Below are 141,994 nucleotides of genomic sequence, written 5' to 3'. Positions count from 1 at the left end.
AGTAAACAGTCAGGTGTCTTTTAAACTCGTCTTCAAAGTGTCTCCAATCTCTGCCTCAGTATTGCTCATGTTGAGAGAAGAACCTGCTTTAGAAAAAAATGAAGGAGAAGGAAGAAGAAGATGAAGGAGAAGGAAGAAGAGGATGGAGGAGATGAATGAGGAAGATGGAGGAGATGAATGGGGAAGATGGAGGACATGAGTAAAAGAAGGAGGAGAAGAAGAGGGAAGAGATGAAAAGAAAGAGAAAGGAGCAAAAGAGGGAGAAGGAAAAGCACCAGGAGGGACCTGGTGGTGGAAAGAAGAAGAAAGGGAGGCAAAGGGAGGCGCCAGTGAACGAAGAGAGGAAGAAGCAGGGGCACTTAGTCCCTGCCCCAGTCCTGACTCCTAACACACTAGTGCCATGTTAGATATGCTCGTGAGAGAGGGGGTGGTACTGATGATGTGCTTCCTCGGCTCAGTCACGCCGAAAATGTGACATGACGAGTCCCTGCTTCGGATTTTGGCTAAAAGGAAGGCGAGACAAATCTTGAGTCTCCGCAATCCTTGCCCTGACCGAGCCATTTCGAGTTTCGTTAGAACATGGTGTTTCTGGGAGGGGAATGGTTTTTTCATTGCTTATTACTACGGTGAGTGTATTTCAGGTTAAGGTATAACCGGAGAGTAAAAGTAAACTCCGGAAGGAATCTAAGGGTTTCAAATTTTGGGGGGATTAAAGGGATTCATCTGTGGGAGAAACAACTCTTGTTTCTTCTCTTTATATAGGGGACGAAGAGGAGAGTACTTAATGCGTTCAGATCTCCAAGGAAATCTGCAAACAAGAATACGTCCGTTTCATTCCCCCACGCCATCAAAAACCGTTGAATCTGGGAAGTCTCGTAAAGGGAAGATATTAAAGACGCGCTTCGGATAACCAAACGGCATAAACGTATCGTGCGCGAATTAAGGGGAACATCTTGTAGACCGGTACACTCCCTGGGCAGGTGAAGAGTCGCCGGCGTCAGTCAAGGGCTGAATTAAATGAGCCATAATGAAGGCTTGGTATTACCAAAACCCCCCTCTCCAACCATGATGTTGGACAGCAGGGTTTTGAGGGGCTATTGTGGGGCCCAATAATTTATGGGTCAGGTCCACTTGCTAGTGGGAAGTCCAAAGGCCCAAGCCAAAGAAGGCTACGGCCCAAGCTTAATAACATAAAGCCCAAATGGCCCGGAGATGTTGCCGAGGACAGTTCAGTCCTCGGCAGACCCAAAATTCCACCGAGAATAGGGGCAAAAACGGTATAGGACCAGACTGGAAAGGAGACCTAAAATATCTCGGGAAAGCTGCCCTCATCACCCTTCCCAGATAAGACTCTGCATCCAGCAAAGCCGGATTCTTCGGCTTTATCAACCACCCCCAGTGATTCTGGGATTAGACTGACGGGACAAATATCAGTCTTGGAAAGGTTGACCCTACACGTGGACGAAGGACAGCGAGCGTCAGCGAGTATAAAAGAGAAAGTAAGTAATCTGGATGGGGGGCTCCTATTCTACCTCCAGGAGAAAAACTCCATGGGTGAAAACCCCTTAACAAGGTATGCACACCACATAAAAGAAAAGAGAAAGAAACCCACCGCCGGATAACCGAAGGAAGACCTTAATCGTCCTCGGACTAAATCCGAGGAGTCCAACCCCTCAGGATGTGACGCTATAGGGCTTAAATGTTCAAGTCCAACTCCTTTTTCTACATAAATGCCCCTAAAAACAGGACCGGACCATCGCCCCGTGATCAAAGACAAGCCTTTCAAGCCCACTCTCTACAAATCATATTGTGAGGGATCTTTCATGTACGAGCCCAACATCATCATTGGGCCGTTAAATAATCGTGTCCCTACAATATTATATACAGTATCAGTTTGCTTGTTGAAGCCAATTTGCTAAAACTTTCGCCGGAATCATAATATTTCACAAATAATGAATTAATAATCTACTAGGAATAAATTTATATTTGGTTGGAAAATTATAAAATAAAATAAAGGTAAGAAAACAAAATTTGGATGGGTATATAGTCTAGGTGTCTAAAAGCAATAGGCAAGTGAGACAACCGCTTAAGGCTCCAAAATTTTAACCAATAGAACCCCAAAAATTAACCATCACTAAAAAGTATAGTAATTTCCATTATCAAAGAAAAACTAGGAAACAAAATCTGTAGAATATAGCACTCATTAATCTCCCACACATATAAGCTGAAAAATCTATCTCTTAATAAAATAAAACAAAAATCAAAACACAAAACATTTAATCTCAAACCTCAAAAAAAAAAAAAAAAAAAATGTATGTTACTGAAAAGTGATTTTTGTAAAGTTTCTTCGATGGGCTTCAGATTTTCTTCTTCAGGGAATTGAGTCCGCTTCTTCCAGTTTGGAACTCCTCTAAAACCTTTGTTTCTTTTTTTACTTTCTCATTGTGTTTTAGGGAAAACTTTTAGGTATTTCTAGAGGACAGAGAAATAGTATTCTCGGACCTTTTTGGATGTATGTCACTGAAAATTTAAAAAAAAAAAAAAAAAAAAACTTTCAATCCTCTCTTCATGTGTGTGTTAAAAAATATTTAGTATTCTAAACAAAAAAAGTATTCTCTTATCTTACATTAATAGTGAACTCCATTATTCTCCAAACTCCAATAATACTTAAAGAATTACGTCTTTTAAGGATTTTATCTTTACTTTGAACTTGTTTTATTGTATAGCTATTCTGTCATTGATTGATTTACAAATTGGGGTGGGCCTGTAGGTTGGGGACTCGAGGTAGCGTAGGTTTTAAAAAAAATGAAAAGAAGTAATCACGGGCCCAAGTACTACGTACGTGTATTAAAAAAAAGTACTTTTTTTTTTTTTTTTTTTTGAGAAAAAACAAAGTACTACATACTTATCTATTACTTTTTAAAAAAATATATAAAAATTTTCTTTTAATTTCTTTGTTTCTTTATATATAGAGGTTGTCCACCATCCACGTCAATAATTCTATATACTATATATATTTATCTGTTTGATTTTTTTGGCATATAATATTTCAATTGTTAAAAAAATTATTTTTTGTGAAAAAAAAATCAAAAATAAATGTACAACTCTATTAAAATGAAATTTATAATTAAAACTAATTTATAGATATGGGGGGTTTGGGCCCAAAGAATTAGTACTGGCCCACTTAACTAAAGCCCAAGATTGGCCTGAGTAGCCAAAGCCAGCCCATAAGATGGAAGTGGACCTCAAACCTAGGAATGGCAACGGGTCGAGTTTGGACCGGGTTTTTCCATACCCGAACCCGACCCACGGGCCAAGACCAACGGCCCAGACCCAGCTCGTTTACTAAACGGATTTTTTTTCGGGGGCCTAAACCCTCACCCGCTGGGCCCCACAGGCTTCACGAGCCTCGTTGGGCCGTGGTACTTCAGGGCCCATTCTGTGGCCCAACCAAAAAAAAACAGTTTGCCTAATATTGATTTTCTTAGCAACCAAACAGGAGGGGAAAAAGAACACTCAAGAAACTCATTATTTTCTCAGCAACCAACAGATCTGAACAATCAGAAACCAACAAAACCCATTATTTTCTCAACAACCAACAAATCGGAAACCCTTTTTTTTTCATTACAATATTTTCCCACATCAAAAGCAAAATCAAGAATTAACATACAAACCCTAGGTCTCAACAATAAGACCCTACAAAATCAAACCAAACAAGCCAATCTATTCAACCAAAATAGCACTAAAACTAGAAATTACAAATTTGATTCTTTGAACAAAAAGAACGATTTTCACTGCAAAAGTTTAAGTTCACAACGAGGTGAGGGAGATGAGAGAGTTGAGGCCTTATGAGGTGGAGGAGGGCTTGGCGAGGTGAGGGAGGAGCAGCGGCATCTGTAGGCTACGATAAGGTGAAGGAGGCAGGGAGGAAAGACCAGCGAGGTGGAGAATGGAGCGGCACCGGCGAGATGAGGTATGCAAGGAGCAATGGCGCCGGCAAAGTGAGCATGGGAGGCGAAGCAGCAGCGCCGACAGTCTTGCTCAAGTGAGAGTGAGAGTGAGAGTGAGGGAGAGAATGGGAGGCGGCTTAGGACAAAATGAGAGGGTGAGAGAATGGGTTTGAGGGATTTAGGAGAAAATTGAGTATTTATAGTTAGGGTTTTTTTTTTCTTTTTTTAATATTATATATACGGGTCGGGTTCGGGCTGGGTATGCCTAATACCCGGACCTGACCCGAACCCGCTTCGGGTTTTTTAATGAAAACCCAGACCCAACCCTAATGTTAAACGGGTCGGGTCGGGCCGGGAACCTGCGGGTCAAGTTCATTTTGCCATCCCTACTCAAACCCGGTTAGAGTGAGCCCAGCCTGACAATACGTGTATTGGGACTTAGAAATTATCGTTCGAGGGAATCCCATAATGTTCGGCCCATTACCGATTGATGAAGCGGTGGGAAATCGATGAAGAAATCATTAAACTAAAGTTGGTTGCCGAGAGTTGTTAGTGCCTTTGGGGAGCTCACTACAGAATGCTATTTGGCGTCTAGAACAAGTTTCAAGAGAATCCTCAGAAGGCATAATGGTTTCTTGGGATTCTGGCGAAAGTGGAAATGCATGAAAATTAGTGAAACAATAATAATTAGTACCCCACTAAAGAGAGACTATATAAGGAGAGGGAAGGCAGACAAGTAGAGGTTGGTTGGAAAAAAATGGGAAAAAGAGAGGAAACAGAGAGAAAGGGAGTGTGAGTAAAGAAGAAAGAAGAACTACTAGAGGTTAAGGGGTTTAGGTCCAAAAATTTACAAAAAAAATACAAATTTGACTATCTAGTTTGTGTTTGAAGTCGTTCCCGTAGGATTGTTAGGAAACCCACTAATAAATAAATTGAGGGCCCAAATCCTTTGCTTAGGACATTAGCTCTCATAAGTTTAGAGACCACAATAGGCATCGTCTATGGGGATATTGCTTAACTAAAGGCTTTGAGCTAGCTTGATATCATCCAAATATGGAGCGTCTACATGCTGATGAAGGCTCAGTTGGAGAAAATCATTCAAAGGCTTCATCAAGGGGTCATAGGAGGTTAGAAAAGGAGTGTAAAAGGGAACAGCAACACATGCAAGAAAGGTATCATACTAGACATGATTCTAATGAGAAGTCTTTGCAAAGGGAATGAAACATGTCTTATATCCCCAAGCAATCTCGTCACAGTGATCAGGAATGAGAGCTAAAGAATTTATAAAAGCAAGGACCTGGAGATTAAGTTAAGAGGTCGATGCTATAGGAAAGACCATGAGGACTCGTCTGATGACCCCAATTACACAGTGGTAAAGTCATCTCATGGTGGCGGTTCGCATCAATCGAGGAACAAATCTCACGAAACCATAGGGCATCATCATGAATCCCCCCATCGTGATAGGCACGGGCATCATAATGTCGCATTGGACACCATAAGCCAGGTGTTGAGGAGAGCTACCTGTTCACCCTTTTCTGTTGAAATAGAGCTTACAAAAATGTCGAGGCATTTCACCTGCCCTCCATTTACCATTTATGACGAAAAAATCGATCCAATGGAGCATGTAAGTCACTACATTCAAATGATGTCGCTTTATTCCCAAAATGATGGTTTATGGTGCAATGTGTTCCTGTCCAGCCTTAGGCCAATGACAATGAGGTGGTTTAATGGTTTAAGAAAAGGCTCTTTTCACAAATTTCTAGGAGTTGATGCAGGAGCACGATTCATCATGTGCAGCAAGATTCCTCAACCGATCGATGCATTGTTGTCCATGAGGATGAGGAGTGGGGAGACCCTTCAATCTTATGCAAATAGATACTAGGAGTTATAAAACGAGATAGGAGGGTGGAATGAGCAAGCAGCCGCCAGTACCTTCTGGCTTAGGCTCCCTTAGAAGTCGAAACTGAAGGATTCTCTAACTGTGTCCCCTTGAGAAAATGCACCAGCATATGAGAAGGAGAGGAGTAAAAGAGATTGGAAGAGAACAAGCTATTGGGCAAAGGCAAAGGGCCAGCCTCTTCACAATACAACAAAGATTATCATCCCAAGAGGTTTCAGCAAAGAACTAGGAGTGAGCCAAAGGCTGAGTATGGACTTGACACAGCGAACCGAGAGAGTTAATGTGACGTTTAAGGATTCAGTCTATAAAATCCTCAAGTGCATCAAGAATGAACCTTACTTTCAATGGCCGAGGAAGATTGGTAGGGACCCAGCTAGAAGGAATCAGAGCTTGTATTATACTTACCATAGAGAGAAAGGTCATACTACCGAGCAGTGCCATGTGTTGAAGGACCACTTAGAGTAGCTTGTAAAGGCGGGGCATTCAAAGGAATTTCTAGTTGGCCAAGGAGGGATAAGTGTAGGCTAGGGCTCGGGAAGCCAAAATAACAACATACTTCCCCCACCCCTGGGAATTATTGAGGTCATTCATGAAAGTTCCATTGGAGTAAGTGTGAGTCATCAGAAGGGCATATTAAGTGTAGTGACCCCACTTGAGGCTGAGGTCACAGACCGACCTAAGAAGAAGCTTAGAAGGACTTAGTCCCGATCATTTTTGGTGAAACAAATTTGGAAGGAACGTCCCAGCCACATGATGATGCCTTGGTGGTGACTTTGTGGATTAGTGGATTCTTAGTGAAAAGAGTCATGATAGATCAAAGAAGTGGGGCTGAGATCATGTACCCCAATCTATATAAAGGGCTAAGGTTGAAACCAAAGGATTTGAGTAAGTATGACACACCACTAGTGGGATTTGATTAGAAAGTAGTAATGCCCAAGGAGCAGATAAAACTCTCGATAGTAACCAAAGGAAAGGAAGTTAAGGTAAATTTCATAGTGGTTAATGCCTTTTCACCATACACGGTGATTTTCACCATACGATGCCTTCTGAATTGCACCAAAAGATCAAATTCCCTTGAAGATGGGGTTGCTGTGGTATAAGCCGACCAAAAGGTAGCAAGACAGTGCTTGGTGGCCACGATAAATCATGAGATTAAGCGGAAGGAGCAAGTTGAAACAAAGCAGTTCTAGTAATTACAGGGCATCGAGAGCCTATCAAGGGTAGACAGTGCGGAGGAATTAGTTCAAGTGCGAATATTTCCTTATACTAACAAGTACTTTCGGATAGGGAAAAGTCTACAAGTAGAAGATCGGGTAGAAGTTCTTCTGTCATTAATACAAATGGATGTGTTTGCATGGAATCTGTACAAAGTACCCAAGGTGGACCTGACTTTCATTACACATCGATTAAATGTAGATCCTCTAGTCACGCCAAAAAAACAGAAACCATAGAGATCGGTAAAACCACACGTGGAAGCAATAAAGGAGGAAGTGAAAAGATTAAAGCAGGCGAGGGACATCAAGGATGAGTTTTTCCCCGAGTGGTTATCCAATACAATGGTGGTGAAGAAGAAAATTGGGAAATGGAGAGTTTTTGTTGATTTTACTGATCTCAACCGAGCATGCTCGAAGGACCCATTCCCTATACCGAAGATAGATCAATTGGTAGATGCTATAGTCAAACACCAGAGAATGAGCCTTTTAGAAGCCTTTCAAGGTTATAATCAAATTGCTTTAGCACCTGAGGATCAGGAGAAAACCTCTTTCATTACGCCCGAGGGTAATTACCATTACACAGTGATGCCTTTTGGGTTAAAGAATGCAAGGGCTACGTACCAACGAATGGTTACTCGAATGTTCAAGGAGCAAATCAGTGAAACGGTAGAAGTTTACATTGACGACATGGTGGTAAAGAGTAGAAGAAACGAAGAGCATGTTCCTAATCTGTAGAAGTTTTCGAAATATTAAGGCAACATAAGTTACGCCTCAATGTAGACAAATGTGTCTTCGGCGTAGTTTCAAGTAAGTTTTTGGGTTACATGATAACTATGCGAGGAATAGAAGTCAATCCCAATCAAATTACAGCAATTCAATAGCTCAAACCACCCACTAACCCTAAAAAAGTGCAAAAACTCACTAGGATGATTACCGCCTTGAACAGGTTCGTTTCAAGGTCAGGGAATAGGTGTAAACCGTTCTTTCAGTTGTTGCAGAAGGTTTTCAGTAGACAGAGGAATGTGATATAGCATTCAGAGACCTAAAGCCATATTTGGCAACCCCACCTGTTTTATCTCGACCTAAGCCCGAAGAAGATTTGTATATGTACTTAGCAGTTACCGACCATGTGGTAAGCTCAGTATTGCTAAGACATCAAGAGGGGATCCAAAGACCAGTGTATTATCTCAACAAAACATTGGTGGATGTAGAAACTTGGTATTTTCCATTAGAAAAAAATGGCAATAGCGTTGGTACATGCTACAAGGAAGCTATCACATTATTTTCAAGCCCATACGATATGGGTGCTAACCGAGTACCCCCTACAGTCACTTTTGAGAAGGTCAAATTTCACTAGAAGGATAGCTAAATGGGGAACAAGACTTGGGACATTTGACATACGGTACAAGCTGAGGAATTCTATTAAAGGGTTAGGTGTTAGTAGACTTTGTAGCCAAATTCACCCCTGAACCAAGAGTTCCCGTTGGGATATGCCGGGTTATGGTTAAGAAACGACAAATGTATGTGGACAGTGTGTCTAATATAAGAGGATCTAGGATTGGGGTTGTAATGATATCTCCCGAGTGGTTACGATTGGAAAAATCACTAAGATTGGGTTTCTGTTCTTCAAATAATAAAGTTGAGTATGGAGCTCTCATTGCTGGTCTCAGGGTGGTTCAAAAGCTTAGTGCTGAGGAAGTTGAGGTATTCTCAAACTCAAAATTGGTGTTAAGTCAAATTGAGGGGAGCTTTGAGACAAAGGATGTCCGTATGCAGCAATACTTGAAGTTGTTCGAGGCCTTACGAGCGGCTTTTCAAAAAGTAAGTATGGTCAAGATACCGAGAAGTCGAAATAGTCATGTTGATTCATTGGCTACTTTGGCTTCGTCGTCAGATAAATGTATTACCCGAATGATCTCTATAGAGTTATTGGAGCAACCAAGTATAAAGCATCATGCAATTGTAGCCTCAACTACGGTGGTTGAACCAAGCTGGATGGATCCTTATATTTCTTTCTTATCTGATGGATCTTTGCCGACTGATTCAAAAGAGTTAGAGAAAGTACGGAGAACGTCGGCTCATATCTATTTTTTCGAGGAGAAAAAGTTATATCGACGTTCGTTTGGAGGTCCTTATTTATTATGTCTCCATCCAAACAAAGTCACCAAACTTCTAGTTGAGCTATATGAAGGGATATGTGGTGGACATTCGGAAGGAAGGTCTCTATCTCACCAAGCTATAACTCAGGGATTTTGGTGGCCAAGTATGTAGTAGGACGCATGTGACCAATGCCAGAGACATGCCATAATCATTCATCAACCGGGTGAAAATCTGAACCTGGTGACTAACTATTGGCCGTTCACACAATGGGGTCTTGATATAATTGGAACATTCCCTTAAGCGATGAGAAACAAGAGATTTGTGTTGGTTGCTACTGATTATGTCACAAAATGGGTGGAAGCCGAAGCTTTGGCAAACATTAGGGATGTGGAAGTGAAAAAATTTGTGTGGAAAAACATTGTCACAAGGTTCGGGGTACCCCAGGTGCTAATTTTGGATAATGGACTGCAATTTTAGAGTAAAGCCTTTCGGGAGTACTATAGTAATCTAGGAAAAATTAACAAGTTTTTGTCACCAACTTATCCCCAGAGCAATGGATAGGCAGAAGCAACGAATAAGACAATAGTGAATGGTTTGAAGAAAAGGCTAGCAAGGGCGAAAGGAAATTGGGCCAAGGAATTGCCGAACATTTTGTGGGCCTATCGAACCACACCGAAGAGGTCGACGGGTGAGACTCCCTTCTCCATGACGTACGAAGTAGAGGTGGTAATACCAATTGAGATCAAAGTCAAGCATAAGAGTTGCAAACTTCCCTCGAAGCGATAATGACACTCGAATGGTCGGGAATTTAGACTCCTTGGAGGAAAGACAAGGCAGGGTATCCATCTAGCTTGCTGATTATCAGCAAAAGTTGGTCCTAAGGTATAACAGGAATGTAAAGCCCAGGGAATGTGTAGCAGGAGACCTTGTTTTGTGGAAAGCGGTAAGGAATATGAAAGATCAAAGTGCAGGGAAGCTTGCTCCGAATTGGGAAGGGCCTTACCGGGTGACAGCCATAGTTGGAACAGGGACTTATTACTTGGAGGATATGAAAGAAAGACCTTTGCCCCAACCATGGAACATTTGTAATCTGAAAAAGTATTACCCGTAAGTGTAGAAAAGAAGTTGTAAGATATGTTTGAGGTTGTAAATGAGCTTGAATAGAGAATGTGGAAAGAAATCAGTTATTACAGTTTGAGTTGTTAAATAGTTTAATGAATTTTTCTAAGGACAAAAACCTGGCCTCTGCCTGACTCCGGTCACCGACTAGGTGGAAACCTTAATAGATTCTCCTAAGGACCAAAACCTATCCTCAGCTTGACTCTAGTCACCAACTAGGTGGAAACCTTAGTATATTCTCCTAAGGACAGAAACCTGGCTCCAGTCACCAACCAGGTGGAAACCTTAATAAATTCTCCTAAGGATAGAAACATGGCCTCGGCCTAATTCTGATCACCGACCAGGTGGAAACCTTAATGAATTTTCCTAAGGACTAAAACCTGGCCTCAGTCTAACTCCAATCATCAACCAGGTGAAAACCTTAGTAAAATATTCTAAGGATAAGAACCCTACCTTGATCTGAACCTATTCACCAACTAGTAAAAAACACAAAATTAACAAACTTTTCCCTAGAAACAAAGACTATCTTAATAAAGAGGGCCTCAGTTGAAATAGCTCATTATGTGAACCCATAGTCCAAGGGACTATAATAAATCAACCTATCGGGCATGGAACGGAAAAATATTGCATATGTGTTACCAATCATTCACACTTGGGATTTTTTGAAGTGTGAAATTATGACTCCACTTAAAAATAATAAATCATATGTATGAAAAGGGTTCGGCCATGCAATCACTCTAATTGGAGCATTACAACAATGTGAAGAGCAGATTGAATATTATATAGAAATAAAATGGAGCAATAAGCAAACAATTTAACTAAAGAAATTTAGACATTCAATATTAAATAAACTAAATAAATTTTAATACAGGAATAAAATATCACTTGGCTAGATACAGAAAAGTTTGACTAGCCCTAAAAGAAATAAGAAAGAACAAGTACAAAATGGTTCAACAAGTCAGGTGGTTGTGGGAACTTTATGGGCAATTGAAGGGACTGAACCGAGGATTGATTGGGGAGTGCCTTGCGTCTCAGTGGGAGTGGTAGTTGTCCGATTCTCTTCATCAATCACCACCACGTGAGAATCAATTTGTTGGGACAACTCCCTCATGTCAGGGTTGTCGCCCCCCCCCCCCCCCCCCTCTTCATCAGCATCCTCGGATTAATCATCAGCTTGGACTTCTATGGGCAAGTCATTGGGCAAGGGAATTTGATGGCATCTCTAAAAGGGGAGGTGTTAGGGAGACTAATCATGTTCACCACTGCCATCCAACCTTCCACAAACCTAAATTTTCAAGCCTAAAAGATGACTGCGCCTGCCAAGTTTTCAGCATCCTTGAATCCCATGTTATAAAAAAACTTGCTCGCAATTCTTTATTGTCTCTTTTAAGTTGGTCAGTTCTTTGTCACGAGCAGAGACAATACTCGAAACTTTGGCGAGTTTGACTTCGGCCTTGCTGAGCTTTCCCTACAAGTCTCAACCTTCTACTCAGCCAGCTCTCGAGCCTTTTTAGAGGTGGTTACCCTTCGCTCTGCCATGCTCAGCTCTAGGGTTTTCTCGTTTAAGCTGGCCTTGGCAACTTGCTTTAAAGCCTTCTCCTTGTCAGCTTTCTCCATCATGCCCTTAAACCGACCCTCCACAACATGGGTCAGTTGGGCAGCCTGGGATGGTAATAGAGATGATAGGGGAAGTCAGTGTGATCCGAGTTGTAACACTTATAAAAGACTTGCTCGCAATTCTTCATTGTCACTTTTAAGTTGGTAAGTTCTTTGTCACGAGCAGAGACAATGCTCAAAACTTTGGCGAGTTTGACTTCAGCCTTGCTGAGCTTTCCCTGCAAGTCTCAACCTTCTACTCAGCCAGCTCTCGAGCCTTTTCAGAGATGGTTGCCCTTCGCTCTGCCATGTTCAGCTCTAGGGTTTTCTCGTTCAAGTTGGCCTCAACAATTTGCTTTAAAGCCTTCTCCTTGTCAGCTTCCTCCATCATGCCCTTTAACCAACCCTCCACAACATGGGTCAGTTGGGCAGCTTGGGATGGTGATAGAGATGATAGGGGAAGTCAGTGTGATCCGAGTTTTAATACTTATAAAATTGGAGAATGTAAAGATATAATAATAATAAGATAACAATTGGGAGTAGGTATATTCACGGCTATAGTGTGCTACTTCAGCTTCAGGATGATATCTTTGTTCTGACAGTCCGTGTAATGGTCGAGGTCAACAAGCAACAGTAAATCCTTACCAAGGCTATTGGAGACTTGTCCCCCAAGGCCATTCCTCCAAGTCCAAACATAGGAGTCAGTGGGTAAAACTTTGTCTCCCAGTTGAAAGTTGCACTCCCATCCAAAAGTGGAGGTTAAAGAAGTGGAGACCACATTAGATCCGATCATAGTAGGTAGACCAGTGGGCCTAACCCCTTGGGGGGTTTACTCAAACTATGGAGTCACTGCAACGCCTAATGTAGTAGTGGGGACTTGGTTGGTAGGAGGGATACCAGACTTAGTAGTAGGGCCGTTGGCTACCCTTTTCCTCTTCCTGTGTTGATGTGGCGTAAGGGGGGTTTGGCTTGCTAAGGAGTCAGTTGAGGGGCAACATGTCCCCCGACCAGCTGTGCTCCTAGGAACCAACATTCGAGAGCCAAATTGCACTGTTGAACCATCCCTGTGATCGTTTAGTGGGAACTAGAGCATCTGCAGTAAGGGCTTCGACCAAAATATGCACCACACGACCGTGAAAAACCGTGTCACCTAAATCATCACAAACTGGTTCAAGTGAGCTTTCTCGAACTATTCTAGGCCCTTGGTGTCTAGCTTCACCGCTAGTAAGCCCATGCAGCAGAAATTCTGGCAACCAAACATCAAGATAGGACAAAAGGGGGCTTCCGACTATTAAAGCTCCCAGAGAGTCATGGTAGCCAGTGTACGAAGGCACGCAACCAAGAATCAAGTGAGAGCCTTAGTTGCCCGTCGTAGTGCACAAAAATTTCCGAGTGCAAGACAAAGTTCAACTCCCAAGCTCGTAAAACACTCAATTCAAGTTGGAACTTTTAGAGTCTACAATGAGAAACAACAAATAAAGTTAACAAAAATATATATGGCAATAGTAACAGCTCAAACGTACGAACACCTAAAAAAAAAAAAAAAAGAAGAAGAAGATAAAAGAAAACTTAAAGTAAAAATGCACATTGCAAGGTCATACTAAAGAATCGGAAAAGAGGGTACCAACCTATCTCGCGAGGAGAGGTCAGCCAAGTGAGTTCTCCATTAAGCTAGTTCCTGCTCACTCTCACAAATTCCCCTACAGAGTTCCTATTAGAGTCGGGGAGACAAGATATCAACCTAACCATGGTATTTTGGATTTGAAGGTAATACTCGTTCCTTAGGCTTCCTCGAATAGCATAAAGGAAGTTAATGTCATGATGTGTAAGGTTTAGGCCGTATAGTCAATTAATACACCCCACACAGTTTACTACCCTATAAAAGTTGGGTAGACATTGGTCGAGGCTAAGCCCATAAAAATTGAGAATTCTAAGTAAAAAGGGATCCACTAGAAATCTAACCCCCCCCCCCCCCCTCTAGTATTGACATTAAAGGAAAAAAGACCACATGAGGCAATCTTTGGTCTTTTATATCTCCCTCGTGACAGTATGATATATTCACATCACGAGGGATATTAAACCTAGTCTTGAAGGATTCTTTTTCTGAATTTGTGTTCAAAAGGTATGAAAAATCCATCTTTTCCTATCAAAAAAATAACTAAGGAAGATCGAGAATGAAAGAAACAGGAGAAATAAGACTTACTGAGTAACTTCTTGATGATAGGGGTGGTCTCAAGAGAGATTTAAAGGCTTGGGAAAAAAGAATAAGAAGGATTTTGAATTTGAAAGAAACTAAAGAAAGCGATAAATGAGAAGGATGACAGTATTTGTAGGGAAAAATGTCATTTAACGTAACTGCAAACAACTAATCAATACTTACCATTGTTTCTACTCACGCGTGCCTTAGTAATCGAAGCATCAGATCATCTCGACCGTTCGATGTACCAGATGCTGCCACGTGTTCACAAAGAGCAAGCTGTCATGTCTGCTATACTAATAGAGTGACATTTTGCTTCTCAAGGTACAAACATCTTTTTTGAAAAGCTTAGCCGAGCGCCGATGCAAGAATCCCCAATCCTATCCCTACTTCATGAAAAAAGGATCGTGGGGGGCTATTGTGAGGGGTGCCTAAAGAATTAGTACTGGCCCACTTAATTAAGGCTCAAGATCAGCTTAAGTAGCCAAAGCCAGTCCATAAGATGGAAGTGGACCTTAAATCCGATTAGAGTGAGCCCAACCCGACGATACGTGTATTAGGACTTAGAAATTATCATTCGAGGGAATCCCATAGTGTTCAGCCCACTACCAACTGATGAGCTGGTGGGAAATCGATGAAGAAATTATTAAACTAAAGTTAGTTGTCAAGAGTTGTTAGTGCCTTTGGGGAGCTCGCTACCAAACGGTATTTGGTGTCTAGAACAAGTTTCAAAAGAATCCTCAAAAGGCATAATGGTTTTTTGGGATTTTGGTAAAAGTGGAAATACATGAAAATTGGTGAAAAAATAATGATTAGAACCCCACTAAGGAGAGACTATATAAGGAGAGGGAAGGCAAACAAGTAGAGGCTGGTTGGAAAAAACTGGGAAAAAGAGAGGAAACAGAGAGAGAGGGAGTGTGAGTAAAGAAGGGAGGAGAACTACCAAAAGGTAAAGGGTGTAGGTCCTAAATGTTTCCTTTATAAAAAATCCAATCATGCCAAAAGTTTAAACTCAAGAATCAAAATTCTTTCCAACCGAACAATACCTTAGTGTATTTCCTCAGTTTAGTTAAAAGGGGCTTTTGCAGGGGAATTCATTAGTGGACAAATATGTTAACTTCATTTGTTCCTTGTTTTATGACAGAGAAGAGGCAAAGCTGTGACTCCAATAATTTGGAAGACTCTCCAAGTAGAAGAGAATTCAATGGATCTAAAAGAAATTCAAGTTTTCCAGCATTTGACCTAAGGACCATCATTGCAGCCACAAATAACTTCTCTACTGCTAACGAGCTTGGCAAAGGTGGTTTTGGCTCGGTTTATAAGGTAGTCTTCTAAAAAAAATCCCAAAAATGGCTTAATCTTATTTCAAGTGTGTTAATGCATCATAAATTCCATCCTAAATGTTTAAAGGCATTCATTGATTATGAATTTGTTAGGTGAAATTGGGCTTGCCCAAATAATTCACTAAGTTGAATTTCTCACAACAATTATGCACTATGACAACATGAAATTTGGGCTTTATTTTCAGGGTTTGCTGCAAAACAGAATGGAAATAGCAGTAAAAAGACTATCAAAATACTCAGGACAAGGAGTGGAAGAGTTCAAAAATGAAGTTGCACTTATTGCTAAACTCCAACATAGGAACCTTGTGAGAATCTTAGGTTGTTGCATTCAAGGAGAAGAGAAGATGTTAGTCTATGAGTACTTGCCTAATAAAAGCTTAGACTCTTTTATTTTTGGTATGTTCTCTTTTCACATAAAATTCACTCATCATCACTAGAAAGTGGTCTTCCAATTAAAAACATATAAATTCCTAACAGTTGAGATATGTACTTGCCTAATAAAAGCTTAGACTCTTTCATTTTTGGTATGTCCTCCTTTTGCATAAAATTTGCTCATCATCACTAGAAAGTGGTCCTCCAGTTACAAACATATCAATTCCTAATAGTTGATACACACACACACACACACACACACACACACACACACACACACACATATATATATATATATGGATGTTGCTAATGTGTGCCCTAAGGGCACATAATAATTAATCACTTTTGGAAATATTTTCTCGAAAATTGAAAAAGTACTGACAGCTTTTTTCAATTCTCGAAAAAATGATTCCAAAAATGAATGATTTAATGTGTGGCCTTAGGGCACACATTAACCAGACCCTATATATATATATATATATATATATATATATATATAAGCATGTAATTAAGCATGAGTTCAATCTAATCCAAATCCCTTTATTCAGATGAAACAAAAAGGTTATGTCTAGATTGGGGAAAGCGATTTGAGATTATTTGTGGAATTGCTCGAGGGATATTATATCTTCATCAAGACTCAAGATTAAGAATTATCCATAGAGATTTAAAGGCCAGCAATATTCTACTCGACAATACTTTGAATCCAAAAATTTCAGATTTTGGTATGGCTAGAATTGTTGGAGGTGACCAAATTGAAGTGAATACAAATCGCGTTGTTGGAACATAGTAAGTGAGCTAGAAAACAAAGACATATTTATATTTTCTATCCAATTACTTGGCTACCATTTCATATCTAAAGAAGATTAAAAATTTCAGGTCTTTCTAAAAAATATTTCAAGAATATCTTTATTATTCTTTTTTGACACGGGGCTAGTTAAGCCTACAGTTTTGGCACAAAGATGTAACGGAATGAATTGTGAAACAAGAGTCAATATACGACTCTACTCTGATCTATGGGTTGTCTAGCCATGATCAAGACCAAGAGAAGGAAATAAAAGAGTGCTATAGCAACTCTTGATGAAAATCTAGAGATTTTCAAAGGTGTAATACAAAAGGTATAATATAAAAGATTCTATTTTTTTCAAGGTCCCGCTTCTGAGATGCTCAGTTGACTCGTAACCTTGATAGGAAGATGGCTTATTCAATAATTCGTGCATAAGGTAAGGAACTTTGGATGAACTAATGCGAATGAGTGCACACCATTTTATAATAAAAGCCCACCTACTGCAATCTTGGAGCAAAAGAATGATAATAATGATAAAAATAAACATGGAAAGGAAATCAATCTAATCTTAGTTAAGAATTCAAATTCAAATAAGATTCCTAAGTCAACTAAAATGCTAATAAGAGAAATATGTATAAGGAAATCAAGTGAACTGTTGCTTTCCAAATTTATTTTTAACATTTTAGCTGCCACTAAAGATAGACATTGTCTTTTTAATTTTCGCTGGACCCCAATTCGCCGCAGATTTCTCGGAGAATTACCATAGAATGTACTAAAATTGAAGAAAAATACTATGTTCACAACATTTCACAACAAATTAACACCAATAACTCCTCCACTAAATACGTACTTGATTAACAAATTAGCCTTAAACAAGGGACATTATCTTTTTTTCTTTTTTTATTAAGAAAGAAGGGACATTTTCTTTTAGATATATTGGCTTGCTAATTTTTCTCTTTAACTTCGACTACAGATTAAGTGTGTGTTTGGCAATGCTTAAAAAGTCAACTTTTTTTACTATTCAACTTATTTTTGCTATTATTCATGGGTCCCATTGCACTCTTTGATACTATTCATGAGTCCCACTGTACTATTTCAAATACCTTTTAACTTTATCTATAATACTTTCAGCAAAAAAAAATTCAGTTTCAGCTAAATAAGTTGTTTTCAAACAGACACTAACATCATCTCCTTGATCCTTGTTAACTTCCAAATTTTCCAAACTGCGATTGCAAAATATCATCATGAGATATCTTTACACCATTTTTCATCTTGTGTTACTTCAAATATTATATGCTTTGTTAGTGCCCAAAGGGCCATCTTTGATTTTTTCTTTTTTTTTTCCTTTAAATAATGTACAAGGCTTAATGGGTTTCCTTTTCATTATTCTCCGACAGTGGTTATATGTCACCAGAGTATGCAATGCAAGGAGTATTTTCAATAAAGTCTGATGTATATAGCTTCGGAGTGTTACTATTAGAGATAATTGCTGGTAAAAAGAATGGTACTTGTTACCATGATGGTCTCTCCCCATATTTGATTGAACATGTAAGTACATGTGCAAACAATGACTACAAAATTAGACTTATATTATTTAGCCTAATATGATGAATATGTTGTTTGCAGGTTTGGGACCTATGGAGAGAAGGAAAAGCCATGGAAATTGTGGATGCATCACTAGGTGAGACATACCCTCCTAATGAAGTTTTGAGATGCATTCAAATTGGGCTTTTATGCGTGCAAGAACATGCAAGAGATCGGCCAACCATGTTAACAATTGTTTTCATGTTGGGTAATGACACACCTCTTCCTTCTCCAAAACAACCAGCATTTATTTCAACAACTACTAACAATATTAGAGACATGTTAACTTCTATAAATGAAGTATCAATTTCTGAAATTGATGGTCGCTAAAACCCCAGACTATATGGAGCAATGTGCTAGTGTTTTTTCCATTGATGTAGGATTGACTTCTTTAAGATTTCTTTACACTATTATTTTTTCTTGTATGAATATAATAAGTACTAGCCTCATCACATGCGCTTCGCGCATGCAATAAGGCTCCTTTTTTTTGTTTAATGTCATAATTTTCCATTCATAACCAAATTTTCTATAACACCATTAATATAGTTCACGCATCACAAAAGGTTATAGAGTTTTCAATTCACAATATATGTAGTTGAAAAAATACGATACACAATATAATTAAATTGAGAAAGACCTATATAAATTATGTTCAAAGGCTTACCAATTTTGGCAGGAAAATGTCTAACCATTGTGAAGAATTTAGTATATGAAACAGTGAGTATGAAAAAAAAAGTGTCGGTTAGAAATAGGATGAAAGAATGAAGAAGAAGAGACTGAATGAATATTTATGGATTTGAAGTTTGTGGGATCTAAATGTTGTTTTTAACTTTTGTCGATTTATAGTTTTAACATCATTTCTTATATTTAAGGAATAATGATAAGTTAATTAAGGATATTTTTGAAAATTTTAAATAAAAAAATAAACAAGAACTAACTTTTGGAATCCTCTTAATTGAAAGTCAAAAAAGTAATAACTAACTTTCTATATTCTTTTAATATATAAAGATAATGTAAAATTATTGCCAACAAAAAAAAAATAGAAAAAGAGAAAGAAGATAATTTATATTACTACAAAAAATGGTATAGTCTAGAACTTGTGATGAAATCACTACCATCTTTTTTAGCTACTTTCTTTTATAGGACTTTTTTAGCTACATTTTTTATAGGACTTTTTCAGCTACTTAATTTGCTATCAAGTACTTTTTGAAAATTAATACACCAGCAATTATATGTGTATGTTTTGTGTGGATAGCTTCATTAGTTTTCCAAAAAAAATGTTCAAATTTACTATATTATTGTTCGAATTTATTTGCTAATGTTGTTTAGGTGTTTTTTTAAGTTAAACATTTGCCAGTTTCAGAATAAATGAATAAAATTTAAAAAGTTACATAATAGCCATAAGGGAGCATATCAATAGGCTTTGCAGTTTGCAATTGCACAATCCAAAAAAGACGGTTATTCTATCATGATTATAATAAAACTGTTAAATTAAAATTAACCTGCAGTATATAATACAACTAGTTGGAAACTCATGCAATGCACGAGAACCTACTTATTTATAATAAACTAAAATAATTTTATAAAATCTTAAATTGATTATGAAACTATACTATTACATGAATTGCTCTTGTCCTTTTGAGTTACAATTTGATAAATAAGCCATTGCTTGAACAAGCAACGGCTTGCAAAAAATCTAACTAATAGATTTAGATATTGCTAAAAAATTTCAGATATTAAAACTTCCAAAAGGAAAAAAAAAAAAAAAAAATCAGAAAATTCACTGGCACTATCTAGAAATTATTGAAACAAAACAAAATATATATGACTACCAAATAGAGAAATATAAGAGAAAAATAGATAACCTTCAAGAGAATAATCCATAGTTATAACTATTGAAATTTGCCAAAAATTTTCAGATATTGCAAAAAATTGAACCCAAAAATTCAAATGGTCAAACTTCCAAAAGGCAATAATACTAAAAATCAAAAGATTCAGAACCTACAAATTATTAAAACAAAACAAAAAAATATATATATAGTCATCATTGCAAGACAATTTCAGTAAGGACGGAAGGCTTTTTCTAAGTTTTTTTATCCAATTCTTCCTAATTGATGAAAAATTTGGTTCAAACATTTTCGAACACTTTGAAGGTGCAAATAATATAGGCTTCCAACATAATCTTTAATTAATAAACAAAGAAGCATGAAACCATAAGAGAAAACATAAGACAACATATAGTACATAGACCTTACTCCACAGCTGTGAAAAAATATCCACACAATAGGAATTGAAAACTTGTACAAGAAATGCAAACATCTCTGTAATGTAAAGCTTAAGGTTATATAATATAAAATAACAAAGAATATAGCATCTTTGAACCACACAAAAAGTTAGCAAACTTACTGCAATACTTGTAGTTATACTATATAATATAAAGTACTACTCCATCGCCAATGAAAGTCATGTAAAATCTCATGGGGCCTGGAAGAACAGATAGTCACAAGATCACCTCCACTAGACTCAATTGAGAATGGTTAAAGGATAAAAATTAAAAATTAAAAAAATTAAAAAAAACTTATTCACAAAAAAGAGAAAAAGCAAGAGCAATCGTACCAAAGAAATTGAAACTTAGGGTTTTCTCTCTTAGTGAAGATGGATAGAGGAGGCTACTTTAGGGTTTTCAAAGATTTTGGCATGCCCAGAAGGAAAATCAAAGGGAATTCCTATATCAAAAATCCTATCAAACATTCTGTCGAAAGTGACCATACAGATTAGCCTCAGACATGTAATCCACGGCATGTATATGAGATAACCATGATCTTTGTTGTTATTGGTATTATTAAGGTGAGAAGAGATGAAATTGGGTGCGGTGATTGATGAGTAGAAAGATTTGCAAATGTACCTAAATCTTAAGAGTGATTTGACTGGTAGCCTAGTCAAGATGTTGAGTACAATGTCATGTGGGACATAGTTCTTCTGTTGAAGGATCGGAGGTTCTCTCTTTTGGAACATTTTTCAAGCAGAAGAGAAGAAAAGAGAGTGTCAAAGTAGTAAGGATTTTAAGATCTTTATAAAGAGTTATGCCCTGAAAGTGTTTGATCTGCTAAGGAATTTAAGATATTTGTAACCTCAATGATGACTCCTTGTACTCATCAAAAAGAGATTCATGGTATGAACAAACTTCTACTATGATTGCAATTTGCACATATCAAAGATTACTTTAAAAAGAAGGAAATTTTGGCAAGACTTTGATTTGGATATGGGCATAAAAACCTTTTTTTTAAGAAGTTAAAACTTAAAACGGCAATTTTATTGTATGGCTAAACAGAGTTTGAGTGAAATTTAAGAATTTGGGACCATCTTTGATCTACACAGAGTTTGAGTGAAATTTTTTTTTTAAAGAGTTTTTCTCTCTTAGTGGAGGCACACAGAGAGAATTTTTGTTTTAAAAAAAATAATAATAATGCTGATGTAGAAAATTGCAATGTTATGAATACCGTTTCAGAACCCGTTTCGGTTTGTCAATTGGAACGGAATATTTCAGTACCGGTTTAATATCAGTCTATTTCGGTATGCCATTTCAGGTAATAGCTATTTTTTTTATATTATAGGTTATTCATCAAAACCCATATAAATTTTTAAGAATTTTATAATTATAAGTTCATATTTCAACTAATATGTCAAACTTATTAAGCCCAAATCCCAAATATTACTCAATAATAATAATAAATTAATAATTATTTTTTAGATTATAACAAGTAACAATAAAATTAAAATTAAAAGAGGAAAAAAAATTAAAAATTGTGAGACATAAGTTAGCCACATGGAGTGGGATGGCTTAGAAGTCAACACAAGTGGCTAAAGGCTGAAACTTTCAACTTCCCCAATAAGTGACTCACATGTGAAGGGCTCATAAAACTAAAAGAAATTAAAGTATTAACTATTAAACAATAGTAAATTAATACAAGGCAGTGAAGGGCCTGAAGGCAGACTACACGCAAAGGTGGAACAGTGGAAGAAGGTTAAGGCTAAAGCATTCTATTTTTATTGTTAGTCTTGTGGGGCTCACAAAAACATAACAAATAAAAAATTCAAATTTTAAAACACAAGTGACAAGAGAGAAGAGTATCACGTTGGCTAGCAAAACAAACAAAAAATTTTAAACAAAGCATTTAAAAAGGAGTAAGGAGGCTGACAAACAGTCAAATACATCACCATTTACCTGTACAGCACACAAATAAAAAACAAAAGGGCGATTGGCAGGACTGAAACCCACCAAAAGAAAAGAAAGAAGATGGGTTCGAAACCCACTAAAAAATAAAAAATAAAAGAAGAAGAAGGGGGTCCGAAACCCTAAAGAAGAAGGAGGTAAGATTTTTTTTTTTTTTTTTTTTTAAGGCCAAAATTTGGTACCAGCCGAAACACTCCGAAATAGGCCGAAATTTGATCCGAGGTGGAATGAGGGGTATTATGGTACCGGTTTTCATGCTAGTACGAAATATTCTAGCCGTTCCGGCCAGAACGGAACGGGATCAATAACAGTGGAAAATTGTGAAGCTTAGCAAAAAAGTCGGAGGCTTCAGTTTTATATATATATATATAGACTAGTCGCTAACCCGTACCATGCACAAGAATCTACCTATTTGTGAGGTAGACTAAAATAATTTTATAAAATCTTAAATTGATTAAGAAACTACACCATTGCATGATTTGCTCTTGTATGACTTCAATTTGTGTTACAATTTGATGAAGAAGTCATTACTTAAACATGCAATGGCTTACAAAAAATTTGTTGGGTAGTTTCAGATACTAAAAAAAATAACTCAAAAATTCAAATATTAAAACTTCTGAAAAACCAAAAAATATTAAAGAATCAGATAATTCACTACTTAGATTTATTGAAACAAAACAAAATATATGACTAAACAATAGAAAAATATAAGAGAAAGATGAGTTACATTCAAAAGAATAATTTCAATTATTGGAAGCTTTTTTATTTTGTAAAAAAAAGCTAAAGAGAGTTTGGTAATTCATGCACAAAAATTACATTTTAAGAAATACATGAAAAACCATAATTTTTTTTTTTTTTTTTTTTTACAAAGTAGAGGAGAAAAAAATAACATAAGAAGATCTCATACCTCTACTCAATTTCTTTTTTTAAATATTGGAGTTTGCATTGCATTTATAGTGTTCATGATTAACTTCGCAAATTTGGAAATAAATTATCAACGTCTGAGTTTGAGTATAAGTTGAACTTGTTAGAGAGATAGAGTTTCACTCCTTATTAAGTTTGGATTAAACAAAAATAATTTTGTTTAAAAATAATAATAATGATGAGTTTGAGTTTAAATTGGACTTGTTAGAGAGATAGAATTTCACTTTTTGTTAAGTTTGGACTAAAAAAAAATAATTTTATTTAAATATTGTGCTAACGTGAAAAATTGTGAGAGTTTCAGAGGCTTCAGATTAAACAAAAATAATTTTATTTATAAAAAGATAATGATTAGTTTGATTTTAAATTGTGCTTGTTAGAGAGATAAAGTTTCACTCCTTATCAAGTTTGGATTAAACAAAAATAATTTTATTTAAATATTGTGGTGACGTAAAAAATTGTGAGAGTTCCAGAAGCTTCAATTTTATATATGTATATATATATATATATATACACACACACACACTAGTCGCTAACCCGTGCTATGCATGAGATTAGTAAATAAAATTTAAATACAATTATTTTATTTGAAAGTACATTTATTTGAAAGTGAATAAAATTGAGTAAAAATATAACTGTATGCAAACTGCTGAAGGAAGATAACAATATTTTGAATTTGTACCACTTCTTGAATCAAAACATTACAAAAATCTTTGCGCAGAAAGCAGCAACAATTTCAGATAAAAATGTGCAATATATGCACACTACAGCAAGTGGAAAAGAAATATAACTACACAATAATACATTTTTTGCATTTAGATCCAACAGGAAAAAACAATTCCTTGAAGATGCAAAGCCTTGGCATATGATATGATATCTATAAAATGAACTTGCTTGCAACTTCATGTAGAGCTGAAACACCAACATAGAGATTAGATATAGCCCCAATCTTCCATGGGTCAAATAATTTGGTTAAACATTAGACACAATCACTTATTTAAGAAATTAGTACAAAAGATCATATCAAATTGGACCATTTTATTAGATGAAAAAATTTTCAGCAAAGCCAAAGCTTATCTACAAAAAATCGGTGAATTCCAGATGGAATCAAAGGCAACACAAATAATGGTGATGTTTATTGCAATGGTAAATATCTCTATTGCACTTAGAGTTCATAAGGGTAATGTTTATTTCCATAACTACTATTTGTTTAGTATGTATGTAAAGTTGACTTAATATGTATCCTTCTCAGTTGCATTACACACGGTATGTACAATTTTGAAGCTAGTCACATGGTTTAGTGAACCAAACAAAATCTAACACAAATAAATATCTAAAACATAACCAAATCTAACCTTTATACCTTTATCTAATCCAAAGGCCTAAATCATAATCTATCCCAAGAAAATACCCAAACCTAGATCATATTTGTTAAAGAAAATTTATAATATTTTAACAATATTTAATGCACAAAATTTTAAATTAAAAAAAAATACCAGGAAAAATATATGACATTTAGTTTGGTTTCAATAGTGACAAAATGAAAGCCAATCAATAGACTAACTAACCCCTATGACAAAGACAGACAACTCAAATTAGTAATTTTATTTGGTAGAACAAAATAGTATATAATTGATGTTAAGATATGGTTGTTACTTAATGTCACCAATCACAACAATATACAGAGTAGTATATAGGTTGCTAATCCAAGCATACTCTGCTATCCATAGAAACTGTTAGTAGAAATAGACACATCTATCATCAAAAACTTAGGCAACACACTAATGACATAAAACTAACCGTCAAGCGTTAGTTGTAAAACCAACACAAGGTATGCAATAAACTAATAATTTAAAAAAAATAAATGGTGTTCAAAGTGGGATATAAGCAAATAAAAGCAGCATTAAATAGAGACAACTACTTAAATTGCTTTCACATCAATATCTAGAAATTACTAAGGAAATAATATTCTCAAAAGTAAACGCATACCACTTTGACTCCAAGCAAAATTATGAAAAGACTAGGGTAAAAGTTCTAAAACTTTAAACCTCCTACTCATATCAAAAAAATGCTCAGATCAATGACCACTACAATTTTAAATCTTACCCATCATAAATAACCTAAAATTTACACATGCAAAACTGCAAAAATGTTGCTTTATTATTAGGGGGAAAATTAGAGTAAAAGATTATCTGCATAGATATGACATTGTCTTAAACCCAAGATTAAACTTTAACCTCAATTATTTCAATAGCATACCAATTATTTTTAAATGTAAGTTTGCATCTGACAGAATTCAAGTAGCTAAATACATGCCGATCAAAATGAGCAATGTCCATTGAAGCAAAATTACTTAAAAAGGGAAACTGAAAAAGGTTAGTCATGTTGCATACCAGATCTGCATTATCGCTGACAGCAACATCTACCTGTTTCAGTGCAGTCAACTCAAAGGCTCCCTTAAAGGTCCAAGTGGGAGTATTGGCAGTTACCCCACAGCGTTAACCCATTGACCATTACTATCTCTAGATCGTGCTGCAAGCTCCAATGCTTTATCAATAATATATGCTATCAGTATAACACCTCGCTGAGTAAAATATGTGTGTTTCAAGACTATTTCAATTAAATCAAGATAGTAATCAGCATCAACCCAAAGAAGAAGAAAAAAAAGTCAAATCACAATAACAACAAAAATCTAAAGATTTTCTAAAACAAAACCCAATAGCTATTTAGCATCAAATCAACTGTGCCTAAAATTTTTATTGAACCCCATAAACAAAACTATCTACAACAAACAGCTCATATATATCACTGAAAATTCTAAAACCACAATCTACATCAATATAAATTAATTTTTCAGCCAAATAAATTGATCACCAGGCCGACTCTTAGGCCTTTCAAAAACACACAAAAAAAATAAACCATTAAATCAATACTATCTCCACTACGAAACTCTTCCATATCCACAATATTTTCTTACAAAACCTATAGAATTGGATTTTCTATAAGTGTTTCCTTGACTTCAACCAAAAAAAAATAGAGAAGAAAAAGGGTTAATGACACAGGACAACCAGAATAAAACTAAACAATGGAAAAATAAAGGGATATGACCTAGGAGTCAGTACCTAGGGCAGACCTAGAGTCAGCACCAAGTGAGGAAACCACTAGGAGTCAGCACCTGGGCTAGACCTGGAGTCAACACCAGACCAAGGAAAGACCAAACGGCCATTTTTTTCATTCATCAAAACATCAACTATCTCCTCAAAGAGTACAATAGGTTGCTTATAAAGGATTGCTAAACCCTAGTTCTAATTGGCTAGGAAATCCTAATTGCCTTATTACAGAAATAACCTTGCTTCCAAATTAAAATACTAATAGTCCAATAAACTAATAGGACCTAAAATATAAAAATACAATTGACTTGCAAACATAAATAATACTAAATAATAATCTTCTTGCGTCTCCCGCATTAGTTAAGAATTGAAATCCATAAATTGATAGAAAACCTTATTGAAGACACATAATTAAAACTCAACTTCAAGGCTCTGTTCTATGCCCAGATCAATGACCGCTACAGTTTTATCCATCATAAATAACCTAAAATTTATATTACAAAAACTGATTTACAGATGAATTGTATTTTTGTACTATGTAATGTAATTTTTACATCAAGGCAAAGTTAAATGATGATTCCAACGAGCAACAACAAAAAGCATAGCGATGCGAAGGTCTATTGGCATATTAGAGAATTGTAGTAGAATTTAACTTGCCTTTTTCTTTATACCTAACATTATAAAGAGAAAACGTGACTTAATATGAAAAGAAAACAAAAACTTGGAAAGAGAACAACTTTTTGATAAAATAGTATTAAAATGACTATAACATGAATCCACCCAAAAATTACACCCATGACAAACTAAACACATTACAATTGAACAAATACGGCATAACCTCCTCTTATAATACTTTGCCACTAAACACCCTTGCATTTTTCTAAATCCAAATATGTTGCAATTAAGTGCTATATTAATAAAACTGAACTACCTCAGGTGAAATCCTAACTCTATTGTCACGTGCTTATATGCAAATTGGGTCATGATCTATCAATTGCAAAAAAACCATGTAAACCAACTGACTTGCCACCTCCTCATTACAGTTAAGCTGCAACCAACTGAGGTTTGAGGACTAATTTACACGAGTTTTGACATCTGACATGATTTATACCTATTTATAATGAAAATTTCAACATTAGAATATAGCATAAAACCAAAAATGAACAATCCTAACATAAATTAAAAGTAGTGGGAATAAGCACATCAAATAGTCCAAACAATTAACTTTCCAGTATTCCAACCCAAGTCAGCACATCCGCAATCTACATAAAGCAGAATGTAACAACGTCTAAGATATTAAACATAAATATAGAACTTAGAGGGAAATCATCAAATAGTTTATAACAGTTCATCTATACTAGTATACCAACACATGTACAGGCTTTAAAGTTATGTAGATGCAAAAATGCCAAGTAATACCGGCTGCTCTTAGAGGCATTTTGTCGAACTCCTAGCAGATATAACCAAGAAATAGAACTTGGTTAATCTACCGGTGTTGAAAATAAAGGGAACCATAATTTCCAATATCTAAGACATATTTAGAATAATGGAATTCACAAATCAAAAACATATTGATACATAAAGTAAAAATTTAAGGAACCAACATCAAACCACCTAAACTGCTACTGGGAATTTTTTTTAAAACAAATCAGGTAATAAAAAAGATAACAAAAAAACTATACTTGGGTTAGATATTTGAGTGTAGTAGAAGAGGACAGAGAGTAGAGCAAACATTTTCTTACGACCACACCCACATTTTCTTACTACATCACATTTGCCTTGTTTTTCCTCATTAATTGGCAGTTTTTTCCTGTATCAATATTCATAAGCCAAAAAAATAATAATAATAAATTGAAGTTTATATGATATCCCAAAGGATTAATAGAGAAACTAAAACAATTCCTTAACTCAACACAAATCAAACAAAACAAAGAATCAAACAAAAGACAACAAAAAATCTATTTGGGTTTCTCATAAATGATCCTAGAAACCAATGCTTATTACCAATCTTCAACCAACAATAATTCCCACAATTGATATTCGAATAAGAAATACAAACCCACTTGAAAAAGACAGCCCTTGGCTTTTGCTTAGGGGATTTTGTGGGAATTTTTTTGGGACTGAAATCAATCAAAAAGGAAAAAAATAGAAGCAAGAGATCCTTAAACTTAATACCTGATCTTGAAATCAGTGGTAAAACAAAACTAAATAAATAAATTTAGAGAAAAGAGAAGGAGGAGAAGAAACATACCTAATAGCAAGCAATCTGGTAGAGAAGGAAGCAATTGAATCATAAGATTTTCCTGTGTATTGTAGGTCTTTGTTAGGTTTTCAGTTTGGGGGTAACAGAGACCACTTTTTTTTTTTTTGATAGGTAAGAAAGAAAATATTATTAAAAAAGGAATAGCAGGAAAAATACACAGGGTTCACAATAGTGAACAAAGAGTAACGGAGACAACTTGTAGTTGGACACTAGTGTTATACTTTGAAACCCTATGATTGATTGCCACCCTCTAGTCTAGATGGAAATCAATTTTCTTAGAAAAATTTCAGTACAACCAATCAATGTGGCAAATTATGCAGAGGAAAATCATTAAGGAATTATTACCTTTGCTTGTTTAAAATAGAATCAACCAAAGATGTCTTTCTAGGATCAACATGAGCCACAATCTCTATATTCCTTACGTCTCCTCATAACTGGTTCTTCTCTAATAGGCCACAACACATAAACCTTTATCAAAACGAAATCTAGGCTAAATACCTAAATCAAAACTAAGCAGTCAATAACAATCAAAGAAGTTTTTCTTGCTTTGGGGCTTTGCTTGCAAATAGGGTAAAACTTGTATGGAAAAATTGTTGTTGCAGGAAATAAAAAAGTTTGAGCACTCAAAATCAAGCAAGCCAAATTGAAAATTACAATTTGAAACACAACCTCACCATGAAATTCTACCATAATTCAAATATCACTTAGTTTAAATAAAAGTAATAAAACTAACCCCCAAAGAGTATCATTGTGGAAAATTCTTTTTAACAAATAAATTCAAGCAATCAAAATCAAGCAAATCCATCTTAAAATTACAATTTCAAACACAATTACACAAACCCACTATGAAGACATACGATTTTATCAAACCATTTGATTAACAAAATTGCATACAAAAAGTAAAGCCAATTAAAAACACCAATAAAGGAAAACCTGAGAAAAACCGAGAGAGAATGGTCTGATATGGAGGCCGGGTCGGAGATTGAAAACGTTGGTACCCATGATCATGCCCTTGCAAGCTTTCTGCGAAATAACTTGGGTCTGCATTTGAGAGAGGGGTAGAGGGTAGAGGTTCTATGCTTGACGGTGGATTGAAAGGGAAAAACAAATGAAGACAATTTCACCGGCAGCGGTTCCGCCGTGTGACGGCGGCAGGCTAGTGGAGACAATCCTTTGTCCTATCTCACTTCACAGAGTTTCTTCTCGCAGAGGAAAAATGGGCAGAGGCAAAATTGAAGTGAAGTTGAAAATAAATAAAGAGACAGTTAAAAGAGCTGAAACGGTGTGTTTTTTTTTTTTAATAGGGAGTAAAGTTTTGGTGAACGTGTGTGAGGGGAGTCTTTTGGGTTAAAATTGCAAATTTTAAAGTTAATTTGCATTATAGCTACTGTTCGAAGTTAATTGGGAAACTGAGGAGAGAGACTGAATTTTGGCAATAGCGTTGCTAAAATTCAGCCAAAAAAGCAGGAGAGAGAATAAGGATACCGAAATTCAACCAGAAAGCAGGAGAGAGGAGAGAGAATAACAAAAAAGTAGGAGAGAGGAGAGAGAATAACCAAAAAGCAGGAGAGAGGAGAGAGAATAACCAAAAAAATTTTGGGGGAAAAATTTTTTTTAGGAAATAAATTTTTTTTTTCCCCACAATTTCGGTAATGTCATTGCCGAAATTGTTGGGGAAAATTTTTTTTTTTTCCCCACAATTTCGGTAATGCCATTGCCGAAATTGTGGAGGAAAAAAAAAAAATTTTCCCACAATTTCGGTAATCCCATTGCTGTTTTCTCTTTTTTTTATTTATTTATTTATTTACATTTACGGCAACGCTATTGCCGAAATAGGGGGAAATTATTTAATTTTTCTTCAATTTCGACAATCCCATTGCTGTCTTCTCTTTTTATTTATTTATTTACATTTACGGCAACGCCATTGCCGAAATAGGGGAATAAAATTTTTTTTTAGCAATTGTGATAATGGTATTGTCGAAAATGGGAAAAAAAAAGTGGTTTCGAAATCTCTATAAGAGTAAAAAACAGGTTTCATGTCCATAATATTTTCACAATAAATCACATATAATTAGTTATTATTAGTTAAAAAAATTTGTGACAACTAATTGTGGCAATGACATTGCCAAAATAGGAAAAAAAATTTGTGGTAATACCATTGTCGAAATAGGGAGAAAAATAAAAGTGACAAACTACTTGAGGTAATTGCATTGTCGAAATAGAAAGAAAAAAATTGGAAATACCATTGCCGAAATAAGGGAATAAAATTTTTTTTAGCAATTGTAACAATGGGATTGCCGAAAATGTGAGAAAAAAAAAGAGAGAAGAATTATGGCAATGGGATTTCCGAAATAGGAAAACAAATTTCGACAATTCCATTGACGAAAATGTGGGAAAAAAAAGAGAAAGAATTGGGGAAAAAAATTTTCCCTATTTGGATTACGGCAATAGCATTGCCGAAAATGTGAAAAAAAAAAAAGAAAAAAAAGGAGAAAAGGATTACGGCAACGGGATTGCCGAAATAGGAAAAAAAAAATTCCCCTGTTTCGGCAATACCATTGCCGTAAATGTAAATAAAAAATAAAAAATAAAAAAATAAAAAAATAAAAAAGAAAAGAAAAAGAGAAAAGGATTACACCAATCCCATTGCCGTAATAGGAGGAAATATCTATTTCGGTAATAGCGTTGCCGTAAATGTAAATAAATAAATAAATAAATAAAAAGAAATTGGGGAAAAATAATTTCCTATATTTCGGCAATAGCGTTGCCGTAAATGTAAATAAATAAATAAAAAGAGAAAACAGCAATGGGATTGCCGAAATTGAGGAAAAATTAAATAATTTCCCCCTATTTCGGCAATAGCGTTGCCGTAAATAAATAAATAAATAAATAAAAAGAAAACAGCAATAGGATTGCCGAAAATGTGGGAAAAAAAAAAATTTTCCCCCACAATTTCGGTAATGACATTGTCGAAATTGTGGGGGAAAAATTTTTTTTAGGAAAAAAAAATTTTTTTTCCCCCACAATTTCGGTAATGCCATTGCCGAAATTGTTGGGGAAAATTTTTTTTTTCCCACAATTTCGATAATGCCATTGCCGAAATTGTGGAGGAAAAAAAAAATTTTTTTCCCCCACAATTTCGGTAATGCCATCGCTGTTTTCTATTTTTTTTTAATTTATTTATTTATTTACATTTACGGCAACGCTATTGCCGAAATAGGGGGAAATTATTTAATTTTTCCTCATTTTCGGCAGTGCCATTGCTGAAATTGTGGGAAAGAAAGGAGAAAAGGATTACGGCAATAGCGTTGCCGTAAATGTGAGAAAAAAAAAAGTACAAAAGGATTAAAAATAAAAAATAAAAATAAAAAGGAGAGAAAACGACAATTGGATTGCCGAAAATGTGGGAAAAAATAATTTCCCAATTTCGGCAGTGCCATTGCTGAAATTGTGGGAAAAAAAAAAAAAAAGAAAAATTGTGGTAATGGTATTGTCGAAATAGGGGGAAAAAAATTTGTGACAAATTAATTGTGGCAATGGTATTGTCGAAATAGGAAAAAAAATTTGTGACAATCTAATTGCCGAAAATGTGAGAAAAAAAGAATTGTGGCAATGGTATTGCCGAAATAGAGGAGAGAGATATAAAAAAAGTACGCATATTATTCTTTCAATATATTTTTGACTGAACCAGTTTGGTTTGTCACGTTCTTTTAGAAATAGATAAGGATAGATTCAAGTACACTGGTACATTGAATCTTTTTCTAAAGTGCACGCTGTAAACAAAAACAAAAAAAAAATACATAGATTCTTATAGAACGAAAAAATGACTGATGTGCACGCTGTAAACAAAAAAAACAAAGAAAGTACGGATTCTTACCATAGAAAAGAAAAAATGATTGATGTGCACACTATAAACCAAAAAAAGTAAAGAAAGTCCTAGATTCTTACAATATAGAAGAAAAAAATTATTGATGTGTACACAGTAAACCAAAAAAGCAAAGAAAGTACATATATTCTTACACTACGGAAAAAAAAATGATTGATGTACACGCTTTAAAAAAAAACAAAGAAAGTACATAGATTCTTACATTTACATGTACGTTGTAAACAAAAAAAAGCAAAGAAAGTAAACCAAAAAAGACAAAGATTCAATCAACCAATCACCTCAACTCCTCATCTCATTTGATTTTTATTCTCTGCAGAAAATATATTTTGCCACACCTAAATCTTTAACGTGATTCTTTTTTGTCTACTCCTCATCTTATCTCACCTCATCTCCATTCTTTTTTGTCTGCTCCTCGTCTCATCTCCAACATGATTCTTTTTTGTCTACTCCTCATCTCAATATATAGACACACACAGACACAAAATAAATAAGCGTACACCCCAATCTAACTTGCAGTGCTAGAAAACATCATAGCATATGGAATTAGTACCATGTTCTTTCAAATAATACAAACTAACAATATGGTCCAACTCCTAAAAACATAATTAAAAAAAAAAAAACAACAGTCCAACCAATCCATTGAAGTAGATTGAATACTTATGTTGGGTCATTCAGTTTAGCCACTAGTGGAGCCAACCACAGTTCGAGTGGGGCATGTTCTTCTATTATGGCCTTCTTGCCTACAGAGACTACACAATGGCCTTGGTTGATGCTCTGCCCCTTCGTCCATTTCATTTCGAAGCCGAGTTGTTCTTGGTCGACCTTTTTCACGGCGCAACTTGACATTAGGATACAAGACCGGGAAATTAGGCTCATTCCAATGTACACTGTTCGGAACTATGCGAAATCTAGGTGCATAACAAGCAACTTGTTCTTCCAAATGGTAGCAACGGTCGATATATCGCATTGCAGAGATGCCTTGATATTTACACACGGCAATGACATGTGAGCACGGAATCTTATAAACCTGCCATTTTTGACAACTACAAGTGTTCTGCCTCAAATTTACCTCATGACGATGATTACCCCTATATGCAGAGTTAGGGTTTATTGGTGTTCTGACTTCAAACAGACCATCTTCATGACTGAACACGGTAACTGAATGCTTTGGTGCCTTTTTTTCCCATTTATTGAATTTATTCTTTGCATAGGCTGTAATGCGTTCACCGGCAGTAACCTCTGCACATGCCTTAGTATACCGATCGGCAAAGTAGACGACACAACGATAGTATGTAAGTTCAACTAATGCAGTTATGGGCAGATTTCTAGCACTCTTTAGAATTCCATTGAAGCTTTCAGACAAGTTTGTGGTCATTGCCCCATAACGATGTCCACCATCGTATGCTAACGTCCACTTTTCCACCGGCATTTCCCTTAAATACTTCTCACCATCTGCACTTAATTGAGTAATTCTATCCCTGGTGATTTGATACTTTCGTAACTGATTCTCCATGCCTGCCCACATTACCATAGCCTTCAAGTTTTTATTCCCAATTTGTTGATTGAAATTGCTAGCCACATGGCGAAGGCAAAAACGATGATACCAACATGTTGATTGACATATAGTCCGTATCGCTGCCATTATACCAGGATGACGATCAGATATGACACATAACCCTTCTCGATTAGTGACATTAATCTGAATACAACGCAAAAACCAATACCAGCTATCATCAGTTTCCTTCTCCACAATGGCAAAGGCAAGTGGAAAAAGTCTGTTGTCACCATCCCAAGTTGATGCAATCAGTAACGTACCTTTATACTTACCATATAGGAAAGTTCCATCTATACTAATCACTGGCCTACAATGTTGAAAACCTTCAATTGATGGACCAAAAGCCCAGAACACTCTCTCGAATATCGCACAGCCTGGCATAGTAGCAGGTATTGTTCTCCAAATAACCCTGCTGTCCGGGTTTGAAACAGTCAAAGCTTTCAACCATTTTGGCAATAATTGGTAAGATTTGTCCCAATCACCAAACGCTCTACCAATTGCTTTCTCTTTTGCCTCCCACACCTTGAAATAAGAAGGCCTGTATTGGTACTTATTGTAAAGAGTCTGTTGAAGTGAAGCAATCTTTATGGTTGGATCATTTTTGACAACATCCCTCAACTCTTTCTCAATAACATGGGTGTCTAATTGCTCGTGATCTTGTGTGAGCATAGACTCTGTACATGTGTGTGGACCATTGTACTTCCTAACCTCAAACAACTCATATGTAGCCCGGAAGCATGCTCGAAGACGCCAAGAACAATTTTTGCACCTTACAGACCAACATTCTGGATCTGACTCTCTTACACAAAATGTTTGGTTCCTCTTGATGTGATAGCGTTTAACAGCAGCTTGTAGTTCATCCTTATCGGCAAAAAGCAAGCCCACATAAAACTCTTGGGTAGGGTCCCAAATACTCTGAGTGGGCTTTTCAAATGGTGGGGTTGGATCAATTATATTATCCCACATGTTCTGTGAAAAGCTTAGTGATGAAGGTTGATGGACTCCCATAGTTGGACTGCTTTCATGATTACCTTCATTTGGAGGCTCCTGTTCATCTCCAATATCATCAAGGACCTCATCGTCATCAAGTTGGTCATCACTATCCATAGTCCGCATCCTTTCTGATAATGTATAGACCGCATTTTCAGTAGTAGCAGCTATGCGATGTGTATCATTAGGATCATTAGCAGCTCTCTGAGAGGCGGTTTGGTCATACTGAGCTTCAAACTCAAAACAAGTAGTCTCTTGTGTGACATGCTCAGTTGGATTATCATAGTCAGCATCACTGTTGGAAATTGGCCGAGAAGGAACATGTTGGTCCTCAGTTGCAACATGGGTATATGGAGAATGATAGTTAGCACCGCCAATGTTGATTGGAGAATGAGCCGCATCTTGAGAATAATGACCAATATGAGTGGCATATGGATCATGGAAGTGCCCGCCATGTGAATAACTAAACGATGCACTCGGTCCTTCGTTGGCATATCGAATGGGGAAAACATCTCGGTGGCTTCTTATAGGCTCTACACCCACGTATAACTCTGCACCTACAAATCCATATTGGCGGTCTAACATATCGAATATTGCGTTGACACCATTATCATCTGCTACCAAAACTTGCTGGTAAGTCACAGGATGTGGATGACATTGAAATGGAAATCTATACCAAATAGTCAATTTTGAATCTTCTCTGTTTATATGAAGCGTGGATGCTACTCTATCACATAGATCTTCAAATGTAACACCCCGGCTTAATGGAAGCATAGAAGGAGGTGGCCCTTCGTAATAAACCCCATTTTCTCCATGTTTAATTATTCCACCGGAATGGATGAGAAAAATGAACAACTTTTCTGCCATCTACAGTAAAGCATAATAATAGTATTAATAAATTAACACAACACAACCATTACAATGCAATACAAGAAGGTAATCCATTCAAAATATTCACTGATAATAATAGTATTAAACATACGTGTATATTATAGGCTAATAAACTAAGTATTTCTTTAAGGAAATATACGTCAATTTTGAAATTTAGGCAAGAATTCATGGATAAATAATTTAAAACATATCATAAAAATCAGTTCATGTTGCAAAACACATAATACAGAAACAAGATTTGCATGAACAAATAATTTAACAAAAAAAAGATTTTCATGCTTAGCTATGCCCCTAAAACATATCAACATGAATATTATAAAAAGAAAAGTAACTACTTAAGAAATATAACTCACCTTCTAAGAGATAACGAACGGATAGATATTTGCAAGTGTTGTTACTTATAGTTGTTTGTAGAATATATGGCACGCATGATTTGAAAATGGTTGGTAAAATTATGAGGGGAACAAGAGTGGAGAAGAAGGTTGATGGAATTTATAGGGGAAAAAGAGTAGAAAATAAGAACGGTGGAAATTTCAGTGACATTAGTACTGTTTAAATAGGATGCAAGTTTCATATCAGTTAAATTCAGTGACATTATAGGGTACTTTTACCATAAAAGAACATGACAAACAAAACTCCTTCGGTCAAAAAAGTACTGAAAGAATCTCTGCAATGTCACAAATACTAAAAGAATCTCTGCAATGCCACTGCAATGCCATTGTACTTGAATCTATCCTTATAGGGTACTTTTTTTTATATGTGTACTTTTTTATCAATCTCTCTCCACTATTTCGGCAACAAAAAAATACTGAAAGAATCTCTGCAATGCCACAAATACTGAAAAGAATCTTTGCAATGTCATTGTACTTGAATCTATCCTTATAGGGTACTTTTTTTCATATGCGTACTTTTTTTTTTTTTTATATCTCTCTCCTCTATTTCGGCAATGTCATTGCCACAAACCAGATGAGATAAGGAGTTGAAGTGATTGGTTGATTGACTTTTTGTTTTATTTTTTTTACTTTCTTTGCTTTTTTTGTTCACAGCGTGCACGTAAGAATCTATGTACTTTCTTTACTTTTTTTTTTTTTTGTTAACAGCGTGTACATCAATCAATTTTTTTCTTCTATATTGTAAAAATCTATGTACTTTCTTTGCTTTTTTGGGTTTACAGTGTACACATCAATCATTTTTTTTCTTCGGTATTGTAAGAATCTATATACTTTATTGTTGTTTATAGTATGCACATCAATCATTTTTTTATTCTATATTGTAAGAATCTATATACTTTCTTTGCTTTTTTTTTTTTGGTTTATAGTGTGCATATCAATCATTTTTTCTTTTCTATTGTAAGAATCTGTATACTTTCTTTGTTTTTTTTTTTTTTTTTTTTGTTTACAACGTGCACATCAGTCAATTTTTTTCTTCTATAAGAATCTATGTACTTTTTTTTGTTTTTGTTTACAGCGTGCACTTTAGAATAAGAATCAATGTACGAGAGCTGTGGAGAATAAGAATCTATGTACTTTTTTTTGTCTTTGACACTTTTACAAGAGTTTGGAAGAGAGGCTGTGGAGAATGAAAATAAAAATGTACACCACAGTAGCCATCATGCAAAGGAAAAAAGATTTACCAAAGGAAAAATGTACACATTTCTTGTTTTCACAAAGGTCTTACGGTTAGTAGTATAATGTGCTATGTATACTATTTAGGCATAATATTTTTTGCTATAATGATGCATAAATAATGATAATACTTTAATATATTTTTAATAAACAGTCATTTTACATTGATTAGTGATTGCGACGATGAGGTACATTCAATTTTTGTTGCGTTCCACAACATGGAGGATGCCTATTTTCTCGTTGTGGGTACCTTCGTGCTTGCACAGGACTTCTCCCAATGCGCCTCGGCTGTGTTCTAATATCAACCTCCGTTTGATAATTACCATAGTCATCATCTTCATTATCTGAAGACACCTCCATCTCTTGGGTATCTTCTGCATCTTCCCCACTATCCTCATTTGAGGCATCTTCCTCAGAGTCTGTTACAGAGGCCTCTTCTTCAGAGTTTGGAGCACATACCCATGTATTTTGTGGTGTGCAAAAATCACCAACATGAGGGGGTGGTTGGGAAGGTTGTGGTGTGCAGAAATCATAGTTGTACTGGCTATCTTGGCCATAATTGTATTGCCCAGCATAAGATGGAGGTGGCGATGGGTGATAGGAGGGAGGTGTTGAATTAGGTTGGGGATAATGGTCATAGCTAAACAAACCCTCAAATCCTTGTCCTATGGAAGTGGATGACCCAATTTGTTGATATAAATTCATGCAATACTCGTTGACATTAATTGGATTATACTCACTGAAGGTGATTGGCTCATTACCAGCAAATGTTGATGGCCCAGCTTGGGTAGAGCTGTACATATTGTGTTGTGCGAAGGTGGATGGTCCGGCATCATCATTTCGGCATTGTCCACGTTGTGCAGAGGTAGATGAGTGGGTTTCAGTATAGGTTTGCGGCTGTCTTCCTTGGCACCTTTATCGTCGCCCGAAGTTTGTCACCCTTTCAGTAGGGACGGAGGAAATATTTGCTTCCATTGATAACTTCAGTCGAGTAAGGCCCTCTACTATTGGTGGAAGGACTTGCTGTGCTGTGAAATCATTCCTCTGTTGATTTGCAACAGCTAAATTTAACATTTTATTGACCTCAGTTTGCTACCGCAGAAAAAGGAAAATAACATTTATTAGTGCAGTAATATTGAAAAAGTGAAAATAATAATTTGTTATCAATATTAGTGCAGTATTTGGATGTGTAAATAACTTGTTATCAATATTAGTGCAGTATTATCGAAAAAGCTAAAATAATAACCTGGCATATATGGGCAGCCGCCTCTGGTGTTGTGAATAGGTGACCATTTTGCTAGTACCATGTTGCGTAGTCCACACTTGAATCAAAATGGTCATCTCCAACTAGAAGTTCAGCTCGCATATTCCAACGCTGGTAGTATTGGTTATGCTGCCTTCTCCAATTGACAGTGGACTTTCCTGTCAACTTTACACAATGCACAGATTTATCCAAATTGTCTGTAGGCCACCTTGGACATCTTTGCAACAACCCAAACTGTTGCATGACTCTTTCTGGGTGGTAATACTCTACAATTTGGAAGCACAGCAATGGCGCTGTTGTAGTCCATATATTTCTTTCTGCAAGACACCATGGATGCATATAGTTATCGTATGGTGTCCAAACAACCTGCAATTCCAATTACAATAACTATGTTATAATCAATCAAGACAATAATATAACTAGTAAATTAACCATTGATGCATTGTGATATATTACCTGTTTATTATTATGTGTATCGTGATTAGAACGGTATGAACGCAAAACATGCGTTGGTGTATGAGTGAATGTTCTTTTGGTATCCCACCTATACACAATTAATGATTGTCATACAATATTTAGAGTTTGGAAGTATCAAGGATTACAAAATTGTATAGAAATAAAAAGTAAATATTATACCTGCAACCGTATGGGTCGTCGCCATTTAAATTTGTTGGATTTATTGGAATTGGGGTCAAATATGGAAGATGCTCCCACGCCCATAATTGTAATATGAAAACAGGACCTGCAATCCCCGTGCTTTTTTTAATAGCAGCAGTACACAGCTCTTTATAAAGGTAAGCTAGTGTAGCACTACCCCAGCTATATTCCCCAGCTACACCAAAGTCGTCTAACAGCTTGAGAAAGCAGCAATGCAATCTACTTTGGCTCTTATTTCCAAATAGTAAAGCCAAAACCTGAAACATGTATGCCCTAGCATGCTGTTGGGTTGTTATAGCATTGGCACCCTCTGGTAGGTTTGAGAATGTATCCCTTACCCATGTTATTTTAAGGCCACCAAATTTCAATGCTGTTTCAGGTGGTGTCACCCCAAGTAAATTACAACATTCTGTACTCCAAGTCAAATTTATTGGCCCGCACACTGCATTGCCATCAATAGGCAATCCTGTAAGGATTGCTATATCCTGTAGAGTTATAGTCATTTCACAATTAGGTAGGTGAAATGTATGGGTACTACATTGCCATCGCTCTACCAAAGAAGTGATAAGACTCCAATCAATATCTATATGTGGTAGGCGGGTAACACGGTATAATCTACATTGATGCAAATATGGGGCGATACGCTCGCCTAACTGCGGGAGGGGTGCAAACGATTGAGGTCGCACTCGTAAGGTGGAAACCTGAATTTTTTTTTTAAAAAAAAATATACAATGTTATATTGCTAATGTATAAATTATTTTCATGTAAATTGAATAATTGTATATATTATTAGGACATTAATAAATTTGGATCTTGCAACGTACATTGCCTTTCATTGCATCATTAGAGATGTGGTATTGTTGCTCCATTTCAAATATATCTACAACAAAATTGAAAGAAACTCAAATAAAGGATTTATGAAGCAAAATTTTTAATAATAATAATAATAATAATAATAATAATAATATTAATAGTTTTAGCAAAAATAATCATACACACAATAATTAGTATTAACTATAATTGAGATGCTTACCACAATTGTGATGCCAACTAAAAGAGTGAGAATTATAGAGTGATACTTGCAAAAAAAAAAAAAAAACACACAATCAGATAACCATAAAAAATAATTCATTAATCTAAAATTTGAATAACAAGAGCAACAACAACAACACCAACACCAACAATTATCATAATCATAGGCATACAAATAATATTAATTACAATTACAACAATACATAATATTTTACAATGTATTAGCTTCTAATATTTACAAAGCACATGTTTATATAATAATAATAAATTTGTTAATTTCTAGAGCTATAAGTTAATAAGCAAAGCAAAAAAACTTACATTAACAAAAAACTTACAATCCTTAGTTGTGGCACACTGAAACAAAGTAAAAGAATAACTTTGCAGCTTGAGGAATTGTGATGAGATGCAATTCTACTTCGCACTTCCCTTCTCTTTTATTACCAATTGAACAATAAAAAGACAAAAAAGAAAGATTTAGGCGTGGTAAAATTTATTTTCTGCAGAGAATATAAGTCAGATGAGACGAGGAGCAGACAAAAAAGAATGGAGATGAGGTGAGATGAGATGAGGAATAGACAAAAAAGAATCACGTTAAAGATATATTTTCTGCAGAGAATAAAAATCAAATGAGATGAGGAGTTGAGGTGATTGGTTGATTGAATCTTTGTCTTTTTTGGTTTACTTTCTTTGCTTTTTTTTGTTTACAACGTACATGTACATGTAAGAATCTATATACTTTCTTTGGTTTTTTTTTTAAAGCGTGCACATCAATCATTTTTTTTCCGTAGTGTAAGAATATATGTACTTTCTTTGCTTTTTTGGTTTACTGTGTACACATCAATAAATTTTTTCTTCTATATTGTAAGAATCTAGGTACTTTCTTTACTTTTTTTGGTTTATAGTGTGCACATCAATCATTTTTTCTTTTCTATGGTAAGAATCCGTACTTTCTTTGTTTTTTTTGTTTACAGCGTGCACATCAGTCATTTTTTCGTTCTATAAGAATCTATGTACTTTTTTTTTGTTTTTGTTTCCAGTCGTGCACTTTAGAAAAAGATTCAATGTACCAGTGTACTTGAATCTATCCTTATCTATTTCTAAAAGAACGTGACAAACCAAACTGGTTCAGTCAAAAATATATTGAAAGAATAATATGCGTACTTTTTTTATATCTCTCTCCTCTATTTCAGCAATACCATTGCCACAATTCTTTTTTTCTCACATTTTCGGCAATTAGATTGTCACAAAATTTTTTTTCCTATTTCGATAATACCATTGCCACAATTAATTTGTCACAAATTTTTTTCCCCCTATTTCGACAATACCATTACCACAATTTTTCTTCTTTTTTTTTCCCACAATTTCAGCAATGGCACTGCCGAAATTGGGAAATTATTTTTTCCCACATTTTCGGCAATCCAATTGCCGTTTTCTCTCCTTTTTATTTTTAATCCTTTTGTACTTTTCTTTTCTTTTTTCTCACATTTACGGCAACGCTATTGCCGTAATCCTTTTCTCCTTTCTTTCCCACAATTTCAGCAATGGCACTGCCGAAATTGAGGAAAAATTAAATAATTTCCCCCTATTTCGGCACTAGCGTTGCCGTAAATGTAAATAAATAAATAAATAAAAAAAAGAGAAAACAGCAATGGCATTACCGAAATTGTGGGGGAAAAAAAAAAAAATTTTCCTCCACAATTTCGGCAATGGCATTACCGAAATTGTGGGGGAAAAAAAAAAAATTTTCCTCCACAATTTCGGCAATGGCATTACCGAAATTGTGGGGGAAAAAAAAAATTTTCCCCAACAATTTCGGCAATGGCATTACCGAAATTGTGGGGAAAAAAAATTTTTTTTTCCTAAAAAAAATTTTTCCCCCACAATTTCGGCAATGTCATTACCGAAATTGTGGGGAAAAAATTATTTTTTTTCCACATTTTCGGCAATCCCATTGCTGTTTTTTTTTTTTTTTTAATTTTATTTATTTATTTATTTATTTATTTACATTTACGGCAACGCTATTGCCGAAATAGGGGGAAATTATTTAATTTTTCCTCAATTTCGGCAATCCCATTGCTGTTTTCTCTTTTTATTTATTTATTTACATTTACGGCAACGCTATTGCCGAAATAGATATTTCCTCCTATTACGGCAATGGGATTGCTGTAATCCTTTTCTCTTTTTCTTTTATTTTTTTTTTATTTTTTTATTTTTTATTTACATTTACTGCAATGGTATTGCCGAAACAGGGGAAATTTTTTTTTCCTATTTCGGCAATCCCGTTGCCGTAATCCTTTTCTCCTTTTTTTTCTTTTTTTTTTCACATTTTCGGCAATGCTATTGCCGTAATCCAAATAGGGAAAATTTTTTTCCCCAATTCTTTCTCTTTTTTTTCCCACATTTTCGTCAATGGAATTGTCGAAATTTGTTTTCCTATTTCGGAAATCCCATTGCCATAATTCTTCTCTCTCTTTTTTTCTCACATTTTCGGCAATCCCATTGTTACAATTGCTAAAAAAAAATTTATTCCCTTATTTCGGCAATGGTATTTCCAATTTTTTTTCTTTCTATTTCGACAATGCAATTACCTCAAGTAGTTTGTCACTTTTATTTTTCTCCCTATTTCAACAATGGTATTACCACAAATTTTTTTTCCTATTTTGGCAATGTCATTGCCACAATTAGTTGTCACAAATTTTTTTAACTAATAATAACTAATTATATGTGATTTATTGTGAAAATATTATGGACATGAAACTTGTTTTTTACTCTTATAGAGATTTCGAAACCACTTTTTTTTTCCCATTTTCGACAATACCATTATCACAATTGCTAAAAAAAAAATTTATTCCCCTATTTCGGCAATGGCGTTGCCGTAAATGTAAATAAATAAATAAAAAGAGAAAACAGCAATGGGATTGTCGAAATTGAAGAAAAATTAAATAATTTCCCCCTATTTCGGCAATAACGTTGCCGTAAATGTAAATAAATAAATAAATAAATAAAAGCGAAAACAGCAATGGGATTACCGAAATTGTGGGGAAAAAAAAAATTTCCCCAACAATTTCGGCAATGGCATTACCGAAATTGTGGGGGAAAAAAAAAAAAATTTTTCCTAAAAAAAATTTTTCCCCCAAAATTTTTTTGGTTATTCTCTCTCCTCTCTCCTGCTTTTTGGTTATTCTCTCTCCTCTCTCCTACTTTTTTGTTATTCTCTCTCCTCTCTCCTGCTTTCTGGTTGAATTTCGGTATCCTTATTCTCTCTCCTTCTTTTTTGGCTGAATTTCGGCAACGTCATTGCCGAAATTCAGTCTCTCTCCTCAGTTTCCCAATTAACTTCGAACAGTAACTATAACGCAAATGAACTTTAAAATTTGCAATTTTAACCCAAAAGACTCTGTGTGAGGGTGAGGCTAAAAATATAAAATATTTGATTTGGGTTATTTGTTGGTTGTTTTTCAAAAAATAAAAAAATAAAATAAAAAAAAGGCTTATTTGTTGATTTGTCACAATTTTAAAGAAGTGTTTTTCTTTTTTTTAATTTCTATAACTACTTTTTAAGACTAAAACTTTTCACATAAACCACTAAACGAAAAGGCACAATATTTCGGTGTTTTAAAATGTAAATGTGGCATTAATTTGTGTGGCCACATCGCACAATGAGACGCGGTCAACAAAAAGTCAAATGTAACTTGTAACTCCATGCATATGTATGGATACACTTTTTTTTTTTTTTTGAGAAACAAACACACACACACACACAAGGGAGAGGGAAAGGGGTTCTAATACAAAGGCACACCACAACTCCACTCAAAAGCCATGGTAACTTTTAAGGGAGGGTGGGGCAAGTTATACTACACACAACACACTCTTAAGCAATGTGGGACAATTACCCATTCTTTTTTTTTTTTTAGAAACAAACACACACACACACACAAGGGAGAGGGAAAGGGGTTCTAACACAAAGACACACCACAACTCCACTCAAAAGTCATGATAACTTTATGTATGGATACACTTAAAGATATACAATAAGATATATAGTATAATTTATATATATATATAATTTAAATACTATTGATAATCATTTTTATATATATTTTGTTAACTCTTTAAAAAAATTTGTAAATATATTATTAGGTATAAAATGTAAATTGTTTATGTTTATTTATTTATTTATTATTGTGAAACACTTTTTTTTTTTTTACTATTCATTTATTTTAGACTCTTTGGTTTTTGTACTTGAGAACTCATTTGAATAAATATTTATAATGTGGTCTCACATTTGATTCTCAAATAAAACTCTTTAAGAATAAATAATTTAGGACATATGACGCAAAATTAGAACTCTAATTTAGAATTCTAATTTGAGTTTCTCTTAGTTTCACCTATTATTATTATTATTATATATTGTTTGTTCATTTAGACCCCTTAAAGCACATTGTGTAACCTAATATATTAACCAAGTGATTATTAGATTTATTATTCAAATCTAGGTTAAACAAGCATATATCATATCATGTAAAGCAGCAAAAAATAAATAACACTACGATACGATGACTTAGGAAAATCAATGAAACGAACCGTTTCAAGGTAAAAATCTAGGTAGAATTTGACTTAACTATCCTCAAAGTAAAGTAAATCTACTATAAGAGAATTGATTTAACCCTAAATCTATTGCTACCTCATATAGTAACTTATTGACACAACCACGTGCAAGCTCCGAATCCACAAACTCTTTCTCTTCTCGGATTTACACCAACACAAGCACCTTTACTTGTGACTTTGAAATCTCACTCAAAGGTTTCAAATCACCATCAGTAATGATCTTGATGCAGCAACTAAGTTCTACCAACGTTTGATTGTAGATCTTGCTCCAGTAAATTCTTATGTAGTTAGAAAGTACAAAACCTCTCAGATCTCACAAAAAGTAACACACAAGTATTTCAAAAGTTTAAAAAACGTAGCTAGGGTTTCCCTTTTATATGTAAAGAAGTTGAAATGAAACCCTAAACGTTTTTGTGGGCTTAGGCCTGATTTAAAAATCTGTAAAATTTCTATTCCTGCGATTTTCGATCAGTCAAGCAAGGCAAAAACTCACTTCCTTTTTCTGTATTCAGCTGGACTTGAACCTTGAAAACCAACACTTTTAAGCATTTCCTAACACCTAGACTAAACATGTTTTGTTCTCGATTTGCCAACACAATAAAAATATGATTCTAAACATTTAAACCTAAATCTTTAAAGCCTAACATATATATATATTAGCATTCCTTTAAAACTCATGGTCATACCTGAGTATAGCAGGGTTAAGTGTGAGAGAAATAGGTCACAAAAGTTAAAATATATATATATATATATATTTGGGATTAAAAGGCACAATTTTACTTTTGTGGTCACAAAAGTACAACATAATTGTTTGGATTTACACTTTATTTGAATTTAGGTGGAGTGTAAGCCTCAATCCACGGATTAATGATGGGTGGATATCATATTCTTCTTTATTAATTTTTAAAAAAATATATATTTGTTAAAAAAATATTGTTTTATTTTATTAAGATTGACTCCCATGTTCTATTTCACTAGTAGCTAACCCGATGCACCAAAAATCTATTAACAATGATGTCTAAAGATATATATTATGAAAATCATATAATTTAGTTTAGCAGGAAAACTTAGTAATTCAAATATCTCAAAGGAACTTCATCTCTGCCTTGGTTGACAATTGGAGATTTCAATGAGATCACCGGGACATCGGAGAAGGAGGGTGGTAGTGATAGACCGAGACGACAGATGATGAACTTCATTGAGACTATAAATGCCTGTGGGCTTCGTGATTTGGGGTACATTGGCCCTAAGTTCACTTGGAACTATGAGAGGGCAGACGGTGTGCAGATACGAGAGAGGCTGGATAGAGCGCTAGCAGTTCCTGAGTGGATCAGCTTGTTTCCTTTGGCAAAGTTATACCACTTATCATCATCGGTCTCAGACCATGCTCCCTTAGTGTTACGTATGACACAAAAACTGAGTTGTAGATGACAAAAGAAACTTTTCTAGTTTGAATTGATGTGGCTGAAAGACCAAAGATGTGAGCAGGTGGTGATTGACGCATGGGAAAAAAGGCGGTTTTCAACGGAAGGACATGTTCTACAGAATTGTTTAAAGCAATGTAGGTCCAGTTTGGATGATTGGAATAAAAAGATATTTGGTCACGCGGATAAAAAAGTGGTCGAGATCCAAAGGAAAGTAGAATGGCTAGAGCTTCCACCATCCTCAACTGTAACTAATCTGGTTTTGAGAAGTACTCAGTTCGAACTGAACAGTTAGCTTGACAAGGAGGATGCAATGTGGAGACAACGATCACGGCTTAACTGGTTCCAAGCCGGGGATAGGAACATAAGCTTTTTCCATGAAAAGGTGTTCGATAGATAGAAAAAGAATCTCATTACAGGCCTGCTAGATGATGAGGATGTATGGCAAAAAGAGGAGGGCAAGGTAGAGGAAATTGTAGTGGGTTATTACAGAACTCTTTTCCGGACAAACAACCCCACGGATTTCACAGAGTTGCTGGCTGCTATCCAAAGGAAGGTTACACCTGTCATGAATCAACAGCCCACCAAAGAATATAGTGAGCAAGAGGTGAAGGTTGCTCTAAAGCAAATGTATCCACTCAAAGCACCAGGTCCGGATGGGATGCCCCCACTGTTTTTCCAGCACTTTTGGCCTACCTGTGGTGATGTGGTCTCTAAAACGGTTCTAGACTTCCTAAACCAAGGTATCTCTCTGCCCAACTTCAATGAAACTCATATTGTGCTAATTCCAAAAATTAAGGAACCTAAACGAGTGACTGATTACAGGCCCATAAGTTTGTGCAATGTTACTTATAAGATTGTATCCAAAGTTATTGCAAATAGGCTGAAGAAGATCCTACCCTCCATCATTAGTGAAACCCAAAGTGCGTTTGTGCACGGAAGGCTTATCACTGACAATGTACTCGTTGCTTTTGAAACTATGCACCATATTAGCAAGAAGAAGTCTAGGAAAGTGGGGGAGATAGCACTTAAACTTGATATGAGCAAGGCCTACGATAGGGTAAAATGGGAGTGTTTGGAGAAAATCGTGGAGAAGTTGGGCCTTGATGAGAGATGGAGGATGCTGGTTATGAGGTGTGTGAGGTCTGTAACTTATTCTATCAAAATAAATGGCAGTCCTAGGGGTCACATTATTCCTTCTAGGGGCATCCGTCAAGGTAACCCCCAATCACCGTATCTTTTCTTGTTGTGTGCAGAGGGGCTTTCAACTCTTATAAAAGCTTCAGTGGCTAGGGGCGACATGAAAGGAGTCTCGGTGTGCCATGGGGGTCCCATTTTATCTCACCTATTTTTTGTAGATGACAGCCTCATATTCTGTAAAGCATCCCTTGAAGAATGCGATGCACTTCAAAAGGTCTTGCAAGTGTACGAGGAAGCCTTGGGTCAACAACTGAATAGAGCAAAAACCTCCCTCTTTTTCAGCAGCAACACCCCTACCACTATCAAGGAAGAAATAAAAGGGAGATCCGGAGCACAAGTGATCAAACAGCATGAGAAATATTTAGGCATACCTTCCTTGGTGGGAAGGAATAAACGAAACTCTTTCAACGACATAAAGGAAAAAGTGGGCAAGAAGCTAGCCGGCTGGAAGGAGAAGATGTTGTCCAAGGCGGGTAAGGAGGTCCTGATCAAGGCAGTGGCGCAAGCAATCCCTACTTACACGATGAGCTGTTTCAAAATCCCAAACTCTCTCTGTGACGACCTTGCCAGTATGATAAGGAATTTATGGTGGGGCCAAAAAGCAGAAGAGAAGAAGATTGCTTGGCTAAGCTGGGAGAAAATGTGTGAATCAAAGTGCAATGCAGAAATGGGCTTCAAGAAGCTAAAATAGTTCAACTTGGCCTTATTACCCAAGCAAGGGTGATGGCTGCAAACGGATCACTTATCCTTGGTCTACAGGGTACTCAAGGCCAAATACTTTCCCAAATGCAAGTTCATTGAAGCGACTATGGGAAACAACCCGTCATTCACGTGGCGAAGTATCATGGCTACTCAACACATAGTTAGGGAGGGGATCAAATGGAGGGTTGGCAATGGTAATAGCATTCGGATATGGGGTGACAAGTGGCTACCTTCAACCCCAACTCATAAAGTGGCTTCTCCCAGGTTATTTCTACACCCAGATACACTAGTGGGGGAGCTCATAGACCATGAAAATGTCCGGTGGAAAACAGAAGCCTTAGCTGCCTTATTCCTTCCGTATAAGGTTAACATTATACAGAGCATACCACTGAGATCCCCTTTTTCGGAGGATAAGATTGTATGGGCTGAAACATCAAATGGAAAGTTTAGTGTTCATAGTGCTTATGCAGTAGCAACGAGACTTTCTTCTGACCCCAATAGTGGCACTAGCTCGGATATGGGTCCAAGTCGGCAATTCTGGAAAAGGTTATGGGCCCTTCCCCTCCCACACAAGACTAGACATTTCGCATGGCGAGCATGCCACGACATACTTCCCACCAAGGTAAATCTCTTAAAGCGTAAGGCAGTGCAAGACAGTCTCTGTGATCAGTGCAGGATGGAGGTTGAAACAACAGGTCACACTTTCATCTCCTGTCCGAAGGCACGTAAGGTGTGGGCATGCTCAAAAATAGTGTTGACAGGTGGAGCTTTTTCTATGACTTCCTTTTATGATCTGATGTGAAGGATGGTTATGGTTGACCAAGCCGATGAGGACATGGTGGCACGAGTGGTCCTTCTAGCATGGGCAATGTGGTATCATAGGAATGAAGTAAGAATGGGAGCTCAAAGAAAGCCAGGTAATGCATTGGTTAGTTAGGTAACATCCTATTTAGAGGAATATAGTGCTGCTAAAGTAACATAAACAAACCTGGAACCTATCATCAAGGGAGCCATGACATGGTCCCCACCACCAAGATTTTTGTTTAAAATAAATGTTGATGGTGCGGTCGATAAAGCTAATGGGAAGGCAGGTGTGGGTGTCATTGTCAAAGATGAATTGGGTAGGGTGGAGGCTGCAATGTGCAAAAACTTGGATGCACCCCTGGGTGCCATTGAAACCGAATCCAAGACTATTGAGGCAGGGTTGTTGTTCGCACTAGATTATACGAGACATTGTAGTGGAAAGCGACTGCTTGCTCATGATCCAAGCTCTGAAAGTTACAACTACTCCTCCATCCGTGGTCTCAGCTATAACACAAGGCATTCTGGATCTCAGCATGGGCTTCAATAGGGTGGAATTTTCCCACGTTAAAAGACAAGGGAACAAGTCCGCTCACGTGTTAGCAAAACATGCCCTCGGCATTATTGATTTTATTGCATGGATTGAAGAGACACCTTGCTTTTTAGAGCAAGCTCTTATCCACGATGTAATGTTTTACGCATTTTAATAATATTATTCTCAGTATTCCTATCAAAAAAAAAATTTGGATAGTCATAATAAATTAAAGAGATTAAATTCAATAAGACTCTGGTGTAAATAGCTCTGTTTACACCCTCCAATTAAATGGTACCACATCATAATTTTTTTCCAAATAAGATGGTAGACTCTTAAACACTTTTGGGGAAAAACTACCGGAGAGGCTGAGACAAAGCTAAAGCAAGGGGCCACCACTGTCAATGACATCAAGAAGCCAGAGCGGTGATGAGAGGGCAGGGACACCCACAAAATTAATTGGAAAGAAAACATTAATCATGTAAGAAAAGATGCGAGCTCTAATTGAAGTAGAGCTCCAAAAGCCCAAGTCTTCGACCTTCGTGCAAAACCTAATCTTTTCTCTTTTTTTCCCTTAAAAACCTCATCCTCAGCATCCAGTTTTCTACCTCAAAGTTCTTTACATTCAAATTGGGTATGAAGATTTTTTATGCCAAATTCAACTCTATAACTTGCACATAGCTTCCTCAAAGAAGAACAACTCTATAACTCTACTTTTGCTTCTATATGTTCTACCATCCAACCTTCCTTTCAGAGCTTCAGGACCTAACATTTGGGAGGGAGAGAGAGAGAGAGAGAGGTGATGGAGGTGGCTAGTGCATACAAATTCAAACATATACTTGGTTCAGTGACTTTTTTTTGGTTTGCAAGATGGAGAGAAAAATGAAGACATAATGGGGGAGAAAGAGGCTTATCAGGGGGATTTAAGGTAGAAAGTCAAAAGTTAAAAAAGAATAATAGTACCGTGGAAAAGTGTAAGGCCTTGAAACCTTAAGTAGCAAATTCTCGTGAGATCAATAGAAAATCAAAGGCTTCAGTTTTATAGTATACTAATATTAGGCCCGTGCGATGCATGGCTTTATTAAGAATCATATGTAAATTAATGAAAATAAAGAATAATAATTTTTATATTAATTAAAATTAAATAGATAACAAAAATAAAGTAATCTTTTGCTCTATTTTGTTTTTTAAGTAAGTAACTTTTTACTTTATGTTATATAATGAATGCATATTGTGTAAGATTGAGTTTTTATAAATAAAATAACATATATGAGTCCAAAATTAATTGAATGGAATATGGTAAATAACTATACAACTAATATAAAAGGAGATGTCTAAAAAATATAAAGGGAGTTTGCATAATTAAAACTCAAGTGCATATTTAAATGAAAAAACCCTGAATTCAATAATTAAAAAAAGTAATTGAAAGCATATTTAAGTGGTAACCTTAATATAATAGTTAAGAATTATGAACAACCCGAATTATTAAACATTAAAAAATAAAAGTAGATAAACTTATGTAAGAATTAAATTTTTGTATTTGAAAGTGAGAAAGGAGGCACCAAATTTCACCCTATCAAAACAAAATGTGTAAATATAAACTTCAAGAAATTTTTTTGAGAAAAACTTTTGATCGAGTGCTTTGAAACCTCAAGGAAACTCCCTGGAAAAATATAATAAAAAACAAACAAACAAAATTGGGAATTTATTTTTTGAAGCAAAGAGGGACTGAATTTGAGAGAAAAACAAATAACAAATAACCCTAAAAAATGATAGAAACTTGGACAAATATTAATGAAAAAAATCATGAATCTGGCTTTATTATTTATAGTGGCCTGAAAATCTAAAGATGAGAGTCATGGTATAAAAAAAATATTATCCATAATCATTCCTATATTTATCCAATAAACAAAATTTCAACCATGGTAAACTTTAACCCAAAAAAAAAAGTTGATAAGAAGTTGTTTCTATTTAAAATAATAAATTTAAAATGTGAAGAAGTTGTTATAAGCACAAAAAAAAAAAAAAAGGAATTTATTTAAAATCAAATACCATAAAAATCAAGTTGTTAATGTTAATTACAATTTTTTTTCCTCTAATATACGGTAAATATCAAGTTGTTAATGTTATTAGTTTTTTTTTAAATCCAAAAATTTGATATTTATCCAAAAAATAAATTAATTAAAACAAAATATATTTGAAAAAAAGTAGATAACAAATTTATTATTAATTCCTCCCATGTGTATATCCTCCCAATGAAAGCGGTTTTTTTTTATTTTTATTTATGGGATTATCTATACTTCTACGTACACAGATACACATTTTAATATTTTATGCTTCGGATTTTTTCTTTCTTTCTATCCTATTAGTTTATAAGGCTTTGTTGATAATATTTAGATAGACATAATTGTAGGTAAACTGTTATCCATAATCATTCCTATATTTATCCAACAAACAAAATTTCAACCATGGTAAACTTCAACAAAAAAAAATTTTTGATAAGAAGTTGTTTCTATTTAAAACAATAATTTTAAATTGTGAAGAAGTTGTTAAAAGCAAAAAAAAGAAGGAATTTATTTAAAATCAAAAACCATAAAAATCAACCTATCAAAAAAAAAAAAAAAAACCCATAAAAATCAAGTTGTTAACGCTAATTACAATATTTTTCCCTAATATACGGTAAAGATCAAGTTGTTGATGTTATTAGTTTTTTTTTTTTTTTTTTTTGTTATCCAAAAAATAAATAAATTTAAACAAAATAAATTTGAAAAAAAAATAGATAACGAATTTATTATTAATTGCTTCCCATGTGTATATCTTCCCAATGAAAGTGGTTTTGTTTTGTTTTTTTTTTTTTTTTTCATGGCATTAGCTTATATTTCTACGTACACTACTACACATTTTAATATTTTATGCTTTGGATTTTTTTTTCTTTCTATCCTATTATTTTAGGCTTTGTTGATAATATTTAGATAGACATAATTGTAAGTTGTAGTTGTATGGCACCAACCAACTAAATTTACTTTTCAAAGAAGAAAACCAACTAAATTTAATCTCTTTTTAAAATTTTACGTTTGGTTGAATGTAGGTAGCATATTTTGTTAAAACACTTATTTTTAATATAAGTTGCATGTTTTGTTAAAACTTTTTTTTTTTTTTTTTAATAATACACTACACGTACAAATAAGGATTAAATGGATTAGATAAAGAATATGGGTTATAATACACTACACTTAAAAAATAAGGATTAAATGGATTAGATGAAGAATTTGGATGGTAATCAAATTAAGATTTTTATCAACTTAGAAATTATAGGAGAAAAATAATTTTATATATTTTTAAAATCTAAAAAAAAATTTACAATTTGGTGAAGCCACTTGGCGCAATCACGGCTTCTAAGCCCAACTTTTATTATATAGTATATGATATATAAATATAGACTACTTCTAAATAATTTGAAATCAATTTTTTTGTTAAGTGAAAAATGATAATAATAGCTGAGACTTAAAATTATTAGTTCCAATCCTATCTCAAAATAGCATGATTATTTTATAACAAAATATAAATATTTTTTTGAATCCAAAACCCAATGAAAACGACAAAGTATAATTGATAGTATAATATATATTTTGTAAGTTAAGTCATCTATATTTTAAATTTTTATAAGTTAATAGTAATTGAGACTTATAAGTATTAGTCCCTATCTCATCTCAAAATAATGTGATTATTTTCCGACAAAGTATCATTTTTTTTAATCCAATACCCAAAGAAAACGATAAAGTATAATTGATATAGTATACTATATAATTTTTGAGTTAAGCCGTCAACATTTTAAATCTTTAAGTTTTTTTTTTTGCAAAAAATATATTTCATTTTACATTCAATTATTGTATATGGCAAAATATTTTGTAATACATTATAATATAGTGAGATATGTATAAAAACGCAATATAATGAAAAATGGGAGAATGTATAATTTTGATTAGAACATGCAATGAATCTTGATTATTTCATATGAAAATTAACATTATTTTGCATTTGTGGAGAATTTTTTTAAGGTAAATAGCAAATTACACCCCTATAATTTTGGGGTATTTAGATTTTACACCCTAAAATTCCAGAATTTGGATTTTACCTCCTAAAGTTTGGGGGTGTTTGGATTTCACACCTTGATGTTTCATAATTTAGATTTTACTCTCTAAATTTTAGGGATATTTGGATTTTACTCCCCAAAGTCTAGAAATGTTTGAATTTTATACCCTAAAGTTTCAGAATTTGAGAGTGTAAATCTCAAGGCATTAGCTACAAACTCATTTACAAAATGATAATGGCCTAACAGTTGTTTCCTGACTATAATTAGTACTCACATCCTTAATCAAAGAAAATGTCAACATTGAAATCTGGAAACTCTAGTATGCAAGCAACCATGGGCCCCATAGGATGCTTAACAACTACCACAACAATTAAAATGTCATAGTAAATACACAAAACATCTAGGCATAATTAGACCTACTCAGAGCCTAAGACAACTGATCAACCAAATTCCAAGTTCCCAACACCAAAGAGACGTTGTCATATCATATGCAACAATACTGGAAGTCTGGAACTATCAAGTGCATAACAACATGGCATGATGAGAAAACAGTTAAATATTCCAGAAGACACCAAACAATCCAGCTTCTCTTATATGTAGGTAGAAATGATCAGACTTGACTATTTAACAGAGCAAGCTCAAAATCAAAGAACAGTATGTATTCCTTTTGAAAGATACTGTAGAGTCCACAATTACCTCTTTCTTTATCGTTCTTGCTTTTCATTTATTAATCAATCGCTCCTTTCACCAATGGATTAAGACCCTCTGATGGACTTTGGTTCCTGGCATAGACAAAGACTAACATGTGTTAGCAATCGAGTCCGCTAAATGAACTTTTTTAGCGTTAAAAATCAAGTTGACTATTTTTGACAAATATATTCAATAATAAAGGCATCCTAATAATGCTAATACCATGATGAAATTCATAACTTTTTTAACAATTTGCCCACTTGACAATTGTAAGTGGTGAAATAAAAGTGGTAGGTTCATAAATTCATCCCTCACAATATCGCTACGTGGGCAAGTTGTGGGTTTTTTTTTTTTTTTTTTTTTTTTAATACGAAACAAGTTGTGAGTTCTGTTGTGGTATTGCATCCATTATTCAATTTATTTTTTGCTCAAAAAAAAAAACAAAAACAAAAACAAAACAAACAAACAAACATTAATGTATCTAACTCACTTTGAAAATATCCAATATTTACTTATTCTCTTAATGTCAAATTTAACTAGCCATGAAGGATAAAATTTAATGGTAAATTTAGTGGTGGAGAATGAAACCTGATGGAAACATGACTCATCTCATTTTAATTAACCAACATTATTTAATAAGAGCATTCAATTAGTCCATGTATAATAGAAAAAATATGTAAAATTTACAAAATTTCAATTAAAAATGACCCATATCAGTCCGTTTATAATTGTGTATATTTACAAGTTTACAACAGTAACCATGTAAATTTACACTGACACTATTTATTTTGTATTTAATTGTTTATTCTTTCTTAATGTATGAAGGATAAAAAAAAGAGTAGATGTTAGCTGTTGTGTATGAAGAAAAAGAAACATTTTTAAAAATAAAGAAAATTTATATTTTAATTAAATGTAGTGTAAAATAGATAATTTGACATGGAATGTTTCAAAATGTGAATATGTAAAATAAAAAAAATAAATTCTTATACTAAAATAGACAAAAAAATTTGCATGGACTCATGCAAATTTTCTAACTCCTCTTTCTCCAATTATTTTTTTTAACCAAAAAAAAAAAAAATCATTATTTACTAAGAGATGTTAGTAAAAAGCAATGCAATTAAAGAACCTTTAATTGTGCATCAACAGTTCTTAATCACAAATACTCTTTAGTTTAAATAATCTCACCTATAAATGAAGAAATAAAAGGAGTAAGGAAATTGTGAGGCTTGCAGACATGCTTGAAACTCAAACCAAGTGTTTCTAAAGAGCACAAGGAGCATTAAAGTGAAGATTTCCTAGCAAGCTAAATTCACTACACGAACAAAAGATTCAATCCAAAAAGAAATGTTCAGCCAAATTTACATAAGAGAGCCATAAGTTTCAATTTCCAAAGAAACTTGGTCACTGAGCCAAATGAACAAGGTCAAATACAGAGTCAGCCATCCATACATGATGGCTATTTAGCAGAAGGTTATGGAATTTCTTATTTACTAGTATTTGTTTTCTGGGGAGTCAAATCAAGAAACACATTCCAAACCCCCCCCCCCCCCCTTTTCTCTTTCTTTTCTTTTTCAATAAAGCAAAAAAACCAATATTATGACCAAAGATTAAAATGAAATTATACACATAAAGTTGTCATAAATTATACAATCATAAGCATTGATGCTGGAAAGCTTTCTCGGGGTTCTTCCCATCAATTTCTGAGTGGTGGGGGAAATCATATGGCATTTCTGCTGCTGAAAGCCATGCTTCGTTAAACACTCTTACAACTTCTTGGTGTACCACTGCATTGCCCTCTGATGTCAGATGCAACCCATCACTGTAAAGGGGGAAAAAGAATTAGAACATATTCTCCATTGTTACAAACTCTTCAACAGTTTTCTCAAAAGGGTTTCTCTTTTTAAATTATAGTACATCATCCCTGTCTAATTTGGATGTCCCTAAATATAACACATCCACACAAAAGGTACATGAATCAGAGGTTTACCAAACCCCCATCCCCTTCTTTATTTTTCTTTCTTCTTATGAACCCAATCAGATTATTGTCCCCGTCTCTAAAATAGTCATAAATCAATAGGAATACTTCTTCCCAAGGAAAATCTGGTAGGACCCATTTTTTCCATGGAGGTGAAATTCTAGAAGTAGAAAGTCAAATGAGTATCATTTCTGCCAAACAGATCAGGAACTTGTTGAAGGATTCAATCATAACAAACCTTAGGAATTTCCTCTGCCACCCCTCTGTTTCCTGCATTTTTGACCAAAGATCAACAGAGCGAAGACCCATTTCCTTAGCCAGTTCAATGCACTGCTCTGCATAAAGTCTTGTCACTTCATTTGTCCTTTCTGGTAGTTCGACTGCTTTCTCTCCATATACAGATCTGCATAATCCATTTACAAGCTTACCTCCAACACAGTGAAGTGATAAACAAACAATAATTTCAAAAATAAAATTATATTATGCATTCAAACATTCTCTGAGGCAGCTAGAGTATTCAAGTTTCAAGCATTTCCATGTGTTAAGACCAGACTACCTCCAGGCATTTTGATTTACTCAGGAGATTTTTTTTCTTCTAGGATTTTGAATAGCATTGATTTAGAAGAGGTGAAGATGCCAACCAATATTGAGTAGTACTACTACCACAGTAAGAAGGAAGAAAAGAGAGGTTTTGGTTTTTTTGTGTGTGTGTTTTGGGGGGGGGGGGGGGGGGGGGGGGGGGGGGGTGGGGGGGCGCTTACACTGATGGAGGTGTTGACATTGGAATTTGGAGATGATGAGGGCAGTGGTGATGAAGGTTAAATTGTTAATATTGATGTCAATGGTGGTGGCCACATCATGTTTGTGCAGCGGAATGCAATAATGAAGGCAGTAATTGTGGCATCAGGTGGTTGTTTTGTCATAGTAAAATTGTTGGGTGTTCAAAGTGGTAGTGCAGGGGTGGAACTACAGATGGAGGAAAGGGTAGGTGGAGATAGGCTAAAGAAAGAACATTGAACTGATGATGTGATGATTATGGAGGTTGTGATTGTGATGGTTGTGACAATTCCAATGGTGGAGTCAGCAATGGCAACTCTAAAACCAGCAGTTAGTGGCACTGCGTGTGAGTAGAGCTGATAGAGATGTGAAGAGCAAGAAATTACAATGGCATTGCTAGACGTAGAAAGGTAGCAACAACTTGACAATCTGTGTGCCAGTATGTGTTGAAGATGCCAGCCAGATTAGCTGAAAAGTCCCTTAGAAGAGTTGTACCCGGGACCTAAGATCAATCCCACCTACACAGGGATCAAATCTGTCTCCCCTAGTGTAGGCCATAGAACCAATTCCAATAAACCAGGGAAAAAAAGTCTATTGAATTTGATATGAGAAGGTGCATACTGTGCATATTCTTTTCGGCCAGCCTCATCAACTGGTGGTGGAGGAATAAGCACAACTAGCATGGTAGGGCAGCATTCCTGCAACCAAATCCCAAAACAAAATGAGAACCAGATTTAATAATTAGGCACTTATTCTGTAGTTGCCTCTTACTAGGAAATGAATGGAGCATGAGATCTGCCAATGAACACCAAGGTGAAATAAAAAGTGACCTATATGCAATCTAGTGCTTTTGATTTTGCCAATAGTTTTAGGCCAAATCTATGCTTTAAGATAAGGTCAATGTTAAGAAGAGAAAGAACAGTCAAGAAAATTTTACTCCAAAAAAGATAACCCAAGTTAGTAAAATTTAACATCTTTGAAAGGATTTGGTGTCTAATAAACACCACTTATTGCATCCACGGACTTATGTGATAGCCAATAAATTAGGTGGATGCAGAAGGCCTACTTCCTAAAGTCACACAAAGAGCTCAGACAACAAACTGACATAGGACAGCATATTGATGGCAAAGTTTGGGGAGAACTTGTGGCTTTTGAAGTTCTAAACAGATTGGAAGGGAATCTAGGGTTTAGGACTAATGTATGCAAAGATTGAATCTTGGTGGGTTTATTGTAGCTGAAAGTAGGAAAGGAACCCAAAATGTTTATAAAGTGGAAACCAAGATACTAAACAGGTTGTTTTTAAGTGTTAGAGGAACAACAATTGAACCTTCAAATGAAAAACAATTTTTCTAAGATTCTCCTTGTACTCTTCAAGAGGAACATATTGTCGTTCACTGGTTCTCCCCAGGATAGCTGCATCATTAGCCCCAAAGAAAACTGTTGCAGCAGCAGGAGGTTTTGTAGAGTCCTGCAGAGGATCAATGTTAATAACTTACTTGAGCTGAACAGGATCAAAATGATTTTTTATTAAAGTAAGCAGAGATTCAACAAAAGACACCAAGTGCCCCCAAGTACACAAGAAGGTTACAACAATGAACCTCTTCTAACTAAAACAAACAAAAAAAGATAGACTAAGAAGAACCAATAACCCAAACAAATAGAAAAACATAAAAAAGTGGTCAGAATCTTGCTAATAGATCACTCCATCCATTCAAATGTTCAGCTATTATATTACATTCATAAGCGCTAACGTATCCAAGTCAAATGACTATTGTTATTAGTGAACCTCCCACACTTCAGAAGTGGCTTGCAGAAAAATCCAAGCCACTCGAGAAGGAAAAACAATGCACCAAAAAAAAGATGATCTAGGTCTAGGGATTCTTCAGTTTCTTCTCTCTTCATATCATTTGCATATGATACATTAATTCACTGGGAAGACTTTTCTCTAAACCAAGTTATCAATGGTCAGAATTTCCTAATAAGTTGGAAGTCTATGCCAAAAAGCCACTTTAGGAGGAGATGCACAAAGCACCCTTTAGGCCAACCTCTCTCTCTCTCTCTCCCTCAGCCATTAACCACCATTGATTCTTAAACTCACTCAATTTGATCTACATGTACTACAATCAACATCTCTCTCTCTCTCTCTCTCTCTCTCTTAGCTATAAGCCTATAACCACCATTGGTCCATTGCTACTTAAACTTAACAAAATTTTGATCTTTATGTACTATAATCAACAGGAGAATATAAATAAACAAAAACCCATCTCCAGATCATCAAGTATGAATGAAAAAAATTAACATATGCCAATATATCTAAAAACCCATTTGAAGCTTCAATGCAGTAATTACAACCTGAATGCACAAAGCACAATCTGAAGCTAGAGAATCAACAATGACCCAAAAGACGGGAGGAACAAAAGGAAAAAGCTTACTAGAGGGAAAAGATGATGCAGCAAGAACAAAGCCCATCTGGTATTGTATCCACCATAACCACGATTTACTATATCAGCCTATAACACATTGCAAACAAACCAGAATAAGATTATAGTTAAAAACTCAATCTTTGCCACAAAAAACAGAACAATCAATGTAGGATCTACTTTGCGAGTGTATGTGTCAGCAAGAGCAGCACCCCATCCACCTGATCTAAACGACTGTTCTGTTATCGAATCTCCGAATAGCACGATCCGAGGCCTCATTCTCTCTCTCTCTCTCTCTCTCTCTCTCTCTCTTTGTATTTAGCCAAAAACAGAGTATAGTTTGGTGGACCCAGAGTCTTCTAGGTACACACACGTGTGCCAGGAGGTGGCAGGTTCGGAAAGGGTGAATAGATATAAAATGTACGGAGGAAGTGAGTAATAAAAGTTTAGATTTGTTTATTTTATTTTATTTTTTACATTTGCCGACGGAGCAAGATTATGTTTTTAAGCTTAGTTAATTTTCTTGTCAAATAAGTTTGAGTTTCTAATTTATTCTTTTTTTATGTATAATAAAACTACACTAAATTTTTATACCATTTTATATTATTTAAGAATTTTTACTATAAATAGATTGTTTATATTATCAATAAATTATAATAATAATTTGATATCATATGAATCCATTACAATTTATAAAATCCAATCACAAGTTTATATAATAATGTTTTTAGATAAATATACATATAAAAGGAGGATAATATTTATAGTAAAATTGAGTATCATGTTTTTGAGCTTTTTTTTTTTTTTTTAGTGTGGAGAGAACATGTTTTCAAGCTTGTTTACACCAACATTATTATGTTTGTGTTTGACTTTTTTAATAGTTGAACTTAAACTTAGGTTTGAATTTGTTTTGTTTGCTATACAAAAGAGCAAAAACAAGTTTTTCCCAAACTCAGCTCAAACTCTTCATAAACAGTTTGATATTAACATTTGCAGGAAAATGAATCATTTTTTTTTTAAAAAAAAATTCTAAAAAACTATCTTTTTTTTTTTTTTAATGTTTGGCATTGACTTTAAAATGAGCTAAAAATTATCTCTTAGCTTCCTTTACTTAGTTTCATATGAGATAAAGTTATTTTCCTTATTTAGCATCACGTGAGATAAAGTTGTTTTTTAAGAAAAATTTAGCAAAAAATAACTTTATCTTATGCCAAGCTAAATAATTTTTTTTTTGACTTTTTTTTTTCCCACTAATAATACCAAATATAGGGGATTGCAAAAAGTTATCTCCACATAAGATTTTCCATTGAAATAAATGGGTTTTTAGTATAGGCGGGAATTGAACCCCACATCTCTTATTCAACAATTAGAAACTTTACCAATTGCTTTCTCAAAAAAAAAAAAAAAAAATTACCAATTGCAATAACTAGAACCCACCATTAATACGATATCAATAAAGCGGATAAACCATATTTGGCAATTTTTTAAGACATTATGTGAATGTTGAAATGTTACATTTTTACATGGTATTCAAATAATTATCTTAAAACAACAACCAAATAAAATGTAATGAAAAATAATAATCAATTAAAAAAAAAAAAAAAAGCTTGGTTAACGTTAATGTAATGACCAAAAGTCTTATAACTCAACTGACACTTACTAATATTTTTCATAGAGACATTTAGGATTCAAATCTTTCATCCTCCTAATAACTAAAGAATTAAAATATATATATATATATATATATTAGCGCCCCAAACTTGAAAATCTATAAGGACGACTTGGATGGAAGATATTTCTATTAATTGTATATAAATAATAATTATAATCATTAGCCTCATCAAAGGCCTTTATTTCTTTGGTTTAATGTTAGAAATTCTAATTTATCCCAATTCGAGATTTATACATTTGTCGTTCGCCAATCGCCAAAATAGGTAAAGGTGTGATGAAGTCTAGAACAAAAAAAACTAAAAGAACTCGAAAATAGCATTGATGTTTCGTGAATGGGGTCAATAATACAAAAGTGATCATTCAGTGATCTTTTTCACTAGCTTGACTGTCTGAGTTCTTCCAACCAATCCCACTGGTTTGTATTCGGCTTGGTGAGTAGGGCTTCTCATTTTGCAGACTTTCCGCTTTTAAACTAGGGAATGTCCTACTTTTGTGTTCATCAAAATCTTTGAGCTGGTTCACTTCTCTATTCTTCCAACCTCAAAAAAGGAAACTAAAATTTTGTGTTTCTCATAGACATCTATATATATATATATAAGCATAGATCTCATGTTAGAGAGTATGAGGTTGTGCCGTATAATGCATTCCTTGAAGTTCTCTTTATTTTGTTTTCTACTTCAACAAAATTTGCATTTGTATTAAAGTATTAGTTCATTGAATTAGACAATAAAGTAAATGCATATATTAATTATCAATTGTTGTACATTAATTATTTATACTAGCCTCTGAGCACGCGCGCTCTTCTATTTTTTGGGTAAAAAAAATGAATACTTAGGGTGAGTTTTGTAGATTTGAGGAGTTTTAAAACCAACAAAAGAGTGATCCTATTTTGTAGGGAGTTAATGAGTAGAAGTAGGAATTTAAATCAACATAAAAGTAGGAGTTTATTAAAAGCAGGAGTTTATTAAAAGCAGTAAGACATTTCGACGTAAAAATATAAATTTATTATTTTTTTCAATTTACTATTTTAACCTCATTTTTAAGTTTTAGGTAGGAGTATTCAGTAAAAAAAATAATAACTAACTTTTTTTGTTAATTTACTATTTTAACCCCATTTTTAAGTTGTTGGTTAATTAATTTAGGGGTATTTTTGACCAAAAAACAAAAAAACAAAACAATAACTAACTTTCTGAATCCTCTTAATATATACAGATTAAATGAATTTATATGATTATTTTTATAAATTCTATATAGAAAATAATTTTTAGTTGGAATAATAATAATAAATTTAGAATATGAGATTCTTACTCATGTTTAGTTCCTTTGACAATAATTATCACAAAAGCCATAAAAAATAAAATATTTGTGAATTCACTAAAATTAATCTTAATCCTTTAAATTTCCTAACTCTTTTGTGTGTGTGTGCGTGTGTGTGGGCATATGTGTGTGGAACTAACACTGTAGTATGTATTCTATGTAATTAGAAAGGTTACTAATATAATAAATATGTTTGTTTTATTAAATTAATTAATTGTAAGCATAATGAAATTTTAATATCATTTTTCTAAGATTTATATGAGAAACAATCGGTTTTTTTTTTTATGTGAGAAACAATTTATTTGAAATATGACATTTTTACTCAAATTTAGTTGTTTTTGCAACAATTGAAACCATGTCCAACAAAAAGGGAAAAATATTTTTAGTAACACACAATCAAGAATGTAAAAAATAAAAAATAAATAAATAAATAAAATTTAAGGATACATGCATTTTTTAGTAGGTATGAAACATGACTATCTATATTATCTACTGTGGGGGCCATTCGATCAATAGGCCCATTAAGGTCAGGATCGTTAGGCCTGTGGCCCATCCGAGGATGTATATCCGTCCGAGAAGGCCAGGTTAGGTCATAAGGCAATTACCGAGGGGGGTGGTAGTCAATATCACGAAGGTAGAGTTCTGTATTCGTCCGAGGACGCCATACTCCTCGGCAGTGTGCGTCCGAGGACGATCAGGACGCGGTCTTGTTGCAACCAGCCCTCAGAATTATGTCACCACTGAAGATAGGATAACAGACCAAGGGTAAAAAGGAAAAGATAAACAAATATCTATAACTACAACTGCCTCCGCATTAATGACCTCTCAACCAACTCTCTGGCCGCATTAATGTGGAGGTGATACCTGAACAGTAAGAAGGCAGCCTTACAGTTGCCCATAGGAAGTTCCAAGAGGTGCTAGATGGGACAAAAAGAAATCCTCCGAACCCAACCTACACATGTGCGGTGAGGATGGAACGCAAAGGTGGTATATAAACTGAAAGAAGAACATGCAAAAGGGGGGATCAGAACAAAAAAAGAAAGAAAGAAAACCTAGACAAAAGAAGTAGAGCGAAAAGAGAAAAAGAACTGTATCGATTACCAAAGAAAACGATCGTTGCGCCAACTTTGGGCCTTCAATATACGTGAGGGTAAGTCTTTTTATTATACAAAAGTTAACCTAGTTTTTTACACCCACGCTCTACAAATCATATTGTTTGAGCCTATTTACGTGTGAACCCAGTATCGTGTTGGGTCGTTACGAATCGTGTCACTACAATTGGCGCCGTCTGTGGGGAGAGCTTGTGTTAACTTAAAGGACTTCCAGTGCAACGTTTCTGATGGAGGAAATGGGTCCACATCACCCCGCGGCGGGACCGCATCAGGAGGATGTCAACTTGCACCAGGCAGAATCAAGGGGCTCCCAGCATGGTGATCCTCGAAAGAGTCCCGAACGGAGAGAAGGCCATGAGGGGAGTGTACGTACAACTCATACCACCAAGAGCCACTCTCGGGGGAAGAGTCACGTCTCCCACGCGAAGCATGATGGGAATCTGCAACGTGAGATTGCAGATTTGAAGAAAGAGTTGCGCCATGCACGGCGAGAACGTTCCCCACCTTGCTCCGAACCATCATTTGAGGAGTCGAATGGAGCTAGTTATAAGCGGAGATCAAGAACTCTGCCAAGCGAGACTTTCTCCTACGAAGAGGAGCACCGCCATCGACGTAAGCGTAGAAGTCCACCTAGTAAGGGCTTGGGAAACGATGCCATGAACAAAGCCTTGAGTCAAATTTCCAAGTCGCCCTTTACGAGAAACATAGACGATGCGATTCATCCTCGGCGATTCTATCAGCCTACGTTCTCTCTATATGACGACCATTCGGATCCGGTGGAACATGTAAGCTATTTCAGCCAAAAGATGGCTATCTATTCTAGAAACGAAACTTTGATGTGCAAAGTTTTTCCATCGAGTTTGGGCCCGACGGCGATGAGGTGGTTCAACAGCTTAAGGGCCAATTCTATTGGATCTTTCAAAACATTGACTCGGGCTTTTGGTGCTCGCTTTATTACATGTAACAGGACTCCTCGGCCTTTGGGATCTCTGTTGACTCTGTCTATGCGAGAGGGCGAGACTCTCAAGAATTACTCGGATAGATACTGGGAAATGTTTAACGAAATAGAGGGAAAGAACGATGCTGTGGCTATAACCACTTTCAAAGCTGGTCTCCCAACTGATCACGATTTGAGGAAATCCCTGACGGGTAAACCTGTCACCAGTGTGCGCCAACTGATGGACAGAATAGATAAGTACAGAAGGGTAGAGGAAGATCAACTTCAGGGAAAAGGAAAGGCCAAGGTGATCCCTCAGGAGAGGAGGGATTTCAGGTCGGACCGTTATAATAACAGCCGACCACGGAGGGATTTTGTTGGGCAGTCAGGTTCGGCGGACGCCCAGGTTGTTAATTTAGTATTTCGAGAGCCAGTTCGGCAGATTTTGGAGAAGATAAAGAATGAGCCATTCTTCAAATGGCCGAACAAAATGGCGGGAGAGCCTAGGAAACGCAACCCGAGCTTGTACTGTCATTATCATCAGGATCATGGGCACACGACGGATAACTACAGGAATTTATGGGACCACTTGGAACAGTTGGTCCGTGAAGGGAAATTAAAACAACTCTTGCATCACTCCAGTGGAAGGGCGAGTCAAGCAGGTTCAGAAGTGCGCGGGGACGCTTCATCAAGACTCCCCCTGAGTACGATTAACGTTATCTTTGCGGCCCCGGGGAGGACTGGATCTTGCCCCGCTAGAGTGTTGTCGATGTCCCGATCCCCGACCGAGGATCATTCCCAAGCATTGAAGAGAGCCAAGAAGCGTGTCCCCCTGATTCTAGGCTTTTCAGATGAGGATATGGTTGGGACCATACATCCCCATGAGGATGCTTTGGTGGTAACGTTAAGGATTGGCGGGTACGATGTCAGAAGAGTGATGGTTGATCAGGGTAGTGCTGTGGATGTGATGTATCCAGACTTGTACAAGGGGCTAGGTTTGAACCCAGAGGACTTAACAACCTATAACTCTCCTCTAGTAAGTTTCGAGGGAAGGTTGGTCACTCCTAAAGGGCTAATTAGGCTGCCCGTGCAGGCAGGTACGGATGTGGTGGAGGTGGACTTTATTGTCGTGGATGTTTTTTCTCCATACACGGCTATTATGGGCAGACCTTGGCTTCACACCCTTAAAGCGGTCTCGTCAACCTTGCATCAGAAGGTGAAGTACCCATCCGGGGACCAAGTGTTGGAAATAGTAGGGAGTCAGGCGGCTGCTCGGCAATGCCTAGTCACGGCTATATAGCATCGGCCAGAAGCAGAAACCTCAGCTACGGCCGACAATGAATTATAGCAATTAAAGTCCCCAGTATCAGGCCTAGACGTGCCAGCCAATGGGGTAGAGTGTGAAGATCTGGAGAAGGTAGTTGTTGCTGATGACCCGAAAAAATTCTTTCAGGTTGGGACTAAGTTGCCTTTACAAGAGAAGGCGAGGTTGTTGGAATTCCTCCGAGCAAATGTAGACGTTTTCGCATGGAATCCATATGAAGCCCCAGGGGTGGACCCGAATTTCATTTTTCATCGACTCAACATGAATCCCGCCGTTCTGCCCAGGAGGCAACCTCCTCGGCGACCGTCTAAGGAACACGTCGAGGCGGTCAGATGTGAAGTCGCCAAGCTCAAACAGGCTGGGGCTATCAAGGAAGTTTTCTATCCTCAATGGTTGGCCAATACAGTGGTAGTAAAAAAGAAGACGGGAAAATGGCGGGTGTGCGTCGACTTCACGGATCTCAATAAGGCTTGTCACAAGGATCCATTTCCCATGTCGAAGATCGACCAGTTGGTGGATGCGACCATGGGACACCTTAGAATGAGTTTCTTGGATGCCTTCCAAGGGTATCACCAAATACCGCTAGCCGCCGATGATCAAGAAAAGACTGCTTTTGTGACCCCGATTGGGAATTACCATTACAAGGTGATGCCCTTCGGCTTGAAAAACGCTGGATCTACCTACCAACGCATGATGACGAAGATGTTTGAGCCGCAACTGGGTAGAAATATTGAAGTTTACATCAATGATATGGTTGTGAAAAGTAAGATGGCGTCTGAACATGTGGAAGACCTCACGAGTATCTTCGGGATACTAAGAAAACATAAGTTACGCTTGAATGCTTCAAAGTGCTCATTTGGTGTCGGTTCCGGGAAGTTCTTGGGGTACATGGTGACCCATAAAGAAATTGAGGTGAACCCAGACCAGATTAAGGCCATTAACGATTTGCAAGCACCTCGGAATCCAAAAGAAGTGCAGAAACTGACTGGGATGACTGCTGCGTTGAATCGGTTCATCTCCAGGTCGGCTGAGAGGTGTCGTCCTTTTTTCCGCCTATTACATAAGTGGCAAGGATTTGAATGGACCGCGGAGTGTGCTGAAGCGTTCCAGCAGTTGAAAGAATACCTGTCCAGGCCACCTATCATGTCTAGCCCTGAGGTGGATGAGGTGTTGTTTGCTTATTTGGTGGTAGCCCCTCATGCAGTTAGTTTCGTCTTGATACGAGAAGACAATGGCGTCCAAATGCCAGTTTATTATGTAAGTAAATCCCTCCATGAGGCCGAGGTGAGATATTTGTCATTAGAAAAGGCCATATTGGCGGTGGTCCATGCAACACGCAAACTTCCGCACTACTTTCAGGCCCATACCGTGGTCATCTTGACCCAGCTACCTCTTAAGTCCATACTTAGAAGTGCCGACTACACCGAGAGAATTGTTAAGTGGGGCACGATTCTGGGAGCTTTCGATATCAAATACATGTCTCACACCTCTGTGAAAGGTCAAGTCCTTGCCGACCTAGTGGCCAAGTTCGCCGAATGCCCAGAAGAAGTTAATGTGAATCAAGGTCACATGGATGAAAAATCGGTTGGTCTAATATCCGCACAATGTGGGTCCTTTTGGAGGGTGTACGTGGATGGGGCCGCAAACCAACGGGGAGCAGGATTGGGATTAGTGTTGATATCCCCCAAAGAGGTCATCATCGAGAAATCGTTAAGATTAGGGTTCTCGGCTACTAACAACGAATCAGAATACGAAGCTTTGATAATGGGAATGAGTATGGTCCATAAAATGGGTGGAAAGGCAGTGAAGTTTTTCTCAGACTAGAGGTTGGTAGTCGGCCAGGTGACAGGAGAGTTGGAGGCCCGAGACCTAAGGATGCAAGGGTATCTGGACCGGGTTAGGCGTATGCGAACGAAGTTTGAGTCTTTCGACGTATTACATATTCCTCGAGGTGAAAATACCCACGCTGATTCCTTGGCAACCCTTGCCACCTCCTCAGTACGAAATTTTCCTCAGGTGATTATCGTCAAAGACCTGTGTACCCCCACCTCACCAAAAAAGGAGGTTTGCCAAATCAATCAAACCAGTCTGTCGCCAAACTGGATGGATCCCATATTAAAATTTCTTGAAAGTGACATATTGCCCGAAGATAAGGTGGAAGCTGAGAAAGTACGAAGGAAAGCTCCTCGGTACTGGTTATCTGAGGATAAAAAGTTATACAAACGGTCCTTCTCTGGGCCATACCTGCTCTGTGTGCCTCCTGAGACAGCAGAGTCAATCCTGGAGGAATTGCATGAGGGTATTTGTGGAAGCCATACAGGAGGAAGGTCTCTAGCATGTCGAGCCCTCACACAAGGATATTGGTGGCCGAATATGCGAAATGAAGCGCAGGAGTACGTTAGGAAGTGCGATCAGTGTCAAAGATATGCTTCGAATATCCACCAACCGGGAGGAGTTCTTAACCCTCTCTCTAGCCCTTGGCCTTTTGCCTAGTGGGGGCTGGACATTGTCGGCCCTTTTCCTAAAGCCATAGGAAACAAGAAGTACCTGCTGGTCGGCACAGACTACTTCACTAAATGGGTTGAAGCTGAGCCCTTTGGCGAACATTAGGGACGTAAATGTGAAGAAGTTTGTTTGGAGGAACATTGTTACACGATTTGGAATTCCCCGCACTCTTGTCTCAGATAATGGACTCCAATTCGATAGCAATGCCTTTAGGGAATATTGTTCGGAACTGGGTATAAGAAATAGATATTCCACTCCGGCTTATCCACAAGGCAATGGGCAGGCTGAAGCTGTTAACAAAGTCATAGTCAATGGGCTTAAGAAGAGGCTGGATGACGCGAAAGGAAAGTGGGTGGAAGAATTGCCACATGTGCTTTGGACGTATCGGACAACACCCCGACGTTCGACGGGGAAAACTCCTTTTTCCATGACCTATGGGGCCGAGGCTGTCATTCCCCTGGAAACTGGATTCCCAATGTTACGAACCAGTACATTCTCTCCGGATAGTAATGATGCGATGTTGGAGAAAAGTTTGGACCTGATTGAAGAACGAAGGGAGAGCGCGATGGTTCAACTAGCTTACTACCAACATAAACTCAAGCAGGGCTATGATAGTAATGTGAAGATGAGGCTGTTAGCCGTAGGGGATTTGGTGCTGAGAAAAGTTCTGGGGGCCACCAAGAACCCAAATTGGGGAAAACTGGGACCTAATTGGGAAGGGCCATATCGAATCATTTCTGTAGCGGGAATAGAAGCCTATTATCTGGAAGACCTAGATGAAAAAGCTGTACTTCATCGTTGGAATGTAAATAATCTCAAGAGGTATTATTATTAATAAAAGTGTTTCAATTCAGATATTTCTTTTAATTTACGTCAACCATATATCCTGTACTCCTGCGTCCTATGATGTATGTTGAAATGTTAAACAGAAACTAAGTTATGTCAGGTCATCGGACCACAAACTTAGTGGAAATTAACGTCCTATAATGTGTATTGAAATGTTAAACAGAAACTAAGTTATGTCAGGTCCTCGGACCACAAACTTGGTGAAAATTAACGTCCTATGATGTGTATTGAAGTGTTAAACAGTAACTGAGTTGTGATAGAGCTTCTAATCGCAAACTTAACGGGAAATAACGCCCTGTAACAACTCATTGGGGAATCAAAGAGAGATCTTGGGACGTAAGTTGGCGTACAATCAAGGTACTGAATTGCAATTGATTGGAAAGAATACGCGCATATCAAAAATGTCTCCCTAAGACCCTGTTGTATTAATGCTTATTGCCTGTTGCTGATTATCGATTGACAATGTGTGTGAGTAAAATTGTCCCATACAAGCAAAAGATAGTTGAAATAAACCTATCCAAATTACAATAACGAAGTGAACAAGTACAAAAATAACATAAAGTAGTAAAAGTGATAAGAAAATGAGCAAGGTAGTTCCCTACTAAATGTCTAGTTAAGCTACAAAACAAGTTCTATTTTTTCAATTTCAATTGGATTTTTAGGTTCTGGCTGGCTGGTATGTCTGCCTCCGAAGGGGTGATTCCCTCTTTGGTCTTGGTAATATCCCCAGTTGGTAGAACTGTGGAGTCCAAATCCCGTTGAAAACCTTGGGAGGTCGTCTCTGCCTCCGAAGCGGTGGTGGTCTTGTCTGGGGAAGCTCCTGGAGGGGCAAGTCCCTCTTTAGCTAATTCCGGCTGGCTACGGGGAGGAAAACTGTGAGGCGAAACCTCCTCGTTGAGGTTAATAACTGAAGAGGGAGTATCAGCTTGATGGGGTAGAAGAACTGAGGGGCGAATCGCCTCGGGATAGAATACGTTCTCTGGCTTACGTAACTCAGATGAGGCTTCAACCCCAACACGGTTAAGAGCCTCGCTCCAAGTCCTTACGTAGTAGATACGGCATACCTCCAGAACCTCGGCTCTTAAAGCCTTCTCAGTTTCAGTTATACCAACCTCGTAGCCTCTCTGCTCAGCTTCGTTCATTGCTTGTTCGGCATCAATCTTTGCTTTCTCCGCTTGCTCCTTGGACTTTTCAGCTCACTTCCTTAGTTTCTGAGTTTCCTCCAGGTGCTTCCTGAGGACTAGGACTTGCTCTTTAGTCTTCTTTAGTTAGGCATTCGCCTCCTGCAGAAGTTTCCCTTGGTTCTCGGCCTGCTTTTGGTAGCCTTCTAATGCCGACTCGGCGCTCTTGCGAGCTTGCTCTTCGGCCTGTAACTTTTTCTATGCATCGGCCAAGTCCTGTTCGAATTTGGACAAGGTCTGTACAGCCGTTGTCCGTCTTTTTCTCTCATCGTCTAGCTGATCGGAACAAGCGTTGAGCATCTCATCTAGCTTGAAAGTATTTTAGATGATCTGTAGGAAAAAGGGTTAACACTATAGTCAGTGAAAGGTGCATATTGGTGAGTAACAGTCACAGAATGAGAAAGATAAAAGTTAGCTCCTTACCATGCCCAAATATCGTTTGTTGTCGAGGACAAGTTCATTCTTCCTCATGTTCTTTATTTCGGCCATATCTTTTGGGAGCAATAGGGCTTCCTCTATGGCCGAGGCTACATGACACCCTATACTGCCGTTAAAGTCCCTTATAGATGCGTCATCTCGCAGGGGCTCCCCACCATGCATGGGTGCTGGCAACCATGCTTGGGGTTCAAGATGTTGGGAGTCAGATTTCTCCTGGCCCTGCGCGGCTTGGTGCTTGGTTTTCTGCTGCTTTGCAGCTCGTTGAGCATCCTCCTCTCGAGTTGGACGAGATTTGCTCGTGTCTGCCACATCCTTGCCCTTCTGTTCCCTGCGCCTTTACTGCTCAGCAGCATTAGGAAGCGCTGGTTGTGGTGATGGCCGAGAAGGTTGGTGAGGAGCAGGAGGAGGAGACCTAACTGGAAGAGATGAAGCCTGGGATGGTATTGTTTTTGTAGGCGCACTCTTTCCCAGCTGACCTTCCATCAGCTCCAGCAAGCTTTTCTGGGGTTTTCTTTGTATCCCCATCTCGTCAGGATCTTCCTCGGGGCTTGTGGGTTGATCAAAAATCCCGAAATCGTCTGAGGACTCAGATACTGCTACAACCGTTTCCTCGCCTTTCTCCTTTTTCTTTCTCCCTTTTATTTCCTTTTCCCTGAAGGGAGGTAAGGATGAAGAAGTTCCCGCTCACAAAACAAGGGAGGCCTTCTGCCGTTTGATTTAAATCTCACCGTCGAACGTGGGAGACAAGGGCGTTGCCAAAATTTAATGCTGCCAAAATCGGGATGCTGAAGCGTCAGGGGCATGCCCCAAAACACGCATAGGTACGGGCTTATGACGTCAAAATCCACCTTCTCTCCCGAGGAGTCGAAAAGTAGGATTTTGAGGGGCTATTGTGGGGGCCATTCGATCAATAGGCCCATTAAGGTCAGGGTCGTTGGGCCTGTGGCCCATCCGAGGATGCATATCTGTCTGAGGAGGCCAGGTTAGGTCATAAGGCAATTACCGAGGGGGGTGGTAGTCAATATCACGAGGGTAGAGTTCTGTATTCGTCCGAGGACGCCATACTCCTCGGCAGTATGCGTCCGAGGACGATCAGGACATGGTCTTGTTGCAACCAGCCCTCAGAATTATGTCACCACTGAAGATAGGATAACAGACCAAGGGTAAAAAGGAAAAGATAAACAAATATCTATAACTACAGCTGCCTCCGCATTAATGACCTCTCAACCAACTCTCTGGCCACATTAATGTGGAGGTGATACCTGAACAGTAAGAAGGCAGCCTTACAGCTGCCCATAGGAAGTTCCAGGAGGTACTAGATGGGACAAAAAGAAATCCTCCGAACCCAACCTACACGAGTGCGGTGAGGATGGAACGCAAAGGGTGGTATATAAACTGAAAGAAGAACATGCAAAAGGGGGGATCGGAACAAAAAAAGAAAGAAAGAAAACCTAGACAAAAGAAGAAGAGCGAAAAGAGAAAAAGAACTGTATCGATTACCAAAGAAAACGATCGTTGCGCCAGCTTTGGGCCTTCAATATACGTGAGGGTGAGTCTTTTTATTATACAAAAGTTAACCTAGTTCTTTACACTCACGCTCTACAAATCATATTGTTTGGGCCTATTTACGTGCGAACCCAATATCGTGTTGGGTCGTTACGAATCGTGTCCCTACAGCTACTTAATCATGCAATTTTCAATTTGTAAACACATATATATATATAATATGATCAAATCACTATACTACTTCTATTTTGTCTATATATAAAATAACTAAAAATTACAATTTTTTACAATGAAATTTATTGAAATATCTTTTTTGTACATCGATAGTTGGGGGTGAGGATTTAAATCCTAAATTTTTCTATTAGAAATTGAGGTGTCAATCAGTTAAGTTATAAGATTTTTTATAAAACTTATCGAAATATTAGAGAAAATTAATAATAAGTTGCACTACACATTGTGCGGGAACTCAACTAGTCAGTCACTAGTCAGTTGAACCTCGTAAAATTAGTTTTGCTAATTGAGCTGAGTTTTTCCAACTTTTAAAGAACCCATAAAAATTGAATCATAAACCCCAAAATTTGTTAATTGAGCTGAGTTTTTCCAACTTTTAAAAATCCCATAAAAATTGAATCATAAACCCCAAAATGACATAGTGATGAGTTTTGAACTTCCAAGCCGAATATTTGAGGCAATAAAGATTCTAATGCATTTATGCAACCGAGATGAAAAATTTCATGGCAAAAGGAGCCAGTACGCTGCACATGAAAATTTTTAAATGGTTTTTTTTTCTTCTTCTCAATTTAAAAGGTTTGGTGGTTGATGTTGTCTATTTATTTTATCCTCCAGAAAAACCTCTCTCTCTAAAGAAAAATACCAAATTAACGAAGTTGAGAACCATAAACAACAATGTTATTGTTATTTGTAATATTGTGGATTAGCATGTAAATTTGGATGGTGAAAGTACTGCGAAAATGTGTACTAAGTTTTATATTGAATGTGTATTAAGTCAATATGGGAAAAGGCAGATTACCAACCTCTTGTCATATCACTCTAAATTTCTGGTTCAAAAACTCACATTTGAGATCACCTAACACCCAACAATAAAATTTTATATCTTTTTTCTTTGCTATTGTCAACATAATATATTCATACGTACATTAGGTGAGGTCTATTTCAAAAGACAATAATTGGCTGCAAAGACACTCTTTTGTTCGTGACAAAATCTGTGCTGATAAGGACGTTGAATGAAATCAGTACAGATTAAGAAAGTGTCCAGCATTAAGTTTTTCCTTGAGTAAAAGGTAATAATAATATACATGGAAGAAAATGGCCTTTGAATAACATATATACTTTCATGCATGACTCATGTATGAGGTACCTAAGTGGTCATCAATCTCCCTCGGCACCTAAAACTTGAGTGTGACACGAGGATCTAGCATGCTACTTCCAATGGCGGAGCCAGGAATTTATTTTTGGAGGGGTCATATATATATATATATATATATATTTTTTTTTTTTTTTTTTTTTTGTGTATGAAATGTAAAATAGTAATATACAATACTTCATAACTCAATTTTTTCCATTTTATTTATTCAGATAATTGTTAAAATACCTATATGTTCATGTTAAAGATAATGAATGTTTAATTATTGTAATTTGTTTACACATGTATTTATAGATTGTATTTTATTTAAATGAAAATTATATTTATTTTTAGACTTTCTTAAATATGTATGTATATTATTAGGTATGGGGGCAAAAATAATAAGGTTATTTAAAAATTATCAAATTATTTAAGATATTTTCCAAAATAAATTATTTTTTTCAAAAATTTTGGGGGGCCTAGGCCCCCCTTGGTCATCAAGTGGCTCCGCCACTGGCTACTTCAAGTTGCAGATAGTAGAGACAATGGAAAGAATTGTATACATTCCACTAACTAGTGTTCCCGAGCTACCTATCTAGTCAGTCTCCAAATGTGTTCTAACCAAATGGCATTATCACCACTTCTTCAAACACCATCATTAAGCAATAATCTCAAGAAAGAACTAAAAATGATGCATCCATGAAGGCAAGAGAGAATTAAGAAAAAGTAGATGATGCATTAGAATTGAAAATGATCAGAGTGATTAAATCCAGGATTTGTAAATATTGCAAAAAGAAAAAGAACAGAAAAGCAGCTGCGGACTACTAGTAGTAGGCTTACTCCATTGGCATTAATACTAACTATTTGAGCAATGGCATAGAAAGCTAAAGCGGAGTGCTCTCTTTGCTATATGAGAAAGATTCACCCTCATCAATCCTAAAGCCACTAGTGGAAGCCTGATCATCGTGAACTTCATCTTTATCGCAGTGCAAATGATACAGCATTGAAATGACTTTTCTTCAAGTAAAAGGCTCACTCAAATAACATAGTGCTGATTAAAGAGATAACCGTGAGAAGACACTGATAGATAGTACACAACTCTTGTTTAGTTCTGTTTCTGGAAGATGACATTTCTATGGCCCAATTATTGATCCACTTCCAAATTCATGCCGCGATATATGATCTGGTCTCATAATTTCAACATTCTTGATAACATGGAAAAAGAAAGCAAGCAACCCCCCACCATACGGTCTAAAAGAAATAGAAGAATCCAAAACATGTCAAAATATGGTCAGAATTGAATCATTGTTGCGCATGTCAATGGTTTCACTGTCAAATGTTCAAATCATCTAAACAGCTATAACATAAACGTCTCACTTACAACATGCACTAATGGTGAAACCTGAGCCAATCCATGTTTCTAAACTCACTTGAAGTTGAAAGTAAGTTTTAACCAAGTAAATTTATGCCAAGTTTCCCAAAAAAGGCACAATGCATAAATATTTCAGTGGAAACCTTGATCATTCTTATCACCTTTTTTACATTAAAAAAAAGTAACAAGTAAAAAAAACGTGCAAAACCATATTGAAGTAACACCACGCAATCTTACTCTTCTTTTTCTTTTCTTCAATTACTTGAAGTCAGTGAAATATTTTTTATATATCTAATCTCTCCTGTCAAGGTATCCAGAAGTCAATGCAGCTCCATTTGATTGTAGATCAATATATAGCGAAGAATAGATTCTTGAAAGTCCAACCAATTTCGGTAATGGAAAGCAGCTTCCTCAATTAAACAGAAGAAGAAGATGAACTAGAAAAACTCCCCATGTCTTGCTTATCTTCTCATGTTATACAAATAGTTTAATGAATAAGCATTCCTACATCAAGATCATGTCCTCCTTTTCAAAAGTTCATTTTGTGTTCCAATAATTTTAGCTCAAGTCAAAAGTAAACAATAATAGTCCATAGAGGAATTGCTGACTACAACATATTTAGCAGTTTAATCGATCTTTGTTAATCTAAGAATCTGACTTTCAGATAAAGTGATACTGTAATTATTAAAGTACTTGACATGCACATATCAGATGAGTGCTGAATATTGTCTAACCCAAGGGAAGGATGGGGCACTAGATTGATGAACATTGGTTACTCTCCTGATAATAGAAGATAAAGGTTCATGAAACACACAATTGTAACTTTTCTTTTGGATTATTAGATTATTGTACTGTTATAGATATAGAGCCCTATCAAAAGCTAGCTAGTTATATTGATCTTTCCTGCATTCCTTCTATTCTTAATCCAATTACCACCAGCATAATGAATATTACTTGTGTAAAGATATAATATTACCAACCAACGGAAGCGATGAAAATAAATAGATGTATTTTCCATTATCAGACTTATGTTTTCTGCCCAGCCCATATAGGAGATAGGAGGAAGAGTAGTATGACAAGTTGGCAACGAACCTACCCTTTTAAAATGTTAGAAGAAAGAAAAGACAAACATCTACAATATAACACTTGGTTATATGGTATTTAGAACAGGACCTCTCGAGCACCTTTGACAAGTAACCTCACCATAATCACAATTCACAAATATAGGGTTTAGCTTGAAAATTAATCACAGGGACTTTGTCCAAGAATTGATGGCCCAGGACTGGGAGTTTGCTTTGCTTCAAGTCCTTTTCCCTTCAATCTGGGACTATGTTCCCCCCCTTAGTTCATTTACATGGGGGCTGTATACTCTCTGCGATATCCGCGGGCTATGAGCAGGTCTTATATCCTCAAGCGAAGTAGGGGTTGAACTTGTTACTTTTGGACTCTGAGTGAGACGGATCTCACCACGGCTTCTTGTGATAATTTCATCAAGAATTTCCCCATTATCAAAGTTGGTAACTCTTGCCTGAGGATCCTGGTTCTGCAAGTATATATATAAAAAATCAAGACTGGGTAGAGAAGCTTTAGAAGATAAGCTAATGAAGGCCTGGTTTTCAAGGATGGAACTCATGTAACTAGATATGTTTTAATGCATTTTGATGTTCTTTTCTCAAATTATGTTGTGAACCCATGTACCACAATTCATCCAAATGTTTTTTGCTCAGATGAACCAATGTAAAAACTCAAACAACATGGATAAACAAATGCCTAGGTGAAATCAAACTATGACTTCTTAACATTTTTTGTAATTGGAATTCATCAAGGGCACAATACTGGCAAGAAGCAGGACCAAATTGGAATTACCCTTGCGAAACAGAATGTAAAAAATATTCAATCCAAATCTGATCTTTCCTCCAAAAAAAAAAATCTGATCTTTTGGTAGGTCTGGCTAAAATGACCAGAATGGTTAAGACAACATACTTGAAATGACACATTGAAGGCAATGGCAGGGGCTTCCTCATATTCTGCAGCATCCAAGTCTTGAAGATGGGCTCCTTTGAAAAACTTAGGGAGCACATACTGTCGCACTGGTACAAGAAGCATGATCAACAGTGGGAAAAGGACCCCAGCTATTGGTATCCATGTTAGGCCAAAACATAGAAGTAAGTAAGTTGTCTGGAACAAGGTGAAGGTAGCAATCGTTTTGAAGGGCACAGTCTCAACAAAGGTTGCATGATAATCCTCCAGCACCCTAACAAATTGTAAATCATTATCAGCATCTATTAAAAAAATAATGATGAATTATGTTCCATAATAAGTCCAACACTAATATATTACATATATGAAAAACTATCTGCAGGTATGATTTAAGAAATGAAAAACCAAAAGTGAACCATTCTGGATTACATGAAGGATATAATGCATTTCCAATAGAATGACCAAGTATGTACACGCACACACACACATGATATAAGACTCCATGCTACATGATATTTGGTATTATAAAGCCAAATTCTGGAAAGAGGAGAAAAAAGGGATTGATATTGAAGAACATGTGAAGAGGAAAAAAATGTCTTTGGAGGTTTAAGTCTCAAAGTATAGAAGAAATTTAAGAATTTGTACCAAATGCCAAAAGCAACTGTGAGTTTGAGCATAAACTTACTTGTATCTTCGACTTGGAGCGGTGAAAAGCAACAATATTCTCTCCCAGAATTGATTTCCAGGCAAGCTTTCAATTGCCATGAAAGCAAAGTAGCCCCAAAGAACTGAAGTAGGGATCTTCTTGAGAAGTGGCATAGCAGCAACACAACAGCCAACCATCGATGCCTGAAGCAGATTGCTGAGGCGTTGTTCTTTTACTTCAACAGGCAAAAGATCATCAATATCCTTATCCACATCAAAAACTGTCTCATCAATAGGGGCGTCTATGTAGCCACCACTAGAGGCCAATTGAATTGTGGATTCTTTCAGCTCTTTCAGTCCCTGATTGAAACTCAGATCTAAGACAAGAAAAAGGAAAAGACAATATATTTGTATTAATTAATTGTAAATGAATAAATTTACCAGAGCTGGTGGAGTTTCGTAGGCTAGTGGAGTCTGCATTCCATTATATGCTTCTTGCATGTTCTGGTATAATTGACCCAAATTTGAATTCTTACTAATACTTTTCCGGGCTGTTGATACGAGCTTATTCCGCAAAAGCTGTTCCATGGACAACAAAAGGGCCCAGAGTATTTATTAGGTTCTACATTACAAGAAAAGAATAATACTAACCAAACATTTGACTATACATTGGACCAAGAGAGAAACTAACAGAAAAGGATCAGTCAAAGACAAATTCAACACACACACAAAAAGGAAAAGAAGGGATCATTCTCATTATAGAATAAATTAAAATTGGAAGACAAGAAGGATTTTTATTAGAGTTTCTGAACACAAGTGTCCATAGACAGATAATTCCAACTGCCTAATTTGTAAAATACATTGAGCACTCAAATTATTAGATGATTAGCATTGGAATGAAACTTTAGAATGGTTAGATTCTGGTCCTGCTGGTTTGCCAGCGTAGAGAGGCTAAGATTTTAGCCTTATGATCTGAATTCTATGATAAACTTGCAAACAAAAATAGGGGGATTTTATTGTTATAAAATGAGATTTATCAAATTACAGAACCCAATAAAGGAGCTTACCTGATGTTTTAGGGTAGCTAAGCTTTTTGTATGCATAGGAGATTGTGGAATTACACCATTAGAAGGAGGAATACCAATAAGCCCACATAATATGACCTGGCAAGGGAAGAATTCAAAACTAAAATGAAAATTTCCCCTAGATACAAGATAAAGTAAATGCTTTTATTCAATCTGAGATGGAGACTCTTGACATAATTACATGTGTGAAATTTGATATTCAGGGGAAACAACTTACCAAGAAACCCAAAAGAAGAAGGTCATAATGATAAGAAGCTGGTTTCTTCAGATTGAATTCCTTCTGTTGGGCAAGTTGAGATGCAACACTGTGATCAAAGTAGTAAAGCACAGCAATCATAGTTGCTGGTATAAATGCTCCAACTATATATAATGGAGGAACATTCAACATGTCCTGCACAACTAAGCAAGCATGAGTTTGTAGACAATCTTCAGATGCAAGGAAAAAAAATTTGGGTCCCTCTGAAAGCAGATGCTAGAAATGTATATTAGTAGATATCTGGCAAACCACACCTTAATGACTGTCCAATTTGAGTATGCTCCAGGAGACCATGGATTTGGGCTGAAAAGCCTCCTTGGGATTCCTCTTGGGACATCATTAACAGGTATATAAGACACAGCTGTCCATACAAGCACCATAAGTGGCACTCCATAATCCGCAATGAATCCCCGGAACCAACCTATAAATTCAAATCACATTTACCATTAAGAAACTAATCAGATATTAAGTGAACAGCATAGACACTGAAAGAATATTGCTTTCTCCTGAGAGAAGGTAACAAAAATACTTCAAAGAGAGAAAAATCACTGAATCCATAAAAAGAAATTGAAAAGATGACCTCACATATACTAATGAGGACAACAAGAGAGAGATTATCCAATTGAAGCTAACTAATAAAATGGGACACATGTGAATGATCTTTTAACCCTATATTCAAGAGTTCCAAAGAAAACTCCTCATACCTGTCCCATAGCGCCAGGATCTGGCTTTTCGGCTTCTTAATGCCGTAAGAAGAAGACCAAAGGACAGAACCAAGGCAAACATTCCATTGCCAAATCGCCAGGATGGTTGGAGTGCAGTCTGTTTTGTATTTTCTCTTTGGGGTATACCAAACTCTTCCACAACTCCCTGTAGTATGAAATTCCAAAGTTGAAGGTACCACATAAAAAATATTTATAAACAATATTAGTATGTTGAGTTATTTGAGGAAAAGTTCAACTAATGAGAATTACTCAACACGCTGGATGTTTTCCAACTAACTTACAAATAAACAGTTATTTCGAAAACTTCTGAGTCCTCATTGGTGAAAATGAAACTTTCACTACACAGTAAAATCATAAAGCATACTCACCCGTATGGCCTGCTGCATAAATAGCATTGCAATTAGCAGACCAAACAATTCGCCAGCAACGCGCGTAAACCTATTGATAATAGAGCATGCACCCAGAACAGCCAGCAAGAAGAGCAAGAGGGCTGTCCACACGCATACCCTGAAATCCCAATGAAGATTGTTAAAATATCACCAAAAATCAATCCCTTTGCATTATTCAAATAACCTTACCATCCAGCCCAGGCTAAGAAGAGTTTCTGCCCCAAATCCTTCCGGTCTTTAACAAAGTTGAACATGAATGTATACATCAACACTGTAGGCTCAGCCACCCCTAGAATGAGTAGAGGCTGTCCCCCAATAACTGAGTGGATAATACCACAAAGTGCTGTTGATGCAAGAGTTTGCACAGCAGTCAAAGTTCCTCCTGTAACATATAATCAAACAAAGCATGTCTTAGCAAACTATACCAAAGTACAAAGTACAATAGGATGTTAGCAACACCAAAAAAGGAAAATCTATCAGACCTGTATTTCTCTCCAACTGCTCCCCAAAAGATATAACAGGAATTGCTGAAGCAAAAAATATGTATGTTGTTGGAGCCAGGATCCTAAATGACAGAAAATAATTATTATAGCTTCAAATGACATATATTTAGAAGTAGCAGTGTAGGCAAAAATTGAACATTGTCCATGGACCAGAAACAATATTGTCTTGAAGTTGTGATAGCTCCTCCGATTACAACAACCAAGCCTTAGTCCCAAAATTTTGGAGTTGCAGTTGTAAAATCAATATCTTTAAACAACAACATAATATTCTATTTGTGATAAAGGGATGAGCAGTGCAAGAGTTGCATACCTGATACCTGCGCGGATACCACCAGTCCAATCTTGTTTATAGCACAAAAGCCTTCCTTTGAGGTCATTCTTGATTCCACGGAAGGGAACAAATGTTTCTTCCATGATAAGTGAAATATTTTGTGAACAACAAAAGGACTAAAACTTTATTTAGCTTTTGTTTGAGTAACAAGTAACTGGGGCAATATATGATATCGAAGAAGCTTAAGTTAAGTTCAAATTTAAGGGACTCGAGAGGCCAACATGGTTACTAAACGTGCATAACAGAAGATATATATAATATATGTATGTAAATACATAATTTAAGGGAAGAGAGGCAGAGATTTCTTCTTCAACATTGGCAGTGAAAGAAAGGCAGGACAAAAGAATGTTGAGTCATTAACAGACCCTTGAAGATAATATAAACATATGAATAAAGTTGAAGAATTTTACATTTTAGTGTAAAGAATAATTGGGGTATATTGCTTTGAAGAAGAACAAAAGGTAGTAAGTAATGAACCTAACTACTTGGATTCCATATCTTTATAAAGAATCAAGTATATTAATATTAGCGGATGGAATCCATAATGAATTGAGAAGTTCCATATTAACGAACACAGACACTCCCCATATATGCTCAGATCAGAACAAACAGTTGACTTTGGCAAAGCTCAGATCCATCACCTTCCCTTTTCTCCTCTCTATCAAAGTGGCCTCCTATTCATCAACTGTTCCCATTAATAATAACAAATTGGAGCAGAATGCTAAGGATTAAACTACATGGTACAAATTCTACATGCCAAAATTGGTGAAATTTGTGTCAAGCTCTAGACTTCAGAGGTTATAAGAGCAAGAACCAAGAAATTAACGAGAACCCATTACCAGAAACTGCATTTTGGGATGGGTTCAGAACAGTTTGAAGCAAGTGGGCATTAACATAAAGATTGGAAATTTAGCGAGAATTCATGACTAAAACTATAGCAGGATTGATTCAGAACAGTTATGAGCAAATGGGCATTAACCAAACTGGGAAAAGAACCAACTTGAACAGCTAAACAAAGTTACATTATTCAAAAAGAAGACCCTTTTGAGCAACAACTACAACAACAAAGAACTCACATATATATATATATATAGAGAGAGAGAGAGAGAGAGAGAGAAGAGTAGGTATGGCTTGCAGTTACATCAGCTGAGAGCACAGAAATATAAAAAAAGAAGACAGGAATGGAAGAGACGGTTCAAAATGTATGCTTTCAAAACAGCTTCTGAACTCTGACGCTATGGATGAGCAAGGAGAGAACAAACTCAGCAAAATGTTGAAGTGATTTTCGCGTGAATGAGATAGTGTGCTGTGTGACAAAGCATAAATAAGTAAAATAAAATTTCTCTCAAGTCTTGGCAGTATTGATTATTAAAATAAAAACAAATAAACAATTTGATTAGAGAGAGAAAGAGAGCCGTGAGAAAAATAAACTAGTAGTAGTTTATTTTTTTCACCTGAAATAAACTAATGCTTACTTACCCAGAAAAGATAACAGTTTTTTTTGTTTTTTTTTTCTTTCAAAAAGAAAAAAATATCAGTTTTTTTTTTTTTTGGACAGAAAATAATGAACAAACAAGAGTCAAGAGACATCATAAGAAAACCATTGTATGAGAGTTAATTCAATTCACGTCAGGACTATATTAAAAACTAATTGGTATCTTAGTCTGATAATTAAAAATGCAATCATCATAAGCGGACATTATAGATTAAATCTCTATAAAAATAAATTTTTTGAGGTTTGATAATGTTTTCTATAAATGAATTGAGATCAAGTGCATCTGATGCAACAGCAATGGTTGAGATTGAAGTTGAAAAAAGTAACTTTTAATCTCAACCATTAAATAAAAAAATTGAAAAATAATTGAGAAAAGTTAAAAAGTAAAGTTAAAAAATAAAGATGGTAAAAATTTATGTGATTGGGAGTAGGTAATTGAACCGGATCCAAATCCTCTATAAATGTTAGTACTTTTATGCATTTCTTGACATTTGTAGAAGGATTTTAGTTTTACTTTCTTGAACCCCATATGAGAAGATTGTACTAAAATAATAGAACTATGTAGGTAAATTATTCAATCATAGGCCTTCCTCCTCAAAGCCACAGCATATTAATGGCTTTCAATTGGCTCCACTGATTTTATTGTCTATAAGAGCATTAAGAGCATACCCTTAAAAACCACATTTTTTAGTTAAGATTTTATCAAAACTCACCTAAAATTTTCTTGCATCAGATTTAATAAATGGTCCCAAAAAAAAAAAGACACTTAATAATGAACAATGGGCTCTATACACTTATTGAATACGGTTCACTCAATGCATAAAATATATATATATATATATATGTATTTTATTAATTTTCTCACTTCTCTCTTTGTGTCTAACTATTTAAATAGAATATTGGTAAAGTATTTAAGCTAATATAGTTATTTGTAAATAATAGATTAGTTAAAGTAAAAAAAGTGAGACTTTTAAGCGAAAGTTTACTAACAATTCATTGAGCCTTGTGTGAATATTCTAATAAGGGATATGAGTTTGAATTTCACCTAAAATAAAAAGAAATTCATTGAAATCAATGAACTGTTAACTTTTTTATAATAAAAAAATTGAGAAAAAAGATAAAAGAGATTTTATTAATTGATAACGTCTTTTAGCAATACATTTGCTAAATTTGATGGAACTTTCTCCCTCCATACATTTGAGGAAGGCAACTTATTTGCGAGGGATATTGGTATTTGAGACTTTGTGCTTTAAGGTGATTCTCTTGTGGTTGTGAATTCTCTAGCCAAAAAATTTCTTCCTCCATCATCGATAGCTACTATTACCTTTGGCGTTATTTCTTTGTCACATGAGTTTCGTCATTTCGAGGTCTCTCAGACTCGTAGGAATGGTAATCAACTAAATCATTTTTTTAGCAAAATATGCTCTAGGTATTGAGCATTATGTAACTTGGATTGAGGAGAGTCATTGTTTCTTAGAAGAGGCTCTCTCAACTGATGTAACTAGTCGAAAACTCGTGCAATGCACAGGAAAACTTTGCCTAAAAGTATGTTGGTCTCAAGCTCTGCATAAAAAGTATAATTAAATTATACTGGTCTCAAACTAAAGCAATAAATAACGTAGGAAGACTTAAAAAAAAAAAATTTGGTGTGCATCTAACTAAAAGTTTTTATAGTCCTCTCTAGTTTCTATTGTGGGATACCAAAATTATTTTTGCATCATAGATTTTATGCCAAATATTTGTGGCTAGAATCCTATAAATTGTTTAGATTTTCAGAAAGGACAAATGCTATTAGAATCTATTAACGCGGTATCTCAATTGTTTGTCAATATTTGAACTTATGATCATCTTTATGCTTATGATGGACCTACCACTTTCATAAATTTGGGTAAAATAAAAAATTTAAAAAATAAATTTAAAAAAAAAAACTTGCAATTTGAAGGCACATAAACAGTTTGATCGAACTTGTTGTGAATTTCTTAATCGGTTGTAGGAACATATCAAAAGTCGTTAACAAATTGGTTTTCATACCTAGTACCATAGCACCACAGACGACTCAAAATTTAATATGAATATAGTTGAATGCAATATGACTATTGGTTACTTTGCCATATCACATAGTATTTGACTTTTTCTTTAACACGGAAAATTCTTAGGTACTCTCAGATAATAGTAAAATAGTACTCTCTCCTCTCACATTCATGATAGACCCCACCAAATATTTAATAAATGGACCCTACCATAAATGTGAGATAAGAGAGCACTTTTCACCGTGCTTCTGAAGTATCTAAGAGATATACTCCTGTAACACAGCAAGAGAAGTGCTCGTTATCTTAGTAGACAATCCTTCTAATGTGTAGCCCATTGGTAAGATTGAATATTATCTTCAATTTGGAGAATCCTAATATAGCACTCAAAATGAGAGAGAGAGAGAGAGAGAGAGAGAGAGAGAGAGAGAGAGAGAGAGAGAGAGAGAGAGAGAGAGAGAGAGAGAGAGAGAGAGAGAGAGAGAGAGAGAGAGAGAGAGAGAGAGAGAGAGAGAGAGAGAGAGAGAGAGAAGTTTTGGAAGAGGAAGAGAAAATAGAGTGGTGGGACTGTTGAGGTTAGACTGTATATTTCCTTTTCTTTTTTTTTTTTAGAGTAATTGTATATTTTCCTTAACCATACATCTCCATTTGTTTACACTAAAGGGTTGAATTAAGACTTGAAAAATGAGTAGGAACATTGGTTTAGTCAAATAGGATCAGTGAACCCGAACTACAAACCGTTATTTGTAAGTAAGTTGAAGGGTGTGTGCAATTTGAAGGGAAGCTTGTATGAAGGAAGAGAGCTTCTAAGTGAGTCAGGGTATTGACTTTCAAGTTTCATTTATGCATGAGGAGAAGAAAGAGAGTTTGTAAGTGGGTTCTGGTATGGACTTTCATCTACACATGGGAAAAGATCATGCTTAGGTCATAATATGTAAGGGAATAAGTGGGTTTGGGTTTTTCATAAGGTTTGGTTTAATTTTCAAAAACAACCCATCTTTTAGATAATAGTAAAAAGAATTTAACGTGATTTTTTAGGTAACGGAAAAAACAACTTAATGAGAAGAGGTTAAAAAAGCTAAATGCAATATTAAAACGCCACATGGCAGGAGCTCGTGCACTTCCATATGAGATCTCTACTTTTATATATATATATATATATATTGATTTTATTTCGTTCTTTTTAATGAAATTTTAGTCTTTCTATCAAAAAAAAAGTCATGTGCTTCTAGAGCTCATATAGCCAAGGCACAAAATGTCCTTGGTATATTGGTATTTTGACTTGACTGTAAAAAACCAATCATCATGAAACAGCTGCTATGAATTTCAAATCCTATCATGTTTATAAAAATTCATTATATGTTAAAAGTATATATTTTGATGGTGATGGATGAAGCACTTAAAAAATAAGATTTTATTTTACTTGATATTATTTTTGAGGCAGTAATATGTACTTTCTTAATTTGCATCAGTCATAGGAAGTGAAGTATTAAAAGTAGAAAAATGTAGGTTCCAGTTAGTTTAACTGGTAAAATCTTTGATGAAAATAATAATTATTAAAAACGAGCAGACGCAAGTTAAACTATCCAATAACTTATTATTGAATTCGTATTTTGCAAATCCAACCATTGAATTACATTTTCTATATGTTCTTAACTTACTCGAGCTCACTAAGCTCGAGTACCTTGTAACTTTTTTTTTTTGGATTATCAACAAATAAACATAAACGTAAAAATAAGTAGCTTTTTTATGTTTTTATTTAGTTAAATAGAAGAATTGTAAAATATAGAGATTTTAATTTCAAAATAGTTTCGACAATAACCATTGAACTGTAAGGAATTTTTAGACACGGGCTTAATGTTTTAGAAAGCAGACAATGTGTATAACAAATTCTTCAATGTGTTTTATGGTTTTTTTATAAGGCAAACTAAATCTTAACACCACAAGTGCAAGTAAAGTTTACGTCAATTTGGACATGCCGAAAAGTGACCTTTGGTTATAGTTTTAACAATAACCATTGAACCGTAGGGAATTTTTAGACGCGAGCTCAATGTTTTAGAAAGTAGACATTATGGGCTTGAATTTGAACACAAATTTTGAATTCTTTCGACAAAAATCAAGAGATGGTATCAGAGCCAAGTTTCATTCTTCACATCAAACAAAACATTTCTAGCAAGCAAAGAAGATTCTCACGTGCACACCACCATTAGAAGTCACACATGCTTGTCTGTTGGATCTAGACTTCATGGCATCTCGTAGCCGTCACGGCATCTTGCAACCGCCATGGCTCACTACTATGTCCAAGTCCTTACCGCCTTGAAAATATGTCGAAAAGTGACTTTTGGTTATAGTTTCGGCAATAACCATTGAACCGGCTGAAAATTTCTATAAAAAAAATAAAAAATAAAAAATAAAAGGTAGGAAAGATAGAAAGGTTGAATCGCATTTGCAAGACTTTATCATGATTGACTGAAAGGTGCAGGAAAGACAAAAGCAATGATGCAACTGAGAATCTTTCTACTCTCTAACCATAAAAGCGACTGAAAAGACTCAGATCAAGGAATAATAAAGTTTCATAAGTTGAAATCTCCTTATTAGGCGTGACGGCGTATGCAGCACACGTTAGTAAATCCTATAAAAGATTTGGAATATTAAAAAGATGTTCCAACAAAACTCTTTATAATAAATGAATAATTATTATTTTCTACCAAAAAAAGAATAATTATTATTCAACAATATTTCTATTTTTTTTTTTTCGATTCCTACATAATAAAAATTTTCATTAATTAAATTTATGGTATGATACTATGATTTTATTATCCAACTCAGAGCTAATATTTTTTTTTTGGCTAAATAGTATTAACTTTTTAAATGAATTTATCCAAGTCATTCAAAGAATCAAAATTCATAAGGCATTGCTCAAATTTTTAGAGGCTATTTTTCTTTTCCTATATATATATATATATATATATATTTTTTTTTTTTTGGCTAAGTGAGTCACAGCTGTAATAGGTTTTATATATATATATAAAGTTTCTTGTTAATATTTCTATCTCTTAAGGTCAAACTTGCAACACTACAGCTGTGTGACAAAATAGGTGTGCACCATTCACACTAACCTTGTCGCATATTTTTAGTAGCAGCAGGCAACCTTTTTTTTTCCCCCTTTTTTTTAGTGAGAATTACATTTTCGTATTTTGATCTTTTACCCCAATTACACTTAATCCCTTAATTATTAAAACACACAATTAACCCACAAAGTTTTAACTTTGTTTCAATGTTCACCCTATAGTTTTCCTAGTTTTATTTCAAATAATTTAACTTTCAATTTTTTGGAAGTAAACTAACTTTTAGTTTTTTTGTCTCATTGTAGGGGCTTTTTTTTGTATATGGTATATTGGGCTGCCTCCTGCGGTAATGGGCTGGGCTGCCTTCTGCAGTGATGAGCCCTAATGTTTCTGAGTAAAAGAGCTGGGACCGGTCCAATTGTAACTCAACTTAAGCCGGTTTGTGCACAAACTTATGCCTTGTCTGCTAGGAGCAAATTTACGGCAAACAGAACTGTTGCAGACGAGTTACGGCAAACAGATATAATAATAACTAAAACAGGGTACTTTGACTTATTTAAATAAATGGCTATGTATTCCCTGCTAATAAAGCATGATTACAGTCATAATGATATCAATCACAGAGAAAAAATGAAGAAAATAATAATAGCTAATTTAAATGGGCATAAATTAAGTTTTAAACTTAGTCTGCCGCAGTAAAGTCAAAGAGGAGAGAACGCCTCTTCTCAATGCAAATAATCTCCCCAGGAAGAAGATCCTGTCGTGGGGATTAATGGCTTTGAGGGAGTCGGACCTGAATAGTTATTTCCCAAAAAGAAATAGTCCTTGTTTGCGTTTTGGAAGAAGGTGAGATTTGAAGGGAGAGAGAGGGAAACCGATCTATTGGTGCATGCCCATTGAACTAACTCTCCTTTTTCTTAGTTTCCTTTCTTTTCTTCTCTGTTTTCTTTCTTATCTTTTTTCTTTTCTTCTTGCTCTGTTTTTTTCTTTTCACTCCTCAAAATATATTCTGTTTTTCGATCCCCTCTACAGGGCACGGCAAGAGCCTATTTATAGCGCCTGTCGTGGCTAGTGTTTTACCATTTTGCCCCTTAACCGCCTTTGTCTGGTCTGGGTGTACTTGCCGACCACCAGGACTGTGCGACATCCACCCTCACCAGACAGAGGCGGGTTTGTTTTGTTCCTCTGTATACCGTAACATTTCTTCCTGCCACGGTATTAATGCTTTCTCTCTCTACTCTCAGAGCATGCACCCAACGGTTCCCCCTCAAACTTGCCTCTTTTGGATGGTCTATCATCCCAACAGGACGTACCTCCCAAAAGAGGCTTGGGCAGGAGCCGCAAATAGATCTTTTTCCCTCTCCCCACCACCAAACCATACCCCCTTTACCTCTTACCTCTGGCCCATGGCCCCACCATGTCCTATATTGGCTGGGTACAGGCTGGTGGTGTCTAGGCCTTGCGCGTGCTTCTCTTTCAAATTTGTCCAAGAGTCTGCCTGATGCTCATGCGTCTGCCGCGACCTGGAGATTCTCCGTCTGCGTTTCCTGATCTTTCATGTGGGCTTTCCTTTGGTTTTTCACTCCATTCAGGAGCTGGGTTTCGTATGATGATGGGCCTTACATTTCTTTGACCCACTTTTGATTTTCTTTATTGCCTGCCATGTTGAATTGTTATTCCTGACGTAATAACTTAATCCTGCTGGACCTCTTTTTTGGGCCAGCCGTTTATCCCTTTTCTCAGTGACCTGTCATGGGCACTGTTTTGCTTTTACTCACAGGCTCCTATGTCCCTTTGGCTTTCCTTTGGGCATCCATGGTCCGATTGCTTTCTTTGGGCTTCCTCAGCCCGTTTGCTAATTTCACACTCCCATGGGCTTTTTACTAACTTCATTGGGCTTCCCCGGCCCAATAACCTTATCCTTATCTTTGGGGTTCATGGGTCTGCCATAAACCCCTTACTCTCTTAGTTTGCATTGTCTTGGGCCTGCGGCGACCCTTTTTCACTTTTCTACCTCATACTCTATCCATGGGATGCTATTTCTTTCTTTCCTGGCTTCTTTGAGCCCGCTTGCCTCTTCAAGACCCATTCATTTATTTGTTGGGCCTGTGATCCATTATTCCTGCCGCTTGGGCCTAATGGGTTTTTTGCTATTTACCTTGTCAATTCTTTGTAGCCCTCATTATTGGGCTTTTCTATCTACCTGGACTTCCGCAAATGGCCCTCAACACTCATATTATGCAAACAAGTTGCCAAAAACAAGCAATTTTCGAATGAACTATAAGTTTGACAGAATTTAGCATTGAAACACTAATTTACCCCACTCCAAAGCAAACGGCAAAAGGGCAAAGTGGTCATTCAATGCTGAATTCTATTAGACTTAACACTAAAATAGATGGCATGAGGTTAAATGTAATGTATTTTTAAAACAAGAGAGGTCAATTAAGTGTTTTGATAGTTCAAGGAGTTATTCATGGTGATAATTTAGAGTGAAAAAGTGCAATTTATTCCCCCTTTTTAAAATTTTTTTTTTTTATAAAAGATGAGATGCATCTTGAATAGGTCATGATCTGGTACGATAACCTTTCTTTTTTACATTAACAAAAGATCAAGATGATACAGTTCATCAAAAATGTTAATGAAACCCTTTTAGGATTATATTTTTTATATTGTTATGTGTAAAGTTGCTCATCTGGATTCTAGATTATGCATGTTCCTCTCTTTAGTTAGTACTATGCATCACCATAGATTATTTAACCTCTCTTTCAGGTTTCGTGTAACTTTATCATCATTATCTTATCATCTGTGCCAGATGTTAAGTACTTGCTATCATTATCTTATCATAGTACTCAGTCGTCACCTGTAGCTTTATCTGTTATCATCTTATCAGTGAAGTCATTGCATCCTTACCCAGTTACCCTTGAGTGTTATCTACACCAACTTGTTCCACAAAGCAACCTGTTAATGATATTGAATTATCGACAAAATTGAACCACACACGGAACTTTTTAGTGCCTTATTTAATTTGATACATATTTTCCATTGTATAGTGGCATACAAATTAAATGTGTAAGATTGAGGTCCAAGTAGATGCACTAATAGATTCAAATCTACTCAAATGTGGTGACAAATTTGTGCATCCATATGATGTGTTGATAATGATTGCAAATCCCTCTTCAATCCACAGGGGATTGTCCAATTTTTGCCACCTCCATGTTCCCTCATTGCATTGTCGACTATGCTTCTTTTTGTTTTCTGGGAGGAGATGGTAAGGTTTTACACTCTCCGACTAGCATCGAACAACACAGATCTCACCTCGCAAGGGTGGCTTCCAGAAAAACTGCACTGAATCAACCTTGTCCACTGCACCCCATATAGACCGATACCCTCCCTTCCACAGGTGCAACACGATTAGGCTTAAGGGAAAACCAACCTTGTCAGCGTGGTGCAAAAACCTCCCTCCAAACTGGCCACATTGCATCGTGTACAACCCTAGGAGGACGGTATGCTCAAATTTTTTTAATGAAATATATTTTAGTTTACTACCTTAGCTTTAGAGGATTGAGACCAAGATTTAGGCTCAGTTTGTTTTTAAAGTAAAATATTTTACATGTAAAATATTTTCAATAAAATATTTTCAGGTGTTTAGAATGACAAGTAAAATTTTTCAAACAAACCACCAACACTAACAGCTAAACACTAAAGTCGCTGATGCCTGAGGTCCTATAACTGGACCACTAGAACTGGTAGTCAATCTGTGACCGGACCACCGACACTAATCTCCAAAGCGGAGTCTCCGACCACTGGACCGATGACCTAGCGACCAGATGGGAGAGGAAAAGCCACTGTGTGTTTTTGGAAAATGTTTTACCAAATTTTCAAAGATAAAACATTTTAGAACTTTTTATAAAAGATTTTACAGTTAAGGAAAAATATTTTACAAGTTTGATTATATTTTACCTGCAAACACCTAAAAAATGAGAAAATATTTTCCATAAAATATTTTATTTCAAAATAAACAAAGCCTTAGTAGAAGTTTGGAGAGAAAAAATTCCTTACTTCATTGTTATTTGAAATGATTTTAATTTTACCTTATCGATGTGAATACAGGATATCAATGACCTATTCAAGACTTCAATTTTCTTGCACGTGATCTTATTTGGATTATTTGACTTCGTATCTAACAAGAGTGTGGTTCAATGATGCCTCAATTAAGAGGACTATTCAAGACTAATTTGATTACTTAAGAGAATGCAAGTAACAATTTTTTATGGAAAATAAATGGCTAACTTCTAACTAAGTTTCAAAGTCTCGAAGTACTAGGAAGCTAAATGATTTAAAGTTGCACTAAAACAAGAGGCTAACAAAGCAAATCGAGATGCCAATACGAACAAATTGATACAAACAATAATGACATCAATGTCATATAATTAAAGATCTAACGAGCTAAGAACTAAATGCAAACTCAATGGACCTTAAATATAATCAAATAATAACAAAGTAAAAACCTATATAAAGAATAGACTAACTAACATGAACACCTTACAAGGATTATACGAACTACTGCCTAATGCTATGTTTGAAAGTTTGGAGAAAAATAAGAGTAGAGGAGAATGGTTACCTTCCAACTTGTTTGGATGTTTTTAAAATTAAGTAAGCGAGAGGAGAATAATTAACATTTTCATAATTTGTAATTTTGTTAATATGGTAAGGGTAAATTTGATAATTCATTTTATCAAGCATTTTTATACTCTACTCTCCCTCTAAATCTCTCCAATTTTGGGGTATTAAAAATGAGGGATTAGAAGTAGTTAAAACCCCTCCAAACTCCTCCAAATCCCTCCAAACTCCTCCCTTAAAAAAATTCAAATAAGGTAATTTTACTTAATCTCCCTCTCTCTACTCTACTTCCCTTCCATCCAAACAAGCTATAAGACTAAAATAAAATACAATAACAAAAGAGAATTCTCTATTTCAGTAGTTTGTAAGTGGAGAATTGTGTCATCTTCTTGGAAATGATACCTTTATTTATACATGAAATCTTTAGTGGTTATTGACTAGTACTCTTTTCTATATGAAAATTGTTCTAACAAGTTGCTGTAAAAAAAATATGGAAAAAATAATAATAATAAAATAAAGTCACATTATAATAACACATTTCTATAATTTGGTATACAAAACAAATATATGCTATATATAGTTAGGATAAACCGTACTTTGTCAAGTCAAACTCATTAGGAGTGTCAAGATAAACACCAAACACCACTTGTGCATGACCCCACCATCGCTCCATATTAATGCATCCCTCAGAGCATTCGTATCAGATATCTCCAAACTATTCTATTTTACTATCTCAAAACCTACATTTATCATTTATACCATACCCTTTTACAATACTTCCAACATCCCAACTTTTATTTTCCTATTCCATTCATTAAAATAATATTTCTACACAATAAAATAATATATCCCCCAATCACCATCATTTATTCTTTCTTTCTCATTCTTTTTGTTCAACAACCACAAATTTTACAGAAAATACCATCACCACATGCCCACCACTGCTGCACTACACACCTGACACCACCACCACCACCAACCCATAATCTACCATCAACACCAAAAAAAAAAAAAAAAAAAAAAAAACCCAGACCATCAAACACCGATCACCCAAACACCACAGCCCAACGCCGATCACCCAAACACCACACTGATCACCGATCACCGAAAAAAAAAAACCACCTGCAGAAATCCATAGCCCAACGTCGATCACCCAAACACCGATTACCCACACAACCCACGGCAAACCCAAACAAAACCCACGGCAAACCCATAGCCCAACGTCGATCTCCACACCACACCCAAACACTAATCTCTGCGCCAAACCCCAAACGCTGATCTCCACGCCACCACACTGATCTGGAGTTTTGGTGGCTATGGAGTTTTGAGTCTGAAGAGAGGGAGTGAGTGAGGACTGAAAGGAGAGAGAGAATCAGAGATTGAGAGATGGATAGAGAAAGTGAGACACAATAAAATATTAGTTTTTTGTTTTAGAATTGTGCTACAGTGCAATTTTAAAGGTAGAATTACACTATAGTACTATTGCAAAAAAATTTGCAATTGTTGAGTTTTAGAAGGCCTAATGAACCGGAACTTGATTTTTGTGTGAAAATGGTAAAGCACTCCTACATATGGCATTTAGCATGCCCAATGCGGATGCTCACACGGCTCGAACCTAAGTGGTAAAACATAAAGATGAGGTGGACGAGATACGTTACCACTTAACCTCAGTTAAAGTAATAGGGATTCATATTTATCTTCTACCGACGATAAACTACTTACTAAAATAAATACTAACTCCACCTTGTTGGAATAAACTTTATTGTCTCCAATAAGTCAAATTTCACACATTAAACAAAATAAAGAAAGGGGAAGAAAATGATTATCTTATAAAACTTCTTAGAAAATTAGGTAACTAAAATTTAAAAAAACCCGGACTTTTATACTAAAACCGTAACGGCCCGATGAGACATCCATATGAATAATATATTGGAATAAAATATTTTATACTAATTTAAAGGTAAAAGCATGATCAACTTGACCAACTTGACAACAACTACAATTAAATCAATGGGTACGTTGGCAATATATGTAGCATTCTGTCATTTTCCGCTAACAGCTTGGCCAAGTGATCCTTTCAATTCAAAGTGGCCCTGGCTACCACACTAAAAAGTGGTCTATAGCAATGCATGGTGTCCTCTTCTTGATTTGAGCATGCACCTCCAAATTGGTGGTTAGCTGTCAGTTTTGTCAAACGAAAAGACTCACTCTAGCACCGTTCCTGCCGGGCGACGTGGTACCTCCCCTTGCTACGAGAGTTTAGAGGTATTTATGGGCTCGTTTGTGTTTGTGTTCGAGTCATGGGTAGGTTTGGGGTGGGATTTAGGATATTAGAATTTCTAATCATACTATTACAAAAAAATACTAGCCCATATAATTAAAAAAAAAAAAAAAAAAACACTATTACACTGAATGCACACATATAATTCACACATAAATCATAGAGGTTTACGAACTATACATAACTACCGTGCACCCTGGCATGATGGTCACTTCACAAGTACAAAGTTCTTCTGGAGGGGGAAAAGGGTAGGGTTCAAGTTTCCAAGAGGGAACTTTACACACATATATACTTAAATTAAGATAAAGCAAAATTTTTATCTTAAAAATAAAAAAATAAAAAAAATCAATTGGGAGATTGTGTATATAAAATTATACATAGACAAAATATGTACAAGTCCACAAAATGAAGGGTGCTCAAATGCAAGCCATCACATAAAATATCAAAAATACAAAAAACTACAAAGTTCCAAAGGATTTTTGCTTAGAACTATTAGAAAATAGTGTCCTTCAATCTAAAACCAAAGGATAGATGGTAAAGTTTCAAATTTTGGATTTGAACCTCTAATGTTACATAGTGTTTAGATTTAAGTCATTCCGTTAACTCATCATGATGAGATGTCTATCAAGTGCCAACTAAACTCAAAATGATGTTGTTGTAAATGCGCTCTTTTGGTGTGCTATCCACTCCTAATGCAGCCCCCCTCCGCCTTATAGGGCTATGGAGGGTCTTGCTTGGGAGTGGGAAGCTAGCTTGTTCACTCATTAAATCACCTCGCTCACTCCACTCTTTTTCTCACTAGGTTTATGATTCACTTCACTCACTACGTTTGCTATGTGTACGCTTCGCTCTTCGAAGTTCCAGCTAGGGTCACAACAAATAGACAAAAAGACTAATTAAATATAAACAATAGGTAACGTTAGGGGTATAGATCCAAATCTTGAAAATTTAATGAGCAAAATAGAAAATTACCCCAAATTTTAAGGGTTTAAATTGCAACTTAGTATTAACCTATACAATATACCAAAGTGGAACTATTAGTTATAATTACCTCAATGGGTGGATTCTTTTTATTTGTGGTAGAGTGGATCTATGAATAGATTTTTTTTTTTTTTCTCTATTTATAATTTGATAGTTACAATAATAGAGAATGAAGGATTTGAATCATAATTCTCCTCATAAATAGATGTAGTGAAAACTACAAAATTATTGACATCTAAGATAGGATTTGGTCTATTTCTATTTTATAATGTGTAGAAATAATAAATTTGTTAATAAATACGAACCAGTTCATAACACGTGTATGAAGGTATAGAATATACCATATAATAGTATTTATAAATAAATAAGGAAGTATAGAATATACCATATAATAGTAGTTAAAAAATAATAAAAAAAGGAATTAGAAACTCTTACTAGATGGGCATCCTCGACAAGTACCTTTTCTTTTTTGAGGAAACTTCGACAATTACCCTTTTTTTCTCTTTCTTTTTTTTATTTTTTTTTTATATATACAAGATAGAATTTCTACTCTAGCCTAATCTATGTGTATATGTGTGTGAAGTTCTTTCTTAAAGACTTGAACCTTAACTCTTGTCCCCCACACCCCAAAAACATTTATATTTATGAAGTGACCACCGTACCAAGAATATGCTGTAGTACTTCGACAATTACTTGAAGATTATACTGAACATCTCTTTCTATTATTGTGAATTAATAACCATATATAATCTTGATAATGAATTATTAAAGTAGAAAGTATTCCTAGCTAATCAATTTATTATAATCTATCTACTCTTTTGACTTTGCAGTCTGATCCTGCCACCGCCATTGAAAACCTTTGCTTTGTATCTTCCATCACACATTTATTCTAAGTTAAAGATCAATATTGCATGTCACAGAGTCAGACTGATGCAATCGTCCATGAGAATTTAATGGGATTTGCTTTTGAGCATATCTATATATAAAAGATCAATACATAGTTTTCCCTTATTATAGAAGTATCGTAATAGTTCAAAGTTAAGAGTTTTGTAACTCAATTAACATTTCTTTTCGTTCTTTAAACAGAAATATTTATGATTCAAATCTACAAGTGTCCACACTCTTACGAAATGAGAGAGGACTCTTTTCATCGTGGTGAATAATTCTCCACTTGGAAACATTGATTGTATCTTTAATAAATGATAATAGGCAATAGCGGATTAGCGATTGTCCTCCTTTTGTTTATCCAACTTCTGTATGGGATATGAGCCAACTTGGGGCTAGTAGACTGTGTCCCTTGGAAGGCTAAAATATATGCATGTTGTTTTATAAACTCTCAATTATATAAATAATACTCCCCTTTTTATTTTAAAAAATTGCGAATTAGAAACACCATTTATTAACAGCTTTATGTCCTTTACATAAAATCTGTTGACTTAATAAAAAAATCGCACAGACAAGAAAGTGAGGCTTTAGTTGGTATTCAATCTGATGCATCCAGCTTGGGTACCACATATTCAGCGTGTACCACATATTCAGCAGAGCTATACCAGTTGAAGACGCCATTTTGGGTATTGAAACAAGCAACTATCTTCATCAAGATTGGACCAAAACATTTTCATTAGTGTGTACCACATATTTAGCTGAGCTATACCTATACCAGTTGAAGATGACAGTTTAGAATTGGAGGTAGACATTAATTTGAATATATATATATACACACATTAGCCTCATTACATGCGTTTCGCGCTTGCATTCATTCAAATTTGAGATTTACACATTTTCTTATTAATATTATCTATTTAGAACTACTAATACAACCAGGAGTGTCATGAAGCTAACTTCAAAAAATGAACAAATATGAAGAAAGTAAACCAAAAAAAAAACATTTAGATCTTGATAAAAGGGAAAAAAAGTGAAAACGTTGGGCTTAATGGTCCTATTTTGTACCCAAAAAAAAAAAATGTGTTTTTATTTTATATATATAATTTTTTTTCTGAGAATCTAATTTATAAGTGGATAAAGTAATTTGAAAATCAACAGGAGAGTGACCTTATTTTTTAATTAGACAATGTTTTAGTGGAAGTTAAGAGTTGTATTTTACTAAATTGTCTTTTAATTTTGTCTCTACTTAAACATAGGGGTATAGAGGCATTTTTAAACCCAAAAAAATGAGGATCCCAAATAGGGGAAGCCCCTTAAATAGTATGTGTGTGTGTCAGTGTGTGTGTGTGGTTGGGGGAGAAGTAATTTGAACCCTTGACATTTTGGTTAAAACACTATGATGTGTTGAGTTATAATACTCTTAATCGAATATTCATTGCGGTGATTCTAGGAATTTTTTTTAGAATAATCATTAAGAAACTTAAATTATACAAAATTTAATAGTCTAATGTCTATTATAATATTTTTAAAAATAAATAAAAATAAGAGTCTATCATACCAGTTAAAATATACCAAATAATGCTACCAAACCACTAAAAGTTAAATAACCTAACAATCTATTTTTGCTTTTTATTATTGTTATTTGGGCTACTTTTTTTTTTTTAAAGGGGTTAAGGATTATGTTTGGAAAGTCAAAATTATTTTTGTTAAACTCAAATTCTTAGGATTCTCAAGTCATGGTATTCAATATTTTGTCTAGGGTAGAAAAAAATATGCTAAGTTAAAAATAATTCTGTTTAATTGTTTATTTTTTGTTTTTTGCAAGTCAGGTACAATTTTTTATTTTTTTTTATTTTTTTTTTTTTTTTGAGAATCAGGGACATAAAGCCACCATTGAGTACTAGTACACATATTAATTGGATTCTTTTAATTTAAACTTTTTGAAGATAAAAAAAAAAATTGGGATGCTTATCCACAATATTTAATGAAATTTGATGAAAAACTTAAATGAATTTTGGTCAAACTTAGAGAATGCAATTTGTATTTTTACCTTAAAACTATTTTAATATACGATAGTCACAACTCACGCCTAATGTAGATAAATTACTTTATTACCGTATTTGATTAAATTATGAGATGATGGATGCACATACCTAATTAATATGCTTGATCAAAGTTTTGAATTGATTGCCTATGTTTATTAGTTTAATAAGCAAATCCGTACAACAAGGCATAATGGAGGGGTAATTATTGAGTATTTCCGGAATATCATAAATGCGTATTTTCCCCTCTTACATAACTATAAGTCTCACTAATTAAATTTATGGTGAAACCCACAATTCATGTAAGAAGGGAGAGTATGCATTTGTAGTACTGGAGTATTCAATAATTTTCCATAGTGAAGACCAAAAAGTTGATAATTGACTTATGATGAGTTGATGACAAGATAAAAATTATTCGGGTGTTAGTTTTTTCAGACTTAATTTTAGCTAGTAATTTAGACCTGCCTAATATTTTCAATTTGCATATTTATTTTATGATTCCTTAAGCTTTTTTAATATATATTTAATTCTTTTTTATATATATTTAGTGAATAAAATTTCATGAAATTCGAAGGAGATAACAAAGCAAAGGTACCCTTCTTACTAACTACTTCTCTTCTCTTTTCTTTTTGGAAAGGAATAAGGAATTATTATATATTATATTAAAGCATAACTTTAGAACAAGACAATTTGGGGTAATATTAGGGTTTTAATAATAATAAAATAAAGAGGATATTACTGAGTACAGAACAAAATACTCACTATTATTAATCCATGTTTAACTAACAAATCAGCACAAAAATCTCCTTCTCCATATCTTCTCAAAGCACTGGAGTAGGAATGCCAACTTTTGCATCTTTCTTTTTTTCCTTTTTATTTATATTTAGAAGAAGCTTTTGCATCTACTTCCACAATAATTTTTGAAAAGCCCAAGTTGAGTGCTAAGATTAGGCCATCTATGAGCATTCACATCAGCTCATTTAAAAATTTGTGTTTATTTTAACATAAGAACTTACTTTTTCTATTTTATATAGTCACTTTTCAAAACACTCCACGTCAAATTATCTATTTTACACCATATTTCATTAAAATGTCAATTTTTTTTATTGTTTATCTTTTTACACATGTAACAACCATCATCTACCCTCTTCTTCATCCTTGGTATACGTAAATAATTAAAAAAATAAAATAAAAAAACCTTAATGCAAAAGTTAAACGATTACTGTAGCAACTATGTGGATAAATTTTGAACTTAATTGGCTAAAATATAATAGTTTTTCTATCATGCAAGCATTCATGCGAGTGCACTTAGATCCCTCTCACATCAGCATGACCTGAATCCCAATACCCCTATTGTTCCTTATAGAACTCTAAACAATCTAATTTTATAAATAAATAAAAATTATCAATGGTTCAAAAGTTAGGTCATTGAAGACCTTTTTTGCATTTCAGCCAGTAAATTTTTAGATAAATAGTAAACTTTATTTAAGAGTAAAGACAAATGGTCATTTGCAAGTTGCAACCATATTTTTGAGAGCTACATGATAAAGAGCATTCAAGGTTATATCATGAAATGGGGTTGAGTGATTAAGACATTTTTGTTTTCGATATATTAGGTAGTGTCCTATTATTTGTGGCCCTAAAATAAACATAGAAAGAGTGACACACGCAACTTCTTTTTTATGTGATTACTAGTGGGAGGTTACAAAAGAATAATGGATCACTTTAAGTCTTTGAAAATGATAAATTAATAATGCATCTTTAACAATAATACATGTTAGCTGACATTGATTAGATGGGGCAGAAAGACCCAAATATCATCTTCAATTGTTCGAGGATGATCTTAGGCCTAGTTTTTAATTTTTAATAATATCTTTTATAACGGCGAGGACATGCTAACCTTGATTTATTTTTCTTCTTCTTGATTTAAAAGTTTGTTAAGGGTTAGACACTGATTTGATCAGCAAGTCCATTGTTGGGCCCAGGAGGTGAGGAAAACCATTGCCCTTAGGTCACATATCTGCCTAATGTGATTGATTATTATAAATTTATAAGAATAAATTCATCAGTAACCCGTGTGATGCACACAAAATATTTATATAAAAAGAATTTTTCTTGTTTTTATTTATTTTAATAAATATGAAATTTAATAAATATGAAATTTAATAATTGTAATAGTTATTAATACTTAATAGGCATTTATTATAATTATGTTTTTATTTGAAAAATTATATGTTTTAGCATTAAACATTTATATATTATTATTGTATTGATATATGAAACTATATATTATACCATTTAAAGAAAATATGTTGTTCTAAGATTTTAATTTTAATTGAGGATATAAGTATAGAATAGACTTTTAATTTAATTAAAAAGATTGTGACGTGTAAAATTGTAAGACTTAAAGTTTATATGACACAATGTTGTGAACCAAAAGTCAAAAAACGTCTTTGATTTTTTATATATTATAGATTATAGACAAATAAGGGGAAGTGCATTTCATTTAGTTTTAACGAATACATACTCACCATGAGATAAAAATGAAAATAAAATTAACCTGATAAGTGTTAATAATTAAAAATTAAACAAAAATTTAATTGCCACATAAAAAAATGATGTAAATATAGACTGTAAGTTACTTCTTCATATCTAATGTCAATTAAAATATATTAACAAAAACTAATTGGTATATATCAATCAACATAATAATTTATAAAAGAATTATTCAAATCTAAGAAATTTAAATAAATAATTTGATTAATTAAAAGTGAATTGAGAAAATAAATCAATGTATAAGAATAAAATTTTGACAATATATCTGACAAGTTCAAGAAATTCTATACGCACTTTGATTTTTTTTTTTTTTTTTTAAAGAATTTTTACAATGCATATTCTTTTGAATTGCTATCATTATTAGTCTCTAATTTCATTTTTAATTATTAAAATTTTTATATAACAAAAAAAATAAAAGACCAATGCAACAACAAAAAAGAAAAAGAAAAAGAGATACCATTCTAGATGATAATTAAGCAATTCATTAATGTCGTATACCACTTTTTTTAATAAGAATAAATGGATGTCCATTAAAACTAAAGAAGTATAAGTGTAAAACATTTAAAAATAATTTATGAAAGAGAAGTAGAATTAGAAGTAGAAATCATTTAATTAGGCCATTGGTGGGAAGGTCCCCCTCGTTACCTAAACCTTAATATGGGAAGTTGCAAGCAGTTGCAATATATTGAAACCCACACAACTAACAAGTACGGAAATGGAAGCAGGAAAAGCATAAAATTAATATAAAATTATGGAGGGACTGAGAGACTCCTTTTAAAAAGGTTGCATTGTGAAGGAGTTAGGTCAATGGTTAGGTTTTGTACAATTTTTTGTGGAAACCATCATGGTAAGAAAGCTACATCCCTGCTCAGGGATAATAAAAAGCTACCCTTAAGTCATGAAAAAACAATGAAATTAAGACAATTGTTATATATATAAACAAAGTTTAATTTTATGTGATTCTCATTTAGTACATCTCTATTATATGAATATATGATGATTGGATATGCTGGATGTAGGGAATGATTGAAGGGTTTATTTCTCAGCTTTCATTATAAATCTCTCGGACCAGATTCATATATGAAAAATATGCTCATAAATACTTTAAAAATATTTCAAAGTGTAGCATTATTTCTTCTTTAGAAGGAGTGGTGATCAGCAACATGATTTATCATTTCGGCTACTATACGACAAACTAATAATAATATATAGGTAACAAGCGCACCGAAAGAAAATGTCACTGTATTTAGCATTGAAAGCTTGTCTATTTAACACAACGACAACATCCATCAAAGCCTATAAAATGCTAAGGACTTATGTGAAGGAAAAAGACTTTTAGCAAAAAAAAAAATGTGAAGGAAAAAGACCATTATTTGTATGGAACTTCAGCACTTGTGCCTGTTGATAAGTCAATTGCTGATTAATCGGTCATTTACTTCAAGAAATGACATGTATCCCATCAAAAAAAAAAAAATGACATGTATCAGTTGTATTTATTGGTAGTATTTTGTTGTTGTGGTTATGAACTTGTGATGGTGTTATATATTCATACCATAGTTGTTTTTATTATACACAATTTTCTTTTGAGCTTTTGGGTTCTCTCTTTTTCTTCTTCTTCTTCTTTTTCTCTCCCATGTGAATTTCTTTAATAGGCTAGGGTCTTTGATGTTCCTATTGGGGGTCAACTTAAAGCTAAGGATACCGAATTCACCTCTTTAAGCCCTCCATATGAATTATGAAGCTCATAGGCAAGCTATGCTAGAATAAGGTTGCATAAAAGCCCCAATAATACTAAAGGATGCTATATTATTGCTATTTGCTAGTTCACATAACCTTTGTCCTTTGGCTAATTTTTGAGGCAATCAAATTTTAGTGGTACAAAAGCACCCATATATATATATATATATATATTCTTCCAGAACATATTGAGAATCCAAACAAATTGTAAAGAGAAAAATGACAATCCATCATTGAGGAGAAGATAGGTGAAAGAAAGACATGAAAGGTTTGGCTGTTGTTACATGTTGATAGCATTATTAATTTGTCACTGATCAATGAAAGGAAAGGGCAGTAGACCTTCATGGAAGTCCAACATGTATGGCGACAAGAAGAAGAGGAATACTTTTTTTTTTTTTGGGTAAAAAGAGGAATACTTTAGGAACCTTTGAAGTGCTTGTTTTTCCTTTTTCATGGCCAACAGATTTCACCAACCTGTCTAAAATGCATCAGATAAGAGATACTATTTTTTCTTTCATTTTCTTTGTGTATCCATATCTTGCCTTCCACTACAAAAAGAGATTTAAGCAATAGTTTTTTTACAATGAAAATGCTAACGAGTACTTTTAAGGCATTGGTTAACCATCTATTTTAGGAAAGTTTTGACATCACTTTTATGAGAAATAAAAAAAGCTATCAAAATATTAATTGCTTTTTTTTCTTTTCCCATAAAAATTTTCTTTAACTGAATTGTTAACCAATGTCCTAAAAACACTTGTTAGCATGACTCTTTTTACAATAAGGGGAAGAGGGAGATATCCATGAACAGTTTACAATTACACAGCAAGAAAGAATGTCATCATTGTTCCTTGTTTCTTTCTCTTTGAAAATGAAATGCAATAGAAGGCATTAGTCTTGTTGACTTGCCCAAAAATGTTAGGGGTTGCGTGGATGCATAATTTTATGCTTTTTTTTTTGGGGGGGGGGGGGTAACATTTTGTGCAATATTTAAAGAAATTATCAAATTCGTGAGGTTGATAGTGTCCAAAACTCTTGAAACACCTCGATATTCCTCAAGTGTGCAGCCCCATCACACAAACCAAATAATTACAAAATGGGGTTGTTGAAGTTGATAAAATGCATGTGCTAATGTTGAAAACTTAATAATGGAATTTCTTGAATAGCTTTAAGGCAAGGGGCATATCATATGCCAATGTTAAAAAATAAAATCCCAAACTTTAAGGGATAAAGGTGTAATTCAATTTAGAAAGAAATACTGACGCCCTCTCCTTGATTCTCTCTCAAAAGCTTTAAAAATATCAGCATTTTCTAAAGATAGATATTCTACTTTATATTCTACCAATTACAGTTTGTCACATATTTTTGTTATTTTCCTTATAAAATTAAAAAATAAAATAAAATCAGACACATGACATATCACTATTAGTGGAACATAAAGGGTCTGTTTGGGATCCGCATATTTTGCTGAAACTGAAAATTTTTTGCTGAAAGTACTATAAATAAAAGTAAAAAAATAAAATCCCAAACTTTAAGGAATAAAGGTGTAATTCAATTTAAAAAGAAATACCGACTCCCTCTCCTTGATCCTCTCTCAAAAGCTTTAAAAATATCAGCATTTTCTAAAGATAGTTATTCTACTTTATACTCTAACAATTACAGTTTGTTACATATTTTTGTTATTTTCCTTATAAAATTAAAAAATAAAATAAAATCAGACACATGACATACCACGATTAATGGAACATAAAAGATCTGTTTAGGATCTGCTTATTTTGCTAAAACTGAAAACTTTTTACTGAAAGTATAGTAGATAAAGGTAAAAATTAGCTGAAATAGTATAATAGGACTTATGAATAGTACTAAAAAGTACAATAGAGCCTATAAATAGTTGCAAAAATAAGCTGAATAGTAAAACAAGCTGGCTTTTTAATTTGGAGCCAAACACACACAAAGTGGAACAAAAAATTTCTATTCATCAAAAGGTTAAATTGCATAAGATTTTTTTTCCATCTATTGGTCATTGCATCATTATAATTATAAGACTAATGAAGTTTTTGGATCTAGGAGTCTAGGGAGAAATTTGAGTCCAGTTTCTTTCAACCCAGGCTTAAGATATGCTTTGGGCATATTTCCAACTCAGGGACCATCTAATCAAAGCCTTGATGAGAAGCAAGTAGCTTTGTCATCACATTCTATTCTACATATCCTTTTTTTTTGGGCCTGGTTACTACACTATTAACTCATCGAAAGGCTTCTTCTACACATAAACTGCTTCACATGGGAGCCTGGAACAATAAAGACGGGCCTTGGGCCGTGTCCATTGTCACCAAGTTCCAGCCATTGGGCCTTTTTTAGATTTATTATATGTGTATGATTTATTGATGTCAATAAAAATAAAATATATAAATTCAACCATCACTGAAGAAGCATTTAAAAGGATGCTATTAGTTTAGTAAATATTTAATGATGTAATAATGGATAATAGTGTTTTCTTTTTAACCGCTTTGAACTTTCAGAAATCTATAGCATAAAAAATTGTGTAATTCTTGTGGAGTCATACCAAGTTTAACTTGAAGATGCCTTAAATCTCTGAATTTACTAGTAATAGAATGTTTTTGTATGAGATAATACAATATTGCCTTGGTAGAATATTTTTGTGCTAGTTAATGCACCACTGCAATAGAGTAATGTTGGGATCATAATTCGCAACTTTTTTTCATAACTACTAAATCTTAGAGCATGAAATGATGTTTATCACCTATTGCTAATAATTACATTTGTCTAGATTAGACAAAAATAGCTTATGACCAATACATACTATAATTAAGATGTTGTGAAGATCACCACCACGCATCCTTAGTACGGTGGTCACTCCACAAGTATAAATACTTATGGGGTGTGGGGGGCAAGGGTCAGGGTTCAAGTCTTTAGAAGGGTGCTTCACACATATATATACTTAAATTAGATTATAATAAAAATTCTATCTTGTGTAAAAAAAAAAAAAAAAAAGATGTTGTGGAGATCGCCTACATGTCAAGTTATTAATTTCATAATTTGTCATTATAATCCCTACTAATGTATAATAATTCAACAAAAGTAATGTTATATACACAAAATAAATTGACAACGTTTTTCACACCAATTAAATTGCTTTTACTAATCCTCACTTGAATCTATCATTAATATCACTTTTTTATTTATTACTAACAATTTTCCTACGCCAGCATTAAATTTGTTGTGAAATTCTCAAGTTAATGAAATGATAAAAAATTTTGGGGTAAATTATAAATTACACTCTTAAAATTTGAGAGCGTTTGAATTTTACACTTTAACATTTCAGAATTTGAAATTTACTCTCTAAATTTTAGGGGTGTTTGAATTATACTCTCTACAATTTGAGAGTGTTTGAATTTTATATCTTGAAGTTTCAGAAACATCAAGTATAAAATCCCCCAAACTTTAGGAGTAAAATTCAAATTCTGAAATATCAGGATGTAAAATCTAAACATCCCAAAACTTCAAGAGGCAAAATATAAATTCTAAAACTTAGGTGTAAAATCTAAATACCTCCAAATTTTAAAAGCGTGCAATTTACCCATTTAATGTAATTTTTCAATTTAAATTTATTTATTATTAGTGAAGTTACACATGAATGAATTTTTAAAAAAACTAAAATTTAGTATTGAAATTGAGTTAACGGCTGATTTAGCTTATGCTAGTTTTTTTAAAAAATAATTTTATATCAAACATGCATGAGATATATTTAAATAAAAAGTATACTAATTTTTTATAAAAAAAAAAGTTTCTCTGATAATATTTTAATCCTATTTTTTATATTTTAAAAATAAAATTATCTAATTAAATTATGAATATTTTTGACTTTTTTTTTAAATTATGATCAGAAGAAGAGAAGTAGCAAGTGGATGATATAAAACAAAACCTGAGAGAAGTTGAACAAAAGCTGATCCAGTAATCTTGGAATTTCAAGATATTTTTGTTAACACTTAGCCTCCACGTGTCCTCTTAAAAAACGCACCGCCTTTCAATAAAAAGAAGAATCCTCAAGCCCTAAAAATTTACAAAACACCCTCAAACTGACAGACTTCACAAACCAAAATCCAAAACCAGAAAACAGAAAGAAAAAATGTTGAGGCTCGTATCGAAGAAGGTGCTAGGGCTAGCCTCACAGGAGGGGTCGGCGTTGTCGGCGTCACGGCCCGTCCAGGTGCTGCCACGTATGTACCACGAGAGGGTGATCGACCACTACGACAAGCCCCGCAACGTTGGATCGTTGGACAAGAACGATCCGACGGTGGGCACGGGCCTCGTCGGTGCACCCGCCTGTGGCGATGTCATGAAGCTCCAAATCAAGGTCGACGAGGTGACTGGGAAGATCGTCGATGCTCGCTTCAAGACCTTCGGTTGTGGCTCCGCTATCGCTTCCTCGTCTGTAGGTTCGTGTGCTGATTTTTGTTTGGTTGCTCAGAAAATTTGATTGAATTTTTTTTAGGGTTTTTGGGTTTTTTGTGCTTTATATGTTTATTATTTGAATTTGATTTTTGAGTAAGTTGAGGAAAATTGTTAATCAAAATTAGAAACTCAAGGTTTCAAATTTTATGTTTATTGTTTATAGTTTCGAAATTTATTGGGAAATAATTGATATTCTCTTATTTTATAATCTATGAATTAATGTGAATTTATTTATTGTATGATTCTATTAAGATAAAAAGGGAAATTTTTTATAAGATTGTTATAAGATTAGCTATGGATTAGTGAAAATACAAGGAAAGATAGGATTGGAAATGAGGAGATTCGCATAAGGATAGGGCTGTCCAAAAAGATGGGTGGGACTTGTTTGAGGTGGTTTGGTTATGTTCAGAGGAGAGTGATTAGTGCATTGGTGAAAAAGAGTGTTGATTTAAGTTGAGGGAACGAAATAGGTAGAGGAAGAGAGATTAAAAATGACATTAAAAAAATGACATGTTAACTAAGGAAGTGATAGAGTATGACTTTGGATAGAATAAAATGGTAGAAAAGAACACATTTGGCCGACCCTGACCAGTTTGTTGAGGATTCATAGTGAACCCCAACATTATGGGGCTAAGGCTCGGTTGTTGTTGTCGTCGTTGTGTATCTTTGAAGTAATGTATGTCTTTGCTGTGTGTCTTGAAATTCGCTGACATGCTAAAGTTTGGTGAGAAAAATTATGCTAGGGTGTGTGAATGATATTTTGCCACAAATACAATTGTAAAAATTTGATGGAGACATAGTTCTTCTGTATCTTCCTAGGTTGTGGTGTTGACAGGAAGGCTTTATTTTTTATCTTTATATATATATACACACACACACACTAGTGTTTTTAAATTAGTTAGCTTTTAGGGGCAAGATGTTTGGCTTCTTTGCACAACAACCAAAGTTGCCCTCCTATCAGCATCTCTCTTTTAATGATCTTCTATAATTACCACTGGATTTGGGCCTATTTTTGCAGGGTAGTAGAATGCCAAAATCTTTACCATTCTATATAACTGCATCATCAAGGGCTCACTAATGAGACTGCCCCTTAAATGCTTCCACACTTCTGTTTTATTTCGGATAAGTGGCCATAGAAAATATCTGAAACTTGGTCTAGAGTTAGAAATTGCTATTAAATATTTGTCTCTTTAACTGATTTGTCAAGTTTATGGAAGTTGCTGTTTGTATTCTGCTTTAGCTTATTGTCCTTTTGTCATGGCATTGTGGCCTTTGTTATTGCAAGGGATTGTTCTAATTGCTCTCTGTCACAATTTTCAGCATCTGAGTGGGTCAAGGGGAAGCAATTGGAAGAAGTTGTGACCATTAAAAACACGTGAGTTCTGCCGCATTTCTCTGAATTTAAATTGAGTCCATGAATTCACTATTCCATTTTGTGCTTACTATGCCACTGTAATTATAATTATAGTTGTATGATCAGATTTGATTTCTTGTATGATGTGGCACTAAATACACCTTTCGATTTATAATATTTAATCAAAACTATGAAACTGATCAATTTGAAAAGGATAGGATTTTTTCCCGTGTGAGTGTGTTGGATATATGGACATCACATGGACATTGGTGTTTTCTCAGGCATTTGATATGAATTACATGAGAATTGAGAAAACATTATGTTATGGCAGTATTACTGTATTTAGTAGAATTTGCAGTTAATGAAACTGGCATAAATAGAACATTAGATTGTAGTGGATATATTTAGTTGGGACATGGGATTGATCGTCAGCAGGAGTCTGGATTCCATGTGATAGTTTGTAGGTCAGTAATTTGGAATAGTTAAATCTTAAATTTTCTACTTCTGTAAAAAGAAATTGAAATCAGATGGTGGAAGGTACAAGTAAGACATAAAATGATTACCGTTCATGTTTTTTTTTAAGGAAGCAATGTATCTTGCCATCTGTTCCAAATATGGTTTATGAGCATGTATACTATTTCAAACCAAGTATAACGAAGGGTTTATAAAGAGTTTTATGCTTAACTAAATTATGCTTTTTTGGATGTCCTCAGGGAAATTGCAAAATATCTTTCTCTCCCACCAGTAAAGCTGCACTGCAGCATGCTTGCTGAGGATGCTATCAAGGCTGCTGTTAAAGATTATGAAGCTAAACGTGCCAAATCAAATGGTAGTGCAAAGGCCGCTGAGGCTTGAAGATGTTTGTGGATAAGGCCTCTGGTGCCTAATTATGTTTATGTACATTGATGACGAAAATTTCCAAGAGTGAATTTCTACATACTGATTATCTAGTAGTAATGTAATAATGGAATGTAAGAATAGCTCCAGAACACACATCTTGGATTTTAAGTTGTACCCTTTGAGTAAATTGAATATTAAAAAGTGTGTTCCTTCCCATCCACCCACCCCCCTTTGTTTCCTCGAGGATGTGAAGGAGGTTTGATTCTGTTATATTGCGTGACCACATATGGATGCCTGCTAACACATATGAAATGTTTTTGATCTATTTTATAGTATGAGATAAATACCCAAAAACTCTCGTGTTGAAATTTATATTTATAGAATGATTAGTTTTTTCTTTCCTCCCAGAGCTTTAAACTTTAAAATGTGAGACGGTATGGTTACACCGTTATAGTTAGCTTAACCAATAAAGCTTAATGTTGTCAAGTAAAAATTTTAAAATTTGAATCTAGTCTGTATTAAAAAACAATTGGTTGGTCTAATAATAACGCTCTGTTTGTTTTAGGACTGTAAATGAACCAAGTCGTCCATAAACAGTTCGGGCTTGGCTTGATAAAAAGCTCGTTCATGTTTGTTTGTTTATAAACAAGCCAAGTTTAAACTTTAGTTTTAGGCTTGTTTAATAAATGAGCCGAACTCAAGTAAAAAATATTGTTCATGAACAAGCTCGTGAACACCAAAACTCGATAAATAAGTAACAAAACAAGTTGAGCCTAGATTTATTTATGAGTTTGGTAATAAAACTGATATGAGTTTGACAAGTAAACCCATATTCTTCTAAAACTTTAATTAATTATAAGTTGAGACCACTCATCCAAACCAAATAAGCTAGATAATAGACTTGATAATATACTTGTTTTGGATCTCAACCTTAAAAGCATGATATTGAGCTTGAGTTTGGGCTTGATATTGAGCTCGAGCTTGATTTGACTAATGAATCAAGCCAAGCTCAAGTTTTTATACTTTATAACGAGCTCAAACATGAACATTATTTTTAGGCTCGCATCAAGTTCAAGCTAAGTTTGAACATTCTACTTTTTTTGTCGAGCCAAGCTTGAACATTCAATACTCTACAAATCTCGGCTCATTTACAGCCCTAGTTTGTTTTAATAAAAAATTTTGTGTAAATATAGTTTTTCATGTTTTTAGTTTTTGGTAGTATTAGAAAAAATGAGTCAAAAGAAAATTATTTTTTGTCAATATAAAAAATAAGGCTTATTTTTAGAGACGGTTTTCCACTCTTTTTTTTTAATATATAAAATAACTCTATTTCACATCAAAATAAATAAGATAAGTTAGAAGATTATTTTTTAACTTATTTAAAATTACTACCAGACATAAGAAAATGTGGTAGTTTTATAGAAAACACTTTTTGAAAAATGATTAATTTTTAAAAAAATATTTTTGCCGAGACAAAATAGAGCGTAAAAAACAATCATTATGGATGTGACATCATAGGTTAATATTGTATAATTTGTATTGTATGTGCAACCAAAATTTTGAACAAATGCGGTGTTGTCCTGCTCTCAACAACTCTGTTATTGAAAGGTGAAGTGCCCTTGAGAAGCAACCAGCGGATTGCTTCTTAAAAAAAACGTCTAAAAGTGATCAAAATTTTTTTTTTTTTGGTTGAATGTCTAAAAGTGATCGTTTAGGTGTTCACAAATGTAGTTAAAGCCTGTTACAGAGCAATTTTCTGATAAAGGAAGCATTGCTTGAGAGTTTTTATATAAAAAAATAAATAAATAAATAAACCAACCAATGTGCTTAGACTTTGAATTTGTATGATTAAGAAAGTGTCCAAAAGTTTTTTTTTTTAGAAAGAGAAAGTGTCCAAAAGTTGGCTTTAAGCTCTTCCACTAAATTCAAACGCATGGTTACTTTGACCAATAAAATACAAATAATGTCACATTTTCAGATCATATATAATATATTAAAGTGAAAGTATAATCAATAATTTAAATAATATTTTAATTGTACTCCAATTTTGTGACAAGTGTACTTTTGATCAACCTCTTTTTTCAAGTGTCTTTAGATTTTTGATGCACTATAAATTGATGTCAAGCGTCATTCAAATTATACTCTAATTTGTATAGATTATATCTACATGCAAATTAATTCATCTAAACTTGGAGGGAAAGTCATGTATTGCACTTAAAGTGCTATATTTAAGTTTTACCCATATAAAATATACTTATATAAATTTGATATTGGATAATTTGAATTATGTAAGTTTGTAAATAAAGTTTTTGAGATATTAAATTAGTATTTGTAATTTATTGATAATATAAATAGTTGATTTCATATATAAAAAATTAAATCTATTTTTCAATAATAAGGTTGGTAAATCTAATTTTTATAAGTTCATAAACAAAAGTCATTTTATCTAAGAAACTTAGATGAAATTATTTTTAGATTATTAGTTGATGGGTAATTAAAAAGTATTTATTGACCATATGAGTCATCCACAAGAACAAGGATCATCCAAGATAATAGTCTAGAAGGAAGAGGAAAAAATGGTAACATCAAGGAAAAAGGTTGTCTAAGGAAGATAAATCGTCTACACGACAAGAGACTGTATATAAACGACTAATGAACACTTAGTAAATTCTAGGGTGTTCTTTACAAACCAATAATGGTTGCATCACGATCCATTATTCTGAGACGTGGAGTGAATTCCCTAAAATTTGCTTCAATCTCCCCACTAAGTCCACACATCTCCCATGATGTTAGTGGCAATTAAACAAATAAACCCACTCCAAACTCTCTATAAAAAGGACCAAGTCACACCAAACCAAGGTACACACTGCCATTCATCCACTTATCATACTTGAGTCCTAGAGAAAAACTGACTTAACCATCAGAAAGTCTTTGGTCGGTTCACCTTGGTCACCTTCGATAGTCTTTCTTTCTTTTTCAGGTTGTTGATCCACCGTTGAAGTTCGAAGCATATAGCCTACTGATTTCTTACATCATCTGTTTATTTGTTAGGGATCAAATATTTTAGTTGTGGTATTTTTTATATGTGTGAAAAGAATAAGTTAATAAAATAGCAAATGAACAAACTCAATCTTGTTTGAAAAAAAATAAAAATAAAAATAAAGCAAGCCTAAATATGCAATATAGGTTATTGATAAACTCAAGCTCGACTCTTATTCTAAATTAAATTAAATGACTAAGTTTGAACTTCTTATATTTGGTTCAGCACGACTCATTTATAGTTAAATTTGGGTGAGAACACTAATTGGTGGTGGACATGGGTTTTGTATGGTTGCCTTCAATGAGAAGCCATTGATCAACATGTGAGATGCCAGGGAAAAATTAGAGAGAAAAGTAACAAAGAAAGAATTTAAAAATTATCTATTTATTTTAGGTGAAAAAAAAATATGATTTAAAAAAAAAAAAAAACTAAAAGATAGAGAATTTTATGTACATACAAGAAAAATTGGTCAACAAAATAAAATAGGGGAAAAAGGAGGTTTATTTATTTATTTATTTTTAAATGGGTCTAGTTAACGGGTATCTTAAAAGCATTTGTTTACTTTAATGAAATTTTAATACCACTTTTATAAGAAATATAAAAAAATTAGTCATTTTTTTTTTCTTTTCCATAAATTTTATAAACAAATGCCATATAATAAAAATCTTGTATACTCCAATATAAATGCTCTCATCCAACTATAATCTCATGTCATTTACTCTTTTCCAACCTTAGTCCAGTTTCCATTTTGACTAATTTGGCTTATATTCATTCAATATATCAGATCGAGAAATGTTATATTTACAATATTTTCACAATAAATTATACATGGAAAATTGTTATTAGTTTTTTAATTAAACTCACTAGTCGCTAATCCTTGCTATGCATGGGAACCTACCTATTTGTGAGGTAGACTAAAATAATTTTATAAAATCTTAAATTGATTAAGAAACTACACCATTACATAATTTGCTCTTATATGACTTTAATTTGTGTTACAATTTGATAAAGAAGCCATTGCTTAAATGTACAATGGCTTACAAAAAATTTGTTAGATAATTTTAGATACTACAAAAAAAATTCAAAATTTTAGGTATTAAAACTTCTGAAAGACCAAAAAATATTTAAAAATTAGATGATTCACTACTTAAAAATTATTGAAACAAAATAAAATATATATGACTAAACAATAGAGAAATAAAAAAAAAAGATAGGTTTCATTCAAAATAATAATTTCAATTATTGCAAGCTTTTTTATCTTGTAAAAAAAACGGCTAAAATAAGTTTAGTGGTTTATGTATGAAAATTACTTTTAAAAAATACATAAAAAACCATAATATATATTGTGGGGTCCAATAATTTGTAGCCCTAGCCCATTTTTACATTGAGACCCAAGGCCCGAGCCGAGGAAGGTTATAGCCGAGGATAGGTAATAAAAGTCCAAATAGTCTTGAGACACAGCCGATGATGATTCTGTCCTCGGCATATCCGAGGTTTCCCTGGAAGGAAGGACAAAAATGGTATAGGAACAGTTTGAGAAAAAATCTAAAATATCTAAGTCAATAGAGAAGGGTATGCTGGATAGTATAAACGACCAAAGGACAAAGGGAAAAGCTGCCCTTACTGCTATTCAATACTCTGCACCTGACAGAGCCATACTCTTCAACTTTTACGACCACTCCCAACCACTCTAGGTATGGGCTGATGGGACAAGTATCAGCCTTGGAAAAAATCGACCCTATACGTGGACGAAGGATAAGGAATGCAGACTAATATAAAAAGAGGAACAAGTAATTCGGGGAAAGGGGCTGGGAAAAATGGTAAAAAACCAGAGCCTCCCAGCCTGCCTCCAGGAGAAAGACTCTTAAGGCGAACACGATTTAATCATGTATGAACACCACGAAAAAATCATCGTTTGGTGACCAAGGCCTAGCCTTTCAAATCCATGCTCTATAAATGATATTGTCTGGGCCTTTTTACATGCGAACCCAATATTGTTATGGGTCGTCACAAATCGTGTCCTTACATATATATATATATATATATATATTTTTTTTTATAAACAAAATAGAGAAGAATAAAATAACATAAGAAGAACTCATACCTCTACTCGACTTAAAAAATAAAAAAAAATAAAAATTAGGGTTTGCATTGCTTTTATAGTGTTTATGATTAATTTCGCAAAGTTTTAGTTTAAGTTGAACTTATTAGAGAGATAGAGTTTCACTCCTTATTAAGTTTTGGCTAAACAAAAATATTTTTGTTTTAAAAAAATGATAATGATGCCTACCAAGCATCTTAATTACTACGATGTTGTATAAGAAGTTGCAGTAGAATTCTTCTATTATCCAAAGAAGTTGAACTTTATCAATAGTTGATGATGTATATTTTTATCCAAATAAAGCCATGTTTAGGATGATCTTAATATATGATTTATTCAATTTTTTTTTTAATCAATGTTTGAGTTTGAGTTTAAGTTAGATTTGTTAAAGAGATAGAGTTTTACTCTTTATTAAGTTTGAACTAAACAAAAATAATTTTGTTAAAAAAAAATGATAATGATGAGTTTGAGTTTAAGTTTAAGTTGAACTTGTTAGAGAGATAGAGTTTCACTCCTTGTTAAGTTTGGACTAAAAAAAAATAATTTTATTTAAAAAAATGATTAAAAAAATTAATGAGTTTAAGTTTAAATTTGACTTGTTAAAGAGATAAAGTTTCACTCTTTGTTAAATTTGGACTTAAAAAAATATATTTTTATTTAAAAAAATGATAATGATGAGTTTGGGTTTAAGTTTAAGTTGGACTTGTTAGAGAAATAGAGTTTCACTTCTTGTTAAGTTTGGACTAAATAAAAATAATTTTATTTCAAAAAATGATGAGTTTGAGTTTAAATTGGACTTGTTAGAAAGATAGAGTTTCACTCCTTGTTAAATTTGTAGAAAATTGTCGAAGATTCAAAGGATTCAGTTTTTTTATTTTTATTTTTTTTTATTTATTTTTTTTTAGAGAATTTTAACTTATGGCGTCCACTCCTGATAATAGTTCTTTATTATCAGATCAAGATACCAATCAGTTTTTTGTATAGACGAGGGCTCAGTTATATATATATATATATATATAGTTAATATTTAGAGCATCTCCAACTGTGTAGGCAAAAGCATAAAATTCTCTATAATAGAGAATGGAACCATAAAAACAGTCTCTAATGGGTTCTTTATACCTGGAAATTTTTTTGGCTCATGAATAATAGTTCATCAAGTCTGATGGGTTACTGTTCATTCTTCAAAAGTTTTTTTATATTATAATAATAAGGTAATGAATTAAAAAATTTTGGAAGATGTGTAGTTGTTAAAAAAAGAATAAATAATGAATGAAGAAATAATATTTAAATGAAATAGAGAATGAGATAGAGAATCTGTTGGAAAATATATTTGAAAAAATAGATAGATAAAAGATAAAAGTCACTATTCATTCTCCAAACAATATAAAAATTTGATGAATTTCCTCGAGATGCTTAGGCTTATTGTGACTTACATACCTTTCACATGCGGAGTTAGCAATGAGCGAAGGAAGTACACAATTTTAGACAAAATGCATTGTCCTGGTCTGGCGTAACGCTCACGCGCTTCCATGCGAGTATGAAAAGACACCAAACTGACCAAAATTTCACCAAACACATTCATCATGTCCGAAGTTAACGTTCACAGCTAACAGGAACAGAACACGAAGAAGGACAGCCCCTTTTGGCCGTGTGTTGTGTTCTCTTAAATTCCAATTCTCCTGTTCTTACTTTCTTACTTGTCTTTGTGTTTTCGCCAACAAATTTCTTCTCCCATTTAAGTAAGAACCACTGTTTAAGATCCAAAACTTTTAATACCGTTTCTTTTGTTGTTGTTGTTGTCGTTGGTTTCAAATTCAGTTCAGTCATTTTCACTTCCTCACCTAAACCCCATATTTTTTTTAATATTTAAATTATTTTATTTTATTTATCTTTCTCTTTTATTAAAAAAAATAAAAAATTTCATGGGGATTTTTAGTAGCCTTGTAGGATACTCCTCCAATAAGAGAGATTGGAGTTTTTTAATCAATATCTATCTTTATTATTTAATGTTAACCATCTTTTTCTGCTGGTCCAGTGCTGTACTAAATGCATTAAATTTCAATAACTATATCTATCAATTAATAAATAATTAAAAAAATTTCATCTTTTTTTTTAAGAATTTTTTTTTTCATCTGGGTATTAATTATATTTATCATTTCTGAAAAAAAGTTTATATTTTTACTGCATTTCTAATAAAAACTTACAATTTTAGTTCTGAAAAATGAAATGGGTTTTGCCTATTTTTATTTTTCTTGGGTTTTGTTTGACTCCTTACGTTGAATTTTAGACTTTTCAGTACCTGGGATATTTATTTAGACAAATTTGTTTTTGTCTCTGTTGGATAGGGACAAAGTGAGCGACTAGGAGTCTGACCAAACACGAACAGTTGGGTTGCGTGGAGGGTTAGGCAGTAGCTGCGTGGGGAGGAATTTTGGGATTAATGGCTAATCTAACAGAGGACCCAGTTCTTGAAATTAACGGTATAAAGGTAAGGGAGGAGGATACAAATTTGGCTATAGACAACAAGGGGGTAGTAAGAGAGGAAGGTCAAGGTGAGAGAGATATGTCCCCTCCTGGAGGCAATTCTATTCACAGGTCAAGTTCAAGGCCTCAGCTTGACCTTAGCAAGGCTGCAATTGAAGGCAATTTTGAGGAGAAGGATCCCATAATTTTGTTGCCTAATCAGTCTGATGACATTTCTCATCTGGCTGTAGACCTTGGAGGTATAATTATTTCACCTTTGTGTTTTTTCTTTCAGGCTATTTGTTCTTGTGATAGAATGATGAAAAAGAATACATGTGGTTGACTCTGAGCCGTCTCCAAAATGATTGTGGTTGTATTTGTTGATTTTGTGTTGTTTCTTTCTCTATTGGGTTGTTGTGAATGTTGCTTTTCACTTGTTTGTAGTTTTGTATATAACATTCTTCCATTCATGTTTGTTTTTTACTTTTTCCCTATGAATGGTTTTTTGGGACACTACACTGCTATTCTATTTCTTGGTTTCCCATTACTGTGTTTTCTTTATAGTGAGAATATATTTATCCTCACTTTTCATTGCCTTTGCGGGGAAGGAGAAATGTTTCTTGAGTGCCACCATTTGTTGTGCGATTACTGTCAACAAATTAATGAATGTTTGTGCTTTTGAACTTCAATGGACAACATGATGCAGGGTTAATGCTAATGAACATAACTCCAATGTGATCAATACTACTTTATTTGCAGAAAATAACAGTCTTTTTACCTTATATGCTTGGCTGCAAAAAACTACATTTAGCCTTGTACCCCCCACCACTTCTCTCTTGCGAAGTTATTTGTCAATAAATACTTGTCAATTACCTTTTATCTTCTTGAATAAACTTTAAAAGTGTCAAGTATGACTGTTTCAATTGTAAATAACGGGTCCCCTGCTATCTTTACAACTTACAACTATCTTCTTGATAAATGTTCAAGTTTGTTAGAAGTCTCTTGAAGATTGACTGGAATTTAAGATTCTTCTGTGAATTATTGGCAGGGTCACTCATCAAGTTGGTCTACTTTTCAAGACATGAGGACCGATCAAGTAATGATAAGAGGAAGAAGACTTTGAAGGAGAGATTAGGGATTTCCAATGGTAGTAGGAGAAGCTACCCTATTCTTGGTGGGAGGCTTCATTTTGTGAAGTTTGAGACAAACAAAATTAACGAGTGCTTAGACTTTATTTCTTCCAAGCAGCTTCACTGTGGTGGTATTTCTCTGCATTCTTCCTTATCATCCTGCTTTTGTCATCGTTATTTACTGTTAAACAGAGTAGAATGTACCAGCTTGTCGAATTATATGTTTTGATTTCTACTAGTTTATGTGACTAAATTTAAGTTGCTTACATTCATTTTCATTATTTTCCCTCCTTTTTGGGGATGATGTGATATTCTCTTGTCGATAGGAATGGATTCGCGTTGGCATTCTGAGCTCCCAGCCGATAACAATGCTGTTATCAAGGTAAAATTCTGTTGAGCACTTTCAGCATCTCAAAAGCTGGTTGCATTTTGTACTGCCTTATGGAATAAAACACCTCAAGGCAGGGCTTTAAAAATTTTACACACTATTATACGGAATGAGATAAATTATGCATTAATTAGATTTTAGAGTTACTAATACAAAAAGTAGCATTTGAGACTAATTTTCCTCTAGACCTGGATTTATTTGATCAAGATTTAGCTACTTTTCCTTGTAGTTAGAAACAAATATAGTCAAAAAATTGCACCCCATAAGATTGCAATATCATTCCATTAATTGGTTATGCATTCACACTTTATAAAGCCCACTTTGCTTGTAATATGCTTCCTGGCTCTAAGGTCCTCCTCCCATTGACAACCCATTCATTTGGCATAAACATGAATCAGTCTTGTTTTCCTTACACTCCTCTTCTTTTCATTCGTTGTCAAGGTAATTATTCTCTGAATTCTTTATTTTAGAAATCCTCCGAAATTGTCATATTTTTTCCTTAATTGGCACTTGCAAGTTCTTGATTCTTCAATCATGATTGTGATTGTACAGCAGTCATCAGTTTCAAAGTTGGAAAACTGTTCAATTAAGGCATGGGTTATCTGAATTTTTTGAATTTGGTGGATTTTTTGTCATTCTTTTCACACATGCTTTATCAACAAGTTGATTATTGTGTGAAGGCCACAGGTGGTGGGGCATACAAGTTTGCAGATCTCTTCAAGGAAAGGCTTGGCGTTAGTCTGGACAAAGAAGATGAGATGGATTGTCTTGTGGCAGGAGCAAATTTTTTGCTTAAGGTGGAAAATTCTATTTCTTTCTTATGTATCACTTAGAATGTGCTTGTTGGTATGTGATTTTTTATTATTTAACTGGTAAGTGACACAAGCACCAAGTGGATTTGAGTATTTTGTATTAGGAAAAAGAATTAATTTGATAATTAGTAATGAACAAGTAAGTTACATACCTTTTCTCCTTTCTAACCCAATACTTCTGGTATCATGATTGAAAGCTTTGAATTGGCATTAGTTTTGGATTTGTGGTTGGATTCTATTTTGTTTCACATTCTACAGCATGAAAGACCTAAGTATACTTAATGTTATATTCATATCTGAGCTCCTTATTGGAATTTTCTAGTGGACATAAGATGTTTGAGAAATTAAATTTAGTAGTTCTAGGCAGATGGTTTAATGTTCATAATACTTACTCCATTACACGTCTGGGTTTTTTTTTTTGGGGGTGGGGGGCGGGGGTGAGGGTTTTCTTCTTAGTTAAGAGTTGGAACCATGATTCTATCCCTTTATTTTTTATGGATTGCCTACATCAATGTAGCACAACAACTATGGCAAATAGCCAAGGATGCTCACTTATATTATAATAACTTATGTGTGCAAGCACATGCAACTAAAATCATCAAACAGGTTGACTCAGTAAATTATGTCATGCCAATTAAATTGAAAGATGGAATATAATTTTCATATTTTGGTTGAAGATCTTGCTTCTGAGAGATCAAAATGTTATTACGTGGTTTACATTGTTGCTTCCAAAACGTTGGCATGAAAATGAACATAAATAAATATATTTTTTATGCTTTGCAGAAAAGTTACTTTTGTGCCCAAGATTTGCAGTTAGTAGTTATATCTTAACCCCATTGTAGCTGAATAAACAATAACAATGATGATGCATGTTAAGAGAATACATACTTACCAAAAGGTTCATTATTTGTTGTTCTTTTCCTCCATTACTCATGTGCTTCTTGAAATAGTTAACTAGATATTTGACCATGTTTTTTAGTAGGCGATTCGCCATGAAGCTTTCACACACAGGGAGGGTCACAAAGAATTTGTGCAGATTGACCACAATGACTTGTTTCCTTATCTTCTTGTCAATATTGGATCTGGTGTTAGTATGATCAAGGTACCTTTGTCTTTTTTGTTTTTGTTTTTTCCTCTGCAGTTTATTAACTGATAAGTGCTAAGCTAAACAATGGTAATAACTTTCTAAATTAATCTCTGCTTTTGATTCGAGTTGTGGTAGGTTGATGGGGATGGGAAATTTCAGCGGGTTAGTGGGACAAATGTTGGTGGTGGTACTTATTGGGGCTTGGGAAGGCTGTTAACAAAGTGCAAGAGGTCAGTGTGATTTCTATTCAATTTTGTAGTGTTTTTATGTCTCCATCTCTCTGTCTAAATTTTTTGATAAGTTCTTGCATTACTTAATTCCATTTTCAGTTTTGATGAGTTGCTAGAGCTGAGTCAAAGGGGAGATAATAGGACCATAGACATGCTTGTTGGAGATATTTATGGTGGTATGGATTACTCTAAGGTATATGTTAATCTTAATTTTCATTTCTTCTGTACTGGGATATATAAACTGTACATGCCATAGAAAATCCTTAGGTTCTTTGAATTAGCCCAGATATTTATTTATAGATTATATTAGCCAGAGTTTTTTATTTTAATTTTTATAATCCATTACTAAGTATTTTCCAACCTTAAATCTTTATAGATTGGTCTCTCTGCGTCAACTATTGCTTCTAGTTTTGGCAAGGCTATTTCAGAAAACAAGGAGCTTGAGGATTACAGACCAGAAGATATATCCCTTTCTCTCTTACGAATGATTTCTTATAATATTGGCCAGGTGAGTTGTGTAATTACAGGATTTTATTATGCAAGTTTCCTAGAAAAATTCAATTAAGCAACTGCCATTATACCTCATCCAGAGTATATGGGTTAGAAAAAATAAGATGTTATAGCATCTCATCCTGTCATGTTAGCAGTGTTATTAAAAGTGTGCTCAAGCATGCTCAAAGCTCAATTTCCAAAGGACTATGCTCTTCACTTGTTTGAGGTGAAGCTCATTTAATGAAGTTCCCCTTAGGTGCACTTTTTGAAGAAGCACGAAGCACACCTAGGCATACTTTTTTATTTTTTTATTTTTGCTAAAAATGAATGAATCCTTAAAATTAACCACTCAATCTTGAAGGAAATGACATGGACCATTGTTTTATTGTACAAACACTATTCTTAAGGCGTTGTACTTCACAAACAAGGATAATTGATTATCCTTGAGCTTTTTGGTTGGTTATCTTTTGGATTTGTTATGATTAAACAATATACTTCATTTTGATCATAGCTATCACATTTTTGTCCTATAAGAGACTTATGTCAAAGACATTAGTGTGATGGCAAGTGCCCACCCCCCAAGCAATGTGGGTTTGAGTTTGGGAATCATCCTCTCCAAAATTGGGGGTAAGGTTTCCAACCAACTACCTCTCCCAGACCACCTTGTGCACTACTTATGACAAGAGAATTATACCAAATGTTATATTTAAACTTTATATGACTAGATTGTTATCACATTACTCATTTATAATTGATTTTAAATTTATTATACAAATTTTTTAAGAGATTGAAATAACTTATATAAATATGAACTTCGAAACTTTGGGCAATTCCACTATCAATTTGAGTTATTAAGCAAATTTTTTTTTCCACTTTGAGTTTATTAAATTTATATTAGTTTAATGTATATTTGAATCTTTATATATATATATATGAATATATATATATATATATATATTTCTTTTTGATAAGTAATCGAAATTTTATTGCAAATGAAAGGAATTACTGTATGTTCACAATGATGAACATAATGCACCTTGAAGAAATACAAGCAAATCAATTAGAAGATCTAAGAGATTTGAAAATAACAAATGGAAGTACAATTGGTAAAACCCCATGCTGGAGACCAATCAAACAAAGTGCGAGGCAGCAAGGACTTCAATTGCTCGATAGATCTCATGCTCTCCTAAAAAATGTGGCTGTTACACTCTCAATTCTCAAGTAGGGAAAATAAAAAACATATTTGGTGAACTTACTGCACTTGATCTGTGATTCATGACTTCAGAGGGACTTTTTGGAGATAATGGTTTATAAGTATTTTGTTTTAATATCTTATATTTAAGTGTGTTTCAATGATAAGGCCCTCTCAATCTGTGCACCTCCAGATAGTTTTGGTATTTTCATATTAGTTAACGAATCAAATAGTTGGTATCTGTATGCTGGCTGTCTATAGATCTGGTCTGACTCTTTTCCTGTGTAGATATCTTACTTGAATGCGCTACGATTTGGGCTAAAGCGAATATTTTTCGGAGGATTTTTTATAAGAGGTCATGCTTATACCATGGACACTATCTCGTTTGCAGTTCAATTTTGGTGAGTGTTACTTTGTTGAGGTCCACTCTAGGATTTTATATTTATTGTTAAAAATTTTAAAAAATATAAACAAGGCTTAAACCAGTTTTTCCTCATTTTGCACATAAAATGCCTCCTTGTTTGCTTTTGTGTTGGTCAGTTTCATCTCTAATGGTTTTTTTTTTTTTTTTTTTGGTTCATTACTTTTTTCTAATTTGACTTTAGGCTTTAAAATATAATTTTTCTTTAGGTCAAAAGGAGAAGCACAAGCAATGTTCTTGCGGCATGAAGGGTTTCTGGGAGCTTTAGGTGCATTCATGAGTTATGAAAAGCATGGTCTTGATGACTTGATGGTCCATCAGTTAGTTGAAAGATTCCCAATGGGTGCACCATACACAGGAGGAAAGATCCATGGCCCACCACTTGGAGATTTGAACGAGAAGGCAAGTGTAGTAAGAGTTGGCAAATCTGACTTGTACTGCTAGCCCACTTGAAACTATTGTAACTGGGTTGGGTATTCTGCATGCTGCAAACCCAACTTGATGACAAATGAGTTAGGTCTGAGTTTGGCTGTTAACCTATTTATCATTAAGACGGTCCTACTAATTGCAGCACAGGATTCTCCTGGAAAGACAGTTATAAAAGTTGCCAAAAGAACTTTTTTTCATGATTCTCTGGAATCACATTTCTTTTCTGTTGTTTTCTGGAATCATATTCTGTCAAGGTTGAACTTATTCCACCTCCAGTTGGATAGCTTTTAAAGGCAGAAACTTTGGAATCAATTGATTAATGGCCAAGAGAACCTTTAAAGTTGAAAAACACAATTGCAAAATTGGCAAAAAGGTTGACCTTTAAGTCATCTTTTTGACTAACTAATCTGGTTTACAACTTCATCATGCAAAATGAACTTGTACTTCAATCAATGGTAGTCTCATAGATCCATTGAAACCATTAGTATATAATTAGGATCATCATGGGGTGTATATGTTGATTTCCCCCCCTTTCTCAGGTACTTTTAAGAATTAATTCATCTTATATCTGAGTTTTGTGTTTGAGCTTCACATTGGGAGCATGGCATTGCAATGTAAACATATGTCCTTTTCTGTTGGATTCATGTTGAGCTCAAAGAAATATTATTCTTCTTATAACAAACATTAGATATCCGGGGAAGTATGAAAACTCACATACCTTGTCCAAGCCATTTTCCTTCATTTGCTCCCAATGTGCTCAATAGTCTAGTACTTGAAGAGAGAGGCCAGTGGCTGGGTGAAGTCCTCATGTTCTATTTTAACTAATTTTGAGCTTTTACTTCTATGCTCTATCCTCTTAGCTCCAGAAGCCCATGCCTTATCAGAAATATTTTGGTTGAATTTCTTGTGTATTCGTACAAATTCTCATGAACATTTTGGATTCATATGCAGATTTCATGGATGGAGAAGTTTGTGCGGAAGGGAACTGAGATTACTGCACCTGTACCAATGGCTCCAACTGGTACTACTGGACTTGGAGGCTTTGAAGTTCCTTCATCCAAAGGAGAAACTCTGCGTTCTGATGCAAGTGCTCTAAATATTGGCGTTCTTCATTTGGTGCCCACTTTAGAGGTGTTCCCTCTATTGGCAGACCCAAAAACGTATGTTGCATACTACTCTAATTAGATAAGCTTACTTCTAAAAAGTTTGATTTCTAATATTGTGTTAGTTCTCCTGCAGGTATGAGCCTAACACTATTGATCTTGCGGATCCCAGTGAGTTAGAGTGAGTACATACAGTGAATCTGGAATCTCTGATTTTCTTTTTACATAATAAGCGATAAGAATGGTTAATGCCCAATCATTACTTACAAAAATATGAATCTAATGTCTCTTTAGCTTATTTTAAATGTTAATCTTAATGTAGGTATTGGTTTACTGTCCTGTCAGAGCATTTGCCCGACCTTGTTGATAAGGTAAAAATAGATATCATCATGAAACCCCAAAAATCTCTCTCAAACACACGAATACACAATCTGGCCATGCAACAAGTGACAAAAAAGTGAAATATCTATGAAGTTCTGGTAACACTGCAATTAATGAACACCAAATTTTTTTCCTTAATCTGCTGTTTATTATGTGCTAGGGGCCGTATGATGTGTTATGCCGGCATCTGGCCCGCCAAATTTTCTGAAAGAAATAAATTAGAGAAAGTTATTCTTAATCTATTGTGCTATGTGCACCTTTGTTTTGTTTGGTTATAGTAATGCTGTGCTACCACGTGTATATTGTTGGGAGTAGCTTGTGTGCTTTATTAATTTTTCATTAATTGTTTGGTATAAGAAGTGGGAAGCTTAAGAGCCAATATATGTATAAAAATATATTAAGGGTTTGTTTTATTGTCTCATTATGATTGTGAGATTTTAATGAGCAATATGGTAGGCGGTAGCAAGTGAAGGCAGAACTGAAGATGCTAAAAGAAGGGGTGACGCTTTTGCTCGTGCATTTGCTGCGCACTTGGCGAGGTAGTTTTATGATTTCATAAATTCTATCTCATACATTTACTGCATAGTTTTACTACTTCTGGAAAAAATAAAAAGGTTAATTGTTTGGGGATTAACAAAGTACATTCCCATTTAGATAGCTTCCTACTATAATTTTTTTTTTTTGAAAAGAAGAGAACTAAAATTGATGCATAATTATTGTTCTTTTCAAATAATTTAAATTAATGTGAAAATTTTCCAGGTAAAGGACAATAATTATTGTAGTTATGATCATCAGCTTAGGTAACTTACTATTTCTTTGCTCTATTGTTAAATTTTTTCTTCACCAAGCAGTGAGGAATCCTCATTCTCAGAGATAAGCAATATATCTGACTCTCTAATAGGTTGTATTAAGTCTACTACCCATGCTTCTGGTATTTCAATTCCTTGTTTAGGCTCTGCGATATGTTCTTGTTGCCCTAGCGTTGTAGCAACATTTGTTGGTACTTGTAGTTCAATAAGCATAAGTTTTGGTGGTATTGCCTCTCCTTTCGGAAGTGTCATCTTCAATTTGTTGGGCACTTTTTGGATGGAAGACTCAATGGATCCTAGTTAGGAACCAAGGCCATCTACCCTAGTGTCCAAGTTCTTAAATTTTGCTGAAAGGGTTTGGATGACTTTTACCAGATTTTCTAGAGTTTGTTCCATAGTAGATTGAGACTTAGAATTAGAATCTACATGAACACTGTTAGGATTGGAATAGATACTTCTCTAGATAGGATTGAGGTAAATATTTATCTTTTTCTTTCATTTCTACCTAATTGGTTATGGTAAGTTTGTTCCTTTTAAGATGGAGTTTTTCATTACTGTACCAAAATTCTTTGGCTCTGCCTATCAGTTTCATCTTGGCAAACCAAACTTTCTCTGTCATCTAGTAAGCCTATTTGTTCGAAGAATTGATCCATCGCATGTAACCAATTAGTGAAGATGTGCGGGTCTTGATGACCACCAAAAGTAGGTGCTTTCAATATCACCATCATGGTACTAGAATATTGTTTTAATAAAGAATTGAAACAAGAACCAGGCTTGCTGCCTAGGGCTGTTGACCAGCTGTCATAGGGCATGGGCCTGAACCATGTGTTTCTGGTTTGCCAGGTTTGGGCCTGGGCTTTCTAGGGACAGATTCACACGGCTTCAAAATGAAAACCCAAGAAAGGCTCTAATATGAGTGTTCAACCCTGGGTGAATGCATGTGAGCACGTGAGGCCCATCAACCCAAGAAAGGCTTTAATATGAGTGTTCAACCCTGGGTGAATGCATGTGAGCACGTGAGGCCCATCACCTTTTCCTCTGCCCGATTCCAAATCAATCTCTCCCATAGGCAAAGTCCTTTTTCCTTACTGAAATAGATTCACTCTTGGTCAACCTCATAATAATCTAATTAGCTAATAAGAATTAAAATAAAAAACCAATGTTGCAGCAGAAAAAAATGTAATTTGAATTCTAAAATTAAATAATAAAAAATTAAAATAAAATGGTCTTCGTTCTTTCCACATCACTAGGTTTGTATGAACTGAGCCATTGAATGAAAGTGAGAACATCATGGACAATTTGGTTTGGACAATGTAACATAAAAGTATCATGAAGTTGTTATTAATCATCAATTACTTTTGAAAGACTCCATGTATCTTTATTTCTGTTACTTTATCCGCTTTGAATTTTCAAAGTTTTTACCTATATCATTTACCAATTACAACTGCCCGAATAGGTTGATGGAGGAGCCCGCAGCATATGGAAAATTAGGCTTGGCCAATCTATTGGAACTAAGGGAAGAGTGCTTGAGGGAGTTCCATTTTGTTGATGCCTACAGAAGTATAAAACAGAGGTAACTGCATTTTTCTTTAGCAAGCAGTAAAGGTTTTTCTGATTTTTCTGTTTGAAATATTTCAAGTTGTAAATGTGTAATGGATGATTACTTCCACATATTAAAAGTATGTTGTATTTGTGCACTGCATGCAGAAAGTCATGTGTACAATTTAAGCAGTCTGCTTTGAGCAACGTATGGTTTTAATTATATGAGCATTAAACAATTTGCATGTGTACTTGCTTTGAGGAATTACATGTGTGTGATCCACACAGAATGAATTTCTTAAATGTATGTGTTTGGTAGTATAGCATACATTCATTATCCTTGTTTCTAGGTGTTTTTTTTTTTTTTTTCAAACAACAATCTTTAGCTATGGTTTAGTTTGTAAGTTTTTAAAAATAGATTAACCATGGAAGGTCAATGCGGACATGTTATTTTAGGTTTTATATTCTCCCTTAATTAATTATCTATCAATCATTTTATCTTTAGATGTGAAAATTAAAATAAAAACTGAACTACTAAAAAATAAATAAAACAGAAAAGGCTGAGGGGACATTATACAAGCACAGTGCTCTCTCTCTCTCTCACATACACACGCACACAGTCTACTGACACCTCTTCTACTTATTTTGTTTTGCCCTACTATTTTTTAATGTAACAGGGAGAATGAGGCATCACTTGCTGTTTTACCTGACCTGTTATTGGAGCTAGATAGCATGAGTGAGGTAGGAGTATTTATAATCTGCTGTTCTGTGCCTCCTGTTGCTCAACAGAAGAAGTTAAACTGTTCAATAGGAATGTTATTGCATTTTGTAATTCTGATCTTTCTTAAAGGTTATGCAGGATATTTCACTTGTCATTATATGCTGTTAAAACTAAGTAAGTTGTAAATTATGAGGTATTAGGGTTTAAAGGAGAGAAAGGAGGAAGAGAGAGAGATTTGAGAAAAGGTCTAGGGCTATGTTTATAAGTCCCTCACCTTAGCACATTTTTATTAGGGTTTATGGCACAATTACAATAATACCTTTATGCTAATGAAAAATAACATGCTTATATAAAAATAACAAGAAGTAACTCTAACAAAACTAAATAAAACCAGAGTAGGGCAGATTCCTGGCTTGGTTCATGTGGCAATCACTTGGGCATCCATTTACTTCCAGCATACTGAGGTGACTGTACCTGGCACTCTTTTAAAACCATTGTTCTGATCATTTGAAACCACTTTTTAATTTGCAGGAAGCCAGACTGTTAACTCTAATTGAAGGTGTTCTAGCTGCAAACATTTTTGACTGGGGATCCCGTGCCTGTGTGGATCTCTATCATAAAGGAACAATTATTGAAATATATAGAATGAGTCGCAATAAGATGCAAAGACCTTGGCGAGTAAGTGGAGCCAAAAATATTCCCCATTCAACGAACTTGATTTGCTATTTTTATTGATCTAAGTTGAGTGCTGGTAGAATTTGTTTAAAAGAAATTTCTTGCTACGTGCTTTAGGTGGATAATTTCGATGTCTTCAAAGAGAGAATGTTTGGGTCTGGAGACAGGAAGCCTCCCCCACATAGGAGAGCTTTACTCTTTGTGGACAACTCAGGTGCTGACATTGTTCTAGGGATGCTTCCCCTTGCAAGGGAACTTCTCCGACGAGGAACTGAAGTAAGTTTAGTTGTTTCTAATGCTAATAAGCTCTTATATCTGTCTATTAGCCATGATAGTAGGGTTTCATACCCAGTTTGTCTTGTTTTTTTTGGTTAACAATGAGAATGGTGTTGCCAATCATTAGAATCTCTGCAGGGAAGAGCTGTTTTAGTTCTTTTTACTCCTAACTACAGTGTGAGTTGAAATAATACTGTTACAACATTTATTCCTTGCCCATTGATTAATGATTATGAAATAAAACATATATTCCTTGCCCACCAATGTAAATGTTGAAGTAATACTTCTTGTTCCTGTCCTACCATACCCAAATATTACTAGTTTAGTTTTTTTTTTTTTTGGTCATTTTGAGGAGATTATGATTTTCCTGCGCATAAATGCTTGAGAGAACGGTCAAAGTGATGGGTGTTTGACTGTTCTGATATAGGATCAGTTTCTTCTGCCAACTCATAATAACTGAGCAATGGGATTCTTTTTTGCAGGTTGTGTTGGTTGCAAACTCACTCCCTGCTCTGAATGATGTAACTGCAATGGAGCTTCCTGACATTGTAGCTGAGGCAGCCAAGGTCTGTCCATTTGCATGAATACTTCCATGCAATTGATCTAAGTCTTTTTTTGAGGTGTCCCATTTAAAGATTCATATCATTGACCATAATATCATTAATCCACCTTGTTTATATTTTTCAAGGATTATCAGTAGTCAGAAATTTTTTTGAAATTGAAAATGTTATCTGGGTTGTATGTTTTTTTTTTTTTGGTTTTTTTATTTGGTATTCATGGTTTCATGATACACTGAACACAGTATTCTTGATGTCACATAATTAATCAAAAGAAGGTAATAGATTCTTCTTGTCCACAGCATTGTGACATCCTTCGCAGAGCTGCTGAAGCAGGAGGCTTACTCGTGGATGCAATGATCAACACCTTAGATGGTTCTAAAGAAAATTCATCTTCGGTTCCGTTGATGGTCGTTGAGAATGGGTGTGGGAGTCCATGCATTGACTTAAGGCAGGTCAGCTCTGAGCTAGCTGCTGCTGCAAAAGATGCTGATTTGGTATGATGCTCATTCCTTTTTTTGAAATCCATGTCAAGCATTACATTGCTCGATCCCCAGTTCAAGCCCCACAAATGGGGGTGGGGTGCAATCAAGCCAGAAGGACATTTGCAAGCTTTTTTCGCTTTTATTGTATTTTTTCTAATGTCCTTTACAGTTTACAACAAATTGTTGCAAATATAGAATCAAGAAGAAATAAATAAAGAGAAAGACACTATAATCATGGTTTGTGCTCTGCAGATTATTTTAGAAGGTATGGGTAGATCTCTACACACCAACTACAATGCTCGATTTAAATGTGATGCCTTGAAGGTAAGACTCTATGTTCTTGTGTCTCATTTGGGATGTGAAAAAGAGGGTTGCAATTGTTTGTCTAGCCTTCTTGATTGTTTGGCAACTTTATTGTTTGAGTAATAGCTCAATAAAATTTTCTGAGGTCATATTTTCCCGAGTTTGATGATCATGACTGTTATAATTTTTCATTGAAATGAAGTCCTTGCTTTCAAACTGCATGCATGTAAGAAATCTTGTAAGCCATGTTGGGAGGTCAACGGGTTTTAAAGTTTTCCTTTGACACTTTAATATAACATGAAAAACTTTTCTTGCAGCTTGCAATGGTGAAGAATCAGAGGTTGGCAGAGAAATTGATTAAAGGAAACATATACAATTGTGTTTGTAGATATGAACCAGCCAGTTGAAAGCTTCTCTTCAGACACTCAAATCCAGACACAGTACTTAAAGAAGCATGATGTGGTGCCATATCATATTTACGAATACAATTTAAGAATGCACTAGTTTTGTATTACTCTCTCTCTTTGATTTACCACCAAAGAGGCCCTTATTACACTGAAGAAAGGGTTTGAACTGCCCATCCAATCCCCTATTACCATATTTTTTGCTTGGCACAATCCGATGAATTTATTATTAGTTTTTTTCCAATATTTCAATAAGTTTGTCAAAAATATTGTAGGTTAATTGGTTGGCACCTCAATTTCAAATAGAATTATTCATGATTCATATCCCCAAACTATCGATGTATAAAAAAAAATTTGAATAAATTTCCTTGTAAAAAATTATAATCTTTAGTTATTTTATAGACAAAATAGAAATCATACTATATAGATGTGTGTGTTCAAAAATTGAAAATTGCATGATATAGTGGTTAATATATATGTATTACATGTGACTGAAAGGAGTTAGGAAATTTAAAAGACTAAGATTTATTTTAGTGGATTCACAAATATCTATTTTTTTTAGTCAATTGTTGTCAAAGCAACTAAATATGAGTAAGAATGTCATATTCTAAATTTATTATTATTATTCCAACTAAAAATTATCTCTTAGATAGAATTTATAAAAATAATCATTTAAATTCATCTGATATAAATAATTAATGCACAATTATAGATAATTAATATAAGCATTTACTCTATTAGCTAATTTAATGAAATAATATTTTGATATAAATGCAAACTTTGTTAATTTAGAACTCTAAATAAAGAGAACACCAAGGAATGCTCTGCATGGCACAACTTCATACTCTCTAACATGAGGTCTCTACTTTTATATATATTGATTTTGCAAAAGAGAGGAACCAAAAAGATTATGAAAATCTCAAACATGATCCATACAATTTATTAAGAATTGAAAGGCTGATATCTCATTCAGCAATTGTTTTTCAAGGTAAACCATTGATTATACAATTTAATGGGAATTACTTAACTCTTTTTACAGTTTTTTTTTTTTTCATAATCATTGAGGTAGCAAATTGTTAATTATAAACAATAAAATAGTGTCAGTTATGAGATTCATGTGAAAATCAAATTCTGAAAAATGGTGTGTAGATTATATGGATAAGCATTCAAAACTAGTACATTATAAACAATGTGAGGGCCATGCCACTTCAGTCCTTTTTCACGTGGTTTTCCATACATGCCCATGAGAATTGATAGAGGGCCTTTCAATGATAACCAATTTTCTTCTTCCCTATAGTGGCAAGACATTCATAACATTTTGACTTTAGGCATTTTAGACTTCAATTGTATAAGAGATAATTATTAGAGTAAATCAATGGATTAAGGAATCTTTATCGGAATATAAAAAACAAAATGGAATCTTTACCAAAACAATAAATCAGTTGCTTAATTATTCTGTTTTTTCAAAAAATAAAATTTTCCTTTCTTGATATTACTAAAAAATAATCCCAAAAAAAAAAAATTACTAAAAAAATGACTTTGAAAGTGACAATTGAGAAAATTTTGTCCTTTCCCATGTAATCATGTTACTCAAATGATTTCAATAAACTTTTATATATATATATATATATATAAAATGTAAAATGACTTAATTCTCTCTCTCTCTCTCAAAAAAATGATTATGCAAAATGACTGCAAGTATAAGTGTTGATTCGTTAGTGATAATCTTCTAGTTAGTCTCTCACATTATGCTCTCCGTGTTCCGCAATTTTTTTATTTGTACAAGTCATAAATGTTATTGATGTTAATATCTTCTATGTAACGAAATAAATCCGAAAATCAATTTTCATTTAAATTTGAATTTTTAATTTTGTTAAAAAAATATCTATAAGCGCCCACTATTAATTTTTATTTATATAATCCTCTTCTGTTAATGGTGGAGCCAACATTTTATTTTAGGAGAGCAAAATTTATAACTAACACATATCTCCATAACCCTTATATGATACACCTGCAAACCTACGGAGTTTTGTATCCATTATGGATGAGAATAATGCACACAAATTTAATGTATAAAACTTAGACCAATTTGTACTACAATTAAAATGCCACTCTTGTGAATATTAATAAAAGATAACAATATCTATTTTATTTTTTTGTTTAGGTTTAATTTTATATCTTAATAAGTTATGTTATAATTTTCATATGATGATTTATAGTAATTAGATAAACCCAAGTACACCCTTATATAGGTTTAATACAAACTCATAAAACAATTAAAATATAAAAGTTTTAAACCATATAGTAATGAGTAATCATTTATACATCTAAACGTTGGGGGTTTAATTTGAAAATAATATCAATTTATGAAGTTTATTATATGATTATTTTCAAATATTATTACTTATACACATGGTTATGAAAAATAATATGTTACCACATAAAGTGTTTAAACTCATAAAACTTGTGAAAAGAAACAATATTTTTTTACATATTTTTCTCTTGAATTAAAATTTTGTTTCTTTATTATTTTTTTATCCTTATTTTTTTCATATAACTTTTACACCTTAAAAATATTAATATAAAAGGAAATATTTTTTTTCAGTGAAACTTAATATCTAAACAAAAAAAATTAAAAAAATTACACATAAGAAAATGTAAGAACCTAAGAGAAAACAATCAATATATATATATATATATATATATTGTCTACAATTAGTATAATGCTCTTGTGGTATAATATCTCTCTTTTTTTAATAAAGAAAAGAGAAGTTCTTCAAGTTTTTTTTTTTTTTTGGAAAAGAGAAGTTCTTCAAGGCGTCCAAATCTTCTATCTCACTTTTCCTACTCCACTCGATACTCCACCAATAAAAGCTTACCACATGTTAACATAATTAATTAAATACTACTATCACTTTTGTAAGGTTTCGTTTATACTTAATGAACCAAAATATAAGACACCAATGTGTCTATCTCATGTTTTATTTATTTATTTGATAAGATCCCATAGTTTATTTTATTTTAAAAAATAGTTTTTATTTTTTCCGAAATAAACAAAGATTCCATCAGTATAATAAAAAAAATAAAATATTAAAAAACTGTACATAAATAAATAAGTAGAATAAAGATGAAAAATGAACCAAGTCAAACACATTTAATTAATTCCGGGCAGGTAGCATCCTAGGATTCCTCAACTTTGCAAAGGAATATAAGTTAGAAAAAAAGATAAAAAGAAATAGAAAAAATAAAATAACATTAGATTTGCACTTATCTTTTTGAGATGCAAGTACAAAAGTTTCATACCATAAATAATTATGATATAGTGGGACCATGTGAAAGTGATATTTTGTACTTTTTAACAACATCTAGAAAGAACTGATCTACTTTGTCACGAACAGAACTCACCACTCGTGCGAGAAAAGAACACAACAATCTATTTTTATTTATTGAAATCTATCTTTTTCTCTCTCTTGCATGTTTGGCCAACAGGGCCAGGACAGTCCTAAGTATAACCCCTTTAAGTACGGACAGCACTCTTTCAGTCACATGAAAAGAGGATCTTTCTTTCTATCACTCTCTCTAGAGTAATTTGCCTTTGTCTAAAACACTGTTTTCTCAAAGCAAACAACTTTTTTTTTTTTTTTAATTTTTTTCTTCTCCTTTAAACTCATCCATCATCGACCTCTCTTTCTCTCTCTCTTTAGGATCAAACTGGTTCTTCAACTTGGGGCTACTTGGATCATCCACTAATGTAATGCTAAGTTCTATGTTCCTCAGGTACTTTATTTTTTCTTCTTTTTCTTTTGGGTAATTTGTACCTGTTAATGAAATGTTCTTTTTGGTTTTTTTTTTGCTTTTTTTCCTCTGTGTGTGTTGTGTTTGATTGAAAATTTAGAATCTTTCTATGAACAGTGTAAAAGTTATGTACTTATGTAGTGACAAAGATTTCATTTTTGTGTTTGTTTTCTGTTTTTGATCAGTGTGATGTGGTAGTGAGGTTGATATATTGGGGTAAAAGGAAAAGGAGTGTTGGAAATTTGAACATTCTTTGTATATGGAGAGCCCCAAAACCCCAGAAACCCTAGAAGCCCATGACCCACGTGATAAAGGCCTGGAAGAATCTTCTGGGTTTGCTGGGTTGTTTGATTCAAGTGGGAACTATAATGGGTTTGAGTCCATTCTGGAGATTTCTGCTGGAGGAAATGACAAATGGGTTGATGTGAATGATAATGGTGTTGGGGTTGACAATGTGGAAGCGGTGAATGGAGTGGTTGGTGTTGAGGAAAGAGATGGTGGTGTTGAAGGTGAAAACGTGTTTTTGGGGGTGGAACCAATGGTCAGTATTGAAGAGGGTGGCATGGATAGTGTTGGGGTTGACAATGTAGAAGTGATGAATGGAGTGATTGAAGTTGAGGAAAGAGATGGTGGTGTTGAAGGTAAAAATGTGTTTGTGGGTGTGGAATCAATGGTCAGCATTGAAGAGGGTGGCATGGATGGTGTTGGGGTTGACAATGTGGAAGTGGTGGAAGGAGTGGTCAAAGTTGAGGAAAGAGATGGTGGTGTTGAAGGTGAATGTGTGTCTGTGGGTGTGGAATCAATGGTCAGTGTTGAAGAGGGTGGTATGGTTGGTATTGGAATTGACGTAGTGGAATTGGTCAATGGAGAGGTTGAAGTTGAGGAAAGAGATGGTGGTGTTGAAGGTGAAAATGTGGTTGTGGGCGTGGAATCGATGACCAATATTGGGGAGGGTGGCATGGATGGTGTTAGTATTGAGAAGGGTTATATGGTAGGTGGTGAGGTTGATAGGGATAATGTGGTTGTGGGAGTGGAATCAAAATTGGATGGGGACTTGGGGGGTTTGGTGAGTAATGGGTGTGAGGATGTGGGAGTTGAGAAGATTGTGCAAGAGGAGGGGATGAAAGAGGACAATGGGTCAGGATTAGATGAAATTCATCCAGCTAAGAAGATTGAAGTTTCGGGAGATGGTATATCGCTTTTTGTGGATATCTGTGGTCCTTCTGATGGACTTGATGAAGAAGAATGTTTTGAATTGACTGGTAGTGGAGAGAAGTCAAAAGAAGCTGAAGATGAGGAGGAAAGTGGAATTGAGAATCAGGAATATAATTTTTCTGTGGGTGATATTGTGTGGGTTAAAACAAAAAGTAAGACATGGTGGCCAGGAAAGATTTATGATCCTTTGGATGCCCCGGAGCATGCTGCAAAGGGTGACCAGAGGAACTGTTTACTTATTGGATATATCAGGAGTAGCCATGTTGCTTGGTGCAGTCCATCTCAATTGAAGCCTTTCCACAAGTACTTTGAAAATATGTTGCGAGAGAACAAGTCTAGAAGCTTCCTTGGAGCTGTGGAGAAGGCTGGACAAGAGTTTGGTAGGCGTGTGAAGTTGGAGATGACTTGTTCTTGTGCTTTGAAACAAATTCAGCTGTCAGCTCAGTCTCCTCAATCCAAGGAGGGAGCTACAGGACCAGATCCTGTCTCTGGTGAAGTTGATGAATTTTCAGTTTCTCAGTTCCAACCTGCAAACTTTCTAGCACAACTCAAAAAATTTGCCTTGGCAGTTTGCAAGCCTGGAATGATTGAGTTTGCTGTTGCACAAAATCGTGTATCAGCGTTCTACAGTTCCAGAGGGCATTTACAATTGCCAATGCATCAACTCCGAGAAACAAATGTTGTTGAAGACAATGATGATGAAATGTTAATGGTTAAAAGAAAATCCGATATTCAGATTGAAGACCAAAGTACACAGCCAGCTGAAGAGAACTTGCAAAGCTCGCCATTAACTAGGTCGCAGAAACAATCAAAGGTATCAAGGCATCAAGTTTTTTCGGAAGAGAAGAATGAAGAGAACTGCAAAAGTAATGTTGCCGATAAAGTTACTGTCTCAAGTGGCAAGGCATCAAAATTGAAGAAGAGAAAGAGGGCAAAGGATTCTGAAGTTGAAGGTGGGAGCAAGGGAAGAATTGAAACGGGCTTTGAGTCAAGAGAACGGAAGAAGAGCAGGTACTTATCTTACCCATACATAAACTGGGAACAAAAGGGCTTGCCAGCTGAAACAGAAGACCCCAAGGCTCCAATAGCTCCTGATGGAGAGGATGCAGATATCAGTTCTGATCACATCACTGAGTCCCCTGCAATTGCTAAATGTAGCAGCAAGAGGTTCTGGAGTAAGTGGTACAAGAAAGTCATTAGTGGGAGTAATAGGAATGGTAATTCAAAGTTAATAAACGAATCTTCAGCTCAATTGCTCTCTGAACTCCGTTTTACAGCTGTGAATTGCCTATATCCAATTGAGAAAGAAAATTTTGATTCAATTGAGTGGTTTTTTTCCAGATATAGAATTTCGGTGTATCATGACGAATCTATTTATGAGTTGTCCTGCAAGAATATGGCTGGTCAAAATGAGACTATAGCTGCTGAGCCCAACTTGTTCAAAAATAATCTACTGGAGAATCAGCACCCTTCCCCTGCGACTAAATCTGGTTCGAAGAAAAGGAAGAAGAGGGAAACCTTGCAGCGTTCAGTGGCTGAACTTACCTCTAGCATACCAAATGTAGTTGGAAACAATGTCTCTGGTGTACTGGATGTTAACAAAAGCCCTGATACACATACGGGGAAAGATTCTATAGAGATAAGTCTGCCTTCATCCAACCCTAAACCTGAGGGGAAGATTGGAAAGAAAAAAGGAAAGGCAACCTCGGGGCGATTGAAGACTAAACCGCTTTCAGGTCTATCAGATGTGAATATAAATATTGCTACAAGTAGCTCATTTATGAAGGATCACCATCTCATGTCAAATGGTAAACCTAAGCAAACACAGCTAAATAATGGAGCAAGTCCAATGGGTCTGCAAACAGAACAAGTGACTGGCATACCTGATTTGAATGGGAACATTGCTACACACTTACCATTTGTTGAAGATCAACCGGCTATGGCCCATGTTGCTTCTGCAAGTAAACCTGAGAAGAAAAAGAGAAAGAGGAAAGAAGCTGCTTCAGGGCACTCAGGGATTCAAACTACTTCTGGTGTACAACATCTGAATGGAGACATTACTACGACTGGTTCATTGGTCATTGATCTGGGGGTAGTGAGCCCACATTCTTTTGAAGGTATTACTCAGAAAAATGACAGGGAAGGGAAGGAAGAAGCGCCTTCATTATTTATGAACTCTGCTGGTGTACTGAATTTTGGGGGAAGTAATGCTAGCCCTGGCTTCTTGGTTAAAGATCCACAAGAGATTGGCCTCCTCTCAGCTGAAGGTAAACCGAGGAAGAGAGGGAGAAAGAGGAAGGATAAAGCACCAGCTGAGAATAAACTTACTGTGGGCATACCAGATTTAAATGGAATAAGTGGTGAATATATCTCGTTTGGAAAGGAAATTCCAGAGACTAATGGGCATTTATCTCAAATCAAACCAGAGCGGAAGAAGAGACAGAGAAAAGAAAAGGCTAGGTCAGAGCATCCAAGAAGTAAATTGACTGTCCGGAGACCTAATACTAACAAAGAAGCTCCGGGGACTGCTCTTCTGTTGACCTTTGCCCCAGGAGTTCCTGTGCCTTCAAAAGAAGACTTTCTCGCTACATTTTGCAGGTTTGGGCCCTTAAAGGAATCAGAAACACAGTCGATGAAAGATTCTGGTAGTGCCCAGGTGGTTTTTCTGAAAAGTGCTGATGCTGAGGAAGCTTCTCGGAGTTTAGAGATGAATAACCCTTTTGGTGCAGCCCTTGTCAATTATCGGCTCCAAAATCTGTCAGCTAGCTCCAGAGTTTTTGAACCAGAGGGGCCTTTACTCACAACTCTTGGCTCTCCAACAAAGGAAGGACTTATGACTCCTGGAAAGGCGTCTGCGTCAGTGGCTAACCCTGGTGAGGCGCCTCCACTTGACTTTATAAGGCAAAACCTTCAGATGATGACATCAATGCTGGAGAAGTCAGGAGATAATCTTTCTCCAGAGATGAGAGCTAAACTGGAGAGCGAAATTAAAGGCCTTCTACACAAGGTGACCTCCATGGCTGGTTCTTCCTCTACTTAATAGGAAATGTAGGATTCGAAGTACTTTATCTTAGATTTGCTTATTAGCATAGCAAAGCTATTGATAGACTGGTTGGGGTCCTTTTGATTCGTAAATTGACATTTGCTATCGTACTCTCTCCATGTCTCTGGACGTGGATGTTAGAATTGTGAACCTATTGATTTATTGCAATTGAAGGGGTACAAGTAATGGCTCATATCTAGGCATCTACATGCATTTTTACTCATTTTCTTGTTTCTTTCTCGTATAATTATAGCTTTCTGTTGTTGGGAATCCATATGTATGTGTTTCTTGAAATTAAGCCATGTGTTAGTCATATAATATTGGGCTGTCATGCTTGATAACTCATTGCTAATTCCGAGTTCCTGGCTGAAAGAACAAACCTAGAGCCAGCAAACCTTGTTGAACAGCTGGTTACAAACTTTGCCAAGCCATTTTCTACCACTATGAGAAATTGTTTTACTGGCTTACCCAGTTTGAGTTAAACAGAGGGGAGGCCTTGTGCCCAAATATCTGGACTTTAGACTGCTTTAGAGGAGAAATTGGTTGATTTGAACCCACTTTGGTTTTTCCAGTTTGGGATATGAAAAATGTTTCTGTTCTAAGCGATTTACATTTGTCTTGCATCTTTCAGTAAATGCTAGGTACTTCCTGAGATTTCATTGTGCATACTTTTGGGGTTTAAATGCAATCTTAGATTCTTTATGTCAATAAAACCATAAAAGGCTACTCATGCAATGATGCAAAACAACCGATGAGTGGGATGGGGAAGATGGATTACCTTAGATTGCCTATCAATGAAGAATCAACTTCAGCATTGGACATCTACATTTTCAATACATATATTCTATCTTGCTAAAAAAGTGGTGTCCTATCAGTGAAGAATCAACTTCAGCATTGGACATACACATTATCAATACATATGTCCTATCTTGCTAAAAAAGTTGTGTCCTATCAATGAAGAATCAACTTCAGGCATTGGAAATATACATTATTAATTTTACTGAATGTCATTACTGGATGGAGGAAGTCCCTTCTTTCCTTGAGTCCCACTTAATTGATGATGTATCTAAATGAATTTTCTTCTGTTCTCTAAAAAAAAATCTTCAGCATTGGACATATACATTATTAATTCATATATTCTATCTCCCTAGAAAAGTGTTGAGAGGAAGGAATCTTCATTTCCTGCTAAAGATGGTTAATTTGATGGGTCAATTCCCAATGTGATGTGAATTGATGATCCTACTTATTGATGTCATTTCCATTACTCTTGCTCTAGCCATCCTTTGCAGCATCCGAACATGGATGGGAGATTCAGCATAATTGAGAACCTAGACTTGTTAACTTGACAAACCCAACAGATAAAAACAAGTATGGGTAAGGATTTATTTGACTCTTGAAAAACCAAATGAAAATAAGATCAACCCAAAATTAGTCTGATAAAAACAATGGTTGATTTGAACCCATATGTATGTGTCTCTTTAACTGGCGTCCTGACTCATCTTTGTCTCTTTGGTCTTGCACCCATCCATTTATTGTTGCATTCAATTGTCAACCTTGATGTTATTATTATTAATCATTTAAAACGCTAATTTGAGCTTGTTTCAAGTCAACCTTATATTTACTCATCTATATTACACAAAAAAAAAAAAAAATCATTTTTAAATTCACAAAAAGGTAGTCATTTTTTCACATTTCCATAAAAAAGTTTTTTAAAATGATTTACTGATATGCTTTGAGGGCATCCGTAGGTAAAACCCATATTAAATATGTAACATTTTTTATTATTATATACATTTAGTGTTAGTTATTTATTATATTTTGAAAACTCTTTTTAAACTAATTTTAATTAATTAGGCCAACAAACACATTGTCCTACAGAGTCCATGTGTCTACTAGGATTATGTCTTTGAGTAAATTTAAAATGCTAGTTATCATATTGTTTATAAACTTTATTTCACATTTTATAAACTACAAACAAATGCATTTGAGGTTGATATTTAGTCTGTGAAATCATGTTTTTCTTTTATTCTTTTGTGAAATTATTAGGCTAATGAGTTTTGAATTGTAAATTTAAGAATTTATGTATAACATAACATTCATATTTTTCGTGGTTTTCATTTTTTTTTTCTTATTTATTTTGAAAGGAAGACAAAGAGAATATGCTTAAGTCACTTTTTTATTTATTTAATTTTTTTTGTATGTAATAAATAAATAAATAACCTCTTGACACATTAAAGGTCAGGTAAAGATTATAGGCTCCACAACTCAGTCCAAATCCATTCGAGAATCCGATCTGACTCATGCATGACCGAATCAAACCTGAACCCAGCCAACCCGGCCCGTACCCTAGTCCATGTTTAAGAGGAAGATGGACTGCCTCAAATTAACTAGTGCCTTCCTGGTTCAGCTCGATTACTACCAAGTCAAAAGATAGCAATAGTTGCCAGATGGGCACTTGTAACAAGGTTGTGATCCTAAATATGGAGCTTAGAGCTCTATCTGTAGGTGTGCACAGCAAGTAATGTTCTGTACAAGTAAAGTAGGATGGGCCTGAGCCCAATGGGCCAATGGGCTAGGCGTATATACACTAATAGTAGCTATGAGATCACTTCCTCTGTAGTTTTGCTCCAAAGCATATATAATCTCATGCAATGCAATGCATGGACAGAAATCATTTTGACAGTAAAATGAAGCATATAAGTGTACGTTCATCTTTGCTTTTTTGTCAACGACACCGCCACTCAATCCTCTCCACTCTCGCTCTCTTTTCTCTATCCTTTGCTCAGTGCTCGGCTTTCTTTTCGCTGTGCTAGAGTATGCCGGGTACAGGATATACAAAATCGTGCTAGACAGCTAGTCAGCCGCAGTTCTAGGATTTTTTTTTAGTGGAGTTCAATAGTGCTGTAATTTTTGTGTATTAAAAGTGGTGTAATTTTTTGCTTATGAAGAAGAAAAATATAGGGAAAAACAATTTCATTTTGCAGCCGCCAGCCAGTGGCAAAGTAAGCTAGAGCCGGTAGAGAAAATTTATTTATTAATTTATTTTTAAAAACGAATGAGCAATTTTAAGCATAGAGATATTGACACAACACTTTCACAACAAAATCTAAATGACAAGTTATTATTAAAGATATTTTTTTTAAAATGATGTCAATTGTGAATCTAGATAAAAGCCAATTAAAACTTGCCACTTAACTTTTATTGTAAAATTATTGTGAAAATAATATTGTGAAAGTTACACTAAGATAAACA

General features: G+C 34.8%; 7 protein-coding genes and 1 long non-coding RNA gene across 15 annotated transcripts; 5 read left to right on the top strand and 3 right to left on the bottom strand.

Moving 5' to 3' along the window:
* Positions 1–17,979: 17,979 nt before the first annotated feature.
* On the top strand, positions 17,980–18,489 carry LOC126704238 (G-type lectin S-receptor-like serine/threonine-protein kinase At1g11410). Its single transcript, XM_050403254.1, has 2 exons — positions 17,980–18,123; positions 18,202–18,489. Exons 1-2 carry the CDS (start codon positions 17,980–17,982, stop codon positions 18,487–18,489), a joined length of 432 nt encoding a protein of 143 aa, XP_050259211.1.
* A 5,475-nt stretch (positions 18,490–23,964) lies between these two features.
* LOC126703088 (uncharacterized) lies at positions 23,965–29,943 on the bottom strand. 4 transcript variants are annotated; one of them, XR_007647930.1, is made up of 5 exons: positions 29,621–29,943; positions 29,033–29,132; positions 28,676–28,727; positions 25,708–28,544; positions 23,965–24,226 (listed from the first exon to the last, which is right to left on the bottom strand). It is a non-coding gene; the product is annotated as an uncharacterized LOC126703088 (long non-coding RNA). The 4 variants fall into 4 exon arrangements; XR_007647931.1 differs by having other exon boundaries at positions 23,965–25,861; positions 28,484–28,544; positions 29,621–29,933; XR_007647928.1 differs by having other exon boundaries at positions 23,965–28,544; positions 29,621–29,932.
* A 26,051-nt stretch (positions 29,944–55,994) lies between these two features.
* On the bottom strand, positions 55,995–60,152 carry LOC126702426 (GDSL esterase/lipase At5g62930). Its single transcript, XM_050401124.1, has 6 exons — positions 59,990–60,152; positions 59,822–59,899; positions 58,717–58,857; positions 58,011–58,087; positions 56,851–57,015; positions 55,995–56,456 (listed from the first exon to the last, which is right to left on the bottom strand). The coding sequence occupies exons 1-6, from the start codon at positions 60,086–60,088 to the stop codon at positions 56,288–56,290; spliced, it is 729 nt and encodes a 242-aa protein (XP_050257081.1). The 5' UTR covers positions 60,089–60,152; the 3' UTR covers positions 55,995–56,287.
* Positions 60,153–64,145: 3,993 nt separating this feature from the next.
* On the top strand, positions 64,146–66,146 carry LOC126704236 (uncharacterized). Its single transcript, XM_050403253.1, has 2 exons — positions 64,146–65,153; positions 65,391–66,146. The coding sequence occupies exons 1-2, from the start codon at positions 64,146–64,148 to the stop codon at positions 66,144–66,146; spliced, it is 1,764 nt and encodes a 587-aa protein (XP_050259210.1).
* Positions 66,147–76,373: 10,227 nt separating this feature from the next.
* Positions 76,374–82,599, bottom strand: LOC126704385 (boron transporter 1-like). Its single transcript, XM_050403367.1, has 12 exons — positions 81,275–82,599; positions 80,944–81,026; positions 80,651–80,843; positions 80,441–80,579; positions 80,052–80,217; positions 79,602–79,768; positions 79,309–79,482; positions 79,074–79,169; positions 78,448–78,585; positions 78,047–78,366; positions 77,365–77,635; positions 76,374–76,924 (listed from the first exon to the last, which is right to left on the bottom strand). The coding sequence occupies exons 1-12, from the start codon at positions 81,376–81,378 to the stop codon at positions 76,709–76,711; spliced, it is 2,067 nt and encodes a 688-aa protein (XP_050259324.1). The 5' UTR covers positions 81,379–82,599; the 3' UTR covers positions 76,374–76,708.
* Positions 82,600–107,049: 24,450 nt separating this feature from the next.
* Positions 107,050–109,921, top strand: LOC126701995 (iron-sulfur cluster assembly protein 1). Its single transcript, XM_050400534.1, has 3 exons — positions 107,050–107,441; positions 108,778–108,832; positions 109,525–109,921. The coding sequence occupies exons 1-3, from the start codon at positions 107,132–107,134 to the stop codon at positions 109,664–109,666; spliced, it is 507 nt and encodes a 168-aa protein (XP_050256491.1). The 5' UTR covers positions 107,050–107,131; the 3' UTR covers positions 109,667–109,921.
* Positions 109,922–116,363: 6,442 nt separating this feature from the next.
* Positions 116,364–131,011, top strand: LOC126703534 (pantothenate kinase 2). Of its 4 annotated transcripts, none has more exons than XM_050402496.1 (24): positions 116,364–116,531; positions 117,138–117,515; positions 118,304–118,516; positions 118,712–118,767; positions 119,329–119,364; positions 119,454–119,570; positions 120,568–120,687; positions 120,808–120,902; positions 121,002–121,095; positions 121,279–121,410; positions 122,875–122,987; positions 123,217–123,409; positions 124,388–124,596; positions 124,676–124,720; positions 124,862–124,910; positions 125,377–125,459; positions 127,186–127,302; positions 127,946–128,009; positions 128,521–128,667; positions 128,782–128,940; positions 129,423–129,506; positions 129,800–129,994; positions 130,235–130,306; positions 130,603–131,011. In XM_050402496.1, the coding sequence occupies exons 2-24, from the start codon at positions 117,233–117,235 to the stop codon at positions 130,690–130,692; spliced, it is 2,766 nt and encodes a 921-aa protein (XP_050258453.1). In that variant the 5' UTR covers positions 116,364–116,531; positions 117,138–117,232; the 3' UTR covers positions 130,693–131,011. The 4 variants fall into 4 exon arrangements, with proteins under 4 accessions (XP_050258453.1, XP_050258451.1, XP_050258455.1 ...); XM_050402494.1 differs by having other exon boundaries at positions 119,326–119,364; XM_050402498.1 differs by lacking the exon at positions 119,329–119,364.
* Positions 131,012–134,186: 3,175 nt separating this feature from the next.
* On the top strand, positions 134,187–138,935 carry LOC126703667 (serine/threonine-protein kinase ATM). Of its 2 annotated transcripts, XM_050402713.1 has the most exons (3): positions 134,187–134,273; positions 134,394–134,466; positions 134,670–138,935. In XM_050402713.1, exon 3 carries the CDS (start codon positions 134,744–134,746, stop codon positions 138,737–138,739), a length of 3,996 nt encoding a protein of 1,331 aa, XP_050258670.1. In that variant the 5' UTR covers positions 134,187–134,273; positions 134,394–134,466; positions 134,670–134,743; the 3' UTR covers positions 138,740–138,935. The 2 variants fall into 2 exon arrangements, with proteins under 2 accessions (XP_050258670.1, XP_050258669.1); XM_050402712.1 differs by lacking the exon at positions 134,187–134,273 and having other exon boundaries at positions 134,280–134,466.
* The last annotated feature ends 3,059 nt before the right edge of the window (positions 138,936–141,994 follow it).

The sequence above is a fragment of the Quercus robur genome, chromosome 10, assembly GCF_932294415.1.
Source record: "Quercus robur chromosome 10, dhQueRobu3.1, whole genome shotgun sequence".
NCBI lineage: Eukaryota > Viridiplantae > Streptophyta > Magnoliopsida > Fagales > Fagaceae > Quercus > Quercus robur.
This window is presented reverse-complemented; position numbering and strand designations above follow the sequence as displayed.

Bases quoted from the DNA above. Each gene is read 5' to 3' on its own strand.
- LOC126704385 (XM_050403367.1), bottom strand. From the start codon at position 81,378: ATGGAAGAAACATTTGTTCCCTTCCGTGGAATCAAGAATGACCTCAAA. The intron at 80,580-80,650 runs GTAAGGTTATTT...TTGGGATTTCAG, and splicing joins TTCTTAGCCTGGGCTGGATG to GGTATGCGTGTGGACAGCCC. The intron at 77,636-78,046 runs GTAAGTTTATGC...ACAATTTGTTAG, and splicing joins GCTCCAAGTCGAAGATACAA to GGTGCTGGAGGATTATCATG.
- LOC126701995 (XM_050400534.1), top strand. From the start codon at position 107,132: ATGTTGAGGCTCGTATCGAAGAAGGTGCTAGGGCTAGCCTCACAGGAG. The intron at 107,442-108,777 runs GTTCGTGTGCTG...CACAATTTTCAG, and splicing joins TATCGCTTCCTCGTCTGTAG to CATCTGAGTGGGTCAAGGGG. The intron at 108,833-109,524 runs GTGAGTTCTGCC...GGATGTCCTCAG, and splicing joins GTTGTGACCATTAAAAACAC to GGAAATTGCAAAATATCTTT.
- LOC126704238 (XM_050403254.1), top strand. From the start codon at position 17,980: ATGTCACCAGAGTATGCAATGCAAGGAGTATTTTCAATAAAGTCTGAT. The intron at 18,124-18,201 runs GTAAGTACATGT...TGTTGTTTGCAG, and splicing joins CCCCATATTTGATTGAACAT to GTTTGGGACCTATGGAGAGA.
- LOC126702426 (XM_050401124.1), bottom strand. From the start codon at position 60,088: ATGAGGCCTCGGATCGTGCTATTCGGAGATTCGATAACAGAACAGTCG. The intron at 59,900-59,989 runs GTAGATCCTACA...AATGTGTTATAG, and splicing joins CTGACACATACACTCGCAAA to GCTGATATAGTAAATCGTGG. The intron at 58,088-58,716 runs GTTCAATTGTTG...ATTTGGTTGCAG, and splicing joins AAATTGTTTTTCATTTGAAG to GAATGCTGCCCTACCATGCT.
- LOC126703667 (XM_050402713.1), top strand. From the start codon at position 134,744: ATGGAGAGCCCCAAAACCCCAGAAACCCTAGAAGCCCATGACCCACGT.
- LOC126703534 (XM_050402494.1), top strand. From the start codon at position 117,233: ATGGCTAATCTAACAGAGGACCCAGTTCTTGAAATTAACGGTATAAAG. The intron at 120,688-120,807 runs GTACCTTTGTCT...GAGTTGTGGTAG, and splicing joins CTGGTGTTAGTATGATCAAG to GTTGATGGGGATGGGAAATT. The intron at 128,941-129,422 runs GTAAGTTTAGTT...TCTTTTTTGCAG, and splicing joins TTCTCCGACGAGGAACTGAA to GTTGTGTTGGTTGCAAACTC.
- LOC126704236 (XM_050403253.1), top strand. From the start codon at position 64,146: ATGGGTCCACATCACCCCGCGGCGGGACCGCATCAGGAGGATGTCAAC. The intron at 65,154-65,390 runs GTGATCCCTCAG...CATTATCATCAG, and splicing joins AGGGAAAAGGAAAGGCCAAG to GATCATGGGCACACGACGGA.